This window comes from Protopterus annectens, chromosome 9.part0, assembly GCF_019279795.1.
Source record: "Protopterus annectens isolate FY-2018-M chromosome 9.part0, PAN1.0, whole genome shotgun sequence".
Lineage (NCBI taxonomy): Eukaryota > Metazoa > Chordata > Ceratodontiformes > Protopteridae > Protopterus > Protopterus annectens.
In genome coordinates this window covers 1,078,817,516-1,078,961,694 of record NC_056743.1, presented here as the reverse complement: position 1 = coordinate 1,078,961,694, position 144,179 = coordinate 1,078,817,516, and the positions used below count along the sequence as shown (strand labels likewise).

The following is a 144,179-nucleotide window of genomic DNA, read 5'->3' as shown; positions in this document are numbered from 1 at the left end:
CTTCCTCAGATCATAAATACACAGACCAAATACTTTACAAAACATATATGCTACCCTATTCAACCTATGAGCCTATCACATTCATTTCCTAATCAAGCCTTAAAGTAAAAGGTATGTATAGATACCTATATTGCATTAAAAACTAACTAAAAAAGCTCCTTCAAAATCTACTATCTACATAAATAACTCATTCTCTCATATACATAGAAAATACATTTAAAAATATAAATGCATAAATACATATATATAAAAACATGTATAAACATATAAAATACTACTAAGCAACTGAAATAACTAACAAATGTATATATATATGTACAGTTATAATGAAGAAATAATGACAGAATAACAATGTTATAACCTCTGTTATCATTTCATGTTTCTACATTTCCTAATCTACTATCTACACGAGTATCTCATTCGCTCATATACATAGAAAAACATACATAAAAATGCATATAAAAACATATATAAACATATGAAGTGCTATTAAACCTATTCTGAGAGTCTTAAGGAAACATAACTATGTGGACATCTAAAATAACTAAAAAATGTATGTATATATGTATGGAGTTAAAATAAAGGGGTAGTGTCAGAGTGTAATGGTATAACCTCTATATGAGTATTCATCTATTTTATCTATTTTACATACCCTCATAGGTTGAATAGGGTAGCATATATATTTTGTAAAGTATTTGGTCTGTGTATTTATGATCTGAGGAAGCTCTACGAGTGAAAGCGCTAATCTGACCGGAAAATATACATATTGTCTGTCTTTGACAATAAATACAGTTTTGTACAGATACCTGCTTCGTTTTGAATATATCTGTAAGTAATTAAAGGTTACATCTTATCATAATTTGACATCTTATTCATCCTCACGATAGGGTCTCAGATCTGACCCTCAGATCCGGCTTGGCCACATTCCACAGACTTGGATCCCACTCTCAAGCTCCTTCCTCATACTCATAATGCTCTGCATCCATCCAACTACGTCAGATGAGGTTTGCCAAGTCCAGACGTTCAACATTCAGACATTAAAGACTGACAGAAGAGGTTCAGACATAGGACATAATAGTCCCCTCATCATTCAGGTTCCCAAGAAAAGAAAGGCAGGGGGATGGTTGGGTGGGAAAGTGAGGATAAATGAAGAAAGGCAACACAGATGCCAAATTATGGTTAAGATATAACCTTTAAATCTGATGTTGTCTCCTTTATTCCTCCTCATGATAAGGTCAGAGTCTACTGATATGTCTACCCTGGGTGGCCTTCATAGTAGGGTATGCCAGAGGGGGTCTATATCATGATGTCAAATGATAAAAAGAGTGAACGCTCTTTTATCAAACACTAAAAGTAGAAAGCAGTAAATGTCGAACACACAGAACAGCGATTTTTTTCCCTGGGAAAAAAAAATCGCTGTTCCATGTGTTTGACAATCAGTGCTTTCGACTTTTAGTGTTCGATAAAAGAGCATTCGCTCTTTTTATGATTCAGCTTCGTAATATAAACCCACCAGAGCACAATCAAACCAAAGGAAGCTCTGTACCTGGAAATAACATCCAACTTGTAATACAATACAAAGGTGTGATTATTAGACCATGAAGCTGCTGCACAAATGTCATCAATGGAAGTTCTAGAATAGAAGGCCGAGGAAGTAGACATAGCTCTGGTGGAATGTGCCCTAGGAGGTTTAAGTAATTCCAGTCCTTTGGATGAGTGAATTAATGAAATGCAATCAGAAATCCATTTTGCCAAGATAATTTTTGATACCATTTGACCAAGTCTATTGGAAGAGACAGCTACATAAAGCTGATCCGACTTCCTGTGTTGTTTGGTCCTGTGTAGGTAAAAACAATGTTGTCTATGAACATCTAGAAGATGAAGAACATGCTCCCCTGTGTTAGAGAAATTGGGGAAGAACACTGGCAATTGGACAGATTGATTAATATTGTTCTTGTTAGCTACTTTAGGCATAAAGGATGGATTAGTGTGTAAGGACATTCTATCTTTATGAAAGAGAATGTAAGGAGGTTTCAAGGATAAGGCTTGTAGATCAGTAATCCTCTTAGTGGAAGTTACAGCCACCAAAATGGCTGTCTTCCATGACAGAAATGTCATGTCACAACTAGCTGCTGGTTCAAAGGGTCCCTGTGTCAAAGCCTGCAGCACAAGAGAGAGTTCCCATGGGGAGATAATCCTTAATTGGGGACCTTAATAAAAAGATACCTTTCATGAAGGTTTTGCAGTCTAAAAGTGAGCAGAGAATGTGATTGTCTTGCTGTATGGAAATTGGAAAAGCAGCTAACTGTATTTGATAGTGGAGAAGCTAGCACCTTCATTGAAAAGGGTACTGAGAAATACAAACACCTCTAAAACAGGTGCTGAGAAAGGGTTGATGTTCTTGCTTGTGGCCCAAATAACAAATCTCTTCCACTTAATGTTGTGGACTTTTTTGGTGGAAGCCTTTTGAGTAGCCAAAAGAATTTTTCAGACCAGGGATTTAAGCCTGGACTGTCTCACTAGGTTCAGAAGCGGAGAAACCAATTGATTAATTTGAGAGCTCGAAGGTTCAGATGTTGCATTCTGATGAGTGAGAAAGGAGTTCCTGATTTGGCTGTAGAATCCAAGGAGGATATTTCAGATAAGACCACAGAAAGGGGAACTACACCTGTTGAGGCCAGAAGGGGGTAATGAGGATGACTGAGCTCTTCAGCCTCCTTGCCTTCTGAAGAAACTTGGGGATGAGCAGAAGAAGAGGGTAAACATACAGGAGACCAATTGTGGACTAGTGCATCTCTCAGGGACTCCCCCAGAGGAGGGATTAGAGTGAAGAACTTGCTGCACTTATTGTTGAGGGGAGAGGCAAAGAGGTTGCAGCAAGGTTGACCCTAGCTGCTGAAGATCATGTTCACTACTGATTGGATGAGGGACCACTCATGTAGAATCATGAGCGATCTGCTGAGTCTGTCTGCCAGATTGTTGGTTTTCCATCAGATATGTGTTGCAACTAGAAGGGGGTCAGAAGATATCATGCACTCTCACACTCTCATGGCCTCCCTGCACAGGGGGTAAGAACAGGTTCCTCCTTGCTTGTTGATGTACCAAACAACTGACATGTTGGTATGTACTGCAATAGTCCCCAAGGGGAGAATATCCTGAAAAGCTTACATTAGTAGGACTGCTCTCACCTCTAGGACATTGATATGTAACCTGGTCTCGGAAGGTGACCACATGCCTTGGGCCATCTTCCCATTGTAATCTCCCCCAAACCTGAACTGGGAAGCATCTGTGGCCATGGTTGTTTTTGGGGGATTGTTCAAAAATGGTCTGACTAGAATAACAAGAATAACATTGTCTGACTGTATCCACCAACTGGTGTGACACCTGCATATGGGAGTCATTCTGATGTGAAGGGACAAGGGATAAGACAGAATGGACCATTGTGTGGCTACTGTCCACTGTAGATGAAAAACTTGGCTAGGGGAACTAACAGAAGAGATGCAGACATGGACCCTAGGGCCTGCAGGATCAGTCAAGCCATGGGGGATTGTTGGGCTAACAATTGCTGTACCTGATTCTTCACAGTGGCAACTCAGTGAGAAAGAAGAGAAGCTACATGATCCCTTGTGTTGAGCTGCATACCTATGAATTTTAGGTTCTGAACCAAAGTCAGGTTGGATTTGCTCATGTTTATGGTGATGCCCAGGGAGTGCGCTAAGTGGAGTAAGTAGTCCCTGGCTTGGATTAGCCAGTTCCTCATGGGAGCAGTCAGCAGCCAATCGTCTAAATATGAAAACACTTGGAATCACCTGAGCCTCAAGTAAGCTGCTACCACTGCCATGCATTTGGTGAACACCTGAAGAGTTGTGGTGAGTCCAAAGGACTGTGCTCTGAATTAGTAATGATTGGCTCCCAGCCAGAAGTCCAGGTATCTCCTGGAGCACCTGTCTATTTTGATGTGATAGTACATGCCCTTGAGATCTATTGAGCACATCCAGTTGTCCTTGTGCAACAGTGGCAGAATGGACTGAACTGTAACCATTCGGAACCTCAACTTCTTTACATACTCATTTAATCTGCTCAGATCCAGAAAGGGTCTTTAGTCCCCTGTCTTTTTTGGCACTAAAAAGAAGTGGGAGTAGGTTCCAAATCCTCTCTGTTCAGTTGGGAGCTCCTGGATGATATTTTTTGCAATGGTTGTTGGATTTCCTGTGCTGCCTGTTCCCATTGACTGGATGGCACATTGAGAAGGCTTTTGGAGTTTAGCGGTAGGAGGGAAAAGGGAATATAATAACCTCTGGATATCACACTTAGCACCAATGGTTTTGAGTCAATTGGGTCCAGGCTTTGGGGTGCAAAGCTAGTCATCCCCCAACTGCCTACAGAGAAGGACAGTGGGGCACCGCTTCAGGAGCGCTGATAGGGCTTGTTGGGAGGGAGTTCCCTAAAGCTCTGGTTCTGTGGACCCCCTCTGCCTCTTAGGTGGCATCTACCATCAAACCCTCCCCCTTTGCCTCTCGAAGATGGTTCTCCATGCAGGTCCTGGAAGGGCCATTGGGACTTGTGGAACCACATTTTCTTGCGCCCACATTGGTTTCTGGAGAAAACCCTCTGGGGGTAGAAAACTTGATTCCAACAGCAGAAAGGGTATTTCTGTCCTTCTCACTGTGGCTAAGTGTGTATCTAACCAATAACCCAAAAAAGAGAGGAGCCATCATAAGGGGCATTGACAAACAACACCTTAAAGGGCTCTGCAAAAATCACATAGCCTCATCCAGGCATGTCTCCTTAGGGGAAAGTCCTTAACTGGCTGCTCGTGAGATGCACTCTATAGTATGGGAAATTAACCTCATTGATGAGTTGGTGATAGATGAAAGAGTGGTCAGCTTTGGAAAACGTTTTTAAATTCCTCCACAGGCATGGAGTCTGAGAGAGTAGCTGACAGTTCTTTGTTCAGGTCCCTCTGCAGCCAAGTAAAATTAGCCACATAGTTTAACAACCTCAGCGCAAAGGTTGCTGAGGAGTAAATCTGCTTCCCAAAACTGTCCAGCACTCTAGACTCCTTATTAAGTGGATGGACATTTGCAGTTTCTTCTGCCAGATCATTCTTGGTGACCGCTGCCTCCAAAATAGCATCGACTACAACACCCTTATTCCAGTGCTTCTTGTCTGCGGGGGACACTAGAAACTGATTGGGCCACTTGGATATGGGCTTGATAGTGTCCAGTTCCTTCCATGGTTGGCAAGATGCTAAATCCACCAGGGCATCTGCCAGTGGGGGTCACTCAGGACATAGATTGGCCCATCCCAAATGCCTCCAAGAGAACAGACTCCTTAGAAGAAGGAGTTTGAGCAGACCACCCACCTTTCTGCTTTAGGATCTCTAATATGTCCCCAAAGGAGAAGTCTTCATATCGGGATTGGAGGGATCTTTCCCATTCTTTGAAGTCGGTATCCTCAGTTAAGGATTCCAAAGGGGAGTCTATGTTCCTCCTTTTTGCACATCTTCTTCTGAGGGACTTCCTCAGCTGGGTGTTCGGGAGAAGTGTCAGAAGAAAGGGATCCCTCCTGAACAGGGAAATCTTGGAGGCTGCTTGGGACAGGAAGACTTGTGGTAGGATGAGAGAGAACAAGGCCTGGATTGGACGGGGGTACTGGGGCAGATTGGGGGACACATGCAGTTGGATCTCAAACCTGGGCAAAAACTCTCTCCACTATCTGGAAAGCTGAAGGACTAGGAGAAGCCCTTTCCATCTCCCCTGGAGCCAAAACCACAGAGAAAAACCAGGCAGGACTCACTCTAGATCCATGGCCCCCAGAAGGGATTGGTCCTGAGCTATTGAGTGCTGAGGCACCCAAGGAAAGGGACAGCTCTGAAAAGGACAGGGCCAATCCCAGTCTCCCAGATCCAGGACCAACACCATGGCTCTGAGACTCACTCTGCTCCAAAAAGGTTGGAACAGGGCTAGTCAAGGTCATCCACAGCATTGAGTAAAGGAGCTTGCTCTGCTCTGAGTCCAGCATGCACAGTATCCCTGAATTCAGTGACTCCAAAGCTGAGGGATAGATTGGAGAAGGAGCCCTGATGCAGTGACCTGGGTAGCTCATTGATACGATGGAGGATTGAATCAAGATACCCCTTTCTGGATCTGGGCCTTAAGACCTGCTCATCATCCTGTCCATATCTGCCTTGAACCAGCTTCCGGAGGACCTGGAGAAAGTCAACTAGGGGGGCCGGGAGTGCTTAAATTTGGAGGATGGACCCGGGGACTTTGCTGAGGTCTTAGGACCTAAGGGAATGGGATCCAAAGTTGGAGCCAACAAAGGCATAGGGGATATGGTAATAATCGCCCCCCTGGATCCATAGAGGCTGTAGGATCTGACCAGGGATGTAACTTCTGTTGATCCAAAGTAGTTGAATCTGCAGATATCTTGGGCTTCTTGTGATCAAAAGTGTCCCTCAGGGAGGCAGGGAGGGACCTTTATTAGCCTCCTTAGGAGCAGGAGAAGCAGAGGAAGAAGCCAGAGAAGGGGTCTGAGCCTCTGGAGCTGAGGAGGGAAGAAGGCCCCTAAGATTAAGCTTATTTTATCAGTCTGCAAGATCCTGAGGATTGAAGGTGGTACATATGGAACACTCCACTTTCAAGTGATTGGCACCCAGGCAGTACATGCATCCCTTGTAGGCATGCTGAATGGGGATTTTATGCCCACAAGAAGTACAGCATTTAAAGCCAGGAACTGGCCGCCATAACCTAACAAAAAGAGCACTCCAAAAATAACTGTCACAAACAGGAGGCAAGTTTTAATACATAAAAACTACCAAACTCTAAACTCTACAAGTCAAGAAGGAATTCATGTAAGTTTAAGTTAAACTAACCTACTCTACTTACTTTTTTTTTTAGAAGAAGAAAAAGGAAAGATGCACGCACACAGACACACACACACACACACACACACACACACACACACACACACACACACACACACACACACACACACACTTACTCAAGAGAAAAAAGAGGGAGGAAGAAATACAACAGAACCACCAACTTACAAATTCTGAAGCAAAGGCTATCAAAAATACCAAACTCATGTTTGAGAGAGAAAATCCACATCTGACTCGCTGGAGTGGCAAAGAAGATCTGAGGTAGCTGGGTGGATGCAGGGTATTATGGGTACAAGGGAGGAGCTTGAGAGTCAGATCCAAGTCTGTGGAATGTGTCCGAGCCAGATCTGAGGGTCAGATCCGAAACCCTATGTTGAAGAGGAATGACGGAGACAACATCAGATCATTGTGTTAAAGTTAAAAGTTATATTTCTGTAATAGAATGTAATGTGTAAACACAACTGGGCCTCTGTTGAAAATGGGTTTCTGACCCAGTTGGACTTTCCCAGTCAACAAATGTCAATAAATAAATAAATAAACATTTTTTTAATGAGTATTTGCCTGACACAGCAGTCCTTCAACAATTTCTGTGTTAGGCAATCCACACTGAAAAACCTTCTTTTCTTCCTTACCAATAACTTTGTTTTTACTACACCTAAGTTGGCTTCACATGTTATCCCAGCGCATTTTTTTTATCTTTTTCTCATAAGTTTCCTTGGTACTATTATTCTGGAATCCTTGAAGAAAACATCCCCTACTTTCAAAAACTTTTATTTCTTTTGCACTTTTCATATTTTATTTATTTTTTTATTTTAATATTTGTTGACCAGGTTAGTCCGACTGGGCCCAGAGAGCCCTTTTTCAGTGGAGACCCGAGGAAGAAAGCTCCAGGAAAATAATTAAAAAATAAGAAAAAACTAACAATTCAACTTGTAACATACTTAACAGTACAAAAACAGAGAGAAATATACAATGTGGATATATACAAAGCGAAAGTACAGTATTTTGAGAATGCAGTAACAATATGTTTGAGAAATTTGGTTAGCATTAGGTTATTTACAAGGAATGTGGCAGTGCCTAAAATAAAAAAAAATCATAGTAACATTATGACATAGTACAGCAAGGATGCGTTTAATAGCATAGGTACTAACTGCAGAGAGAATAATATATGTAGACGGTTTAGGTAGATACCAGGCAGATATGTTAATTAAGAGAAGAAGAAAAATTAATTAGGCAGTTTCCTGACAAGTACAGATCCATGCATGTTGGAAATTAATTTTTAGTTGCTTTTTGAATTTGCTACTTTTGGTAGTGGAGCGACGGGACAGTGGAAATTTGTTCCATGAGTATGCAATTGAATGTAAAGTATTTTTCCAATATTTTTGTTTGGCTTGGTCATCTGCAGAAGGTTTTGTTGTGTCCTTCTGAGGTCACGATTGGCTGTGTAGGGTGTAATTATGGATGTAAGGGCAGGGCAGAAGTTGGGGCTATTTTGGATGCTGTGTGCAATTTGTAGTTGTGATATTTGAAGCATGTGGGGGAGCTCAGGCCATCTTAAGCTCTTCATGGATATACAATGATGGGATTTTTAGCTATTACTGGCTCAGAATCTGAATATCTTGTTATAGGTGGTTTCTAGTTTGGTTAAGAGATTATTTTGGAGGTTAGTAAATATGAGAGCAGCATACAGCAGGGATGGTAGAATAAATGTTTGAGCCGGTATAGGTCTAGATTTGTTAGTTATATATTTGTGTTGCGGTATAGAAGTCCTAGTTTTTGATTGGACTTTCTGATACAGTTTAAGATATGTAGGTAGAATTTTAATTGGTCTATAGTAATGCCAAGCAATTAGGTGTTTGAACCGATGGTGATAATTGTATGTATTATCTAAGGATGAGATGATGAAGTTCTCTTTAGCTGGACTGAGGTTTTTGGAAGGAAAAGGAGAAGCTTGGTCTTTTTGGGGTTGAGAAGCAGGTTGTGTCCAGTTAACCAGTGGTCATTGCAGAACAATATATCTTTTTAATGTATATCTGTATCTGGACCATCCCTTTACAATGCGTGCCAAGTGTCACTGTTATAATATCCCTTTATGTTTTGAAAATCAGTGTCTCTGTCTGTTGCAGTGCTATTGTTCCTTGATGTTAGTGCACTAGGAATAACATAGTCAGCAGTCATATTTACATAATCATTAGCCACTTTGGTGTTTTTCCTACCCTTTCTTGTTAAAATTGTAGTTTATCTTGATAAATTATCATCAGTATTACATTTTCTTCTCCTACACTGTATTATGAATTTGCATGGCTGAAGTCTTATGGACTATCTCTCATTTATGAAAGTAGACTTTGATTTGGGGGTTAATGAACATGGTTTCCCATGGTCTGTGATTTGTGATTAATGTGAAGTCTTTTCTGGAAGTATATATATAGATATATATATATATATATATATATATATATATATATATATATATATATATATATATATATATATATATGTATATATATATATATATATATATATATATATATATATATATATATATATATATATATATACACACATATATATATATGTATATGTGTGTGTTTGTGTATGTGTGTGTGTGTGTGTGTGTGTGTGTGTGTGTGTGTATGTGTTCATGAGTCTAGACAGTGGCTAATGTTTCCCTTTTAGTCTGGCTGTAGCAGTTTCAACATCATATAGTGACATGTGCACATTTGCAATTACTGTCTGATGGCTTAGTATCACACTGAGTGTTATAGAGAATGTGTCAATATATACTAGTAAGGCTATTTGTGTCAAAATTTGGATTTGACCATGAGCCCGCTTATCAGGATTTCTAATGCTTCTTATTGCATTTTTACCAATATAAAAGAAGCATGTTTTTATTAACTCATTTTAATTTCTCCTACTGTTTTTTGATTCTAATACCATGATGGGAATGGGCCCCATACCTAAGTTAGATTACGATTAGAGTTCATGAAATTATTATTGTTTCAGTCTTTAATGTTAGCCCAGACTGCTCTTCTCAGCACCTGTAATGTGCCCAGAATTGCCTCCTTCTGTAATTCATAAGGGGTAACATGTACTGGTACCATATTTAAGTATGATTGGAAATTCTTTTTTATTAAACCAGTTGCTGCTACCACTGTTAGAACTGCCTGAGTGTCTTTCTTCCACATTGCTCTCATTCCTGACTACAAATCCAGGTGTTTTATAACTTTGTGCCTCTCTGCTCGTAAGACACTGTGATCACTGGGTGCAGCAATTTCAATGATCAATGGTACTTCTGTCTTTTTTCATGTGCTACTATATTTGGTTTTCTTGCATCTGTTTTATGAACTGTTGGTAATGTGTGATCTCATGTAATATAGGCTTCATTATTATCTGTAATGATTTGTGTTCATATTTTCTATGTTTCTCAGCTACTGCTGTGTTTGTGCAATCTGCAATGTAACAGTCTTGTCACATTATTATGCCTTTCAATATACAGGTCCTCTGGCATGAGTGTATCACAACCAGCAACAAGATGTGCGACTGTTTCTAGTTTTATTTTACATATCCTGCATTTGTCTGTTTTCACATTTTTTTCAATGGCCATTGTAAACCAAAGTGTACTTAGTCCACTATTCTGGGCCACCATTATTAGCCCTTTATCATTTCATTCCTGTTCACCTCTCCTTAACCACTCCTTCCTCAAATCTTGGACAACGTGAGGTTATTCCAGGAGACATCTTTACTTGCCACTATATTTGTGGAATTTTTCAAAATGTTTTCCTTCTTTTCTGATATTCTTTCTTTTGTTTTTTTTTTTTTATTTTTTATTTATTTATTTATTTATTTTTAGCACATTCAATCTGTTTTTTTGTCTACTGCTGGTTTGATCTCTATTCCAGCTTGACAAAGTAAGTAAAGGTATCATCTTAGACTTTTTCTCCTCATGTTTTAAAACCTTTCATTATGTTTGGATCTGATGAGGTCAGCAGATATATATGCAGTCCCAGGATTGCTGATTTATACATATAGTCAGTTTCAAGGCGGCCTATACCTTCTTCAGAGCAAGAAAACTATAACCTTAATATAAACTGAGTTTTATCTATCATTTGATAAGCATGAAGTATTTTTCTTGTTTTCATGTCCAATTGATCCTAACAGTATGGTAATTAACTCCTTTAATGTTGCTGTAATTGTGCTATGTTTTCTATAAATGTGGTACTATAACTTTCCATGCCTAGATGACTCCTGGCATCATTTGCATTGGTTGAAGGTGCTTTAACATGCATTGTACCTTGTTGGGAGTCTGGTGATATGCCAATTACAAATCTATGAAACTCAAAGTTATTTTTAGCAAACTCAGATTTTCTTATTTGGACTAAGAATGTTGTTCATTAGTGTAAATATGTTATTCTAACACATTTGACTACAAAGCAGTAAAAGCCATAACTCAAACAGTATGAAAATAAAAAAGCAGCTACAAAGTAGAAACAAAAGGCACTTTATTTAATAGTACAATATTTAGTAAACACTTTCATCTTGTTCCCCAAGACGTCTTCAGACTGAATGAACCAAAGATTCAGCCATATTTAAATGTTTACCAAATCACATGAATTGGCCAATTAATCAATTAATGTTTTAACCATTTTCTTTTTAGATATGCAGTAAGCTCTTCTCAGTTATTCAAACCAGGTGGATAACAAGCATTTTACTTGACCTGCCACAAGTATTCTCTCCAATTTAAATTATCTTCAGCATTAAACAACCTTTCATAGTCTTCTGTTTGATCTAAGACTACAAATTTGAAATCAGCCTTACAGTTGCTCGTCTTATAATGCTTACTAAGTCCATTTCTTTCATAACATTTAGATATTGCATACTTGTGTTCATACATTCTTCTATACAACTCTCTAATAGTTCAACCAACATAAAAAGAAGTGCAAGAATTACATGTTACTAAATAAACCACAAATTTCAATTTACATGTATACCTACCTCTAATCTTAACTTTAATGTTATTCACAGTTATTTCATCAACCCCAGTGTATAAATATTGACAATAATTACAGTTTAAACATTTATACATACCAGGCTTCTTATATTCTGTTTTTGGCAGGCTTAGCTTGAATTGAAAGTAATTTTTAAAACTTTTATCTCTTTTTTTGAACAAATATTGGATGATCCCTACTACTTCCTTTATTTTGGGGAAATTTTTCAAAATTTTCCCATTATTTCTTATTAGATTCTTAATAGCTTTTTCATCAACACTGTTACTAATCTGCATTGTGTATTGTAATCTACATTTTTCTGTGTTATACAGGTAGTTTCACCTGATTTTCTAAGGTCACAGAGTTCTGAAAACTTATTGTTAACCAGTCTAACTGGATAACCTCCGCTAATAAATGTATTGTAGAAAGGGGCTGTACTTTATGAAGTCATAAAGTAAAAGCATGTACACCATGATAAGTTTACAAAAACAGATCCTATTTCAGTAAGTGAACCACATAAATAGTTTTCCAAACAACTTTGAAGAAGAAGCTATCTGAAAAATGTAAGAATCTTATTTTTCCAAATAACTTAAAATCCCTACTTTTGGCCACAGAACAATACCACAGGCCGTTGGATGAAACCTGCATAATTTGGCTTATACATAATTCATTAGGTACACTTCTGGTTCTTCTTGATTCACAGTTTAGTAATTAGCTATATTGTGTTCATGGTTTTCAGCTTTTAGGGACATTCTTTTTTCCATATAGGGAGAATAATTCAAAGAACTAAAACAAGTCTCTCCAGCGAAAGCACTCCCAAAAGGTCACTTGGCTACGGGTTTTTCATCCTGAAAACTAATGGGCATGAGTTATGGCTTCCAGAATATTTTTCACTTGTAATTTTAAATATTTTTAACATTGTGATGTGACATTTTCCTGGGGAGCACATTGTGCTACTTATAAGGCACTTGGTGTAATACTTTACAAAATTATTGTATTCTTAATGCACTCATGGGTGCTGTTTTTATTACCCTTTATTTGTAATACTATTTTCACTTGTATTACTATTAAGGAAGACTCAGTTATTTAGATGAAATTATATCATTTTAATTTGTACAAACACAGTGCAGCAGCCTTTCCCACCCAGAAATAAAAAAACTCCAACCTACAACTGTAACAGTTGGACTGTTGTTTTGTAACAAAGAAAGGCTCTGGAATAATTCTGCTGTACTTTGTCTCACTACTGTCAGCTGTGCTTTGTTTATGCATTCTGCCCCTTTTTCCACCCACCTCTGCATCAAATATATTTATCAAACTACTCCAATAAGCCATCCTGACCAGTTAAATCAGAAAGAAATCGCAACCCAAACCCTCAGTATACTCCTTTTCTTAGATTACCTCACAGCATTAATACTTCATCATCACTAACCCTTGCATGACTAAAACTAGTAGTCTCAGTTATTTTCCTCTATGCTAGGATAATATTCATCCTGATTGTTTGTTTGTGTCTTTCGGCTTTTCCCGGTTAGGGGTCGCCACAGCGGAACTCCGGTCCGCTAATGATTGGTAGTGGATTTTTACGTACCAGGTTACCAGCCCTGATGCACAACCTTCAACGAAGGCACGACCCATTCACGTATGCCTCCACACAGAAGACGCTCTAGCTGGGAATCGAACGGGACAACGTCTTGCTATGAGGCGACAACACTACTGCAGCACCACCACCGCAGTTATAATATTCATCCTGATAAATCCCATAATTCCATCATATACAACTCCATCTGAAACTCTTTCCACTTGTCTATTCACTAACACAACCACACATTCATAGCATTCTATCAGACCCACATATACACAGCACAAAATTAAACCTCCTTAACTATATTAAATAACTATAAGAAATCCATAACCATCCATCACACCAAAATCCAAATAAAAAATATCCAACCAAACAAATACATAAATAAACATTTTTCAATATATTTAAAATTTCCTAGATTTCTGATGCAAATAACTCACTTACCCTATATTCTACAAAAAGTAACATAGAAACCAAGCTTTTTCATTTATTACCACCTTTTACTGAACAGTCCATCCTCATATTAACAAGCCTGAATCTTCCTGTCCCACTATTTAAACTTTGTCTTACTTAATATCGGAAGCATATAAACAAACTGGAACAATTAGGTTCCTTCCTGGAAACTCATTCCCCTGACATTCTAGTCATCATAAAATCCTAGGTTAAAGATGACACCCCAAACCTTATATATGACTTTACTTGTGACAATTATACCTTTGCTACTCACCCAGGAGAAAGCACTGACAGTAGAACTCTTTTGCTTTTCAAAAACAATACACAGGTAGCCTTTGTAGCTCAAACATTCCGCCAAAGTTCTCAACTTCAACTGGCTTACCTTCCCTACCTACTGTTACTTCACCTAGCCATAGGCATAACTATATTCCAAAAGAGGCATCAGCAGAGCTGCTCAGTGTGCAATTGTGGCTAGCTGTGCCCTCTGTAGACAGAAATATTTAGAAAGAATATTTTCCCTTATAGAACTACCCACAGAACTGTACCCTGTGACGCAGTAAGTGTAGAGCAACTGCCTTGCACACTGATAAGCTTACAGCAGCTGGTTTGCATGTTCCATTAAATTTAATACTGTTTAGTCACGTCTGCCTTCAACCACATAAAGCACCTTTAGTAGCCTTCTATTAACCCCCGCATATGCCACACCTTTGTACTTCACCACTTAAAGGACTAGACAACATGGATATGCAATCTCTTAACTTCTCCATAGCCAGCTTAGTGGACATGGCTATCTTGACACAGTGTAGCAGTTGTGTCATGGTTGATGACAACCACTTAATCCTTAAAGTAACAGATGCAGTATGTAAGAGGTGTACATACACAATCTCATTGGAAGCTAAACTCTCACGTACAAGTGCACACAAAATAAACATGGTTGTCAGAACCACACATACTGCACCCACCATAAATAGTGTGCAAGACACACATAGACTATCATATGCTGAGGCACTTAAATACAGTCCTGTTAACCCCATAGACTTCCTAGACTTTTCAGCTTTAAAGAAAATCCTCAGCAAATCCAGACGCAACCAACAAAAGCAGCACCTAACACCACATATAAAGCCACCCACAGTGGACCCCAAGCACCTAACACCACATATAAAGCTACACTCAGTGGACCCCCAAGCACCTAACACCACATATAAAGCCACACTCAGTGGACTCCCAAGCACCTAACACCACATATAAAGCCACACTCAGTGGACTCCCAAGCACCTAACACCATATATAAAACCACACTCATGGACTCCCAAGTACAAACCCATAAAGGAAGCAAACACATTTCCCAGGCCTCTAGTCATACAGTATTTTATTGTAAAAAATACTAATGCCCCTCTCACCAGGCTGAAGAAGTAGAAGAAAACACTTAGTTGCTTATATGGAACCAGGATCCACCAAATTCTACATGCACTCATGAAACTGCACCACAGTTTCATGAGGATTCAGTCATAGTCCATGTAGGTGTATATGACCTGAGATGTACATCCCTAGACTATATGAAGAGAGACATTGTAGATCTCTCTATCTACCTCAGGCTGGTATGAATCTGACATTGAGCAGTATTTCACCTTCACCAAGGATGATGCCACATTATGAACAATAGATGATTGACTTTAACAAACTGTCTCAGTTTCTAGTGCTATTCTAAGGAGATCCAGTATTTGTCAGTGTAGGAGGAAATGTTTAACAGACCATGATGCTTTGCCAACGATAATCTGCGACTCTGCAACTCTCCCCTCCAAGCTTCCCAATATTGACTAAAACTTTATCCTTACCCACAGAGCCTTTTTAGGCAATGCAAAATTAACAAACTTATCAATATAGCAAAATCAACTCAATGGAACCTCAGGGTGTTACTGCTCAATGCCAGGAGCCTAAAGAAGAAACTATACACTTTCCAAGCTCTTCTCACCTTAGAGAATATAAACATTTGTGCAGTTACAAAGACATAGTTTAAAGCTGCAGAGAGGACCCCATCAGTGCAAGGTTTCAGTACCTTTTACACATTTGCACCAGCAACTACACAGACAGGGACTAAAGATGAAGGTGCCTTGATCTACATCAATAAGAAGCATACCTTTAAGATGGTTAAACAGAATGGTGCACTGGAGTTTCTCCATGTGCAGATCACAATCGACAAAATCTCTTACCATATCCTAGCAAGCTATAGGTCACCCTCCAGTTCCACAAAACCCATAAGTTCATACTGGAGACACTCACTTTTAACCTACCACCTTACTTATGGTGGACTTTAATAACCCCTGTATAGAATGGAAATGTTCTGTGGCCTCCAGTTTGTAGGCACAGAGATTCCTGAACTTTGTAAATATCTTGACCAGTTTGTGCATACACACATTAGAGGTTCCAGTATATTGACCTTGTACTCCCAGATATGGGAGAAATCTGCAACCCCCAGTGTCACATCCTTTCTGGTAAGGTCTGACCACACAGCTGTTTCCTAAATTAAAATCCATTCAGTAACCCAAAACAAACTGTGTAACAGTTAGAAACTACTCCAAAGCCAACTACCTTTTAATAAGTGGCAACTTGTCAAAATTCAGTGCCCCTACAACCCCAGAAAACATAGCATCCTTTGCAGAATTGTTCACAGAAATTCTGTACAGCTATGTCAATGGCTGCACAGAGGCTGGTGTACCTACCAGAAGTAAGCCTATGCCAAACTCTAAAAACAAGCTACCCTGGTAGAATCACAAATTAAACAGGTTGCACAACAAAAGGAAAAAGTCCTACCTAAAACTAGGAAGTGTAACTGGTAAAAAGATACAGACTCTCTAATCAAACTAAACAGAAAACTAAGAGGGCTTATTAAGATCATAAAAGACTATTTCAAAGTCAAGATAGCCTCCCAGGCCAGAGACAACCATAAGGCCATCTTTAGCTATGTCAGAAATATCAAAGGCCCACACAACTGTGTGCCAAACTGGTGGTTAATACTGCCACATTCACTGAGTTGCATGATATATAGTGAATCTGATGGCTGACAAGTTCAACTCAGACTTTATCCACCACTCACCATGAGGAAATACCTTCATTCATGACAAGGTCAAGAATACCACCTCAGTGGGCACTGATAATATCCCAGAATGCTTCCTGAATATCCTGAAATATAACCTATCTGGACCACTGGAATCACTACTTAGCTATAGTCTCAAAACAGGCTTCATGCCATAGGAATAGAGGACTGCAATGGTCCTCCCCCTACATAAAGGTGGACCATCAACTGATCCTGGGAACTACAGACCCATTAATTTTATATGCAAAGCCATGGAATGAATTATTATGGATATAATGAACAAGGGCATAGGCAACCTTCAGATACTGGACACGACACAGTTTGGTTTTGTCAATGGCAGGTCATGCCTACTAAACTTGGTGGACGTCTTTGACAGGCTGGAAAGGCATTATTACCAATGCCTGAAATATTTGTATGTATGTATCTTCATGTATTCAGATGGCATGGTGATCTATAGGTCAAGCCCATTCCCTCAACAATCAAGAATGAGTAAAGACCTAAAACTACTTTCTAATTGGATGCAAAAATGAACCTGCTGCTAAAACATCATCCATAAATAAATAAATAAATAAATGTCATGATCTTTTAGAATTCAGCAAAATACAGCCTCCATTTCCCATAACTGCCATATCCTATTCAGGAATCAGGAACAACTTGAGACCACTTGTGCTTTCTAGGTATCTGACTTCCATTGCCTAGGTAGCTGGCTTGACTGACACTTAAACTTCCAATACCACATAAATGAGACAAAAAGCAATATTAGCAATTTCCTTTCCTAGGGTTGAAAAATGTTGCATTTTCTTTCTTTAAAAGGGACACTGCAGTCGGAAAAGGTATCCTCCTAGCCCGGTCTGTTACATCTGTAGCCTTAAAGAAAAACCTGTCTGCACTGAAGATCATCAGTAGCCCAACCTTCAAACCATTTCTTCCAGGTGGGAGCACTGTTGTCATACCTTCTCAAAAGCAAAATGGTCATTAATAAAAAAAAAAGTATAGCTACTGCTTGTATTACTTCTATTTAAACATCTAAAATCAGACTGCTTTCCCTTTCTTACTGGCTGACTTACCATTATAATCTCCAAGTACCACCTTAGATCCCTTCCCCTTCTAGATCTGCATTATAAACACCATGCAAGCCATTTCATTGTATGGGTCGTGACCTCTGTCTAGGATTTGGATTTAAGATCATGGGAGCACAGTTACATTGATAGGCAGCCAGGGAGCTCTTTTTCACAGGCATTAATTGCAGAAGGTAATATGCTCATATCTAAGACTCCCCTGGTCCATCAATTGGGCATACAGAAAAGTTAAAAGACCATTCAGCAGAGGGCATGACTTATGGTAACCATGGCAACTGTAAAGCTGTCATAGGTTCATAGGTGTGTACTAGGCTAATGGCCCTGAGGCCTTTACAAGCCTAGCCATAGGATTACCTTGGCATCGTGCCACCTGACCTTAGTTCCCAGTGCCTCTGTTGAGTAAAGCCACTGGAGTTTTCCTCAGGGTGAATTTTCTGTTTCCTATCCACTCATCAAGATTTCTCTTGAAGAGGGTCAGCGAGGTGCTCTGCTTGACATGTATGGGAAGTCTGTTCCATGGCATGGGCAGTCTCTGGGTTATGTACCTGTCCCTCCAGTACATTCTATTGATTGTGGGAATGAGGTTGAGGTCTATGGAGCATGGGGTGTGGAGGGATTGGGATTTCTTTAGATGTAGCATTTCTAACAGAACTGGGTCAGACATGGCTTTGTAATTCAAGGAGAGATCGCGTCTAAGCAGGTGATATGAGATAGAGAATAGTTGGAGTTTTTTGAGTCTGTCCATATAGGACAATTATTTAAGGCCTAGGATCCTCTTTGTGATGTACTTTTGTGGCCTCTCCAGTTGTTGCAGGTGTCTAGTGAGGTACATGCCAAATGGGGCATTGTTCTCAATGACTGGCCTAATGAGGGAAGAGTAGAGGGAGACAATGACCTCTTTCTTCCTGGATGCAAAATCCTTAGTAATGAGATGTGCCACACAGAAGGACTTTCTGACCACAGTGACGATGTGGTGGTCAAAAGAGAGGTTGCTGTCAACCTGTGTTCCCAGATCTCTTATAACGCCTTCTATGTTCAGTGGACTACCATTGATGTGGTAATTCATGAGAACTGGGTTTTTCCCAAAGGGATGATGACACATTTTTTGTCATTGAGCTTCAGGCCATGGTTCTGACACCAGTCGTTGGTCTAAGTGAGGACATTATGTAGGATGTGAACATCACTTGGGGAGTAAATAATAGCTCCCCAACTTGCAATCATCTGCAAACTTTGTCAGCCAGAGTCCCTTTGTGTTGGCCTGGACTTCAGAGAAGTAGATACCAAACAGGAGAGGACCCAGGACTGAACCCTGTGGGACTCCACTTGTGTCTAGTTAGCAGTCTGACTTGGAGTCAGCTACTTTCACACTGTGGGTTCTACCTGTGAGCCAGTTTGCAACCCACCTAGTGATATAGGTTGATGCCTAGCTTAGTGAGTTTTTCTATGATTCCTGAGTGGGGAATGTTATCAAAGTCCTTGGCCAGATCAATGTAGGCTGTATGAACCACCTTGCCTTCATCTACAGCTCTGGTGACTGACTCAAAGAAGTCGACCAAGTTGAGCAGGCATGATCTACCCTTCACAAAACCAAACTGTGTGGGATTCAGAGTTTGGAGATTCCCTATAACCTTGTTTATTAGGTCCATGATGATTCATTCCATAGCTTTGCATATCAGACTCATCAGGCTCCCAGGGTCGGTAGTCACTCCTCCTTTGGGGAGAGGGATTGCTGTAGCAGTGCGCCATTCGGTAGGGTCAAAGCTTGAGGTGAGGCTGTGACTGAATAGGGCACACAGGTGAGGTGCCAGTTCACTCTGTAGTTCATGTACAACACAGCCAGGGATATTGTCAGTTCCCATAGAATCTGTATTCTTGGCCTTGGACAGTGCTGTTTTAACCTGTGCAGCAGTAATACTGGGTGCCTGCAATCTATTGGTATTGTGATTGGTCCTTTGGGGGGGGAGATGGGTAAAGTTGGCACTGAATCTTTCGGCCAGTATATTGGAAGTATCTGTTGGCTTGGTATAGGAGGTACCATTGTGCAATAGCTCAGAGTAAATCTGGGTATTGCCATGGAGATTCTTTACATAACTATAGACAGCCTTGTGGTTGTCTTTACTATCTGCTGCAATTCTGTTTTCATAGCTAGCTTTAGAGGATTTGATGAGGGATCTCAACTTTTTGTTAAGGCTGATAAGGGAGTTTTTCCAGTCTTGGGACTTCACCTTATTCTGCATCACTTTCCTCCTTCTGTTGTAGAGTTTGTTTATGGCAGGGGACCACCAAATTGGCTTCCTTTTTTTGGAGGAGAGTGTCTTGGTTCTATTGGGTATGGCGAAATCCATGCATTTGTGTATGTGTTCATACAGTGCGTTGGTGCATGATTTGGCAGTCATGCAACTATTTTCCATTTGCATGGGTGCCATGAAGTTAGCCACCTCTGTTTTTAGGAGCCCAAAGTTAGCTTTGGAGAAGTTTTTCATAGTAGTTACCTTTGGGGGGGATTGAGGGGGGTGTGTGGATTTCCAAGGTGATTAGCTTGTGGTCGGATCTAACCAGGGAGGAGTTGACTATTGATGTAGAGCAACAGTTGCCCATGTTAGTAATGACCAGGTCAAGGATGTTGCTACTTTTAGTGGGGGTAAGAATGAGCTGGACCAGGGCATTGAAATTAATGAATTCCAAGAAACGTTGGGCAAGTGTATTGGTACATGAGTAGCTTTCCCAGTGGATGGAGGGGTAGTTGAAGTTGCCTAGTATGAGAGTGTTAGATTGGACCCTAATATTCTCCAGGGTGCTTAGGAGCATGGAGTGCAAGTCTTGGGACAATGTTGGGGACCTATAGCAGGCTACAACCTGAATCGCTGTCTTACCCAATGTTAGCTGCACCTGAACTATCTTTGATGCATTATGTTGGGCTAGCAGTCTGGAGGTGTGTGTTTCCTTTATGAATATGGAAACACCACCGCCTTTGGAGCTTTGGTCCAAGTTCTGTGGGCGAAAGGTTTGGAATGAGTTATAGCCTGGTAGTGCAGGGGTGGTTTCTGCTGTCCTGAACCAGGCATTTGTTACAGCACAAATGTCGATGTTCAGAATTTTAAGGAATACTTTGAGTAAGTGCATTTTGAGATTTAGACTTCTAGCATTGAACAGCATGACCCTCAGATTTCATTTGTTTGTAGCTGTTATGTTGGTAATTTGGTCTTTGGAACACCACTTAAAAAAGGCACTATATGGGTGGCAAGAGCCTTGGCCAGTATCCTGAAGCCCAGGGGTGAAAGATGCAAGCCATCTCTGGCAAAGCATTGAGGTCTGTCAGTCATGTCATCCCAGGCAGACAGATTGGAATGACACCAGAAACTTAACCAATTGTTGAAATCAATCATTCTCTGCTTGTACTATGGTATCATTCTGGGTGATGGTAGGATGCTGCTCAGGGCTAGGGTCATACCTGCCTGGGCTACATAATCTGAGAGCTCCTCCATGTCTCTTTTCATGTAGTCTAGGGAGGTATGTTTCAGGTCATTCACACCCACATGTACAATGACGGAGTCATATTTGTACCTGTTGTTGAGGGACCTGAGTGCGTGTGTTATGTGATGGATCCTGGCACCTGACAGGCAGCTGACTGTTACTTTCTCCTTATTTAACCTAGTGAGTGGGACATCAGTGTGCCTCACTATCGAGTCACCTATGACTAGTGTGTTGGGCATGCTGTTTTGCCTTAGGGGCTTTGGTTGAGTGGCACACTGTTTAGGAGAGTTATGTGTCTCATGCTTAGTGTTGTGTTGTGGTGGTCGAGTGTGTTTCTGTCTTTGAGGCCTCTGCTGTTTGGGTAGATTTTTATTGAGAGGCTCCACAAACGTGGGTGTGTGGATTGTGTTTTTATGTGAAGGCAGTGCTGGTGTGTCTTTTGGAGGACTATGTGTTGCATGTGGTGTGGTGCAAGTGTTGACCTTCTCTCTTGACCAGCTATTCCAGTCTTGGCTGGAGAGTGCATGACTTCCAATTTGGATATATAAGTGCATCTTTCACAAGTCTGAGTGTTGGGAGGTAAGAGGAGAGGGTTGTTGGTGCACATGAGGCAGTTGCTACATTGCCTCAGGATGCCCAAGTTCACCCAGGTTAATAGGAGAAAGCACAGGTAGCTGACCTTTAGAAATGCCTGGAGGGGTGGGCATTAATAATAAGTACTGGATCTGTTTCCTTGTAGAATGTTTAGTGCTGATAGCACTTTTGTGTGCTATAACAATTGCAGCAAGAAGTCTGGTAAAGTGCTAGACTAATAAGCTTGTAAAAGTGCAGAGGAGGAGAGAACTAGCAGATCTAAGGGAAAATTTGAAGAGCAGACTTTGACACCGCCCAGAAGCTTACAAACAGTCCTGAATACACCAAGTCTGTATCTGGACTAAACTACTTACAGGAAAGGCAGGAAACAAGTGCAAACATGGGCTTTTAAAGCAGAAAGTTGAGAAAGATGGAAAAACTGCCCAAATGGCCAATAAACTACAATTTCTGGGCCAGAAACCACTCTTCTTGTGGTAGATAGGTTACCAAATGCTTACCACTCCCACTGATAAGCTAGAAGGCTTCCCTCCAATACAGAAAGGCTTGGGGGGCTCCAAAATGTTCAAACAGTCTTGGATACAGCAAATCTGTATCTGAACTAGACTAGTTACAGGAAAAGCGGGAACCAAGCTCAAACGTGGAGTTTTAAACCAGAAAAGTTGAGAGATGGAAAAACTGCCCAAATGGCCAATAACTACAATTTCTGGGCCAGAAACCACTCCTCTTGTGGTAGATAGGCTACTTAGTGCTTACCACTTCCACTGATAAGCTAGAAGGCTTCCCTCCAACACAGAAAGGCTTGGGAGGGCTCAGAATCTTACAAACAGTCCTGGATACAGAAAATCTGTATCTGAACTAGACTAGTTACAGGAAAGGCAGGAAACAAGCTTAGAATTTTTTTTTTACAGAAAAGCAGCTAAAACAGCACTAAAAACAATTCAAGTGCAGTGCAAGCTAGCACACTGAGTGTGTAGCAGTATTAGAGCAAATACTATTTAAATAAATGCAATTTATTCAAATTGTATTCTGAACTGAATTCACATATTGTTTTATTCAACTCTGAACAGTTAAAAAGTGCCAAAAAATATACTTATCATCTGAAAAGCACACTCAGTCAGAACACAAGTAGATTCTAGCAATTTTTTTTTTTTTAGTAAAGTGGAAAGGGAGAAAGCAGGAACAGAAGATAGTTCAAGGTTAAGAACCTAAATGGGTCGGCCTTCTCAAATGTTCTGTCTGTATTAGGTGGAATGAGCTAATGACACTAGTCTGGGAGAAGTGCCCCAGATCAAATTTACAGTATGAGCAGGCAACTGCAAAGCCACCAAGTATAAGAACAAGACACCAGTAGGGAGCGCGGGTGGGAAACTATTACTGCTAATAGCTCTAGCCACTAAATGAAAGTTTTAAACAGATAAAGGAGCAAGGAGACTCTAGAGAATGCTTTTAACTGCAAACAAATCAGTTATATGATACCTGACTAAAACACAGAAACCTCACAAAAAATACACAGAAAAGCACAGATAGAGAACTCACAAACAGAAAATACAACTTTCAGTATGAAAAAGCAGTTTACAGTTAAGTAATTCAGTAAAAATGCAATTAGAGTGATGAAACAGTATCTAGCAATAAAAATGCATTTAAACAGTATAAAACAGTACACAAATTCAGTGAAACAGTAAAAAAAAGCTTTATAACAGTGCAAAATGTAGTAGATTAGCTGTATAGCACAAATATAAGCGTTGAAGTGCAATTCAATGAAATAAATGTAAGAAATAACTTATTCTGCTCTTGGAATCTTAAAGTATTTCTGCTTTGTCCTAGTGATGAATCACCATTCCACAGTAAAATGTGAGGGACTGGGAGAGATGTATCAAGCTATGGGATACACAAGAAGTAGGAGGGGATGCACCACATTTTGTAGCTGCAATTTCTTATGGAACACATCGTCAGTGATGTTTGACAGGATCTTGGTGCATACCCACTTGCTTGTTTCAATGTGTACAATTGGGTAACAACACACAGGAAATCAAGATCACTGTTGCCATCCTCTCAATGATCTAGAATGTTTCTTAAATGGTGTGCTGTAGCCACATGCACCTTTTTTATGCCATTGGCATTCTCTGAATTAGTGCCTGTCTCGTGATGTCTAAAGTTAATAGTTCCATCAAACTCATTCCAGGATATTTGAGGAGTACCTTGAGTAAGCAGTGTCAAGCTCCCACCTGATTGTAAGTGGCTTGTCCGTTGTGACTAGGTCACTGATGGTTCAGCAATGTAGTGTATTTCACATCACCTCACCTCTGTGAAAGGAGTGCTGTTTTGGGCGGCCACAAGCTTTGTGATGGTCCATGAATTTTACCAATTTCAAAACATTGTCAGGCATCACCGCTGCTATGGTTTCAAAGGCAGGTACCACCCTGTTTAGCAGAAGGAATACCAGGGCCAGTATCATGAAGACATTCAAGAAGAATGCAGTCTCAGTCCCATACTGCTCTACCAGCTGGTGCCTTTTCAGATAGCACCTGATGATCTGGCCATAATGAAACAGGCATTCCTTCAGGGTGACTTTGAGGAATGCCTTCCTCCTGACCTGGATGGCCATCTTTCATAATGCATGGGTATGCACAGGGGTGCAAGGATCTCACCACAGTGCTACATCACATCCTTTATCAGTGTCCACATATAGACTATGCCACCTCCAGGCATCTGGACTTCAGAGAGTAGACTAATAGCACCACCCTACCACAAGACATCATCCTTTGCTTCCATGGGTCTTGTAGATCTGGTGTTACACATCAACACTTCTCCATATCCCACTGGCAATAACATAGTGGAACTGAAAAGTTCAGCCTCATTCTGGTTGGTGGTGAGAAGAAGGACAGTGGTATAGCTGTTCTTGTAAATGGCATGACATAGCATACCCTGTACTCCATCCTTGTCACATCACATCCTATTGAGTATGACTAGGTCCATGTGTGGACCTCACATATCCTGCCTTAGTGCTAACACTACACCTTCTATTGTGTCTGGTGCACATCTGTGGCTGGATGCTTTGATCTGCAGTAGGCAGATGAAATCTCTTCCTCTTCATGTCATGTGCCTTTTTGTTACACACACCCAGTAATTTCTGATTGCAGTTGACTGTTCTAGGTGGTACAAATAAACATCTGTGTAGAGCTGCTTTCTAAAGTTTTGTCTGGGTACATATCCATATGTGTGCCCATGTGCCTAGGTGCACTGTCGACAAGGTCTCTGCCCGACACTGAAGTGCTTGTTCTTGTGTGCTCACTATCAGTGGTTCTATGTGTCAGTTTATGTCTGAGCCTACTTTGGCAAAGCATCTTATAATCTTCAGTAATCTAACCACACCACTCATAACTCCTGCTGAAGAAAGTGCAATTAAAATACAAAGATACTTTCTATACTACCGATGCATTTTAACATGATTGCTACACACAGTGGAGCAGTAGGTGTTGTTGTCACCTCACAGCAAGAGGCTCTCTGGTTCGATTCTCATCTTTGGTGCTTTCTGTGCAGGCTCTGCATGTCCTCCATATCTTCATGTGGGTTTCTTCCAGGTGCTCTTGTTTGCTCCCACATTCCAAAGACATGCATTAGGTAGACTGGACACTCTAAATTATCCCTGAGCGTGAGTGCCTATAGTATGAGTGCATGTGGTATGAAAGAACAATCATGGCATGGCTAGCAACTTGTCCCATGTGAACTTTGGCTCTAGATGATGATCACTGTTGACTTGACACACTAAACTCATGTACAAAAATGGACAAAAAAAGGGATTATAGATGGATAGATTGCAGCTGATTTGGCTTGCAAAACTTATGGTAGATGCAGAGAGTGAAATGCAGTTTGCTCTAGTCATACAGAGAATCTGAATTCTGCTATACTTTTTTTTAAATAGTTTCAGTTTTTATTTCCATATGTGTATGTATGTATTTATATGTTTGTTTTTAATTATCCAAAACTCATGGACTTATTTAATTTTTATCTAAGTAAGTGGATTGGTCCAGGGACTGTTTCCAGCATGACCTGGTCATGAGCTAGAAAATAGTATATGCAAGCAGAAAGGTCAAATGACAGAAATTATATGGACACAAACAATGTACAGAATGAATGTGAAACAGCAGTGGTTATGGAGGAGTATCTAGACCACAGTCAGTAAACAGAGACCAGTATCAACAAAAGTAGATATAAGCTTATTATCTGTAGGCATTCACAATTATAAATATATTACACAGAAAGCATATTATATAGTACCACTACAATAATACATAACAGCCATTTAAACAGTGGTGTAAGAAGTGACACAGAAAAAAAGCAACTGCAAGGCCTGGGGTGCTACCCAGAAAATGATGTTATTAATGCATTAAACTATTCCATCAACAGTAGGGATTTTTGTAAACCAGAGCTCATTAACAAGCTCTATAACACGTAAGAACAACAAGGAATTTCAGGGGTTAGCTTTTGTTAACCAAATGTACCTTCTGAAGTGGTCTGGAATTTTTTCAAGACAAATTCAGCTTATGTAAATATCAAGTACTCTGTTTTAAATGAGTTCTTTACTAAACTTGCCTGTACACGTATATCTGGGAAGACATTAAAAGTTAATGTGGGCAGACCTTCTCTTTCATGAGGATCTTAAACTGTCAGAGGGCCCACATAACCATGAGTTATAGCAAGGAATTATGGCAATTGGGAAAGAATCCTGTCTCTCATTATGCTTGTACCATCTGCTTTACCTGACAGTCTGACACCATGGGTCAAAGAAGTCATATTGCTGTTTTTTTATTGATTTTTTTTTAATCTTGTTTATGGTTTTATTCTCTGCAAGTCACACCCTCCACCAGATCTATGCATTATTTGTCTTTGACTCAGTGCAGGAAGGAGCCAGGTTTAGATTTCATATCTGGAATGTGGTAGCATTTGTAATACAAAAATATTTCTTTATTGCCTCTTTATTCTTTGCACAGCAAAGAATAAAGAGACAAGCAGATAGGGAAGCACGACTATGCATTATAATTATATTTATCAGCATTTGGAAGCAGGATTTAATAAAAAATGCCAATCTGCGGTCTACACTCACATGATATTATAGGAATCCGGAGAAACACATTTTCAAATATGTCTTTCCCTGTGCTTCCCCAATCAGCATGTAAAACAGTGTTGGGATCTCCTTAGGTGAACATTAGGCAATAGGCATAATGTGGTCACATTTTGTGCCATCTCCAAAAATATAAACACATAGGACTAGAATCCAAAAGAGTTGGACTCAGTGTAAGTCTGCCCTGATTCTGAAAGACTTGCTCTCTGTGTAAGTGACTTACGTCAGTGTAAGGCATATCTATAAGCAGGCTTATACTGGGGGGGGGGGTCATTTACACAGTCTTTTGGATTATGACCCTTAATGTGGATCTTGCATAGATCAGTAGTGATCAAGTAAGAAAAAAGTCACAGCAATATATGTAGAAAAAATCTAATGCACTTTGTAAGGATGCAAAGAAAGTGGCTGAGTGCCCTTATTTCCTTACTCTCCTTAATTCCCAGTCTGCAATGATTTATTAATTATTATTAAATATCTCAATCTAACCTACTGGGAGGAGGAGGAGGACTTTTTGTCTGGCTGTAGATAAATTGAAGATACATTTTATGAATGATCAGTTGGTTTCCTTTGAACAAGGAAATCATTTAATACTTGTAATTTTGTAGCCATGTTTTGCATATGTTCACAAAGGATGGTTTCAAAACATAACAGAAACTGAGAATCCTTTAATAAATAAATGCAGACACACACACACACACACACACACACACACACACACACACACACACACACACACACACACACACACACAAGAACATGAGTACATCCTCTCTCATTACAGTAATTTGGTCAGCTATGGACAGATATAGTTTGGAAAACAGACCAATAGCATTTACCCACATGTGTTGACACCAATGTCAATAAATAAATAAATAAATATTAGGGATCACAGACAAAAATTAAATTGGAGGGGGTTCCTCTCTGATAAGTTATGTGGAACCAGGCAGGGGTGTTCTCTTTCTCCTTTGTTATTTGCATTATATTTAAAACAACTGGCAAAAAAAAGGGACTCAGAAATTCAAGGTTATAATTGATATGGTAATCAACAAAAGTTGGCTTTATTTGCAAATGATATTATTTTGTACCTGATAAAACCAGAAAAGGACACTTCAGAGTTATAGATACCTGATAAAACCAGAAAAGAACATTCAGTGTTGTGGGACATTCTGAGATATTTTCAAGTCTTTCGGGATACAAAATTAGCAAAGATAAACAAAGACAATGCTGTAAACTATGTACCTGCACATGAATTGGTTCAGCAATATCCATGCTTATGGGGCATGATAAAATGAAATACTTAGAAGTATGGGTTAAAAAGGATTCTGTTATGGTAGCTAAGGATGTGTGGGAAGAGATTAAGCAAATGATAATGCAAAACAGAAAACTGGAAGCTCTGCTTTATGGATAAGGATAGCAAGATACAAGTAGTGAAAATGTTTTAGCTCCTTTAGTTTTATACACAGGTCAGGCATATTTTTATCAACCAGAGGAGAAGTCGTGGATAGCAATTAATAAATAGTTGAAGAATTTTACCCTGGTGGGGAAGAGGGCAAGAGTTAAGTGTGATAAGTTGATCCTTCTAATAGAACAAGGTGGTTTGGGATTACTGGATTTGAAGGGATATTTCAGAGCTACACAGTTAAGGCTCCTATACATAGCACATGCAGAAAGATATAATTTAAAGTGGAAAGGGATGATGATGAAACAGGGGAAGCTCAAGAAATAAGGAGAGAATGGGATTTTAGATGTAGATCCTTAAGGAGAATAACAATAACCATACATAATATTATATTCATAAAGTAGCAGAATGTCTTCTAAGAACTAAGCCATCATGGGAATGAAGAAAGATTTTGCCAATAGAGAAGACTGCAATTAGGGGTACAGATAATAGTCAAGATGTTGTTGGAAGTTACTGGAGAAAACTGGCAAAGGAACCAATGTATTGGGAGCTAATAATTAGAGAGGAAAGGTAATAAAATGGGAAGAGATCAATAATATATTTGGACTGCAGGGTGGAGACTGCCTTCCCTATTAAGGAATGATATCAGAGTATAGGCAAAGAGAAATAAATAAGGAGATCCTAAGATCCTAAGAGAAAGACCAGTACTGGTAGAGTATTTAGTTGAATCTGGAGTAGAAGGTGCTGTTATAAAAGGGTAATATATATATATATATATATATATATATATATATATATATATATATATATATATGGGTCTACTTCAGAACGTTGAAACCCCAGAAGATCAAAGACGACATTGTCGAGACACAATCAGTGAAACTCACATCAGTCAGAGACCGGATCAACAAATATCTTCCCAGGGTAAGTAACCACTAACACCAAATGTCATGAAAATGAAACCGCACCATCCCCAAATGGCCCAGATGGGGGCTACACCCCACACACTCCCAATGTGGAGGGCTGTGCCCCCCACACCCCCAACTAAATATACCAACTCCAAAATCGCACTACAGTTGGGAAAAGGGCAAAGTTCACCTTGTTGGTCAACAGGTTACTTACCCTGGGAATACATTCACCAATCCAGTCCTTCTCTGAAATTAATTTTCACTGATTTCGTCTCGACAATGTCATCTTTGATCTTCTGGGGTTTTGATATTTTCAGGTAGACCCATAAATATATATATATATATATATATATATATAGAGAGAGAGAGAGAGAGAGAGAGAGAGAGAGAAAGATACATCTGTACTATAAGTGGAAAAAGGACAATGTAGTAGGTAACTGTTATAATGCTGATGACTACCAATAGGCAGTTATTTGAACACCATGTGGTACACATTCCTTTTAGAAGTTCATGCTGAATAAACCATTTATGGTAGATGAAAGCTCATCCACACTGTCTGTGTTATATACTGAGACAATTAGTGGGGCCTTCCATTCCATATTTTGTATGGGATAATTTAGTTTGGGTTTTTAAGCAAAAGACATTAGATCATTGATTCATTTGGGGAAAGAGAGACTTTTGTCACTTAACAACTGAGAGTGAAGACTTAATTAAAATATATTTGTTTAATTGTGAAAAAAAGGACTGTTACCCATGGAATGGATTTTTATTTTCCAGGCAAGGGACTAAGTTAAAAATTATGGTAATAGAGGAATGATTAAGTATATAGGACAGTCAGATACTTTTTTGAGGGTTTTTTAATCATCTGATAAATAATATGTAATCAGTATGGGGGGTGTCATATGATGAATAATTGCAAAAAGGAATGAAGAGTATGTAAAACTGAAGGACATCTTTGGTTTGAGTGTAAAAAGAATAAGCAATATAATGTTGAGCAGGATGATGAAGAAAGTATTGTAATGTTTGAAAATAATGAGAAAGTACGGGGAGGGGGAAGGTGTTAATGAAAAACAGGATAAAGTAATAAAAGGTCACTTAGATAAAAATGTTATATATTTCAGAAGAATGAAGGTAACTAGTCTGAGAGTGAAGAAGAAATTAAAAGTGATAAGTCAGATGTTTGTGAAGGGCATGTAAAGGATTTCAGGAAAAGAAATTTGATAAGTGTTAGGGTGAGGAAAAGAAAATCTAAAAATACATCATCAGAGATTAAAAGGAAAGGTAAAGAGTATTTTTAGATATGCTTCAGTTAAGGAAAATTGTGAAAAATCTGATTCTGAAGATCAAGAAACTCAGAAAATATTCAATTTGGGAAAGAATAAGAATAAGAAAACAAAAATTTAAAATAATTTCCTTAAAAAGAATGAAAGTAATAATTTTAGATTGCTTTCAATAAGTTTGGATAGTATTATTAATATGATGTAATGGTGTGCTGAATGTGAGATAGATACTATGTTTACAGAGGATATAAGATTCAGGACAAGTGAAGAAAGATTGCAAAGAGAAAAATTGTGGAGTGGAAATATGATATGGAATTTAGAAAATGTTTGTTTGTTTGTTTGTGTGTTTATATTTGTATACCAGGATACTGCACTGATCTTAATGGAGCATTGGATATCAGCATATCATTATACAGAGAGGCATGAAGACATTAGAAGAGGCAAGTGAAAATAATTACAGGAAAGGAAGCCATGGGGCAAAGACATAGAAAGGTAAGGGAGGCACGGAGAGGAAGGAGAAATAGAAAGAAGTATGAGAGATGTAAAGAGAATGTTGTTCTGGAGTGGCTGTACTGTGTAAAAAAGCATTAAAAATATGATGTAAGGTTGTTAAGAATGATGTAGAAATATACTCACGTATAATACAACATAGCAAATTGACGCAAAGAAATAGAAATGTAATTTTGGTTATAGTTTCCTTGTGTCTTTCAGGTGGAAATTCCTGAGGAAGCTATAGCAGAAACATGTTTGTAAATATTTCTATTCATTTGATGGTTTATATTTTCTGTGACTTTAAATCAATTTTTTTGCAACCATTCGGGGCCATGTCATTATGGCATGATAGACTGTGAGCATACTTCTTAACTTCCCAGAATTTTGCAGGACATCTCCTGAGTCTGCCTCATGCTTTTTCTTTGTTCCAATAAATTTTTGATTTTTTGGTATATCGCTCAGGATTTCAGTCAGTCAGTAATGCCAGAGTTCCATACTCATTGTTCAGAAAATGCATGTCGATGCAAAACCTGTTACTATAATTCATTTAAAGGTAATCGAATGATAATTAACACATTCTCCCTAATCTTGTGCCTTTTCCCCATTATTTTTGTCTTTGAATAGAATGAGCAAACACAATTTAGAGGTATGCCAAAGAGTCAGGCTCAAAGCTTGTGCAATACCACTAAAGGAGGCACACTTCATATGAATAATCTATACTCAGCTACAGACCACATCCCTTCAGTAAGAATTGCTTGATTAAGTGCACTCACCTCTTGGATGTCAGTGCACAACCAATCACCTCCATCTTATGGTGCAGTAGTTGCATCTATCTTCAAAGGGAGCTCTGTTAGCTGTTTCTGTATTTTATTTTATCTTTTTAAGTAAAAAGATAAAATAGAAAAACATCTTGCAATGTATGTCTTCTGACCTGACCTTGATTCAGGAAAGCCTTCAGAAGTTACCAAGGAACCCTGAGGTTTCAGGGAACCCACTTTAAGTACTGTTGGGATAGATCATAAGTGATGCATAACTGTTGGAACTGAAAATATGTCAATATGGATTGTTTTAATTTATAGAAATGTATGATTGCCTATGTCATAACTGATTATTTAATAAAGATGTTTCTTGTTTAAAAAAAGAAAGAAAAATGATAGCATTGAAAATGAAAATAGATGATATAGACAAGGATGGACTGATGTGGTATAATAATGTGATGAAACAATAAACAATATTATTATGTAAATCCATGAGGGCGGCCACGGTGGTGCAGTGGTTAGCATTGCTGCCTCACAGCAAGATGTTCTCCGGTTCGATCCTCGGCTGGGGTGCCTTCTGTGCGGAGTCTGCATGTCCTCCCTGTGGTCGCGTGGGTTTCCTCCGGGTGCTCCGGTTTCCTCCCACATCCCAAAGACATGCTGCAGGTGGATTGGACACTCTAAATTGGCCCTAGGTGTGCGTGTGAGTGTGCCTTCTGTGGAAGGTTGGGCGCCGGGCTGGCAACTCGACACCATAAAACTCTACTGCCATTAATGTGCGGACAAGGTGATCCGCTGTGGCGACCCCTAACCGGGAAAAAGCCGAAAGAAGAAGAAGAAGAAGAAGAAGATTATGTAAATCCATGGGAAAATTTACCAGAAGAAGTGATGAAAACCATTAAAGTAAGGAAAAAGTGGTGTACTAAGATTGTATAGCGTCAGGATTTCCTATGGAGACTGGAAATGAATAAGTTACTGTTAAAGTGGAATATGTCATATAAAAAGAGGAGCGGTTAAATTCTGGAAAAATGTGTGAAGAAAAATTCTTTGAAAATATTAGTGAACTAAACAATATAGACAGGAATATGATTATGTATGGATATTATAAAAACAAGACGAAAGAATATGTGATAAGGGTGGCTAAGAATTTATTTTATGTTCAGGTCAAAACTAAGGGGTTGTGGCTGACCAAGTTTGCAGATAACTGCAAATTGAGTGCAATTATTGAATCCCCAAATGATTTCATTATCAGAGGTCTTATGTAGACCAATGACTGGTGTCTTAGTTATGGTCTCAAACTGAATGCAAAGAAATGCATCACTATTCCCTTTGGCACAAACTATGTCCCTTCACACTATCAAATCAACACCAATACCCTAAGTACCCATAAAGTGGTAAAGGACCATACCTGTCAACCTCTTAGTGCAAGAAATATGGACAAAGCCTGTCAAAATGGGGGGACAATGGGCCAAACATACGGACATATTTTAAATATTGCTCTTATAAACTTAGAAAGTTGCTAGAATAACAGTGTTTGTTTTAACATACATTTTCTGAAGGATATGAGGTCTGGAACTGAAATGTGAGTCATTATTTACTGACATAAATCCTCAGATCATCCCAGTGACTTACCTGAAAAATACAAATTTTATGAGGAACAGTTCAAAAATATGAGCCAAAAATCTGGACATTCTGTGAAAATCTGGGCACTTGAGAGGTATGTAAGAGACCTAGGATCACAAGTTTACTGCGACCTTAACTTCGACCACCATGTGTCTACTGTAATAAGGAAGGCTTTCTATGTAGCACACTAGATTAGTAAAGGCATCACCTCAACAGCAAAAGAGGTCATAACCCCTCTATACTTGCCACTAATCTGGCCAATAATTGAGTATAACACCCTATTTGGTATGTACTGCATAAAGCACCTGCAGCAATTGGAGAGACCTCAGAGGTTTCTAACTCAGAAGATCAAGGGACTCCAGCAGGTGCCTTATGCAGACTGACTAACATCCTGTCACTATGCTCTGTATTGTATAGACTTCTTAGTGAAGACTTATGCCTGGCCTACAGAGCAATCTCAGACCCAAACCTAATGAACTTGCTGCATATCCGTAAATAAGACAGAACTAAGGCTACCCATTCCAGAGACCTAAATATGGCCTGCAACTTAAATAGGACATGTGGGAGGGCCAGATTTATCTCCCAGCGACTGCCACATCTTTGGAATAGGCTACCAATTCATGTGAAACAGAGCACCTGTATGACAGTGTTCAAGATGAACCTGGACAATTGGATGGGGCACCGAGAATTCTTAGCAAGGATAGCACCCAGAACCCTTCTGGACATGGGTAGTCATTACTAAAAGCAATCTTGGGTATTGACTAGCATTTCTATGGTATTACATTGGGATAAAATGGCTAAGCTTGAAATGACTTCCAGGTTGATAGTATGATCCTATGACCCTATGCAATATTGGTTACTTGGAAAGAAAAATTTAAAGACATTTTGTTTAATGTGAAATGGATTTTGGCTGATATGTTGTGAAAAATTAGATTATAGTTGTAGAAGAAGGAATGAAGATTGATTATGGAAGAATAATAACAATGATGGTTTATAGGGATGTGTAGATATGTATCTGCAAATATGTATATTTTGTAAATATGTAAATAATGTTTTGCTAATGTTTTGTTAATTAGAGGGCTACTACTCTTTTTGATAGGTGTCATAGGACTTTTTATATCCACCTAAAGTACCGACAAGTCAAGCAGATGGCACCTTGGTTTAATATCTCATCTAAAGGCTAACACACTCAGGAGTGCAGCACTGCCATTATGATGGGCAGTAGTGTCAGCAATCCAACTACTTCATGTGGAATAGAACCTTCAGCTTTTTGCATTAAAGACAAGTGTATTATCCATTGTTCCACTGATACTGTTGCTTGAAATTTTAATGGTTAACCATTTGAATATGGAAATTATGCTACTGTGAACTGTCCCTGAAATTTGATCCAGTTCTGTGTTTCTGTAACTATCTGGCAACTGTCAATATGAAAGGCAGCAGTTAACTTACATTCTCTGCAATAAGTCATTGTCTGTCTTTTGGGTCAGCATGGCATCCCACAGGATTCTATGTCTGGCCTATCCTCCTCTTTTCATTTGTACTCAGTCATGGAATATATTTTCGTATTGTTTGTTTGTACTATTAAGTCTTTGTGGACAATATTATTCTCTGTGCTTCAAATGGATAGTTCGCTGAACCCAGCCTTACTCTCTCTCTCTCTCTCTCTCTCTCTCTCTCTCTCTGGCAGTGTTTGTTTTTTTAAACACCTTTTTGAATTATCACTTGTGACATAGGCAAACACATTTAAATAAAAGTAATCAAACCATACGTGCAAAAATGGGAAAAAGGGGGTTATGGGTGGATGGATACATATATATTGTTATATATCATATAATCTAAACAACATTACATCATATCATCTAAAATACATTACAAAAAGTATTCAATGTCTACCTTCTCTTAGTCCTCATTCCTCCTCCAAAATATTTTTCTGCATGTATTGTTCCCACAATTTCCTGTTTTTGTCTATGTAATTTACTCCTACCCTTTTCTAAACATCCCACTTCCTGTTCTTTTTATCTCTGTAACAGTATTCACTACTTCAAGTATAGATGGCTTAAAGTTCTATTTACATTTTCTAATAATTGCTTTTTGGCAGCTACCAGAATTAGGCTTAACAAGACCTTACTATCTAGGCAATTCAGATCCTGTATCCCAGCTCAAAAAATAATTTCTTTGATTACACTCGCTCTCACAGTATTCCTAAATGAGTACTCTGTAGGGAAGTTTTAAAGTCTTCCAACTCATTACACTCCCAAAGAATATGTTCCCAGTTATCCCTTTCTTCCCTACCACACCTCTAACATTTGCCATCTAAAGGAGGAAAAATTCTTTGGAGTCTGCTTGAATATAAAATTGTCTATGCAAATACTTCCAGGAAAAAATTCTAAATCTTCTAGATTTTATTGCATATGTAGGAGCCATACATATGTTCTCCCACTGCTTTTTTGTGAATTGCATATCTAATCTCTCTTTCCAATCTTTTCAAACCTCTTCTGATTGATTCCTATTGTTATCGTGCAATATTTTATATGCCCTACTAATCATTTATTTTTAACAGCAGATTCTGTTCTGGATTCAGTTAAAAAGTCAACCAGTGCAGGAATTTCATTTAGCATTCCCTTATCCCTCTCTCTTTGTCTATACTCTGATATCCATCCTTGATAGGGAAGGCAATCTCTAACCTGCAATCCAAATGCCTTTTTAGCTTCTTCCCATTCTATTATCTTTCTCTCTCTGGTTATTTGCTCCCAATACCTTGGTTCCTTTGCTAGATTTATCCAGTGAATTCCAGCCCCCTCTTGTCTATTCTCCGTACTCCTAATTCCAGTCATCCATACTGGCAGAATCTCTTCTCTCCATTGCTGTGTTGACTAGGTTCTAAGTATACTTTCTGCTACTTTATGAATATAATATTCTGTATGACTGTTGTTGTTCTCCTTAAGGATCTGCATCCAAAATCCCAGTCTCTCCTTATTTCTTGAATTACCTTCCTGCTTCATCACCATCCCTTTTCACTTTGAACTGTAGCTTTCTGATTGTGTTGTGTAGACAAGTCTTAACTGTGTAGCTCTAAAATATCCATTCAAATCAGGTAATCCTAAAACTCCTTGTTGTACTGGGAAGATCAGCTTGACTCTTGCCCTCATTCCCTCCCAAATTAAAACCTTCAACTCTTTATTAATTACTATCCACAACTTTTCCTCTAGTTGATATAACTATGCCTCACCTGTGTATAATACTAAAGTAACTGAGACATTTTACTGATTGTATCATACTGTCCATATTATCCATATCTATAGGCCTGCTTCCAGTTTCTCAGTTTTTGTATTATCTTTTGTCTAGTCTCTTCCCGCATATCCTTAGCTTCCATAACAGGATCCTTTTTAATCCATACTCCTAAATACTTAATTTTATTGTGTCCCCATAAATGTGGGTATTGCTGGACCAATTCATGTGTGGGTACACAGTTTATAGCTATAGCCTTTGTTTTATCTTCATGAATTTTATAACCTGAAAAAAAACCGTAAATGTCTCAGAATGTTAAACAGCACTGAGACTTCCTTTTCTGGTTCCATCAAATACAAAATAATATTATCTGGAAATAAAGCCAACTATTTTTGAACACCATACCAATTATATAATTAAACTTCTAAGTCCCTTATTTTCTTTGCCAATGGTTTTAAATATAATTCAAATAACAAAGGGGAAAGAGGACACCCCTGCTTGAATTGTTGAAATGTGAACTTTGTTATAAGCATCCACATCAGAATAATTTTGTCATCTCTGAATGTAATGCTCCCTTCTCTTGTGCAGCTTGCAGTGCCTGCAAGTTTATTTGGATTGCTAGTCATATAGTTCATCCATACTAGGTTACAGAATTGACCTACATTTCTATGAAGATTGTAAGTTAATGAATATAGTGTATTATGCCAAATGTCAAAGCTGCGATTGCTTCTATGTAGGTAAATCTAATAGACCTCTTAAAGAAAGAATTTTGGAACACTTAGGGGATATTCGGAACAAGAGGCCCATTAATGCTTTGGCAAGGCATGTTATTAATTTAGGCTCACAAGATAGTGTTAAATTTATGGTTTTGGAAGTCTTGAATATGAACATTAGAGGAGATGTTGTTGTCTTTCGGCTTTTCCTGGTTAGGGATCGCCACAGTGGAACTCCGGTCTGCTAATGATTGGCAGTAGATTTTGATGAAAGCCGACATGCCAGCTCAATGTTCAACCTTCAATGAAGGCACGCCCATTTACACATGTCTTTCGAACGCCCACCCAACCATGGGGAGGACATGCAGACTCCACACAGAAAGCACTCCATGCACTCCAGCCGAGAATCGAATGAGAGAACCTCTTGCTGTGAGGCAACAATGCTACCGCTGCACCACCGTGGAAGTTCATGATCTTAAAAATAAAACTAAATGCTCTGAGTTACGATGGATAATATATTTGAAAGTCAATGCCTTTCCTGGCTTAAATGAAGCACTTTCTCTCAAACCTATACTGAAATCGCATGCCCGTGTACACTATGTTGATATGTGGGTAATTTATGAATTTTTTTAATGAATAGACACTATTTTGCATGAAATGAAGCATCACATGGTTGTTTTATTCTGTTTGATTGGCTGAATTGTTTAAATATGCTTAGCTTATGTTTAATTGTTTTTATACAATCTGAAGAAGCAGCTTGTTGTCCACAAAAGTGCTTTTTTTTTTTATATTTTTAGTGTGTTTTATTAATTAACGTCTATTTTATTGCTGCTCTTTTGGTTGCTTTAAGCAGGTGTTCAGTCTTGACAGATCAGTTCCAAGAAGGGCCTCCATGGATCTTCCTTTCTGAACACTAGAAGCAATCTCCTGGGGCTACAAACTTACAAGGCATTCTTTCAAGGTTGTTATAAGGCTGAAATAATCTCCTGGGGCTACAAATTTACAAAGCATTCTTTCAAGGGTATTTATCACACCCACTTTTCTTTTGTGACATTTTCCAAGTTTCTCACAAGCTGGGATACCATACTTACATGGGCTTAGTTTCAGTAGGGATTTGATAAAGCTATAGAGATTAAGGTAAAGGGAGACGGGAAGGATAAGATCTCAATAATCATGCCTTCTTCCTTTGCAATATCTGTCACTGAGACCCTCCAAGCTTCCTTGATTGGCTTCTGGACCAATTATTTTTCATTGGCCCTTTCCCCCCTCTATCTGCTTACCCTTAATGTGTAAGCAATAGCCAGTTTCAGACTTGAAGTGGTAGCTTCTGTCAGATATTGGCATTAGGAAGTTGAAAAAGACATTTCATAGAGTCTTCTACCTTTTCTCCATCCTTTAGAAAACTTCAGCTACAGGGGTCCCAAACAGCACATCCTTATTGAATGGGGTATTAAGGATCTGCATTTTAACATCCTCTTGCAGGGGTTGTAGCATTAACTAGCTATGTACCTTAATCACAGATGCTGTAGCTATCACCTGGATGTTGCATCCACATTATCATCATAGGCACATTTTGTAGAGTGCTTAGAAAATTGACAGCCTAGGTAACATCAGTAAGTTGTCTTCAGAACTTTATCAGACACCTCTCCTATTACCTCAAGGAGCACAATCTGAAATTTGACTTTTGTGATAATGAAGGAAAATGCCAGGTTTTGGAGCAATCCATGATGAATTGCAATGCTCTGTCCACCTTCTTCCAAGATAGTGCCTAAATGAGGCAGTTGTCTAGACTAGATAGGGATAAGTGTGAATGCCCTTGGGTCTGAGATAAGCAGTTACTAGAGCCAGGTTCTTTGTAAAAGTCCATTCCAAAGAAGAAGACGGTAAATGAGTAGTACTAGCAGTCTGTGTGAATGGGTATATGGAGTTAAGCATCCATAAGGTCCAGGGTACTCATCAGGGTTTGAGGCCATAGGAGTAGTAGGACAGATTACAATGTCAGCATCTTGAATTTCAAAACCGCATTGATTCGACTTGTTATCAAATGCAATGCAACTTTTGGGATGTATCTTACAAGGTATGACAAGCAACTAGAAACACTCCAAGGGCTCCTAACTAAAAAGACCACAAGCTTAAAAGACAAGAGCCACCAAGAGAGGCTGAAACACTGTCCCTATATTTAGTGCCCTATAGACTCCTTAGGAGAGATCTGTGTCTTATCCTTTGGACCATTAGGGATGTAGTAATTCAAGCCATCTTATATCTCCACACTTCAGATAGTTCCACTAACATTAAAACCAGGGATCTAAACTTGTTTCAGCAAATAAACAAACCATGGTATAGAGACAGATTGGTTACACAACACTCACACCTTCTCTGGAACAAACCTCAACTGCAAATTAAACAATGTGACACAATTTCATCCTTCAAAAATGAGTTAGACAACTGGAGTGGTATCCACAAATTCACCTCCTGGTATTACTGACCTGTTGCTCCTTGAAAAAGGAGGAAAGGTCTAAGGATGGTTACTGGTAAGCTGTAAATAACCACTGGGCCCAGCTGTCCTGTATTTTTTATGATTCGATGATGCTATGAGAAAGGTATTTAACCTTGACAAATGCAGGATGGGCCTCCACAGACCCTTCTTTCTTGGCAGTAGGGGGAGTCTTGAGTTGAGCACCCTGTTCTGATGCTGCATTGGTGCAGCTCCTCTTTCTTATGGCTGTAAGATCTCCTGTACGATTGCTGGGCAGAAACAGTTGGTTACTTGGCATAGATGGAATACTTGACACCTTTGTTTTTTGTAGAAACTATATCTCATAATTGAGAGATTATTTGTATCGCTTGTTTTTTTGATGATTTCCCAGTACTTTATGCATTGGGCAACCATTCCTGATTTTTTGTGGTAAGAGGGATGGGCTGGAGAAAGGCTGGGTGGAAAATCTGAGGAAGAGGGTAGAAGAGGATGAAGATCATGTAATTATAGGTGCTTCCTAAGGATGCAGACGTCCCTTTGCTGGTCTCCCTGCCATTTTGTTTCCTGTACTGTTCATTTTTGCTCTTTGCCTACTTCCCTTTCTTTTCCTGCTGAGGCACGGGGAGAAAAAAAGCTGTTTCACTGACTGCATAGTCTTCCTTCTTGCCTCTATTTTTTTAATACTTCTCTCTTGAGGCTCCCAAAGAGCAGGTAGCAGTTTAAACACCACTGCTGGCCCACAGGGTTTTGTAAAAGAACTTGTGGGACACTTGGTCTCTGTAAAACCTATCAGACTTCTTAGGGGCAAGAGGCTGGTTATCTGGTTCCTTAGAAGCAGACAACAATGCTGAAGCCTCAAGACTGGAGGAGCTACCTTTTGTGAGTGTCTGATACCTTTTTCTTCAGATTTAAAGAGGTCTTTCATTCTACAAAGAGAGTCTTCAAATGAGATATTCTCTGTGGTCGAAGCAGAAGAAATGATGCAGTCAGTGTCCATGTCACACACGATGGGAGGAAGACAATTAGGAGAAGTAGCTCATTTCTTCCCCCCTCACTCTCTGAAGAGCCATCATCCCTGTCTTGGGATGGTTCCTGTTTCTTTTGGCACAGAGAATTCCAAACACTGAATGTTGATTTGCATTTGGCTGCAAGCTTTTCAGGACATGAAGGAATCCTTGGGTTAAGGAAATCCTTTTATAGAGAATAGCCTGGGAGGAGGAAGGGAGTGTGGTGAGAACTTGCCATCTACCTGAGGCCCAGGTAGCTGCAGAGAGTTGGGGATGTAGCCCATACTTCTCAACCTCTTAGCACAAGAAATCTGGACAATGCTTAAAATAATGGGGGGAACAAAGGCCCTAAAATAGGGACACATTTTAAATATTGCTCTTATTAACTTAGAAAGGTGCCAGAATGACAGGATTTGTGTTACCATACATTTTTATGAAGGATATGAAGTCTGAAACTCAAATGTGTGTCATTATTTAGTGACTTCAATCCTCACAGATTTGCCAGGAAGCCACTAATTTTATGAGGAACAGACCAAAAATATGAGGGAAAAATGTGGACATTCTGCAAAAATCTGGACAGTTGAGAGGTATGATAGCCTATACTTAAATTTGTGAGTCCACTTGAGTGAGGATTCCATTTTGGAAGTCTGGAACTCATGATAGGATTCCCAGGCAGGATGTCTTGTCTAACTAAACTGATGAGTTGACTGTCCTTCCCTTCTGAAATACCAAAATGCACTTGGACCATAAGCATCTGCACCTGAGGAACCAGTTGAAAACTCACACAGTGCCATCTGTTTGATGAGATGTACCTTGTTCCACAAGCATAGTGACCTCAAAAGGAGTTTCCCTAGAGGCCTCGAACGCATGAGCTAGAGGCTGCAAAAGTGCCTTTCTGAGACTTGTATCCTCTAGCAGAGCAAGTCTATCAGACACTGTTGTCCCATCTTCAGATTGCCTGACAGCCTTCTCCTTAGTTCACTTTTCTTTTATATATATATATATATATATATATATATATATATATATATATATATTTTTTTTTTTTTTTTTTTTTTTTTTTTAGGGGGATGCCCAATACTGTAGATGAACTGGATGATGCCATAGTGTTACAAGTCAAGGTCTTGAACCTCTTTCTGGCTTTGCAGTGAATGCTGCATTTTCCAAACTGTTTCTGGAGAAAAACCCTAGCAAGTCTTACAACTGTCAAGTGTTATGCTCTGAGCCTAAACAGACAACACAAAGGCTATGAAAGTCTTTATTATGGATTTGTCTACCGCAAGAACACCTGCCTTTTTTCTCGGGGGGGGGGTGAATATGCCTTAAAGCATAAATGGATGTCCAACCATATTAAAGCTTACAATGCAAATTTCAACTACAATAAAATACACCAATAGTGAAGAGAGTTTTCTCAAAAAAGTTTATGTCTGAACTGAAATCTGGAGCAAGATAAACAATGTTAGATTAAGATGCAATAACATAGTGTATCTGCTGTGAAAGATCTAAAGTGGTGCAGATGGGTCAACTTTATACAGAGAGTGTCCTGACATCCCTAGGGGTGGACATCCACTTAACTTGTGGAAGCAAGGGTGCTGAGCACTGAATGTCAGGCCAGATGTCGAGCCTTCATGTGGCTGAAGTCCCAGCAGCAATGACTAATGCATGCATGATCTACTTAGATAACATCTGCAGAGAGCTCAACTTGGCAGATGGGCTGTGCTTGGACTTTTGGGTCCTGTTAACAGTGGAAGCAACTTTGAGAGATTAGACCTGTGGATAAGAGTCCCTGACATCCACTTTCCCACCAGGGGCATCATCTGCAGTAAAAATTTTGGGGTCTTGGGGGCAACTATCCTCCTCTTCTAAAACAATAAATCATGTATCAGTCAGATGCATATAGGACAGTATCTCATCTGATTTTCACATGAAGGCCTTCAAACTCAGTGGGATGTGCCTTTTGCTACAGGTGCAGTATCTTCCAAAGTCCTTGGTTTTTAGGGATGAGTGCTAAGAAAGCACCACGCAAGTTCACACACAACATTCATGCACAACTTGATCACGGACATCTGGTGTTAAGGTCACATCTCTGATGCCCCTGGCCACCTTCTCACTTGCTGTGTTCTCCTTGTGTTACTTCAAGGGGATGTCTGAGGGAGGGGATGAGGCAGTTGATGTCATGGCAGCAGTACAGGTGTGGGCAGATACCAGTTTTATCCTGGAAGCATGCTGATGTCAATAAGGGGTGATGGATGTCTGACTTAGATGGAGAATAATGGGTAAGTTCTGGAAGTCAAGATAGACTTTGGGCCTTATGCAGCAGGATTCCCAGTAGTCAGTAATCCTGCAACAATGATCTATATGAAAAAAAATAATGATGATTAATATTTGTTCAGGATATGGGCTCTCAGACTTTGTCAAATTTAATTAAACCACAAAAAAAGACATGAACTTCCCCTAGATACAAAAATGGCTAAAATATGTGCTCTGTCTATTAAAAAAAATATTTAGACTGAGTATCTTAGTAAATTTCTAATGATAAGATGCCACTTACTCACTTCACAACCTCACAACACCAACTACACAAATACATATTTTTATGCACTGTTATAGTTTAGTATTTGTTTTTCATTTAGACTTCTCCCATGGAGGTTGGCTTTACCATCTGAGAAATACTGGTCCAGGAGATTGTAACTAACAAAAGCAAAGCATGTCATTATAAAGAGAAAAAATGTCTCAACAGCTGCTTAAAGAAAGTCTTCATTCAGGCATTGCATTTAAGTGCCACTAAATACAAAAGACTCAAATAAAAAGACAAAACAAAATCATGTGCATTGTAGGAAACCTTGGCTGATATCAAATTTCGGTCAGAATGTTTGCTCCTAACTTGTCTTCTCAGGGTTAAATGCTAACCATGTAATGTGATAACACATTACCTAAATTTCTAAAGTTTTATTTTATGATGCCTTGGCTAAATTTCCCCAAGTAGTTTAAATACCACCTTGGGTATCCTCCTGAAAAGAGGCTACTAGTCTAGTAAGACTAAAGTACAGTTGTGTACCTACCATAAATGTAGATGTTCGAGTGTATTCACTGTTGCAGTCATTACAATTGGGTTATCCTGCTGGCAGGCTACCCGCAGTCAGCCTGAATTCCAAAGTCCTGGTCCGGTGTCGGTTGCTGTCGCCTCCTCCCTGACGTCAGTGCGCCAGGGGTATAAAATATGCAGCTGACACCATTTTCTTCAGTTTTTCTTGCCCCAGATGTCAGGTGCCCCCAAAAGGGTAGGCTAATTTATGCCAATAAACATGCATGCAGTAAAGTAAAACTCTACCTTCATCTATAAGCAAATACACCACATAGGTTGTATAGAATAGAGAAGTGCAGATAAGGCCCAGCAAAGGAAAGGGGGATGGTGGGTGGGTAACCTGGACTGCAACAGTGAATACACTCAAACATCTACATTTATGGTAGGTACACAACTGTACTATGTTCATCGTGTTTCACTGTTGCAGTCATTACAATTGGGTAGAATCCCAAAGCTAAGGTTGGGCGGCTGGGGCTAAATAGGATTAGGAGAGGCTATGAGGCCCTGCAGAACTGCAGTGGCAAAGCCTGCTCTAGATTTAGAGTAGAGAGGTAAGTGATAGTGCTTTGTAAAAGTATGCACTGAACTCCAAGTTGCAGTCTCTAAGATGTCTTTGGTTGGTACTCTGAGGAAGGCTGCTGAAGTGGCTGCTGCTCTGGTTGAATGAGGCCTAATGCCCTTAGGTACTGATTTGCCATGCTGTGAATAGCAGAAACAAATGCAGTGGCCTATCCATTTTGAAATAGTCTGCTTTGAGATAGCCTTTCCTTGTGATTCTGCAGCATATGCCACTAGAAGTTGCTCAGTCTGTCTGAAAGCTTTGGTTCTGTCCAAGTAGAAGCGTAGCTGCCTGTGAATGTCCAAAGAATGCAGAAGTCTCTCATCCTTATTCTGTGGGTTTGGATAAAAGGTAGGCAAATGAATTGTTTGATTCAGGGCCACACTGGACACTACCTTAGGCATAAATGTTGGGTTTGTCCTCAGAGAAACCCTGTCCTGATGGAAAATGATAAAGGGTTCCACAGCCATGAGTGCCTGTAACTCTGAGACTCGTCTTGCAGAGGTTATTGTTAGGAGCAGAGCTGTTTTCCAAGATAAGAATTTTATATCCGCTGTAGAGGCTGGCTCAAAAGGAGGCAGTGTGAGTTTTTCCAAGACATAATTTAGGTCCCATGCAGGTATTGGTGCTCTCCTTGGAGGTCTTATGTTTTTGGCCCCTCTGATGTACTGCCTTAGTAATGGATGAGAAAATAGAGATGGTTCTGTATTGTAGTGAGCTGAAATGGCAGAGGCATGAATCTTAATTGAGAAAAAGAATAGGCCTTTGTCCAGCATCTCAGTTAAGTATTGTAAAATCTGAGGAATATTTGGTACAATCGTGTCAATTCCTTGTGCCTAGTTCCAAGCACAGAATCTCTTCCACTTTTCTGCATAAGATTTTCTGGTGCTAGGCTTTCCTGGCCTCCAAAATAACATCCATCACTGTTTTAGCCAGAGGCGTGTTTTGAATGGTTACATTATCCGCCATGCTGCCAGGTTTAAGGTCCTGAAATGGCTGTGCAGGATCTGACTGTTTTGTTGGGTCGATAAGTGAGGAATTTGAGGCAATGTCTAGGCTGGGTATTGAGACAAGCTCTTTAGGATTGGGTACCAGTGCTGGCGGGGCCAGTCTGGGGCAATCAGTATCATTTTTGGTTTCTCTTGTCTGACCTTTAGGAGTACCTTAGGAAGGAGAGGCAGTGGGGGAAAGGCATATACTGTTAAGTTTTTCCAGCTGAAAGATAGAGCATCCGCTTTCCATGCTAGCCTGTGATAAGTCCTTGTGCAGAATTTCTGTAGTTGGTAGTTGTGAGGCGAGGCAAATAGGTCTATGTCCGGGCATCCCCAGTTCCTTGTTATCATGCTGAAGACTTGTGGATCCAATTTCCACTAGTGGGGATCCATTAGGTTTCTGCTTAGTTCGTCTGCCATAGAATTTATCCTTCCTGGCAGGTATTGTGCTTGCAGATGTACTTGGTAAGTCAATTCTGTGTCCCACAAAGTCATGGATAGTCTGCAGAGGGGGTAAGAATGTGTGCCTCCCTGCTTGTTTATGTACCACATGACTGTAGTATTGTTCGTCTTTATCAATAGTTGTCCTGGATGAAGTAGATCCTTGAAGGCTGTCAGGGCATTTTGAACAGCTAGCATCTCTTTTTGATTGATATGTAGATGCATTTGGCTTGCGGACCATGTGCCCTGAATACATCTTCCTGCCATATGGGCCCCCCAAGCATAATCTGATGCATCTGTTGTTAATGTCTGCCTGGCTGTGGGAAAAGTGAAAGGCTGTCCCTTGTTGTGGTGACAGGTCTCTGCCCACCATCAAAACTCCTGTTGCAGGCAGGAAATTAGGGTAATTATTGTTTCCAGGCTGTGGCAATGTTGAGCCCAAACACTTTTTAGATACCATTGTAGTTTCCTCATATGCAGTCTTGCATATGGAATTAGCAGAATGCAGGATGCCGTGAAGCCCAAAGCCTGCAGAATTTTTCTTGCAGATAACTGGGTCTTTGTTGCCAACATTTTGAAATAAGTAGTCAGTTGTCTTTGTCTGGCATGAGATAAGCCATCTGGGCAGTTGTATTTAAGCTTGCACCCAGGAATATTATCTCTTGTGAGGGTACTAATTTTGATTTCTTTTCGTTTACTGTGTACCCTAGGCATGTTAGTAATCTTTTTACAAACGCCAGATGCTGTAGTAAAATGTCCTTGTTCTCTGCTTGAATAAGGCAATCATCCAAGTAAGGATAAATTTGTATTCCTCTTTGTCTGAAAAATGCAATTACTGGTGCAGGGCATTTTGTGAAGACCCTGGGCGCAGTACATAAGCCAAAGGGCAATGCAGGGAATTGGTAGTGCATTGAGCCAGCTATAAATCTCTGAGGTATCTTCTGCATGAATGTTGGATTGGGACATGCAGGTATGCCTCTTTTAGGTCTAAAGTCACAAGCCATGCCTTCTTGCCCAGCATGGGCAGAAGCTGCTGCAGAGTCAACATATACAGAAATGTGTTTAGAATAGACAGGTCCAGTATTGGTCTCCATGCATTGTCCCTTCTGGGCACCAACAAGAGTCTTGAGTAAATTCCTAGTCCCTGCTCTTGCTGTGGCACTCACTGAATGGCCCTCATGTCCATGAGGGCTGAAACTTGTTTTTGAGTCTCTGCCCATTGATTGTGTGGTAGGTCTGGCATTCTGTTTGCCCTTGGCAGGGTGTGAAAATGGAACCTGTAGCCTTGAGAAACTATATTCAGGACCCATTTGTCCTGGGTGATCATGTGCCAATTTTGTGAAAAAAGTGCTAGTTTTCCCCCTAAAGGGGTTGCCAGAAGATAAGTGCTTGGTGCTGGCAGGGGAAAGTCATTGAGACTGTTTCCTGTATGGCTGTGATTTATCTTCTCCGCTTTTGGAGGTAGAAGCACCCCATTGTTTAGACCTGTATGAGCCCTGGGGCTGGGATCTGCCTCTGAGGCATCTGTATCTGCCTCTTTCTGGCCTGTCTGACACTGGAAAGGACCAATCTTTTGCAGGCCAGTTCCTGCTAAATCTGGGAGGTTGTACCTGTAAGAAATCCTTGAAAATCTCAGGAGTCGGCCGACCGGCACTTGCAAACTGCTTTTGCTTTGGGCACCGCACGGCAAGAAAGACTGAAGAAAATGGCATTGACTGCATCTTTTATACCCCTGGCGCACTGATGTCAGGGAGGAGGCAACAGCCATGGGTGCCGGACCAGGACTTTGGAATTCAGGCCGACTGCGGGTAGCCTGCCAGCAGGATAACCCAATTGCAATGACTGCAACAGTGAAACACGATAAACATCCCTGTCAAACAGCATGCATTTTACTTTACTTTATTAGTCATGGTCCATGGACATCACCTCTTTGTATAAAATGCTCCTCAGTAACTTGCATCTCATCAAAAAAGGCCTAATAGCATCCTAGCATCCTCTAGTAGTTAAAAATACAATTACTATTTATCTTAACTGCCAAAACAGGGGAATCAGTTAATCATTTCTTATTGCCAAATTCTATTGCTTCTACAGTCTACCAGAAATGAACTTAAACTGTGCTTGATCTCCTTCAGTCTTTTATCAGCTCATTTCTCCCATGTTTCACTACTAATTTACCCTATGAGCTGTTTTTCTTTCATCTTGCTGTCTGTTTTCCTTATCATGTGTCTCATAGGTTCATAGGTTGTTATTAGGCTAATAACCGGTAGGGCCCTTACAAGCCTAGCTGCACACCCCAAACCATTTGGGTCTCAGATATCATACATGGTGGGGGGGGCGGATGTTAACAGGCAGGTAACTAAGGCTTTGTAGGGGAGTGTTAGTTAGGATAATACTTTTCTTATTGATGACTTATGTCCATAAGGGACACGAGGACCAGACTAGGGTATATTAACAATTTCCCATCCCATTGCGAGGTTTTGTTTGAATAGGGTCAGGGATGAGATCTGTTTTATATGGATCGAGAGCCTATTCCATAGTGCAGGGATCATTTGGGATACATATCTGTCTCTCCAGTGTGTTCTATTTATCTCACAAGTGAAGTTCAGATCCCTGGATGTAGTGTTTCTGATGCTGTTTGTTTTGTGCATGTGCAACAGACTCATCAGGACTTGGTCTGAGGAAGCCCTGTAAGCCAGGTAAATATCACCTCTCAGCTGCTTGTAAGAAGCTGAATGCAAAGATAAAGCTTTTAGGCAATCAGTATAGGACAGGGTATTTATGCAATGAATTCTCCTGGTGAGAAACCTTTGTGGGCATTCCAACTGTTACAAGTGAATGGTTAGATATATGCAAAAGGGGGCACTGCAGTCAACGATAGATCTGATGAGGGGTGAGTAGAGTGGCACTATAACATTCTTGGACCTGGATATCATGCCCTTACCTTTAAGTTGGGCAATAGAGAATGATTTTCTTATTATCTTAACTACATGTTGATCAAAGGCCAGATTGCTGTCTACATATGTTTACAGATCCCTTACTACTGGGTTGAATCTTAGTGGCATTTTATTGATGAAGTAATTAGCCTTGACTTCAGAGAAGTAGATGCCTAACAGAAGCTGGCCCAGCATGAAGCCTTGGGGTACTCCACTGGTGACCGATCTCTTGGTGGAGGTGGTATCCCCCACAATTTCTTGGGTCCTGTCTGTGAGCCAGCTGGCAGTCCAATGAGTTATGTAAGCTTGACCAACCTCATGTGCAAAGCCATGGAGAGACTTATCATGGAATTAATCAATCAGGATGTAGGGAATCTCCAAACACTAGACACATCTCAGTTTGGATTTGTCAAGGGCTGGTCATGCTTAGTCATACTGGTGGATTTTTTTTTTTTGAAAATGTCACCAAAGCAATGGACGGAGCCAAAATGGTACACACCACATACCTCAACCTGGCCAAAGCTTATGACACAATTCTCCACTCAGGCATAGTAGAAAAGCTAAATAAACTAGGAATAAACTCCTATGTCACTCACTGAGTTGCCAACTGGCTCACAGATAGGAAGCAGATAATCAAAATAGGAGAAGTTACCTTTGCAAAGAGACCAGTTACCAGTGGAGTCCCCCAGGGTTCTGTGCTGGGAGCTACTTTGTTTGGCATCCACATTTCTGAAGTAAAAGCCAATATCAAAGGGCTCTGGCTTTCCTTACATTTTTGCAGTGGCTAGTGTAAACATCTGCATTCAAACCTCTTTTGCTAGTGACTTTTATATTTTTTTTAGTCTACAACTCATCTATTCTTATCACAAACACATGCCATTCCACATATGTGACTTGTAAGGCAGTCCTACAGGAGTATTCCTTCTGAAAATTGTGAAACATCTACAAAGAGTTCAAACCAAACAGCAGAGAAGCTATAGCAGTTATCAGTATCATTCTATAACATTATGAGGAATTTTATTTATGTATTTGCTGATTTGATAAAATCTACTTTAAATGACAACCCATTTTTGAGGCTGAGGGAATCAAATCCAGGCCTGCAAAATATAGCTTGCTGTTCAACTTACCAACCATATTATGTGTAATTTTAGTCTTGATGTAGTTATTTCTTACATACAGATCCAGTCATACCTGATTCATGACCCCTGCCACTGCTGTAACCACTAGGCTCATCTCACCTAAGCAAGTATGTGTTGCTGAATGTCATGGATGGAGTTGTGGCCTACCTAAAGTACAATCTTTGCGATGCTGAGGCTTTCTTTGCTTGGAATGCTACAGAAATCGACTTCTGATATCATGGCATGTAACCACACTGAAGGGGCTGATATCATTCCTGTTCATCTAATTAGCCACTGAGACATTTTGAAAAAAAAAATACTGGTATTCCTTTAAGAGAATGACTAAGATCATAAATATTGGACATAGGAACAGGAACGGCCTTAGGTCAACTGGTGTCCTAGGCAAAAGAGGTCCATGGCAGCCCCCACCACACCACCTGTTGCCCCCATCCTGGCTACCTACACCAAATAAATACTGAAAAAGAGCCCCTGCTAGACCTGCACCCTAGGCGGCCGCCTAGTTGGACTACGCCTAAGGCCGTCTATGCATAGGAAACATTATCTATGAACAGGTATTAGATTTAGAATGGGCATGATGAAGTGAGTGCAATATGACAGTTCTGGTGCTGACCTGAAAAAGGGAAGAACTTGGATTAAATGTCTCCAGTCACTGCTTATACATTGACTCTCAGCAAGCCAGTTAACTCATTGTGCTCCTTTACTTCCTAAAAGTTACTTCTGGCTTTACTGGAATGCTGTGTGGATAACAAAATTGTACGAAAGGAAAGTCGTTCAAGAAAGCATGGAATAAGCAGAGATGGGTTATTAGTTGCTCAGCGTTCACAGTTTAACAAACAGGTAAAGAAATGGATTGCATGAATGGTCCTTATGTGCATTCATTGTCGAATGATATACTTCCTTATTAGTCAAAGCCATCAGAAAGAAGTACTGATGAAAGTAAACAAATCTGTCCTGGTTTTACTTTAGGTTATGATACCAGTTCCCACCAAACTCTACATGCGAGATGCCAGGGAGTAGTCAGCTAACACAAGAGTCAAACTCCATTTAGTCAAACTATTAAGAGCTACAATACAAAAAACAAGAACCATTAATATTTAATTCTGAATTTATTGAACTACTGCACCTGCAGCAACATTAAAAATTAACATAAATAAGAAATGAGATTATGCATCTGTGTTGGGGAGTTCATTGATATTGTCATATTTTTAAAAGTGCACTTGTGATACTATATATTTTATTTTTGAGATCATCATCACTGTAATTCCAAGTCCCATGAGCATTTCTGAACTAACATCAGTAAACAGTGACTTCTCACTTCCAAAATGGCTGCTAACAGCAATTCTCTAACTTTACAGTTGAGGTAGCATTTTAACTGTAGAAATTAGAATCTCACACACACATACACACACACACACACACACACACACACACACACACACACACACACACACACACACACGAGCGTGCAAGTACACGGTATCAGATAGTTGTACCGGCTTGCACATATTTAGCCTCGTTTTGAAAGAAATATCTCACTACAAAATGTAATAAAACAATTAATGCATTTTGTTAGCTTTCAAACAATGCTGCTTTCAAACTGCAAGTAAAACCACAAAGCAGAGTAGGAAAATACCGGGAACATGAGTATTTACCTTTTAATTAAATACAAATAAATCAGGAAAGTACATAAAATGTGACAATTCACCAATATATGTCCAAGTCTCTAACAGAGTTCTTATCCAGTTATTTGCATTTTGCTGAGCAGAACTGCTTCATTACTTAAATGTCCCTGAAATTTGTTTCCCAAAGTACTGATTTTCCCACAGATACAGACGTAATTATCATCATCGTTCCAGTGTTACCTCAGACAAGAGTAGGGTAGTATTTTTAACATTTGTTCCTTTTCTGTGAGTAAACTGCATTCTATTCAGGACTGAATTGATGCAGTATTTTAACAGGATATCTGACACAAAGGATGACTGTTATAAAACTTTTGATTATATCACATAAAAAACACTGCTTACAATAATGGCACTGCTTTTGTGCTGCCATAGTACTGAATAACGTCTCAATGCTACAAATGTATATCACATTATATAACTGCAGTTGTATTTGCTAGCCACTTGCAAGTGTTGATAAAGTTTCTCAAAAAAAGGTTCAAACTTATGTAACACAGAGCAACTAACAGCTGGCATTCCTGCCTTGAGATTCTTTGCTTAATTCAGTTTCAAGGACACGATACACTGACTCTTCAAAACTGAAAAGTCCCTATTACTCGAGACTGTCATTTTTACATTGTTGTGGCCCTGGAAAAATTTAATTTGGAAGAGGGCATAGCTCTAATACACACACACACACACACACACACACACACACACACACACACACACACACACGCACACGTGTGCAAGTACACGATATCAGATAGTTGTACCGGCTTGCACATATTTAGCCTCGGTGTACATGCATGTGGTCGACAGGGTATGTCTGAAAGGAATGCGGCAACATCACAAAAATGAGATTGCAAGTGTCTTGAATCGCAAAATCCCATCCCCTTTTTGACCCATGTTAGCACTCGTTTTAGGCTGTAGAGCAGTCGGAAATATCGAATTTGGTGTTTTTACGACATTGCGACCAATTGGCATTATGGGATTCGAGTAGAAATGTTGGTTAAATGTATGGTCGAGCAATGTGTGGGCGACCACATGAATGTAAGCCTTTAGCTTCATCTAACCACAGGACAATATTTATTACCTACTTCTTCTTCACAAGTTCACATACTTTGCCATGTCTGTCATCATGGTACTTGTATTCCCATAAAAAGTCTGGCAGATATGGATATAAGGCAAGAGTTTCTCAACTTTACAGAGCTTGTCCTTGGACAGCCATTTCATAAAATGAATTAACTGGAAAGAATGACTTTCAAGATGGTATATAATTAAACTAGTCTAGTACTATTAGGACAGTTTTAGTGTTATTTTCCTATGCAGTCCCATCTTAATCCTTGATTGACAGAATTCTTGATTTTACTTATCAATATTTAAAGGACAACCATGTCCTAAACAGCATATTTCCTTCTCTCAGAGTGCACTTTCCTCCCTATATAATGATCCTTACACTGTTGCATATTAATTGTGACATGTTTATGCATTCCAGCTTCTTCATTGCTTACAACGTTGAGCATGGATGCAACATTATGACCCCGTCCACATGTCTGGCCCTTACATCATACTGCCCATCACATTTTAAGATTTTTGACTAGGAGAAGCCCACATAGTAGTGTGTTTATAGCCTTTTGTGTTTTCCCTTCCACTGGGATCATCAGCTTACTGTGTCTGTGTGAACAGGCAGCATTTTTACTGTGTATTGTCATTTACAGCAGCCTACCCACTGGAGCTACAAACTTGTAGTGGGGAATTTGTGGCTGTTTTCCTACGTAGTCTCAGAATAAAGGAGCACAGCGTAAGTGACAGAGACAGTCTGAATAAGCAGTCACTGGAGCTAGTTGAGCCGGTTTTCAAAAAATCAGATTTAAGCACTGCTTTGCAGTTGATGAAGAAAGGCTTTATTACAGCATGTCTAAAACATGAGAATGGAAATAATCTTCAGTGTGTCGCTGGAATAAACTTTCTGGAACTCTGGCCAGAGATTCTCAAAGCAAGCAGTAATTCTGAATACAGCCATGGTAAATAAATACAAACATTTTGTGTTTCGAAGGCAGGGCAGTAGAGTCTCAATTCTGAGAACATAGAGTATACCATGAGAAAGAGAAGGCTTAGTGATACACGAAAGCATTTTGTTATGTCCATATCATCTGGCAAGTTTGGGTTAAAACAAAATAACAATTAAACAGTAATAATTAAAGTACTGTAGGACATTATTGCAGCGCAGAACATCAAGATTTTTTTTTTTTAGTTTCTGACCACAGTTGTCCTTTAAGAAATTATATTTTAAGATCAGTTAGGAATTTTTATTTTTAGGTTTCAGTTTTTGCATAAACCTATCTTTGCAGCCTTCCTCACTAATATTGCCATTTACAGTCTGTATTTTTCAGAGTTCAAAGCAATGAACGAAACACATTTTACTAAATTAGAACCACCCGCTTGTGTAGTATGTTAAAATACATAAGACTCACAAAGTAGATCATACATAATCCAGCAGAAATATGACTGGATTTTTGCATAGTTGATGTAAACAATAAAAGGCAGAGGAAGAGATGTGTTACATCATTATAGAATGCATCCATTTTTAACTACAGAATCGCTGCTTGTGGGTAGTAGTTAGAAGGCATAGACATGTTTTATTTTAAACAAGAAACACCTTTATTAAATTATCACATATGGCATAGACAATCATACAATTACTAGACAATGGAAATCAAAGTGTAAACCAACTCTAGAAGTAGCATAGACATGTTTGAGCCTGAGCACCAAAACTGTGTTAGTTTAACATTAGTACTAAGTATCATTGAAAAAATGGAAAAATGGGTCATAATTTAAAAAGTATTATCATGGCTTCCCTAGTTTCAAAAATCTGTACAATGAAATTTCATTTCCATTAACAATGTTCATATAAAACACAAGCTTTATAACATAGGTTCATAGGTGTGTACTAGGCTAATGGCTCTGGAACCTTTACAAGCCTAGCCCATAGAAGTGCCCTGGCATCGTGCTGCCCGACGTGAGTTCCCAGTGTCTCTATAAAGTAGACCCACTGCAGTGATCCCCAGGGTGAACTTTCTATTACCCATCCACTCATCAAGATTTCTCTTGAAGAGGGCCAGTGATGGGCTTTATAACTTACTCCTGTAGTTTAACTTCTCTTTCCTTACATTTCTCAGATCTCTGGAGAAGGTCTCTTTTCTGGAAACCATTCAAAAAGTTGGGACCTGCTAGAGCAAGTCCCCAAAAGTGGAGACTGAATGGCTTAAAAATTGGACTTGTACATACCAAGTCCGAGATGCCATTTCAAACAATATTCCATTTTCCTCCAAGGTATGGCCATCTCAGAGTTGATATATATAAGTTTGGGGTGTATGTGGAGGGCTTGCCCTCCTCATGTGGGGTGCAGGAGGGCTTACCCCCTAGCAAAAAGAAGTTTTAAGAAGAAGGGCAATTTTTGAGTTTTGCTCTTCTCAGGGTTTTCTGTAATTTTTTTTCAGCATTTCAGCCTCAGCATTTCGAGTGCTGGCATTTCATTAGGGAACCCTCTTTTCAACTTGCTTTTCTCTGCAGTGCTCCTTACTCCTTAGTGTCACCATACTACATGGTTTACTGCATGCTGCAAAATCAGTTTGCTAACCATCCAATCAGTAGTGGCCATTTTACTCATTGCTGGCACATCTTAAAACACATGCACATACAAATGCCTTACTCTTTCCAGCATGAAACCAACAACAGTTCCCCCAATATCATCACAGATACTCTTTAATCTTACTTCACTTAAACAAATTTTCTTGTCATAAAAAAAAAAAAAAATATTTGAGAAATGTAGTATTTACATGCAGTTCATTTTAGTCTATTTATAGTTCATCACCTACTTGCTAATTTCATTGTAAAGTGCACAAAGCCAGGGCATCAGCTTTTTGTATCGTAGTAACTCCTTGCCAAAGCAACAGACTTTTGTTGTCACAGAAATAACTGTGAAATCACAAGAAGTTTATAAAGGTCAGGAAATGAACACAACTGCTCTAAAAAGAAGAGACTTACTTCAAGCTTATAACCTCGTAAATATACTTCAAGCTTATAACCTTGTAAATACACTGTTATTAGTGGAAAAATTGGGGTTGGAATCTTTTAAATCTTTGTGTTCCTTAATATTATAAGCATTCTGGATATCTTTGGATTAAGCATTTTTTGTACTTATTGACTCCTTCTAAAGGCTTTGTAGATGTAGGGCATTTTTTTTTCTTACGACAGATAATATTCCTTTACATAATTTGTAGCTGATGGGTTGAAAAACTAAGAACTTTGCCCTAGAGTAGGGGTGAGGGATGTTGCACCCATTGATAGAGTGGGAGAAACTGACAGGAAAACACTAACAATGCAAATTCCTGGGAAGAATGTGGGATGAGATTTATGGCTGCTTTCACAGAACTGTACAACAATTTTTAACCAGAGGCAGGGAAATTATGATTGTCTCTTCTACACATTTGGTGCAGGCATTTGCTTCCATTATCCAAGACATTTGTGACAACAAGACTTATTTTACATTGGCTTGTAAAAGGCTGCACAACTCCATGTTAACAATATCACAGCAAACTGTGCCAATCTGCTTGGTTAGAGCACATTTTACAGGGGAAATACTCAGAAAAGCATAACTGAAATTCTCACACCCATGCCACTCTAAAGCCACGTTATTTACGTAGTATGAGAAGTGGAATTTACTGTCATTACTTTCTACTAGGGCACACAGTCCTCTGCTTCATGAAATATAACACCACCTGCAAATTGTTACTCCTCGAAACCAATGGGGATCATTCCCCATTTACTGAAAAATATTGTACTTTTGACAAAAGAAACAATACATTTAATGTAAAAGAAGGCAGTGATTGTACCAGCCCACACATTTCAATGCCTACATAATCATTTATATATACTCAAATCATAATGTACTTTTGGTGCAATAAATGGGGAAGTCAGCAACGTATTTAGCCAAGTCACTAAAGCCTTTTCAGAGAGAGGGAATTCAGGCACAAGGGCATTTGCTGGACCCATCGACTATCCCAAATGAAAGGGTAATATCTTATATGGTTTGCCACTAGCACTGAGTCATAACAATACAAATAGGCACTAAACATTTTATAATACATCTAAGATGTTGAAAAGAATATACGCGTTTAATGGAGAAAAGAAAAACTACCATCCTAGTTGCTGTGATAAACAAAAGGAGGGACTGATGCAGCTCTTTAAGCAGAGGTCTTATGCAAGCAAATAGCTTAAGCTGCTCAGCTTTTCTGCCTAGAATGAGTTGTTATCGTCTCTCAACACTTAGCGAAAATGCCCAGCCTACATCATCAAATTCTGGGAACTAAACTCTCTAATGCTTTGTGGGTGTAATATTTTATATAGTAACATTGATATGTCCAAATGTTATGAAACATTTTCTTCAGGTGCAAAAGCACCATTTCCTGGAATTTTATTTTTATTTGAAAGTATATTACAGAGTTTACATTTTGTTATTTTGTGATTTTGCAATAAGATAAGGCACACATGCCAAAAGATAACTTAGGAGTAACAATTCAGGTCATTCACTTGCTTGAAGTCTTGCAATACAGATATGGCTTTTGGGAACTGCCATCTCAATGTATATGCAGGTCGTATATGCAGTTCTATGGAAATAAGTAGTTCTTAGGGAAAACTAAAACATATAAAGCCAACAGTCAAGTGCTTCACAAGTTGTGGAAGTACAATGACCCTACATTTAATCGTATCATAGAAGAATACTAGGTTACTGAGGCAAGGGGCCTTTTTAAGCCTGGCTATGCTTTCCTTAAGCCTAGCCATGATTCCTATTTCATAATTTGAAATTATCCATTCCAAGAACAAATTGTATTTTTTATGAAATTGCAATGCATTCCAGCTGGGCTTTTGATAGCTAAGAATATAGAAAGCTATAGTTTCTTAGATACTGTGAATGGTCTTTAGAAGCACAACTGATTAAGCCTCATTTAGTAATTAGTCTTAATGAAATCTGTTACAGGGGTGCTGGGAAACACCTTCTCTAGTGGTTAATAAAAATAAAAACAGATGAATGGAGGGTTTACCACCATTATTTCAGAATATAAAGGACCCATACAAATCTTCAAACTAAATTGGGATGTAAATAATTACACAGCATTGTAAAAAAATAAATATTTTTAAAGGTATACCTTAAGGCTTTAAAATACTTATTTACAAAACAGCTGCTCAGTCTGATTTTCTTACAAATACTGAATTTGACTTCTTTTAGACTCAAAATACTATGAGCTGAAGATAAAAGTGCAAAACAAAAATGCCTTTTTAAATTTTCAAAGTATAAAGAAAATAAATTAACTGTATTTGCTAGTATAAACTGTATACATAGCATACGTTTCTTGTCTTAAAAATTATGATTTTTTTTTAATTTCAGCTTTTATATTGTATACTTCAGAAACTATAATGAATTACTTCTTACCAACTACAAGTGAATCTCTTGTTTTAGTTCATTTTATGCTGTTCATTTGTAATATGTAAAAGTATTACAAGACTGTACTGGTATGTACTTTATATTAAAAAAAAACAGAAAACTGAGCACCAATGCACTTAATTTGCTTTTTGTTAACTTAGTAAAGTAGTAACTTCTTTCAGAACTGTTGCAATGTACAATAAATAATTCAGAAAAAAAATATGAAAATTAGTAGATAGATGTTTTCATCCGAAAAAATGTTGTGCACCCAGCTGTACACATATTAACAAATATTGCAGCTTTAAGAACGTATATGTTGCATAGCAATTCAATTAAAATGAAACAGGAAATATCTCAAGTTAACACAAAGTACTAACTTGTTGCAGCATATTTTCAATTACAATTTATTTTTAAAAACAAGAAATAAAACTTAAGTTAATTTTGTTTCTGTACTCCATTTGTAAAAGGCCACTGACAAATACCTAAGCAGTAAAAATACTTTTTTGCCATCCTAAAGTAAAAACAAGTTTAACATAATTTTTGGTGATGTTCTTCTTTCTTACTTCATTAAATTAATAAATCATAACAGGACACAGGATATGAATGGCTTTACACACCTAAGGAAAAAAATATTCATTACTTATGCACATAATCAATTACCCCTTTGTTATGCACACCCTAAAATGCAGTGCTGTGATTGAAACTATCTCTTTTAACTGTTTAGAAATAGCAGTAAATCTTCAGGTAGGTAATTACCCATGACATACAATTTACTAGAAGTAACACCACAACTACACAATTACATTCCATCAATCACAGTGCACTGTTACATCTGCTAATGTCATAAAACTTTTACTGATAGTATATGACCTGTACCCTATTTGAAGCATTATGGGTGGCCTGACACACTCAGTTAATATTCTTTTGCATTCTGATAAAAAATGACATATTTGTTCTGTACAAGTATTTACTTTAATGTACATAAAGGGCAGACTTCATACTACCTACATATCACAGCCCCCTGCTGCTTGATCCTTAGAGAAGAAGCTAAAGATTTGGATTTGAATAAGATGTTTTTTATTAATATCACATATAATCAGAGTTTGCTGGCTTTTTATAGTCTGGTTGACCTATTCAAAAAGAGAAGAGAGGGAGAACTGAATCTGATGGAACAGAGTTAGAAAAAAATAAAAATAATGAAAGATAGAGAAAGTGCATTATGGAGGAAAGGAAGAAAGAAAGAACACACTGGGGTAAATGAGAAACATGAATTAACAACCAAGAAACTGAAATGAAGTTAAAAGGTTAGTCTTAAATAAAAACAAAATGAACAGACATGACAAATGAGGAAAATTGAAATGAGCAAAATTTATATAAACTAGTTAAAATGAGGATGAGGTGACGAAGCCAAATAACAAAAAAGATGACAAAAAGAAATGAATACACATGTATACGTCATCATCTCTTATGTTCTGAGTTAATGTTTCCTTTTAAGATACAAATCAAGTATACTTTTAATTTTATTACAATTAATGCCTTAAGCAATTAAACTCCCCCATCTCTGAATTACAGATTATCCAACACATTACAAAGGACAAAAAGTAGCCTGCATTTGTTTTCCATGTGTTGTGCCAAGATCTCATTTCTTCAGGCATTTCTAAAAACATGTTAAATATTTTTCAGTTTTTAGTGTTTGCCTTCAAGTTATGTTTCAGCATCTATTTTGAAAGCAGGCCAATACAATGATTATAAGTTAACACATAAATAGAATTATTACATTTATAGATTAAATTAAATGCAAGAGCACATGGATGTCCAGGCACTTCAGGAGAAATATTTGCTGTCCGTAGCAAGTTCCAACCTTCATAGAAATAGTTTACTCAACACTTTTAAAAATATGGACACTTGTGCCCAGACAAGTTTTTGTTAGGAGATGCTGAATGTCTCCATCTAAATGTCTTTCTCTTGGTTATTGCTTTGATGAAAATATTCTGTTCCATCTTCCTGCAAATTGCATACTGTTGAGTTCTTGCTCCTTCTCTGTATGTACAATCCCAGAGCACTTCCAATATTTTATTTTAATTAATATTATATCAAACACTCCAAATTTCTGACAGATCCTTAAATTTCCAGCAGTCCACCTTGTTCTGCGCTAGTAGCTGCTTTATCATCATTGCTGGACATACCCTCTTGCATCCTACTGGTGGGAGAACCTGCTGTGGCTCCATCTTCTCTATCAGCCTCTCCTTCATTTACTGCCTTAACTCCTCCAGTCTCAGTGTGGGTCTTCTGGTGTTTGCTCAGGTGGTCACTTCTGGTGAACCTCTTGTTACAGAGCATGCAGGTAAATTTCTTCTCTCTAGTATGTGTTCTGACATGCCGTTCCAGCTCATCGGACCTTGTAAATCTCTTGCCACAGAACAGCCAATTGCAGACAAAAGGCCTTTCTCCAGTATGCCACCTCAGGTGAGCCTTCAGGTGAGATGCTTTGCCATAGACTTTTCCACAGCCTGGGATATGACAGCTATGGATAGGCTTCTTCCTCAAAGTTGCAGCTGAAGCACCCAGTCGTTCAAGTTCCTGGCAGTTGGGACAGTCACATGATGACCTTGTTGTACCACCAAATGAGTTTCCTCTTGATGATTTGAGTCCTATTGAGCCTTCCATCAGGGAATTACTGGAAACTGGTTTAGGTTTATACATGTCTTGAGAAAGCATGTGTTGTCCTGATGAAAGGAGATGAGATGAAGAGCCAATTCCTACTGTAGGGTAGGGGGCAGGACTCAAAGTTGTGAAGTCTGAGTTATAACTGGATAGTTGTGTGTTAATGGATGTCTGAGTTGGCACAGATTGTAGAGAAGCTTGAAGACCATCAGACTGAGACTGGGCAGTGAGCCAGTTAGTATTAGAGTGCATATCCCACCAAGGGGCAGTTGAATTACTAGAACCAGGATGAATACCAGCTTTATACCAGGGTCCATAAGTATGTGCCACATCCAAGGAAGTATATACACTAGGTAAGCACTCAGCAGTTGTATGACTCTTGGACACAAGCAATGAAGGCTCTGGAGAACCAGAAGGTGTTTGGAATGAATGTGAAAATGGACTATAATCTGTGCTGTAGGTAGAGGAGGCCTGTGGGCTTGCAGAGGGAGACATGAGGCCATTTCCTGTGGTAAAACTTGTGTAGGAATCCCCCATCATGTCAGGTGTTCTGCTTTTGGAAATGGAAATATCTGAATTGAGAGAATACAGCTTTTTTCCTGAATTATGGACTGGTTTACCAGGAGTAGCAGAATCCCTGATTGGACTATTTCCTCCAAATTTATTGCAGGTAGCAGTTAACATGGCCAGTGGGCTTGAACCATATCTGACTTCTTCCTAGATAAAAATGGAGAAATATAATTGCATTATTATAAATAGTCACAAGCATTACATAATAAAATACACCATATGCAGTTTATTTAGAAAACAACCTAGAGAGTTAAAATACAGTCTGATTTTATTTTCATGGCAATTTAACCATTGTATATCTATAACACCATTGCATTGCTGTAACACCATTGCATAGCTGTAACTCCATTGCATAGTTGTAACACCAGTGCATAGCTGTAACTGTACTACATAGCTGTAATACCATTGCATAGCTGTAACATCATTGCATAGCTGTAACTCAATTGCACAGCTCTTACAAACTTCACACTTTTAACATGCTACAACTGAGCTTGTTTACTATAACAAAATCATTTAATGCAACAGTTAATATCCACTGTTGCTCTAGAATGTCTGTTATGGGAATACACTGTGCATGCAACAATAAGAATTAGTCGATGTTACACGTGTGGTTACAGACTGCATTACTCATTTTTGATGTAGATAAGTGGGTATCAGAAGAATGGCATGTGAAAATAAAAGTGATTCACTATATCTGAGGGATGCAAACTTACTTGTAGAGGATATAGTAAAGACAGAAAGATAATGAACACTACAAGCAAAAATGAAAAAAAAAACTATCTACTTGTCTATAACCATTTTTTTATTCCTACCATGAACTTCTACACTATCTAAACCTGCCAGCACCACAATAACTATGCATTACTAATTATATTTTTTCTTAAACCTGAATGCCCACATGGGAGCAGACATGCTGACATCATCTTTTTTTTTTTTTTTACTTGGAAAGCTATTCCTTGCCCATTTCTTGAACTGTGAGTGCATAGCTGATGAGATCATAAAGCCCTGATCTGTGTTGTTAGATCTCAGTCCTATTCATTTAGTAAGAAATACTGTCAACTTTAAGAATCCTTAGTAAAAATGTTGGTGACTTTTTATGTGACACTTACATATATATTTCCTAAATATGGGTTACACCACCTATGAAAAGTTCTTAAGAAGGAATAAATAAATAACTCAGATAAAAAAAAACTTTTAAAAAGTGATATTTTGTGGGCTTCAGCTCTGCCTTCCTTATGAGTGTAACATTTCCTGGTTTGCAAAGCTCAGCTAATTAATGAAATTCCTTAGTTTTTATCAGGTTTATTCATTTTCAGGCTATAAATGATTTAAAAGTTTGATGACCCAAGGAAAGGGAGCAAATGCAGCTTTTTATAACAGTGCATAATAAGTCTTTTTTCAAGCTTTTTATGACACTGCAGAATCAATGAATCAGGGTTATGAAATAAAAAAATGGTTGTTTTCCTTAGCAAAATATTTTCAGATGTGATCGTCATTGTGATGCAATAACAAGACTGATGGATACTTAATGAAGGTATCATGAGGTTTAATTCAGCCTTAGTTAGCATGGTGCGCACAGAGAAAAGTCTAGGACAGAAATGTCACAGAGTGAGGAAACAATACTGAGCCATGCTTTTAATACGTAAATGTATGGGATAGAAAATATTCTGTGGAAAGAAAATGTTGCATTTAGGTTGTTCTTTAAGGATAACTGAGATGTTGGGACTGTGTGAAAACACCAGCTGTATAAATTCCTCCAACTGATTTTTATGTTTGTATACTGCAGATGAATCATATACAAACAGATACATACTTTATCCTGCTGATAGAGCACCATTACATGCACAAACCATACTCATGCAGAAATATGAGTATAGCTATATACACATATACATGGAAGGACTCATAAAGAGTTATTTAGATACAGAGTAGTTTCCTGCTGTCAGCCAAATAGTAGAAAACTGATTATTAAAGTACAGTACACATCACGGGCACCAAAATATCAGAAACAGCACGAGCAATGAAAAAAGTAACATTTGGGAGGAAAAATAACAATGTGGTTCACTTAGGTATGAGGAGACCCAGCCCTGTCACCCTCACTCATCATGTGCATTGTTAACAAGCACAGCCTCACAGCAACCACTGCTTTTGGCTGTGATGTAAATGTGTTCACTGCTTCACTGCTAAAATGCTCGTAATAAATCAGTGTCTTCTGAATATTGAGTTAGAAACCTGACAACTGACAAATGTATGAGGTTATATTTACCACTTTGGACACAGGCTTATTATAAGTTTACTAATTTGCTTTCACTAGTATCTGCTTTTATCCTGTACAAAGTCACAGGCGAGTGACTTTCCCAGCACTCAGACCGATTAATGCAGTGAAACTACTGTGGAAGGGATGCAAGTCCATTACAGGACACACAGACATGGACAGTCACAACTCACTCACACTGTGCATGCACAGCTACTGGCAATCACCACTTAGTCCATATACATCTTTCTGGGATGTTCAGGAAACTAAGACACATGGTTTTAAGCCCTGTGGACACATGAAGGGCCAGACAACCAACAGCTGATGTGAAGCAGCAATGCTAAGCACTGCATCACATTTAGAAGGGGTGATGATAAAAAGAATAGATATACACAAATCCTGAGATGCAGATAGTTTACAGTTCAGAAACAGTAAGCAGATCGACTTGTGCATTAAGAGATGAAGCACGTACAAACTCCCAAGTATATTTTGCTGTAGCATTCCATAATATATACTACATAAAGACCAAGCAAAAAACGTCTACAACCATAGTTAACAACTTCCTCGCTCAAGAATTAGGGACAAAGCCAAGAATAATTGGGGGGGGGGGGGTTAAGATCAAAAATCAGGGACATTTTTTTTTAAATATTCCTCTAATTCACTTGTAAAGTTAATAGAAGAGCAGGTTTTGCATCAGCATGAATTTTCTGAACAAAAAGACGTATTAAACTCGGTTTACTATCAAATTGTCGATCCCGTTTTGTGCGACGCGCATTGCCCAAACGCGGAACTGCGAACGTCACTACACCGACGCCCAGATGTGCGAACGGCAAATTCTCGCCCCCATCCGACCCATGGTAGCATGGGTGTGGAGGTGTTGCGCGGCCGGTAATGTCGATCGTCAGAGTTTCGCGGTTTCGGTTCGCTATCGAAACGGTTTCGGTGTTTCGGTTCGTGCAAACGCGTCGATGGGGTCGCCGTTCACACGGAGTGCATTCGAACATTTAATAGTAAACCATTAAACTCTAATGTCTGGTATTATGAAGGACTATAATTCTCAGTAACTTACTAGAATGCACTTAACATCAACAACTTAACATTGAAAAGAAACACCCGTATAAAATAACAGCTTCTTCGTATCTAACCCTCCATTTCAGAAATTGATCTTCTTTCTTTCAGAATGTTCCAAAAGTAATGGAAAGGCAAACTTAGCGGCTTAAATTTTTTTCATAGTCTGTGTACCAAAAAAAAAAAAAAAAGCTAAATATAGAGCTCAGTTCCACAACTAGGTTTAAAATAAGACTGTTGTTTTTCTTCTTGCTTTGGGTGTATTCTGTTTTCCCCTGCATGTACTTACATGCATGACTACTTTACTTTCAGAGTGGTGTAGGACTTTAAAAACTCATGTGTCAGAGCCTTTGCATCTGCACTAGAAATATTTCAACACTTTACCTTTTCAGCTAATAATTACATCTGTCAACTACTTGCCAAAATATTTAGTAAAAAAAATATATGTATGATTACTACAGTTAGATCGGAAACAAAACTGTCATATTATTTGGCAAACAGGACGAATCTTTCTGATTATTGACAAGGAGGAAGCAATATAACTAGTGAACTTATTACACTAGATACTCATGGTAATGATTTGGAAACAGGGCAATTATCTGTTTTCTGTACTCTACTCTTATCACTGCAGAGTTAAATATTTCTGTACTGTCAAATTTTGTTTTTATTAGTATATAGAAAATAATATAGATGTCAATAAGGGCTTAAGTGTTTTTTTTTTCATTTACTTTTGCAGCCCAAGATGAAAGAGTATGTGTGTGTGTGTGTGTGTGTGTGTGTGTGTGTGTGTGTGTGTGTGTGTGTGTGTGTGTGTGTGTGTGTGTGTGTGTTTATTACGCCACTACATGGGAAATAGCACAATAAAGCTCCCCTTTATATGTACTGCATGCTTTATTTTAGTAGTAATGGTATAAGAGGTTTGGACAAAATAACAAAGAAGCACTGTAAAAACTCAATGGGATTACGCTTGCAGGTTACTATGGTATCACTACAAAGACTGAAGTGATTTTTATGTAGGTAACTTGCATTAAAAAACAGCACTAAATAACACTGGTATTTAACAATCTACCAGTTTACTGCTGTCACATTCTGTATGTGGAGAGAAGCCAGCATCTCTATAATCTTATTCAAAACTGTCAAGCATTTCAAAAGGCTCTGCATAAATTCACTTACTTATGCCTTTACTCATGGAACTGCCACACCTTATAATTTTACACTTCAATTTTATCCAAGTATTTTAGTTTGTTTTCATGTGAACCTGTCATGAATATGGCTTGATACAACCTGAAAACTGGTGTTTTGTACATTTCTTGATGACAGTATATTTTTGCAAAGAACTTGCATGCCTACAGAGAAATGTTTCCATCTCAGATCACAGGAAACTTTGTTCTTCAAACATGTAGCACCTTTTAGGCATTCATTTCTGCCACTTTGAATGCATTTGACTTCTTCATATAAAATATAATTTATGATAATTTTGCTTATGGAGTTTTTATTTTTAAGTATTTGACTAGGAAAGGAAAACATTTCTGCCACTCAATGTGTTTAACTACTTATTACAAAGTGATATGTGATAATTCTGCTTATGTAGTTTTTATTTATAACCGATGAGGTGTCAAACACATTACAGCTTGCTTCAAGATGTGCAATAAAGATGGGATTATATGGGGATGAGTACAATTTAAAAGGCAGTAACCATTTGTATGTAGTACTCAGATATTCCATCTTATTGAAATGTTTAATTTATCTCTTTCAGACTTTCACAGTCCTTTTAATTACTTATAACCATTGCTTCATAAGCGTTCTGGCATTCCACATTTGCGTATTACTTATCTTAAACTATTTGCTTTGCATTTCTCAAATAGCTGTAGCTGTCCTCCCTGTCCACCTTTTACACTTACTGCTGGCATGGTCTCCAGATTCTACTTAAAGTAACAGTAGGAAATACATTTAAATGGAGAAATATGAAGGTCAGATGCCTCACTACCAGTTGTATCTTTAATTTATGAATATGTCTTGTTTTGAAATTAAATATATAGAGGGTCTGCATCTGGGTTGAAGGTAAACTGATCCACTGCCAATATACTCATACAAACAGCCATATAAAGAAATTGCCACAAAAGCTGCAGAAGGCAGCAATAACTTAAATACGCAGACTATTTTTCAGGTCTCAAAACAGGTATCCTGGAAACCACCAGGCAGTTTATAGGTTTCATCTTCTACTGCAGACGGTATCCTGCTTCTGTTTTTCTAATTTGCAATTTGTATGCATCAGCATTTATCTGTATTTTTTTTAAATTTTTGTCAATCAAGTAAGTCAACTCAGTAGGAATAGGACTGCTTAAGGGATTTGCTCATGGATACAAAGAATACAAGTGGGGATTGGGGGAGGGGGTTAAACCCATGATGACTGTATGAAACTTGTTAACCCTATGCTCTCAGATAAGCAAAGCTCGTGTTGACCAGAAGCACTGGCCTCCTGCAGAAAACAGAATACTGAGGTCCTGAATTTCTTGCGAAAAAATGGACCGCGATGGTTATTGATGTCATCCAGGTGTTCCCATCTGTTCCACTTCTGCACAGCTTGGTTCAGCTCCTGAGCAGGGGGCAGCAGGTAACAAATACGCAGTACAGCCCCCATTGCCTGCAAGGTGGCTACAGCTTGTTTTTGCTAGCATGCCCCATCTTGATTTGTTGGTGACATTACAGTTTTAGTCACCTGCTACTACAACAGGTTTGTTGCCCTACGAGTTCATTCCCTTTGGGAAGATGCCGTCCTAACCTACTGCGGTGTGTTTTACCAGCAGTTTTGCCTTTCTGGCATTGGTAGTAAGCATGCAGTATGCCAGATAATGTTTCCACTGGCATCTTATGCCATTAGCTATACAAAGGACATCCAAGCAGTGCAAGATGTGATACCTCCTCAAACCCCATAGAAGTTGGCCACTTCTAAAACTGCTATCCTCAGCTCACACATGCTGAATCATTTAAACTACACTGACCAGCCAGCTCTAAAGGTTCTGCTGACAGAAACTGATTGCAAGCAGTTAGGGCCCTTGCATATTCCTATGTTTGACATTTTCAAAGACTTTGTTACTCCTAGTTAGACTTTCAAAATTTGCACCATTTACTGTTCATGTCACCCAATGGATAGTCAGCTGGCTCACAGACAGGACCCAGGAAGTTACAATTGGGGAGTCCACCTCTACAAAGAGGCAGTCACAAGCGGACTCCCTCATGGATCGGTCCTGGAACCACTACTTTTTGTCATTTACCTTTCAGAAGTCAAGGCCAATGTCAGTGGCTTCTGGCTGACAAAATTTGCAGACAATTGCAAATTAGGAGCTGTCATTGAATCCCCCACTGACACAAATGTTTTCCAGGAAGGGCTGACACAAACAACTGGTGACAGAGCCACAAACTAAACCTAAATGTCAGGAAATCCATAATAGTATCCTTCAGGAAGTCATCCACCCCTGGTAACTATCATATTGGCAACACACCCCTAAGAGGTGACCCAGTAGTCAGGGACTTCAGGTCACACATAAACAGTAATCTAGCCTTTGAGCACCACGTACCTACAGTAGTAAGGAAATCATTTTATGCTGTGCAACTTATAAACAATGGTATGGTATCAAGGTCCAAGGAAGTCATTATCCCACTGTATTTAGTATTCATCAGTCCTATCATTATGTACAATACCCCCTTTAGTATGTACCTAACTAGACATATCCAACAACTGGAACATCCACAGAGGTTCCTCACTAAAAGAATACAGGGCATAAGTAACATGTTCTATGCAGACTGCCTCAAGGCCCTATCCCTGTATTTTATCTCATACAGGCTGTTGAGGGGAGATCTATGCTTGGCATACAAGGCATTGTCAGACCTCACTCTGATGGACCTCCTGCATATTCACAAAACAAACAGCACCAGAATTACCCATTTTAAAGACTTAAACTTGCATGTGATATAAATAGGGCCTGCTGGAGACACAGATACATATCCCAGAGACTGCCCTGTCTGTAGAATAGGCACCTCATCGATGTGAAGCAGAGTTCCTCCCTAATTCAAGTCAACTGTAACTTGGACACAATTGGATGGGGAACAGGAAATTCATCCCTGGTTTGGCACGTATGTCTCTAATGGACACAGACAGCCTGTAAATGATTAATTTCCCAGACCACTGCTTGTAAATATTTCATCTCCCAAGCCCCTGCTTACACTTATCACGGGTACCAGAACTTGTCAGAGATTTGTGATGCATGTCTAGGCTTAAAAAGGCCCTTGTGCTAGCCTAGTAAACACCTAGAAACATATCATGGCCTGTAAATGCCAGAAGACTGACAGTGGCCTGACTTCTGCCCAAGCCTAAAGCTTCTTCATTTCCAGCCAGTAACTCTACCCTTTCATTGAGAATAACTTAAAACAACTGTGACATCTGATGCAACCTCTCTTCCAACAGACCAGACAATAACTTATTCAGAACTATATAAATCGCAAAATCCTGTTTCAGGTTTTGGATGAAAAAGCTTAGTTAGAAAAATTATTTTTATGACTGCAATTCCACCATTGAAGTGACAACAGATAATGGTACAGGATTAAGGAAGAATGAGAAGATGCTGAGACATACCAGAGATGTACCACAGCTGTTACATACTTAGTGGCTGGGTGAAACATACTCAGAGATGTATCCCAGCTGTTACATACTGAGTGGCTGGGTGAGGCATACTCAGAGATGTACCCCAGCTGTTACATACTGAGTGGCTGGGTGAGACATACTCAGAGATGTACCCCAGCTGTTACATACTGATTGGCTGGGTGAGACATTCTCAGAGATGTATCCAGCTGTTACATACTGAGTGGCTGGGTAAGACATACTCGGAGATGTTCCCCAGCTGTTACATACTGAGTGGCTGGGTGAGACATACTCAGAGATGAATACAGCTGTTACATACTGAGTGGCTGGGTGAGACATACTCAGAGATGAATACAGCTGTTACATACTGAGTGGCTGGGTGAGACATACCCAGATATGAATACAGCTGTTACATACTGAGTGGCTGGGGGAGACATACTCAGAGATGAATACAGCTGTTACATACTGAGTGGCTGGGTGCGATATACTCAGAGATGTATCCAGCTGTTACATACTAAGTGGCTGGGTGAGATATACTCAGAGATGTATCCAGCTGTTACATACTGAGTGGCTGGGGAGACATACTCAGAGATGAATACAGCTGTTACATACTGAGTGGCTTGGTGAGATATACTCAGAGATGTATCCGGCTGTTACATACTGAGTGGCTGGGTGAGACATACTCAGAGATGAATACAGCTGTTACATACTGAGTGGCTGGGGGAGACATACTCAGAGATGAATACAGCTGTTACATACTGAGTGGCTGGGTGCGATATACTCAGAGATGTATCCAGCTGTTACATACTAAGTGGCTGGGTGAGATATACTCAGAGATGTATCCAGCTGTTACATACTGAGTGGCTGGGGGAGACATACTCAGAGATGAATACAGCTGTTACATACTGAGTGGCTTGGTGAGATATACTCAGAGATGTATCCAGCTGTTACATACTGAGTGGCTGGGTGAGACATACTCAGAGATGAATACAGCTGTTACATACTGAGTGGCTGGGGGAGACATACTCAGAGATGAATACAGCTGTTACATACTGAGTGGCTGGGTGAGATATACTCAGAGATGTATCCAGCTGTTACATACTGAGTGGCTGGGTGAGATATACTCAGAGATGAATACAGCTGTTACACACTGAGTGGCTGGGTGAGATATACTCAGAGATGTATCCAGCTGTTACATACTGAGTGGCTTGGAAGAAGTAGGAAAATGGCACTACGATCTTTGTCAAACATCTCCAGCAAGAATACACAGGCCTGGTGTCATTACCACTGAACAACTCTAGAAAAAATTCTTGAGCCTCTAGACCAAATTACCTGCCTCTAGAGAGCAAACCACAATGATGTAAGAATTGCACAGGACAGGTAAACAACTAGAGGTTTTGAGTCCTGGCAGAAGCAAGGAAAAGATCAACTAATGGAAATCATCTAGAGAACTAAACATTGATAAAAAAGGAGTAATGGGGGGGGGGGGCGGTGCTGCTAAATTCAGCTATTTCATATAAAGTTTGCAGTCCTGCACTCAAGTCAGGCTGCTCACACAATAATGAAGTCTAGAAAGAATCTGCATAACATTTTGGATCCCAAATGAGCAAAGATGCAAGCAAACAAAAAATACAGACAGTCTAAGAATTAATCAGCCACACTGTAAGAAAAGTATACTAGCAGCTCCTATAAAATGCATTATCCAGTTATAATGTATTCATTCCACTGAAATATATGTTTGACTTATCAGACTGACAGTATCATTGAAAATCTATACTCATTTTGACTTTTTTTATATCTAAGTAACCTTTGCCCCATCCCCCAACCTGTCAACCATTGTTGAGGTTTTACAGCCCAATGCCAGACCTGCATTACTACTGCTTAAGGCCAAGAAAGAGGCACTGTCTACATAAACCCTATGTATTTGATCTGACAGAAGCATGAGGAAACCCCTGCTGGATAATGTAAACACAGTAGCTGAGTATGACAGACTAATGGCATTTTAACTCTTCTGTTAAACTGCAAAGTCTCAGAGCTAGGAGCTAGAAGGGGAATAGAAGAGGCTTGAATATCCTTGCAGTATTAATACACATTGTGTAGAATTATTTTATTAGTTCGGCCATGTTGCAGATGTCAGAAGTTCAGTTTACACAGGGAACAGAAGTTACCCACAATATCTCTACTGTGCACTGGCCATTCATGTCACGTAGCAGTGCTGGCAACATGTAACAGTGGCTGTAAAACACAACTCAGCCATAATCTGAAGGCAAATGATATTACTGCCTGGTGCCAAAACATGTGATTTGAAGTGTCTAAGTAATTAAAAAAGACTTATAGATTATCTTCCTTTCTTATTACTTTATACCATCACTTCTATTACTTTCACATATCTTCCTTTCTTCTTCACTTTGTTTGACCAGGTTAGTCCCACTAGATCAATGACCTCTTTTCAGGGGAAAATCCTGATGGTAATCATACTAACTAGGGTAAATTTGGCCAGGTCATCATGGAATGTCCCCCACTCTTTTCAATAAGTGTTATGGGATCTTTTACATGCACCTGAACTACCACCAACTCGGGAAGATGGGCCTTGATCTAAATTTTTATCTGAAGGACTGTACACTCAGGAGTGCAGCTTCCACTTCTGCTGCACTTCAGTGTCAGTAGTGGACAATATTGGTCTTCATCTTTATTGCTTCCACTCCCTCATTTTTCTTATTCTTCTTTGTGTTATGGGGACAGCAGACTGCCTTTAGTAATTCAGGCCATTAAGCCCTTGTTTTTGGGGACACCATTCGTTTTGTCCTTGCTTTGTGAAGCTGCTGACCAAATGGCATAAACTAAGGTGCTATAGAGCACACTGCCTGACAGGTACTAATAATCACAGGATGTGTAGCATATGACAGAAATAATCCTTGTGCAATGTGCTTACCTGACATCATGGAAGAAGCGACAGCATCCAACGCAGAAATACTAAGTCTCTGCTATTCGGGCAGACTGAGGGCTACCTGCAGGCAGATAACCCAAGTGTGATGACTGCAACAGTAAAATACGAAGAACATATAGATTATAGATTAGTAGTAGGCTAACTGCTCTTTAATCCTTGTGCAATGTGCTTACCTCAGTAAAATATCCACACAGCCAGCTGTTTCTGTGAAATGAAATCACCATCAGACATGGTATTAATATTCCCTACTCACCTACAGTCACTTCTGTCCAGGCTGTTGCTACTGTGCTGCCACCTTCACACAAACAGATGCAGTAACAATGTGTCACTCCTTACCCAAACAAAGGATTATTTCCTTCAATGGGTGAACAGGTGACAGTACTGCCAAGTCATTCTAAAATCCAGGTGACTGAATTTTTGTTTAGTTCTTTCCCCTTGGCTGTCAGAAAACGGACACCTAATGCATTATTTTTCTACCTTAGAGATTCCTGTCACCCTTACCTGTGAGTTCCCCATCCTTCCATGGCATTCTGACCAGTTCTACTTCTACAGTAAAGCATCTGGAATTCTCCCCAAAACCCTGTCAAGGTAATGTATCCACAGCTCACTAGTGTGGGTTATTATTTAGTTATTTTTGACATAACTAAATTGCCTTTTTTGCTGCATGGATTTATCTTTGACAAATAATGCTTTTGTCTGGCTTCCAATTCCAAGCTTCGCCAGTGTTCTGTCAGTCTATCAGGAATTAATCAATCCCACAGTTAGGGATGCTTTACATGCCTATACATAGTGTTGCATAGTTAGTGAAGGCTGAGTACTGTCATTCTTTCTCCTCTTTGTTCTTTCAACGCCTAGTCGTAACTGCATCTGCCTGTCTTTCCATAGGAACTAGTTGCCTATTCTTCTCTGAGGGACCCTGTTCCTGCCTGTGTGGAATGCAGTAGTTTATCCCACACTGAGAGTATTCACTCAGAAGGTGGGGAGCAAGTCTTACAATGCAAATTTCTGTGAGAGGAGATGGATGGTGTTATGATAAGGCATTTCTGCATTGTTGGTGTTTTCTTGCTCCCCTTTATTGGAGCATAATTGGCCCCTCTCCTCTCCTCCATCTCTCACCCAAGGGTTGGTGTAAATCGTTCAGAGCTCTTCTTAATGTACAACTTTGTTAATTGTTGTTGTTGTTGTTGTGTCTTTCGGCTTTTCCCGGTTAGGGGTCGCCACAGCAGAACTCCGGTCCGCTAATGATTGGTAGTTGATTTTTACATGCCGAGTTACCAGCCCTGACACACAACCTTCAACGAAGGTACGCCCATTCACGCATGTCTCCATGCAGAAGACGCTCTAGCTGAGAATCGAACCGGACAGCGTCTTACTGCGAGACGACAATGCTACCGCAGCACAGGAATAAACAATTGCACAGTAATGAAACTGCATTGTGGGGTGCGAAGTCTGTATTGAGGGACAAGTTATCAATGACCTGGAATGTGTGCACAAACGCACGTCACCAGCACTGCTATGAATACGAGAAAAGAACAGCAAAAAAAAAAAAAAAAAAAAACAGTTACGTTCGGAAGCAGCAGTATTGCTGTTGCATTGTCACATCAACTCAGGATAACATTTCTCATGATGAACAGGTTTACTAATGTCAACAAGATTTGATAAAACAGTTATTCTAATCTGTACACTGTTTTTTTTCAAAGAAATGCCATGTTACACAAAGAAATGTACTAAAAAATGCTATAATGGATGATTCAGTATTTTATACAGCATAAAGATATTGTACAGAGTACAGAGGTCATGGGTTGTTTATTTATTTTCCTTTCTTTAATGTCTGTGTTTTCAAAATAGCTGCAGTTCTTACATGCTGTTCTTTGGGAAACAGCTTACAATGGGCAAGATGTTGAAACAAACCTGGCCTCAGGGACATCAAAGAAAAGTATTTATCTTGTAGTATCTTCTTTGCCAATAGATTTGTAAGGTAGAAAACAGGTTGCATTCCAATAACCTCATTCATTTCCAGATAAGTAATAACATGGGGGAGGGATTACTGCAAGTGTAAAACATGTACAGAAGGAACTATTTTCCTGAGGGCTAACTTAGGAAGAAACAAGAATGATAATAACTGCAGCAGCAAATAAATGGTACATCAGGATTTCATGACCCTAAGAACCCAACCTAATGAAGGTAGCTCAATGCCCTGATTGACTTCAGAGTGTGGAGCCAGAGAAACAGGCATAGAACGGTGAAGGCAAACAGAGAGAGAGAGAGAGAGACACACACACACACACACACACACACACACACACACACACACACACACACACACACACACACACACTGGCAATAAAGAGAGAGACACACAGAAAGAGGTAAGCAAAGCAAGAGAGACAGACAGACATTGAAAGGTGGAAACAAAGAGAGAGAGAGAGACACACACACAGACAAGACAAAGAAACACACACACACACAAGGGTGAAGGCAAAAAAGAGAGGCACACACACACAAAGGGGAAGGCAAAGCAAGAGAGACAGACAATGAAATGTGGTGACAGAGAGAGACACACAGACAAGACAAACAGAGAGACACACACAAAGGGAAATGTCAAAAATGAGTGCAATTACCATGCATTTTTAAGTAGTACACTGACCCATACTTTAGCTTTTGGCAACAACTATGTCTTAGACAAGTTTTTTTTTTCCTTGCAACTACTCTTAACAGTCAGCTTGCAACTACTGTTAACAGTCAACAGATGAGTCATGAATCTTGGGTCATAGACTACAACTGACCATCACCCTGCAGCTGATTACATTTCCTTGAGTTGTAGCTATGATCATTTTTCCTCTGCTGTTATCATCTGGTACCTATATATAAGTCTTGTATCTTTGTTTCCATATAAACTTTACAATCAACCAAACTTGATTAGGGTTGCTATGTGCACGTAATGTATACTACTGTTGCTGTTCACATTGGCCTAAGACACACTGTATGCTGTCATATCTTCTCATACTTGATTGTTATTTGTAAGGACTTCATGTACTCACTTCTGCAGATTTTCTTTCTATGACAGCACTGAGAATGGAGATTTCCCAGCTGGATATTTGTCAATAAATTTAACTAGAAGCAACATAATAGCAAACTATTTAGAACATTTTATATTTATCTCCGTTATTAGTCATTGTCACACCTATTTATTTTATTTTACATTTGTTTACCAGGAATGTCTGACTGGACACATGTCATTTATCAGCAGAAGCCCAGGGAGAAAAGCTGCAGAAATAAAGTACAACAAAAACAATGGTTGAATAACATAATTAGATTAACATTAATTATTACAAAGACATTACTGAGTGAATACCAAACACCGTACGGAAGTATACAGGTGTAGACATATAGTAAATATATACATATAATTATGTACAGTTAACACCTTCTGATAGTGGTCAAATATTACTAGTAGGGAGGGTTGGAAGAAACTCATTGATAGAGTGGAAAAGATGAATGGGGTATCCAAGTGAGTTTAAAGTGCAGAGCCAGGAATTTGTGAGGTGTGTTTTTAGGAGTTTAAATTGTACTGTTGAAGTAGTAGCCACTAATGAGTTAGGTAGGTTATTCCACAGTTTGGAAGTATAGTTGGAAAAAAAAGATTCTTCTGCAGAGTTTTTAGCTTTAGTGACGTGTAGAAGTAGTTTGTTGCTAGAGCAGAAGGATCTTGAAAAGAGTAGGGTTGTATGATATCTTTCAGATTATTCAGTTACTCAGTTATTACTCAGTTATTAGGTTATTTTTTAACAAATTAAATAGTTATTTGCTTAGTTTTGTTTTATACACACGCACACACACACACACACACACACACACACACACACACACACACACACACAATTTGTATGCACATGTGCATGTATATGCAATTTCCAAAAAAAGGAAGAAAACAGAAACATAACGCTCTCTCTGCTATTTCAGTATTCTTACTAACAGTTATGTTGGCTTATAGGCATCACTTACTTTTGAAGATTTCACATTTTACATACAAAGCAGACTTCATTACATTTTGAGGTCAACAAACAATTATTTGATAAAAAAAAATCAAAAATCTCTTCAGTGAAGCTGTTTCATCAAAAGGGGGATTTACCAAAAACAGGTCTGAAAATCTTGGGTTTGAAACACACCCACCTATGAGTGCGTAAGGAGACAATCCAATGTGCCCCAAGTTCTGGCCTTACTAATCCATTAACTATGCAGGGGGAACAAGGGGGGTGTTTAGTGAATTCTGCCCACTTGGTAAACTTGAACTTAGAACTTAACTAAAACACTTTAAAACTGGGATTTAAAAAAAATACAAATTTGACAAATTCTGACTTCATCAAAGCCGATTAAGAAAAGTACAGTGGTGATCACCATACAAATTTTGTTCATCTCATATTAAATGCATCTCGTGTATTAGTGCCCTAAAATGGGTGAATCGGATGTGATCGTTTTACATATATTACCATCCTTTAATGTCTAAATTTTCTCTCCTCAGTCTGAGATAGTTTGTTCTGTAGTATGTTTCTGAAGTTTGCCCAGATATCTCTATTGAAAAAGACCAGTGGGTGAGACTTCTTATCAAAATGTGAACATATTTCAGGAATGTTGCCATACAAGTGCAATTAAAAAAACTGCAAATGTGGCCAGAAGCTAATTAACTTTAAGTGGATAGTGGAAGATACCATTCTGAATATAGGAAACTGTGGCTTGTCTAGAAGTATCTTAAGTCATTAATTACAGAAAATAGTTACAAACCATTTTTATAATGCTGCAATTAAAAATTTACAGATTATGTGTTTAGGGGTGTCAGGAATACATTTTTGTAAGAAAAATAACTTTCTGTTGACTAACTAAGATTGTTTTTAATGTAAAACATCTGAAACATGATTTATAATGTTTAAAATTAACATACTTTATTGGCAGAGTCATCAGTCAAGCTGGCAATTTAATTAAAGCAGCAGTTTAGTTGCAGTGAAACCTCTCAACCAGTATAAGAGACGACATACAGTAATATGTAGTGTATTACGTTATCATATGACATGTATTACTTCTGTAAATCTCACTGGAGGTACATACAAGGAGGTATGCACTAAAGAAAAGACTGCTGAAATGAAAATGATGTACTGCTGGAAAACCGAACTGTATGTCATGTTGATAAAGTTAACAGGTTAAGTCAGATATTATAAGCAGTTTGTATATTAAATGACTTACTCATTTACAAACTTTCCAGTTGAAAAAGCTTTATTCTACTTTTAGTGCAAATCAAGCAGCTTTGATCATCAGCACAGAAAGTGTGCAGTATTTCACGACATGGAAAAGGCTGCACAAATGGAGATTGCAACACAACTGCACTATGTGTGCAGATGAATTAAGCCAAATGCAAAGTCTGTGTGATGCAAGTACAACACTGGGCTGTTCCCAGCTCTTTAAGGGCGCTTTGCCTTTTTATTAGGGTTCAAGCAGTGCCCTCATATAGGAACAACAGAATAAATTCATGGGGTACTTGGAGAAAAGTAAGTGTTTTGCAACAAAGAAACACATGCCTTACAACTGAGAAGTATAAATGATATTTTATATAGCAAAGTGCTGCATTCCCTTGTTTTGTGTGACTTTATGTAGAGGCTGGATGAACATTTTTTGTGTATTTATTATATGTAAATGTTATTTTACACTGTAGTTCACTGTGTTTCATTATTTTGCCGTAAGGAATGTGTTTTCATTTGCAGTACTGAAAACATACTGCAGAACCTAATGACCATACTGCCAAACGGCATTACCTGCCAATCTGTCACGCCCTTCCTAATGCCCATTGTCTGTCAAGTTATGCCAGTCTGTTAAGATATGAGTGAATGCATCTTGCAAAATACCAAACTATGAGAAATCATTGCAGGTTTTCATCCAGCAGTAACTATTTTTGGCATTTCTAACTATTATTTACAAGAAAATGTACTCTGGTGATGAGAAACAGCATGATGTTTTTTTTTTCAGAAAATAAGAAGGTACCCTTGGCAATTGTACAGCAAGGCAGACATATTTGACACACTGAAATGAACACATTTTTCAGGGTATCTTTCAGAAACATTATAGGTCATAGACCTCAAAACACCTAGAACTGTCTAAAGTAAGTCTGCAGCATAGTTTCAACAGTGTTGTCTGCCAAGTGTAACTCTAAGTATTTTTGTGTAGTTTTACAAAACATGACCTGGCCAGCAGAGAATCTGTTTTCTACATATGCATATGTGTGTGCATTCATTTGTTTATCTTGTACTTGCAATAACATAAGAGATGGTCACTTCTGCTTATGAACTGCTAACATTTTTCACGTGAGAGACTCCACCTCCAACCAAAGAGTTATGTAGAAGGACTTTTAGTCCCTGGGCCATGTCATGCCCTTTGAAAATTATGCCTTTGATGTTCAAAAGCAGCTGAAAATATGCTTTAAAACTTAGGCACAGTCTTATTAAAAGTGCCGCCCTACTCTAACTTAATGAAAGGTCACCAAAACAACTTGCTTCATAAGTGGATAGCCTTGGTTTTGCACCATTTTGAGTGCATGCGGGCACGTGTGTGTGTGTGTGTGTGTGTGTGTGTGTGTGTGTGTGTGTGTGTGTGTGTGTGTGTGTGTGTGTGTGTGTGTATGTGTGTGCTTGCTACAGTTTAGCAGCGTAGGTCTGATTAATTTTGACTACTTTGCTGACATGTTTAAGTGCATACAATACAAGGGTTTCAGTCTTTTCACGGCTGCTCACTGAAGTGGCCTTAATTATCTTGGTTAATCTGGAATTTGCATTTACCTAAGACACCAGTCTGTGTAATTTGACAGAAGTGGAGTCTGATAAAATGTGCACAGAATATTTTTTTTTCCTTGCTTTCAAATGTAGTTTAGTAAATGCCTGCTGGAACATGCCTGAAAAATAAGTATACGAGCCTTTGATTGCAACTGGCTTCCTTTAACTCAGTAAATACTATGATATGATTGATCATTTCCAGAAAGAGCCAGACCACAATGATGACAAATAAGGCGTAGTAAAAGTAGTTACACAAGCAGATCCAATGGGAAACTGCACTGCAGTCTAGAAGTGCCCTATTCCCCAGTCTCAGTAATAAATAAAGCCTTACTATTCATTACTACAAAATATTAATGAATATTAAAAGGAATTAGTTTTGAAATTGGGAAAATATAGATCATGTAGTGGAAAACCATTTAATGAATACTTGTGGCTGAAAGTCATTTCAGATATGGAAACATGCAAACTGTCTAATGGCTATGAAAAGGCCGTGACACAAACCAAAAACAAAAGAGAGGTTTAAAGTGGAGAAAATCCTGAACATTGAAAGATTCAGAAAAAGCACAGCAGTTCTGAACTTTACTGGCATGACTAAGTCTTTAATGTAACAGGGGATTATGGTGAAGAATTCCATAACTATCTTCTTAAAAAGTGTTCATTTTTACCTCATTGTCAATAGTAGTCTGAAATGTTTTACAGTTTGAATTGAATATTCTTACTTTACTTATGAGCCCCAGTGGTTTTCTTCTCGTCAAATGGTGCTTCATCTGCAGATGGCTAACACTTAAGACTGCCTGCCAAGAAGAGCTTGATCAGACCAGAGTACATGACGGGTGTTCAAATAACTGAGTCATTTACATTTAAACTTGAAATAATTTGCATTTAACTCATCATGAAATGCACTTCCATTCATTTGGAAAGTAGTTTATAACAGGTGGACTGGTGTCTTAAAACTACAATCAGTTATTAATGTACACATGTAATCTATACCGTACAATAAGGGTCAACAGGTCAGCTAGTAGCGCAGCCTCCTTTGCAGAAGGCTGTGGGGTTTTGCTACATATGGAGTGCTTGCATTCCTGTTCCACTTCTGGCTCCAGAGTACATGGTGGTTGTGGGAGGGTGGAGGGGATTGTACCATGATTTAGTGTCCTTTGCAGAAGGCTGTGGGTTTTTGCTACATATGAGGTGCTTGGATTCCTGTTCCATTACTGGAACCAGAGTGCGTAGTGGCGATGGGAGGGTGGAGGGGATTGCACCCTGATTTAGTGTCCTTTACAGAAGGCTGTGGTGTTTTGCTACATACAAGGTGCTTGAATTCATGTTCCATTACTGGTACCAGAGTGCATGGTGGTGGTGGGAGAGCGGAGGGGATTCCACCCTGATTTAGTGTCCTTTGCAGAAGGCTGTGGGGTTTTGCTACATATGAGGTGCTTGGATTCCTGTTCTGGTACTGGCATCAGAATGCATGGTGGTGCGAGGCTGGGTGGGGGAGTTACACTTCTGATTTAGTGTTTTTTGGATGAGAATTTCCATCTGCCTAAGTGGGTGGTAGCTCAGATGGATATGAAGATCACATGGCACTTAAAAAGCTGTAAAGGAATTTCCACAGTGTCCTGGCAAATTATCCCTAATCAGTATAAACACCAAATCTAGTCTCCCCTGAAAACTGTTCCTTGCCATGAATACCAAATATAGTCTCCCCTGAAAACTGTTCCTGTGAGGTGCTTGGATTCCTGTTCTGGTACTGGCACCAGAATGCACGGTGGTGCGAGGCTGGGTGGGGGAGTTACACTTCTGATTTAGTGTTTTTTGGATGAGAATTTCCATCTGTCTAAGTGGGTGGTAGCTCAGATGGATATGAAGATCACATGGCACTTAAAAAGCTGTAAAGGAATTTCCACAGTGTCCTGGCAAAATTATCCCTAATCAGTATGAACACCAAATCTAGTCTACTCTGAAAACTGTTCCTGCCATGAATACCAAATCTGGTCTCCCCTGAAAACTGTTCCTGCAATGAACACCAAATCTAGTCTCCCCTGAAAACTGTTCCTGCAAAACTAAATATAATTTAAACAGAAGGATAGCTCTTAACCGATTTTGATATGTAGGATAGCTCTTAATTGATTTTAAACATTTATTATTATTATTTAACCATATAATTATGTATTATTAATTATTTCTGTTCAGGAGTTGGTTTGTATGCAACAGGGCAAGACCATGGCTCTGTTTGCATCATTTCATTAAAAATAAAATTCTGATGTAAAAACCAGATAAAATAATTCAGGTAGAACACTTTGAATAAACTTTACTACTTGTGTTGTCTTAGTGAAGATTAATGTATGCACCGCAGTTTCTTTTACTGTATAAGCTGCTTTAGAACTGCATGACGTATCCTTGGGTATGGTTTTAGAAGCCTTTATTGTCATGCTTACTTTTTTGCTATTTATTTATATGTTAGTGGTTCAGTTGTTTCCTCTGCAATACAGCACTATGCTGGTAATGCTGTAGATATTTAACTAAGCACTGCAACATATGAGTATTTTTGCAGAAAAAATGCTTCTGTCATAGCTATTTGCAATAACAATTCAAAATGCCAGTTGCACATATGACCCAAGAAAGTACAATAGACGGTATGTGACATTTAAACAGTTTCAGTAGGTCAGCAAGTACATTTGCCTTTGCTGAATGCTGTGGGTTCTATTCCCGCACAAGGAGGTTGGATTAATTTTCCAAAGCTGACACTGCAGTGCAGCATTAGGGGAGTGCTCCACCCCTTAATGTGCTGTCCTTTGGATGAGATGTTAAACAGAAGCCCCATCTGCCTGAGTTGGTTGTAGCTCAGGTGGATGTAAAAGATTCCATAGCACTTACTGAAATGAGTGGAGGAACTTCCTCTGTGTTTTGGTCAAATTTCCTGTAGTCAGCATGAATACCACGTTGGGTTTACCCAGAAAAAAGGCCATTGGCCAGTGGAACTAACAGGGTCAACAAAGTGTAAATAAATAAACAGTAAAATAGAAGAGGAATTAATCACAGTTTCAGCACCTATACATTAATGCTACAACATCAAGGGAATACCAGCTGTCTGCTATAGTCTGAGTATGTGCCATGCAGTAATCGTGCAAGCTGGACACCTAGTAAGGACAGATTTTATGTAGTTGAGGTGGTGTCGTGCACACACACACACACACACACACACACACACACACACACACACACACACACACACACACACACACACACACACACACACACGCACACTAACACATATTAGATTTGACATTTCACTCTCCTATATAGAAATTTGTACAAAAGAGTGGGTGCATCAGCCCAGAGAAATCACCTGTGTGTGTGCTCAAGGGGAACCTCCGTACTCCATTCTGCAGGCTTTGACTGTTTAACTCAGTGGACACATACCCTTGTATACTTAACTGAATCTACCAGTGTGTGTATGTTGTTGCAAAATGGCTAAGGGTTACATACAACAAATGCTACTGCACAGAATACATGTAATAGTCTAGGAGACTTTCCCCTTATATTAAGTTTTTTTGTGAGGGGGTGTTCTCATCCTGTACACCTTAAACTGCCAAGCCTTGCCATTAACAGCCAGTTGCAATGCTAATGTATTAATGTATTCCCTATTAATATATTCCAGAGGTTGCCATACTGCATGAAGTATGGTCTTTTCACTGGTCTACTTACATTCCCCTTCCAAATAAAGTATGGTATATAAGGGCAAAAACGCAGAGGCTTGCATATAAGTGACATCTACTAGCATGCCTTTTGTCATGGATGTGTTATACACGACATCTACTAGCACCCTGCATGTTGTCATGCATGTGTTACACACATCTACTAGCATCCTGCATATTGTCATGCATGTGTTATACACATCTACTAGCACCCTGCATATTGTCATGCATGTGTTATACACATCTACTAGCAACCTGCATATTGCCATGCATGTGTTACACACATCTACTAGCATCCTGCATATTGTCATGCATGTGTTATACACATCTACTAGCATCCTGCATATTGTCATGCATGTGTTACACACATCTATTAACATCCTGCATAGTGTCATGCATGTGTTATACACGTCATCTACTAGCACCCTGCATATTGTCATGCATGTGTTATACACATCTACTAGCACCCTGCATATTGTCATGCATGTGTTACACACATCTACTAGCATCCTGCATATTGTCATGCATGTGTTATACACATCTACTAGCATCCTGCATATTATCATGCATGTGTTACACACATCTACTTGCATCCTGCATATTGTCATGGATGTGTTATACATGACATCTACTAGCACCCTGCATATTGTCATGCATGTGTTACACACATCTACTAGCACCCTGCATGTTGCCATGTATGTGTTACACACATCTACTAGCACCCTGCATATTGCCATGTATGTGTTATATACAACATCTACTAGCACCCTGCATACTGTCATGCATGTGCTATATGTGACATCTACTAGCACCCTGCATAGTGTCATGCATGTGTTATACATGTCATCTACTAGTACTCTGCATAGTGTCATGCATGTGCTATACATGACATCTACTAGCACTCTGTATATTGTCATGCATGTGTTATACACATTACCTATTAGTGCCCTGCATATTGTCATGCATGTGTTATACACGTCTACTAGCACCCTGCATACTATCATGCATGTGCAATATGTGACATCTACTAGCACCATGCATACTGTCATGCATGTGCTATACATGACATCTACTAGCACCTCCCCAACAAATTTGAATGTCATTTGTTTGACCTGCCAAATCCAACCCCAGCTTAGTCTCCACTGGAGATTTCCAGGCAGAGTTCCATCTGGACATTTAACCCTCCCCCACACTTGCCCTTTAGCAACTAGCTTGCTTAGTGAAACTGGGAAAGGAGCTTCATCTTACTGTGTACACCATTTTGCAATCCAGCCAGTTCATATTACGCAACTTAGATAAATATATAATTATGAAAATCAATCTTGTATTGTGTTACTGTTATCTCAGGGTGACTATTGCCAGTGTTGACACTGAACTTATCTTCATAGCAGATAATGATTCACATAGTAAGATACTCAGAAACACTGCCTTCATTTAACTAATCAAAGGGTGAAACTAAAGGATGAAATGTATGCAAGCAAATCAGGGGCAGAGTAGTCAATGGATGACTTGTCAGGTCAGGGGCACATTAGCCAATGGCTGATCTTTATGAACAGGGTAGGGGCACATTAGCCAATGGATGATCTTTATGGAGAGGACAAAAACACAGTGGCCAATGGATGAACTTTATGAACCGGGTAGAGATACAATGACCAATGGATGTCAGGGGCTCAGTAGCTAATGGATTATCTTTTATCTAGCTAGTGCAAAGCCACATGGATCACAAAAAAAGATAACTGTCAACTCTGCAAAGGAAAGAAAACACTTAACCCACAGTCTTTAATGAATTAAGACAAAATGAATACATACTTTTCTCCAAGAAATTGCTATAAAAATTTCTCAACTGGAATACTCAGCTGGATTTATGAAAATATAACCTATTTTCCATTCCTTGTAACTGACCTTGTGAGCTCCCTCCTTTAGCACTTGAGTTTGCGATATTAATTATAATATGGAGGAAATATTAGCATGGAACATCTACTGTATAGTATTTGGTTACTGAGGTTAGCTTTGATTACAAATGATGCTACCTATTACTGGCCCTTTTTGTGCATTTCCTGTGGCAATGCCATATTTATCGGTTTACTATCATAAATTCGAAAGTAAAAATAAATAATGTCTTTATTTTTGAATTTATGCATCGAAAATGAACATTTTCAAATAATAGTAAACTCGAAAACAAGGGTGTATTGTCGAAAATGTCACTTGTGACATTTACGGCGATACACAGCTCGCCCACCCTTCCCATAATCACCTACCTACCTAACCGAACACACAGTTATGCAGGGGCTGCGCCTGCACTGTGGGGCTGTGCCCCCCACCCCTAACTTAATATTCCAACTCCGAGATCGCACTACAGTGAGGAAAGGGATGCATTTCCCTAACCGCACTGTACCGCAATCCCCTCCCATGACCGAAAGTTAGAATTGCGAATGCACAGTTCATTCGCAATGCAAACCTTCGCTCATGTCACCTGCCGTAATATGAAGTATTCGAACATCTGATGTTCGAATACATCATAGCCGTGCAAATGCACGTCGACATAATGATAGCAAACCATATTTATCTTTATAGTAAAGTTATTTATCTATGCAGTTAGATCCTGGGAAGCAGTACAAGGCTTCAGCCAGTCCATGCTCTGGTCTGCAGCAGGTACAAGACACAATTATCACTGATCATTCTGCATTTTCAGTAAGAGCAGAAAGATCTCCAACAACAACCCGATTATGTTGACCTCTCTCAGTCCTACTGCTGTGGGGCAGAACTGCACAAAAATATGCCTTGTGGATATGACAGTTTTCCAGTAAAGACAACAAATAGACTACTAAACATTTATTTAAGTAATTCACAGACATTTTCCCTACCATTGCACCATGGCATGTGGTACATAAAATGATGAAAAGCATTTTGGCCCCCACTGATTAACCTTAACATCCTCAGCTGTTGTAAAATAAACTTTTAAAGGATGACTTTTCTGCATGCATATGCCATGGAGTATAATCAGTGAACTTTACCCTCAGTGACATCAGTGTAGGGATGTTATGAGGCTGCTTCCATATATTTTATTGAATGCAGCACTCTGCATGCAGAGGGACACAGCCATTAAACTCTATGGAAACATCCTATGTTATCCCTATGGTGACGTTACTGATGGATACAGTACAAAAATAACATTGGAACTCACTTGGGGCTGATCTGTTTATGAGCGAATCAAATTATAGTTTGGGGAGGTATTTCTGATATTTGTACTAGCTTCACTGCATGCATGCACATATTTACGCATCTACACAAAACACATTTACATACACATACTTTACAGATATGTTCACAGTGCATAATGTCAGACTGTGATTGACTATTTTGCAAAGTGTGTGTTTTTGCTGACTACACAGTTTATTTTGCAAAGTGTGTTTTTTGCTGACTACACGGTTTATTTTGCAAAGTGTGTTTTTTGCTGACTACACAGTTTACTGACTGTGTTCATGTCAAATAGTTGTGTGCTGACTATAATATATGGTGAGCTACCATCAGGTAAGTGATCGTGTTTGTTGCATTACTAGTATGTTTAAAGATCTTAATTTTTTATTGGTGCCCTGTTTGTGCATAGGGAGATGCTGCTTTTCTTCAATTTGGTACAACCAAGAAGTTGGCATACTTAAGTTTGTGGCACAGAAGGCTTGGTCTCACAGTGAGAGGTGAAAGGGGCAACCGCCCTGCAAAAAAAAAAACAAACTTTATTTGGCATTTTTGTTCTGCTATTGTACTTTGCAATTAGTTGGTATTATGTGCACAGATATCTTTTTTGGTGATTTCGCTTATATACATATCTATCATGACAGAGAGGTTAGCATTGCAACCTTGCAGTGCGTGATTCTACATAGATTTTCACTGGGTGCTTCAGTTTCTTACAATATCCCAAATACATGCCAACGATCAAAGATTCTTCATATTGCCCAGATGTAGGTGGAGAGTGAGTGAGTGAGTCAGTGTATATGTGTGCATCCTGAGTCCTGGATAGAGTATATCAGGGTCTGGTGTTACAAATGTCACATAGCTTGTATTTTAGTTAAAGGGAACATGTTCCATGACTTTTTCCTACAACAAAAACTCTAAGTATTTTACATGTCTAATACCAAATCCCTTCATAGTCCATCTCTCATTTTTATTATGTTATATTTTCCCATTTCTTTCAGTGGGTTTGCCGTTTTGACTTGTTTTCCAGTAAAAAAGCATTGGATTACAAATGAACCCCAATGTAGATGAATGCTAGTTAACTTCTAGTGAGTGTTTGGGTAATTTTGTGGATTGTTTTCCTATTATTTGTACTTGATTGTTTGGGGTGTGATTTCAGGGAGAGATGGCATAAGTGAGCATGAGGCACTAGAGTGTGTGTGTGTGTGTGTGTGTGTGTGTGTGTGTGTGTGTGTGTGTGTGTGTGTGTGTGTGTGTGTGTGTGCATATATGTGTGAATTTTAGAACCAGTGAGTAAGGGGTGAGTGGGCTATGGTTAGTAACTAGGTAGGTTTTTTTCTTTAACTGCTTTTGTCGGGGTTCAGTAGATTAGGGATTATGCCACATGGTTGGATTACAGTGTGGGAGTTTATCATTTAGGGCATGCAGTGGGTGTTGTGCGTGTGTTTTGGTGTATGTATAAAAGGATAACTACTTGTAGTAGGTCAGTCACCGAGACTGAAGCCTTCAAGCAAAAAGATGGCTGTTGGACAATTGCATAGGGCACACTATTAAAAGAGATGCTGGATTTCTGAAGTATGTGCAACTGTCTGATTTTTTTTTTTATTTTATGTACTGTTTTCTGCTGTGGCATTCATTGCATGAAGTATTTTATTTATTTATTTTACATTTATTAACCGGGTTAGTCTGCCTGAGCTTTTGGTTCATTTTCAGCAGAGATCCAGGGAGAAAAGCTCCTCAGGACTAGAAAACAATTTATTAAATTTTAGTAACATAGTAGTAACAATCAGCTATAGGATTTTATAAGCAGAGAACCTGGAGAGAAAAAAAGCTCCTCAGGCAATTCAATTATACAGAGTATTAACAACTGGCAAACAAGTATGTGAGTTGTTACAAACAAGGTTTTAAACAATTAGCAGAAGAAAATGTGACTAGTTACAATATTAGTTAAGCTGCTTAGAGCAAAATGAGTTAATAGTTAGGCAGATGCTTATTTAAAGTGGGTAGGATCTAGTTGTATAGGGGTTTGGAAACAAGAAAGGAAAGTAAGAATGGCTAGTAGGAGATGTAGGGAGGTAGAGTATAGGAGACAGACTAGACAGGTAGGTTGTTTTGAGATTGTAAGAATTAAGAGTGGCTGGAAATAGAGGAAGGGAAGAGGTAGAAGAGGCAGGGGAATAGTGTTAGAGATACATTAAGAGTGAGGTGGTGAAATAGATGAAAGGATGGTGGTTTCAGGGTGGTTGGCTACAGTGGCAAGACCACTTTGTTTTTAGGCATTTCCTTGTGGTTAATTTGAAACTTTTGCTATGCTGGAGGGATTTTATTTCCAAGGGGAGTTGGTTCCAGGATGTAGTGGGTTATAGTTATAGAGAAGGCAGCCTATTTTGGTTTTGGGTTTGTAGATGTCTAATAATTCTTCATTTGAGCTGCATAGCGTCCTAGCAGGGGAATATTTGGATATGATAGTGGAGAGGCTGGGGCAGAAGGAGGGTAGATAGAGGACAGAGTGGATGACTTGTAGTTGGTATAGTTGGAGCAGCTGAGGGAATTTGAGCCAGTCTAGTTGCTGTAGTGCTAAGCAGTGGAGTGACTTGTAGGTTTGGTTAGCTGCAAATCTGGCAACCTTATTATAGGTAGTTTCAAGCTTGGAAATAAGTGTAGAATTTAGGTTTGTGAATGTGTGGCAGCTGTACAGGATTGTTGGGAGTAATAAAGCGTGGGAGAGTTATTCGGGCAGTGTTAGTTAAGTATTTCTTGCTACAGAAAAGGTGTCCAAGTTTCTGATGAGTTCTTTTTACTGAGTTAGTAATATGGAGATCAAACTTAAGCTGATCATCTATTGTAACACCTAGCAATTTAGTACTAGATTCAGCTGAGATGATAGTGTTGTTGCAGGATAAGATGGTAAATGTACTTTTGCGTGTGGTGATGTTTTTAGGGAGGAAGAGTAGGAGCTTAGTTTTTTTTTGGATTAAGTATTAGTTTGTTATCACTAAGCCAAGTCTTAATGGTATGGAAGGATGCCTGGGGAGTTGAGTGGAGGTCAGTTGGGTTGTCAGCAATGGTTATAACAGTTGAGTCATCAGCATATTCCACAAGAGATGACTTGGGGACAAGAGGAGTAGAGCAAGTTGGTGAAAATATTAAAGAGTAGTGGTCCAAGTTTGGAGCCTTGGGGAATTCCCATTTGTACAGTGAGAGGGGAGGATAGTGCAGAGAGCCATTTAACTGATAGCTGGCGGGTAGAGAGATAGCTGGAGAACCAGGAGATAGTAGGGGGAGAGAAATGTAAGTTAGTGAGTTTATCTAGAAGGAGTGGGTGAGAGACAGTGTCAAAGGCTTTAGAAAGGTCAAGGAATAGGCATGAGACAAGTTTATTGTTATCACGAGCTAGGGAGACTATGTTGATGAATGATATGAGTGCAGGAGACTATGTTGATGAATGATATGAGTGCAGTAGTTGTACTATGCTTGGGACGGAAACCATGCTGTGTGGGTGTGAGAAGGTTTTCCTGGTGAAGGTAATGCATTACCTGCTTGTGAATGCATTTCGCTAGGATTTTTGAGAGAGGAGAGAGTATGGCAATCGGTCTGAAGTTGGATATGTCTGAGGAGTTGCCCCCTTTGTGAATGGGTAGAGTAAAGAAATTCTTCCATACAGTGGGGGCACAGGATTCAGAAATGGATCGGTTGATTAAGATCGACACAGGATAGGCAAGAGGTTCAGAGGCAATCTGCAGGAAGTAAGAGGGTAGCTTGTCAACAGATGGGGAGCAATGTTTAAGTTTAGAGAGTGATGACTTTACATAGTTAGTTGATACTGCTTTTAGAGAAGGAGTTAGGAGGGTTTGGAAGAGGTATAGAGTTTGTGGGGGTGCTAGTGTTGCTTCTGGGGGGGGGGGGATAACTTATTATGTAGGTTATTGAGTTTATAAAATTATTGTTAAATTTGTTGGCTGTGTCTTCAAGTGTTGCATTGGGGCATGGGTTAGGAGAGCAAGGGTTTCCTGGATAAAGAGTCTGTTTACTAGAGCTCCAGAATGTCTTTGGGTCTGATTTAAAAGTAGAGAGAGGATTGGCATATAAGTTTATTTTGTCATAATGGATGTTTTTTTTATTTTATTTCTGAGTTCTTTATATTTCTGAAGAAGAGAAGGGGTCCTAGTTTTAGTCCACATTTTCCAAATCCTATCCTGGTCTTTCATGAGGGTTCTGGTAGATTTTGTGAGCCAGGGAGCAGTATTAGATTTGATTCTAATCATGCGGCGGAGCAAGGAGTTAAGAATGTTTAGGAATGTAGTGTTGAAGGAGTGGACAGCTTCATCTAAAGGAAGAGTGGTGAGGTAAGACAAGTTAATTTTGGAGAGTTGGTGAATAAAGGAGTTAGGACAGAAATGAGAAAGTGAGCAGGTGGTAATAAATTTGTTAGGTTTGTTAAGGTGGAGAGTATGTCTGGTAACTGTTATAGGGCAGTGGTCGCTCAGGGCATTTGGAAGGGTTTGGGAGTTATGATAGTTTTGAGGGTGGGAGACCAATATCCAGTCAAGAAGAGAGCTAGGTAGGTGAGATTTATTAATGTACATTGGGGTTGTGATTAGCTGCTCAAACCCATGTAGGTTTATACAGGAAGTAGTGTTGTAAGTAAGAGGAATGGTCACATATCTCTCAACTGTCCAGATGTTCGCAGAATGTCCAGATTTTTGACCTGTTCCTCATAAAATTTGTGGTTTTCTGGCAAATCCCTAGGATGAACTAAAGATTAAAAGTCACTGAATAATGGCATACATTTGAGTTTCAGACTTTGTATCCTTCAAAAATGTATGTTAAAAGAAACTCTGTTAGCAACTTTCTAAGTTTATAAGAACAATATTTAAGACGTGTCCCTGTTTTTGGGCCTATGTCCCCCCCCCCCCCATTTTGTCAGGCTTTGTCCAGATTTCTTGTACTAAGAGGTTGAGAGGTATGGGAATGGATGGATAAGTACACTTTATTCTTATGCATTACTGATGTAGGTTTTATTCATATGCATTACTAATTTCTATGTGAAGTACATCAGCTACTGTTTTCACATCTTGCTCTTCTACATGTATTTCTGTGAACAGTGTTCGTTAGGCCCGGCAAGCCAGTATGTAAAAATCTACTGCCAATCATTAGCGGACCGGAGTTCCGCTGTGGCGACCCCTAACCGGGAAAAGCCAAAAGACACAAACAAACAGTGTTTTGACAAAGTAGTCCCTTCCTTTTAAGGGTGACATTCTTTTCTTTGGGGGATAGGATTTGTTTTAGATTACAGGATTATTACACATGCCATTTTGTATGACCTTCTTTATTGGGTGAGTGGGGGGGGCACTTTATTTTTGCATTTTTTATTTTACGTGTAAATGTTGTTTATATATCGTAATGTGTTATGTATGCTATCTTGTTTTAGTGTAAGGAATTCGTATTTAGGTGGACTTATTTATTACAATTTTCTTTTGTGGACTTGCAGTTACCACATTTTGTACAGGATTTTAGTTTACATTTTTGTTATACAGTGCTTGGAATGACTTTTTAAAGGTCTTAGGGTTAGGAAAGTGTTTATATAGGAATGTTTTGTTACTGTTACAGGTGTAGTGCAGAGTTTTTAATGCTTAATGTGAAATAAATTCAGGCAGTATGTTGATATTTAAAATACCTTGTACTTTAGGCATGATATGCATAAATGTCACAAACTGATATGTACAGTTAAGGACAGGACATGGATGGATGGATGGATGGATGGATGGATGGATGGACAGACAGCATTGCTTTCCCATAATTTAATCAAAACTCTGCTGTTTGTCAGCTATGAAATACTACGTATCATAAATCAGCCAACATACTACATTTGTACCATTCTGTCTGTGAAATCAGTAACGATCGATATTTTCAAAAGTCAATAAAAACTATCGCTACCACATAAATATTGCAGAAAATTATGCTTTTATCACCACAATGATGAGATCCTAAATTTAAGCTGCAGTAAAATGGGCCAACATAGAAATAAAGACATTTATGGCGCATACGGTCACTTTAGCCACTCATTTCATCCAGCTTCCTACCTACTACACATGCAGTTACTAGCAAACCAGCTGAGGAATCCTTGCCACTACCTGCTCCTTGTACTCTTGAATTCCTTTCTCATTTTTAAAGTTCCTGCTTCCTTTGGTGACAAAAAACACCTTCATAATCTCTCAAGTCCATTCATCTTTCATCACTCTATCTTTGAAAGACCATCACGTGCAAATTATTTTTTTTATCAGGAGTAAATTTCTTCACTTTATGTTGAACATAACAGCACCACATACAAAGAAAATATCACATAATTTCCAAGTTTCTTGCCAGCACCGAAATCTACAGTTTCTTTTCAGATTTTATTTTTGTTTATCCATTTATCATTTTATAATTTACTAACTTCTGAGTTGGTCCATGGACCACTTGCAGTCATAACACTGGCTACAAGGTCAAGGATAAAGAGTGTACTTCTGAGACATGGGAAGACACAGAAGTACACCCTAAAATGCAGACAGAGAGAGAAAATAAAAATCCCAAACATACAGAGGCAGGTCAGAACTAAACTTCAGATCCTGGTGATGTGAATCAAAGACTTAATGATTGGGACCCTGTGCTGCTTATTTTGACTTACCTTGAAATGTCACATTTCTTTCCTTATGCAGTTCTTTTCCAGCACCTGATACATCATGCAGCCCATGTCAACAGGCCTTGTCAACATGAAATGTTATTTACAGATGTACGGGCAAAACAGGCTAGAATGACAAGAACCTGATGCGTTTAGTTAAGAATGCAAACGACTGGGGGAAGGGACAAATACAACTAAGACACAGAGGCTATACAAATAAATAAGTACATAACTTGGCCATTGTTTCCAGGGAAAAGCAAGAACAGAACCATAAGTATCTGCATGTGTGCTTAAAGGAGGCACTAATTCAGATTTGTGCTAGTTTAAACCAGTGAGAGGATGCACTGAAGGCAATGGAAATGCAATACAATTCGATATTATTGAGCAACAGGTGTGCTGAGTGAAGAAAAAAGAAGTATTTACTCAGAACAGAGTCACATTATTATGTTAGACTCCCGCTATGCCAATTGGGAAAAAAACAGACATGAATATTATATCATCTACTTGATTAGCACAAATGCTTACTATTTCACAGAAGACTGCCAGTACCGGAATCAAAAAATTTTTTTTAGTTTCGGATTATAGCTGTTTTCAAACTGCTACCATAACCTTTTCGAGTGTCATTTGTCTGTCTATGGAAGATGCTTTATAAGGGCTTTCTCACCCCTCCCAGTCCCCTCAGTGGTATATGTGATGCATTCCTGTAATCTGTCTTTCTACTGTTTCTGGGGCAGACATACACCATTTTAAAAGCCTTTCTCTGAACCACCTCCAAACTACTAATCACTCTGCAGAGATAGTGGCTCCAGAGCTGCAATTTTAGGAAATAACATTTCATTTTAGAATCTTTGCAATGCCACTTTAAGACATTAAAAAAAGCCAGGTCTGCTATACCCCTCCTTATCAATCACTAACTACATTTCATTAATGTGACTGGTTCTGCCACTGCACTCTCCCTCCTCCCCTACTTCTCATACCTTAATCTACTTTCTGCCCTTAACTCACTCTTCTCACTAGCTCTCTCTAATCTTCCTTTACTACTCTTTCTACTGTCTTCTAAAATATATTAAGCAAATCGCCTCAGAGAAACATTCTATTGCAATTGTCTTGCCTTCATGCAACCACATCATGATAAAACTGGGTTTTTGTAACCACTTACCCCAAAAACTATACTCATCTTAATGACATATTTCTTTTTATACATCTTGAAATAGTTTTGCTATACTCCTGATTATTGACACTGTATAACATTGTATTGCTACTTAATGCCTTGTAATAATCCTGTGACATTGTTGTTTAATGCTAATTTATAATGAAAATTGTATAATATGTTGGAGCTTTTCTCCCCAGGCCTCTGCTGAAAAAGGGCTCTTCAGCTCAGTCAGACAATCCCGGTCAACAAATATAAAATAAAATATAAAATAAATAAATAAAATAAGTAATACTTTGAAGCTGGGGAATGCTGTCACTAATCAATTCTCAGGAAGTGTCATATGTACAGGTTTTATTAAACTTACACAAATGGTTCCTACTTTCAATCAAACTAAAATACCTGTCATTTCAGCATATCTACAGGTGTCATTCAACTTACACTTTTAATCAAACTAAAAATCCCTTACTTTTATTTCAGCATATCTACACGTGTTATTCAACTTACCCATATAATACCACTTTTAATCAAACTAAAATCCCCACCTGTCATTTCACCATAGCTACAGGTGTTATTCAAGTTACAAAAATGGTACCACATTTAATCAAACTAAATTTCCTAGCTGTCATTTCACCATATGTACAGGTAATAACAGAAATGATATTACTTTTAGTCAAATTAAAATCCCTTCATTTGCTTTAAAAAATGATAAAGGAAAGCAATCATACATGTCAAGCTCTTAGAGCAAGAAATCTGGACAAAGCCATACATAAAAGTGGGGCGAAGGCCCACAAATAGGGATACGTTTTAAATATTGCTCTTACAAACTTAGAAAGTTGATAGAATTAACAGGTTTTGCATTAGCATGCATTTTCTGAAGGGTATGAAGTCTGAAACTCAACTGTCTGTCATTATTTTCTAGCTTCGGTCTTTAACGAGTTGTCACTAATTTGCCAGAAAACCACAATTTTATGAAAAAAGGAGCAAAAATATGAGGCAAAAATCTGGACACTCTGTGAAAATCTGTACAGTTGAGAGGTATGGAAAGCATCAGCTTAAAAAAAGACAGTTACTTCATTGTTTTAGATCAGCAAAATGTGGCAGGCTGAGGAACACAATGCTCAGACACTGCTGTTGTGCAATATGGGCTGTAATACAAATGAATGGTATGCCATGTAGTAGCAGCTTTATTTTTAAAGAACCTCTCACCTGTAGATATAAAAGACTCCTGAAATGGGAAAGAACTTAAGGCCACATAAAAATATTATTTTCTGAACATGTCCACAAAGATCCTATGCATATATTCCTCCTGTTTATTATTCTCTGCATTTTTCAGTATATTTGTGATACCTTTCCTCACTCAAGATAAATCAAGTAGGATATTGAAATCAATAATTGAACAAGTGTAGAAATACATATTGCAAAGTCCAACTGCACAGGGTTATACACCCTTAAGTAATTTCTCTGATACATTATTTTTCACTGAAATATATTTGAACCAAATAACGTGATTAGCACTTTTCTAATGCAGTGAAGCTAGTTCATGTTTAAAATAATATTGCTATTAAGGCTGCAAGATAGCTCCCTGATTGAAAAAAGAATGATATGTTCATAGGTAAGTACTAGGCTATCTGTCCAAGGGCATTTATAAGCCTAGCCAAAATGTGTTGGCTTTCGCCACCCCCTTAGATTAGTTCCCTGTGCCCCTGTCCAGCAGCATCATTAGTTCCCTGCACCACTGTCCAGCAGAGCCACTGCAGTGATCCCCGGGGTACATTTTCTGTTTCCCATCCACCCGTCAAGGTTTCTCTTGAAGAGTGTTAGTGAGGGGCTCTGTCTGATATATATTGGAATCCTGTTCCAAAGCATGGGTAGTCTCTCTGACAGGAATTTATCCCTCCAGTATGTCCTATTTATCGTTGTGGTGAGGTTTATATCTCTAGAGCATGTGGCTCTCTGGGATTTGTTTTTTTTTAGGTGGAGCATGTCCATCAATTCTGGGTTGGACATGGCCTTTTATGTCAGGCAGAGATCACCTCTGAGTAAGCGGTATGCAACAGAGTACAGCTGGAGTTTCTTGATTTGGGCTGCATAGGGCATCTGATTGAGGCCCGTAATCCTTTTGGTAAGGTACATTTGTGGTCTTTCCAGCTGTTGCAGGTGTCTTGTAAGGTACATCCCAAATGGGGTGTTGTATTCTATGATGGGTCTAATGAGTGATGAGTAGAGAGGCACAATAACCTCTTTTGTTCTAGATGCGAACCCTTTTGTGATTAGGTGGGCCACATTTTCTAACCACCTTGGCAATATGATTATCAAAGGAGAGATTACTATCTACTTGGGTCCCCAGATCCCTTATTACATTTTTTGTATTTAGGGGACTACCACCTATGTGGTAGTTCATGGGTACTTTGTTTTTTCCAAAGAGGATGACTATGCACTTTTTGGCATAGTTTGAGGCCATGATTTTGACATCAGGTATCCGTCTCAGTGAGACCCTTCTGGAGGGTGTCTGTATCAGCCGGGGAATCAATTATGGACCCTAGTTTGCAGTAGTCTGCGAACTTGGTCAGCCATAGTTCTCCTATGCTTGCCTGTACCTCTGAGAAGTACATAGTGAACAGGAGGGGTCCAAGGACTGAGCCCTGGGGGATGCCACTTGTAACCGGTTTAGAGTCGGACATAGAGCCTGCAACTCTCACCATGTGGGTTCTATCCATGAGCCAGTTGACAACCCATCTTGTGATGTAGGGGGTTTATGTTCAAGCTGGTGAGCTTGTTTATAATACTAGAATGGGGAATGGTGTTGAAAGCCTTTGCAAGGTCTAGGTAGGCTGTGTGGACCTCCTTTCCCTCATCTAATGCCTTGGTAACTGTCTCAAAGAAGTCCAACAGGTTTAGAAGGCATGATCTGCCCTTAACAAAGCCAAACTGGGTAGGGTCCAAGGTGTGGAGGTTCCCAATGTCTCTGTTAATGAGTTCCAAGATGATGTGCTCCATAGCCTTGCAGACCAGGCTAGTCAGGCTTATAGGGCGATAGCTCCCGGGGTCCATTGTGGCTCCACCTTTGTGGAGTGGGATAACTGTTGCTGTGCACCATTCTGTGTGTACATAGCCTGTAGAGAGGCTGAGTTTGAATGGTGTGTTTAGGTGAGGGGTTAGTTCATTTTGGAGCTCTTGTAAGAAACAGCCTGGGACACCGTCCGGTCCCATTGAAGTTGTGTTTTTGGCTTTGGATAGAGCTGTTTTAACCTGTGTGTTGGTGATTGATGGGGCCCTACATTCTTCTGGTATGGTTATGGGCCCTTTAGGGGGTGAGAGGGGGGTGAAGTTTGCACTAAACCTGTCTGCCAGAATGTTGGCAATATCAGTCGGTTCAGTGTATTTTGTGCCATTCTGCACTAACTCAGAGCAGATCTGAGAGTTTCCACTTAGGTTCTTGATATAGCTAAAGAACGCTTTGTGGTTATCTTTGGAGTCCTTGGCAATTTTTCTTTCGAAACTAGCCTTGGATGATTTAATAAGGGATCGTAGTTTCTTGCTGATAATGATCAGGGATGTCTTTCTTTCTTGGGATTTTACTCTTTTCTGTACTAGTTTCCTCCTTCTGTTGTATAGCTTGTTTATGGCAGGGGTCCACCAGACTGGTTTCCTATTCTTGGAGGAGTGAGTCTTGGCTTTACTTAGATAGCATGATCCATGCATTCCTGCAGATGCTCATAGAGTGCCTTTGTAAAGGTTTCAGCAGCTTGGACAGCATTGTCCTTTAGCATGGGGGCTTTGAACCTTTCCACCTCGGTCTTAAGTAATGTGAAGTTTGCTTTTGAAACGTTTTTCACAGTGGTTTCCTTGATTGGGGGTGGGGGCGGAATGTGGATATCCAGAGTGATTAGTCTATGGTCTGATCTAACCAGTGAGGGGTTGACCTCTGGTGTGGAACACCGGTCGCCCATGTTGGTGATGACCAGGTCCAATATGTTGTTCCCTCTGGTGGGGGTGTTGACTAGTTGATCAAGGGCATTTGAGTTTATAAATTTTAAGAAGTATTGGGCAAGGAAGTTAGTACTTGAGTAGTTCTCCCAGTTTATGTTTGGGTAATTAAAATCACCTAGTATTAGGGTGTTTGGTAGGACCTTCATATTTCCCAGTGTCTCCAGAAATACGGAATGGGTGTTCTGGGTCATGGTGGGTGATCTGTAGCAAGCTACAATTTGGATTGCAGTTTTTCCCGTTGTTAGTTGCACATGGATGATCTCTGATGCATTGTGCTGCGCCACTAACCTGGAGGTGTGGGTATCCTTGATGAATGTGGATACACCCCCGCCTTTTGTGTTCGGTCCTGGTTCTGTGGCCAAAAGGTATGGTATGAGTTATAGCCTAGTAGTGCTGGGGTGCTCTCAGGAGCCTTAAACCAGGTTTCTGTTACTGCACAGATGTCGATGTTCTCCATACTGAGGAGTGCCTCAAGTGCATGCATTTTGAGGTTTAGACTTCTGGCATTGAGTAGCATTACCCTCAGTTTTTGGTTACTTGTGCTACTTATGGTGGTGGGTTTGTCTTTTGAGCCTTGCCTAAAAAAGGCACTATGGGGGCGGCAAGAGCCTTGGCCAGTATTTGAAAGCCTAAGGGTGACAGGTGCAAGCCATCTCTTGCAAAGCAATGTGGCTTGTCGAGCATGTCATCCCAGGCGGACAGATACTGGATCCCCTTTGAATGACACCAGAAACTTAAGCCAATTGTTGAAATTGATCATTTTTTCTTTATACTGTGACATCATTCTTGGTGAGGGCAGGATGCTACTCAGAATCAAGGTCATACTGGCCTGGGCTACATGATCAGAGAGCTGTTCCATGTCTCTTTTCATGTAGTCCAGGGAGGTACGTCTCAGGTCATTCACACCAACATGGACAATGACAGAGTCGTATTTGTACTTGTTCTGGAGTGACCTGAGTGCTTGTGTATGTGGCGGATCCTGGTGCCTGAGAGGCAGCTAACAGTAACCTCCTTCTTGTCCAGCCTAGTTAGTGGGACATCAATGTGCCTGACTATAGAGTCGCCTATTACTAGTGTGTTGGGTTTGTTATTTTGCCTTAAGGGCTGTGATTGCGTGGCACACTGATTATGTGAATTATGTGTTTCATGGTTGGTGATGGGGTGTGGATGAAGGGTAACTTAGTGCATTTCCTTTCCTTTTACTTAGACTTGTCATGTTAAGTATTATATAGAAAATTATCACTATTCCCAAACACGATCTGCTTCTAAGAGTTGTACTCTGCTGCAGGCACATGTCCTGCACAGTGATATAATAATTTAACCTTTCATATAATATAATTTGCTGTAGGCATGTATCACAGACATCAAGTCCTGCACTATGATGTAATCATTTCATCTTTCTTAAGTTTTGCTTTAAGGATGCATCTCAGACATCACATGCCCTGCACAGCAATGTAGTAATTTCATCTTTCTTATATTTTTCTGCAGAAACATATCTCAAACATCACATGCCCTGCACAGTGACGCAATAATTTAATTTTTCTTATATTTTGCTGAAGCTAAGTATCTCAGATGTTACATCCTACATAGTGATGTCAATGTCAGCTTTCTTATATTTTGCTCCAGGCATACATCTCAGACATCATGTCCTGTACAATGATGTAATAATTTCATCTTTCTTGTATTTTGCTGCAGCCATGTATCTCAGACATTACATCCTGCACCATGATGTAATAACTTCACCTTCCTCAAACAGTGACATAACAAGCACTGAAGCAGCAGTATTTCAGTAAAACACTTACCCACAGTTGATAAACTGTAGGAAACAAGGACCTAGCAATAACAATTCTGAGATGGTGAATAGTAGGCTAGATCAAAATGAGCCACTGATACTGGGAATGAACTTTTCTAAAGAGTAGTGCAATATCATACCTTTCAACCTCTTAGGTTCATAGGTTGGTACTAGGCTATCGGCCATAGGACCTATACAAGCCTAGCCATAATAATTCCCTGGATATTTCTTCCCACAGTATTTACTTCCCTGGACCCCTGTCTAGCAAGCGACTGACGTGATCCACGTGGTGAATTTCCTATCTCCCATCCAATCGTCAAGGTTCCTTTTGAAGAAGGCCAAGGAGGTGCTCTGCTTGACATGTAATGGGCAGTCTATTCCAGGGTCTCTGGGTCAGGAACCAATCCCCCCAGCATGTTTTGTTTATTGTGATGAGATCATGAAATCTGGACAAAGCCATATATAAAAGTGAGACAAACGGCCAAAAATAGGGACATTGTTTAAATATTGCTCTTACAAACTTAGAAGGTTGATAGAATAACAGGCTTTGCATTAGCATGAATTTTCTGAATAGTATGAAGTCAGAAACTCAAAAGTCTGTCATTATTTTCTAACTTCAGTCTTTAATGGTTTACCACTAATTTGCCAAAAGACCACAATTTTATGAAAAATGGACCAAAATTATGAGGCAAAAATCTGGACATTCTGTGAAAATCTGTACAGTCGAGACGTATGGTAGTGCTGCTAACAGCTTTGAATTCAGCTGTTTACAAAAAAAATTCAGCTGAAAAAATGGGTCACAAATGCCTCAGGCTTTCTGTCACATATGATCTTTAAACTGAGAACACATCACATTTATCTGTTTATCTTTCCACTATATCAGCGTGTGTGTGAGCTTCTCTCTATCAAATGTAAGTATATCTATACATGCACACAAGCAAAAACACACACACGTACACATATATGCATGTACACACACACACACACACACACACACACACACACACACACACACGTACACATATATGCATGTACACACACACACACACACACACACACACACACACATAAGTGCTAACCCTATTGCAGCACTATTATCCCCATAAAAATAGTGCAATGGGTATCTGGATAAGTCATACGTTTGGTTGATACAAGACTTATGCACATATATAGCAACTAATCTGTGCCAGACAAAACAGCAGATACAAGATGGGGACCAGGAAATTAAACATAATGTTAAGCAACTTTATAGTACCAGCAGATTAGTGCAGAAGGCAATTGCTAGTACATTACAGAGTGACATACAATCTCATGTGCCTTACCTACAGGGCCCAAACATTTTCATTAGTATGTGGAGGGTGTGGCACAAATAACCTGTAGCATTTCTGTACAATTCCGTGGGAAAAATGTTGGACATTAGATTATCTTTTATCTGGCAGCTTAAACTTTACAGCATGTTATTGAAAAGGAAAGATGGCCGTTGTTGTATGCAGTGGGAGGAAAAAGAAAAATGGTACAATTCTGATCGAGAAGTATGGATTAAACATGTCAAGGACAGCATGGATGCAACACGTGACATAACTACATGCAAAGCTATATGACGTATTAAAATTTCTATAAATATTAACCTGGGCTAACTTTAAACAATGTATCTTAATTTTGCTTAAGCTGGAAAAACTCCCATTAGAGCAAATAGTATTTATTAGGGCACATTTTACTATATATTTGATGGAAATTTATCTTGAATGTTTCTTATCTGTCCTCCTTACGAATGACCTTTGGCATTTATTTTAAAATGTGAAACAGTACAAGAAGCATTGATCAACAGATTATTTGGCATTCTTAGATGCCTGTTATTATCATTTGTTATGTTGAGGTTAGTGAACTGTGACAGTTATACATACTGTTTCTACTTAGTCACAGGGATTCAGACGCTACTATGATTACTACCCCAAAGTCAAGGACAATACTGATTAAAGCCAATGCACTGTCCAAAGTAAAACAAAGGACACTTTGTTTATCCTAAATGTATCAAACGGGGCCATCATCTATGAACAACACATATTACAACATGATGGGAAACAGGTTTAAGAAAAATTCAACTAAAAAAATTATTTTTCCAACCAGTAAAATAAAAAACACCCACTAATGTCACGTGGTAAAAATGGTACAGCATGTTGTTACATAATGCAAAAGTGCTACTATGCGTAGCATACACCCATGCATTTTTAGTGCATTCTTCAGTGAGCACCACAGAGAACTGTAAGAAATAAGCACAATATGATAAAAGGGTATTAAACGTCTTCCCATTGCTATCATGAGTGATTGGGATCTGAGGCAGGAAAACATCAAGATGGGGTTGGAAAGATGTCGCTCTGTCAGGGGGTAGTTACACTCATAAGTAGGCTAATGGTTTCACCCACTGGCCCAAAACATACATCTCTATACGGATGTGTCTCTTCCAATGGAACAAACAATATGCCTCTGTCTTAATGCTTGTTTGCACTAATCCAGACTTCAGGATCCTGCAATGATGCTGTTTTCCACAGCTACAAGGTGTATGTTCTTAGGATCCTATTACCTTCTCTTGTAGGGAAGTGTTAACTTCACACCCCAACATTTTCTTTTACAACTGATGCATGGAATAATCTGTTTGCTTTACATTTATAAAGACCTTTTGGGGCTCAGATGGTACAGGAGAAGCTGTCTGGGCATAGGATAAAAAACTTGTATGTTTCTATTAATCTATTTTTTGTTTTATTTTCTAACAACATTTGCTTTACCAGTTTTCTCTCACTGGAATCAGAGATTATATGAACTCATATATATATGTTTGTTTGTTGCTGTTAAAGTTGTGCCTGGTTATGTTTTAGTACAATTATATATCCCAAAGAGAAGTTGAATTATTGATATGCTAAGTATGCTTAGTAAGGTGACTGTGTGTGTGTGTGTGTGTGTGTGTGTGTGTGTGTGTGTGTGTGTGTGTGTGTGTGTGTGTGTGTGTGTGTGTGTGTGTACAGTCTAAAATTACTTTTTTCCTTGCTTTCCTGACAGCCAGGATAAAGCAGACAAAGTACAGCAGAATGAATGAATGCTTGAATGCAGTGTGTTTAACTTGCACTTACAGTCTTATTTTCTGACGTGTGTTACCCTGTACTTTTACTGCTCTTTCTTGTTTATTAGGTACTGTATACCATATCTGTGTTGATATGCCTTCTTGGTCAGAGTCAGGACCATGAAGGAATTATGTTACCCTGTACCTTCACCGCTTTGTCTTGTTTATCATGTATTGTAAAACATATCTGTGTTGATATGCCTTCTTGTTCAGAGTCAGGACCATGAAGGAATTATGTTACCCTGTACCTTCACTGCTTTGTCTTGTTTATTATGTACTATATATCATATCTGAGTTGAAATGCCTTCTTGGTCAGTCAGGACCATAAAGGAACCTTAGGGAACACTGTGTTCACACTGTTATAAAATAAAAATATGGAATACGATGAGGAAATGTCTTTAGTACAATAATTTGGTATGCTGTTTGCTTTGCCACACCATCAGCATTGTAATTTTATAGTGCCATCACATGTAACGACAAAATGTACTGAATGCTGTTTCTTAACAACAGAAATGCAACAATTACTGAAGATACAGTGCCAGTAGTAAATACTTAATAATATTGGGTAACAAATGTCTTAAGAATTACTGAAGATACAGTGCCAGTAGTAAATACTTAATAATATTGGGTAACAAATGTCTAAGAATTACTGAAGATACAGTGCCAGTAGTAAATACTTAATAATATTGGGTAACAAATGTCTTAAGAATTACTGAAGATACAGTGCCAGTAGTAAATACTTAATAATATTGGGTAACAAATGTTTAAGAATTACTGAAGATACATTGCCAGTAGTAAATACTTAATAATATTGGGTAACAAATGTATTAAGAATTACTGAAGATACAGTGCCAGTAGTAAACACTTAATAATATCGGGTAACAAATGTCTAAATAAAGAAAATGTGAACAGCTGTTGAATCTCACAAATAAATCTGAATTTAACTGAAGCACTTCAGAAATAGCTCAACAGACTTTTAATATTTTTCTAAGGTGTATTATTAGCTTATCAGATTAGCATGTTCACTGTTTTGAAATTAGTTTACTAATTGTATTTTATTTGGCATTAAACAATTGTTTTTAATTGTATAGTGTGTCTGGTGCTCTAAAAGGTTCACATAATTAGTGGCTGGCAACAGAAAATGTTGACTGATTTTTGTTATTATGGATTTATTTATTTATTTATTTATTTATTTATTTATTTTGCATTCCACTAGCCCTTTTAAGGGACCACAGAACGAACTGTTAACACAAACTAAACCGTTCACAAGAAAAATTTATGTTGTATAAGACTGCTTGTAGTATAAGCCTGTCTGTTTCAGCATCATTTCATTTGTCACACCCAGGACTATTTTAAAATATTCACTGCCTAGATGAATTTTTTATTCCAAACAAAAAGTAAACAAAATAATATGACAGAAACATGAAGGAAAACAGAGTACTACACCCCACTAGGTAAAAAGTCATGCATAGTGTCCCATCTACTTGCTAGCAAGTAACTAATATATAAAAGATTGAGTAGCAAAAGCAGGGACAAAGAAAAAAAAGAAAGGCAGACACTAGTAGCTTAATTGCAGCACAACCTGATGAGAGCCTTAATGGCATATTAAAATGGTGTTCTGTTACAGAGTTCCTTATGCCCGTACCCTAAAAGTCCACTAAAGAACACTAATGACCAGCACTCATTCTCACAGGCATCTTCCCTCCAAATGAAATATGCTACTATCTCTACTTTTAGAGGTATTAACAATATCACTGTGGAATCGGTATACTTTTTTTAACTATATTCTTTCTTCTTATAAAAAGTAATACATTTATTCCCTCTAAACAATTCTATAATGCTCAGAAATGCCATGTTTTATAAAATCAGTCACTGATAGGTGTCAGATCAATGGCTCTGTACTCTGCCTTGTATAACAAGTAGGACAGATATTACTGATAAGATTGATATGCATTTTATATACATTACATATACTACTTGCTCAATTTCTACTGTCAATGTGAAAAACTGTATTAACAGTTAACCTGCTTCTAACTTACGACTTAAATGGTGTCATAAGAATCCTCTTTTGTAAGAGCAGTTTGTTGCCTTGGGAGTAACTGATGACACGGCTGCCATATTATGATCTCAGGGAGGGAGGCAGTGGTAAGGGACATGGGAACTTGGCAAAAACATGGCTCTTGTTGCAGAACACTTTACCTTACTAATACATAAATGGTAAGAGGAAAAGTCAGCTGATCTAATTTGATTTTTGTGAAATTGTTCAGAGGACATTGTTTTGTCTTACACAACAACATGTCCAAACTTCTCTTTTCTTTTTAATATTATTTTATGTACTTATTTATTTAGTCAGTTATTTATTTATTTATTTATTTATTTATTTACCAGGAAATTCCAACTGGGCACAGGTCCTTTTTCAGTGGAGGTCCAGAGAGAAAAGCTCCACAGAACAATAAATTAGCAGCAGAGTACATGAAGAACAATTGAATATACATGCAATAGCAAATAATACATACTGCAGCAAACATTAGCTATACATACAATATGAAACATAGTAATGAACAGATATACCAGTATCTAGCTAGAGGCTAAGAATAAAGGTAGGATGTATATACAGATAGTACTAAGCTCAAACTTTATGAGTGCCTATTTCTATCCCCCTTACAAGGCTGCTATTGAGCAGTTGTTAGGTCTGCAGCGAAACACTGTTTAAAAAGCTACAGCTTGGTGCAGGTGGAATGCAACATATGCATTTTCATACTGTGAGACTCTAGTAGTACTATTGTGGAATTTAAATCCAGAAGAAATCTTTATGCCCTATATTTTCAGAAAAAAATTACTTCAGTGCTTCACATTGTGTTTATTGTAAAATGACAGAAACAAGACAAAGTAGCCAGTATCCCTTTCTTTGCTGAAAACTGACCTATTTAGACCTTGTTTATTTGGTACAATTCTTCCTGAATCGAGTTAACACAAATCTTGACTTCACTATGTATAGACCCAGCAAAGTTTTAGGACATTTATTACTTGCACTATAATGTCCATTTTTTTCTCTGGATGTGAATTTGTACAAAGAAGCTTCACTTTGACTTGTAAAGAAAAAGCTGACATGGCAATGTTCCAGGACATAAATGTGTAAAACTGTTGAATTACTGTTTCACATAACAAAGTTTGCTCATTTGTGCATCACCAGCTATCTTTCAATTACAAATTTGTTCTACTTACTTTTCTAATTATACCCATTCTTACCACTTTGGCTCCCAAATCTTGTGCTGACCCTCTCCTTCCACATGTAATACTACCCTAAGGTTAATGCCCTGCCCCAGTAAAGGTCATCCTTATGCAGCCTCATGCCAGGTAATAGCAATGGGTAATGAAAGGCCAGCTATTATGCAATCAGACATGCCACTTTGGGGTGATAACTACATTGCATGTAACTGTCAGAGCCCACCTGTTGCTGTCTACTAAGGCTTATTTATCTGCTTACTTGTGCATTTTAAGTTAATCTCCTAGAGGGACTCCATGAGTGTATTTATGTATGTATGCATGTATGTATGTATTTATTTATGTTATATGGGTTAATATCATTCAGCTGATGTCTGCATTACATGGACCTCACAGGGAATAAAGTTCCATGAATGCAAAATTAGAAAAAAAATGTTTTAAGTAGCCATTTAGACTACTCAGCTTGCCTTGAGAAGGCAAGAGAAAATGTAAATGCTCAGTTAAAACCTCATGTGGACATGGGACCTAGATGTAGATTCCAGGGGGCATCCAGAGGCTAGAATTCAGCCCCACATACTGGAGACTAGAAGGCCAGTCTTAGACTCCCCCTCCTCATTTAGAGTTACTCTTTCATCTCAAACTGATCACTTACTACCTTCTGTTCTTAAACCTGCATCAGTAGAGCTAGAAGAAGAAATCGAATCTCCTCACTAGCAAAGGAGTGCAACACTTAATTTTGTGGCACCAAAATGATGAAAACAGCTTTATGCACACGCTGTAAACTGATGTGTGTCAGTATGAAGTAAGGAACACAGCCAGTCTTCCGTGTTGTACTGCATGAAAACGGTTACTTAACATATGTAAAGTAAACATTTTACTTGCTTATTGTTTTGCAGGTGAGCTTACCATAATGAGCCCTTTTTTAGTTTTAAGTTGGGTGTACACAATTAAATTGCTACAATTTGCTTATACTTCTAATATGGCTGGTACATTTCAAAATATTTATTCGTTTGTTAACCATATACATACACTAGGCACAACTTCCTCTTTTTACGTCTGGCCTGGAAACATTGTGTGATTAATTGATTTGGTCAGAGCCATAATAAGCAAATGGAGACAAACTAAACGAATCAAACCTGGGATGAGTCTGAAATTGGTCCAGTGCACTACCCCAGTAAACAAAAATAAATAAGCAGTCAACAAACAAACCAACTCAGGGCTACAGGAAACTGATCATAGTATAACTTTAATCCTGCACTAAACTGACACACCAACATACATCTCCACACATACATATTACAATGATCACACACACACATGTATGTGTATATGTATATATATATATATATATATATATATATATATATATATATATATATATATATATATTATATGATTTAGTACATAACACCTGGAAGATTTAACATTCATTATGGAACACAGAAGAGTGCGATGCACTGTACACACAACACATCGGAATACGTAGCTGCCAGAAGAGGAGTAGTTTAACAAAGCACAAGTTTTACAAAACTGCCTCGTACAATGTTTATTACAAAGTTTTGATATCTTGAGCACTGCATTTAGGGAACATTCAACCACGAAGGTGCATGCAGTAGAAGTGTAACCAAACTGTTAAAACAATAAAAAGCTCTCCTTAGATGTGATTCCTCCTCGCTTCTTTAGTTGGAAGGCCTCTTGTAATATCGACCTTCTGGTAGTTACTGTTACTAAGCCTCACCTTCGTTGAACATGTTAGTTTAACTTAATAATGGCTTTAATCAGGCTCTGTTTTCTAGGGTTTAATCTGTACAGTATGGATTTCTGTAAATATTGTAATGGACCCTTTCCATTTGTTCTAATCCTAGTCCAATCAGACAATGCTTTCTGCATACTAATGTATATTTTCTGATGTAATTTAATTAATCCAATCAATCCAGCTACCTGTTCAAACAAATAATTAAGACAGTCTCTAAGGAATCATGGTATGATAAACTGATACAGTTATTGCTACTTTATTTTCATTTCCAAAGTTTTCTCTGTTTTAGTTGTTCATGGTAAGATTTTCTATCCAACAGAATCAAACATGAGGAAGGTTGTAGTGCTACTCCTGGGTCACATATCCAGTTGCTTATAACATTCCCTGTTACTTTCCACTAGTGTTTTCACCATGACAGTGACACCCCAGATGACATGAGCTTGGCGTAGATGGCTGACCACTCACTTTGTCACATTATAGCAAGAGAAGTTAAATACCAGCTCCATCAGCCTCCAGAACATACCTAACCCATCAGACTATATATTTCCTTGCAGAACATAGTACTTAATTACAAAAAAAAAACATAATTAGCCTCAGTTTACAGTGCACTTTACATAATTTTCTTTCTCATTATTTTAATTAGAAAATCTGCATGACTAGCTCAGCTTTTAACACTAGAGATTTTTATTAATGCTTATATGCTGCAGAGTCTGTCCTCCAGGTCATAATATTCTGTTATTACATCTCATCACACTTTATCAGTGGTGAAACTTATGTCAGTCACGGCTCTGTGATTTCAGTTAAGGAGAAATTATAAGGACCAGATAAGATCTTAAACGTTTTCTGTAAAATAATATCCACAATAAATGTTCAGAAAAAATAGCAAATGTGGTGCTAAAGGGAAACAAAATCCTGATAATGCCCATTATATTATTTTTAAAAGACTTTCTGAAAGGAGCACCAGAGTTCTGGGGTAAGTAAAAATGTATTCCATTTTTTAAGTTACTGCACTTTAACGTATACCATTCCAAAAACAGAAAAGTATTTGAGGTGCAGACTGAAAAATTATAAAATAACACTTCCTTTTCCTAAAGCTTGTGTTCAGTTGTTTGGCACTTGGAACTCTTGTGTGCCATTCATGTCTGCAGTCATGTATGTGCGTGTGTGGGGGGGGGGTTGTTGACTGTGTTCAATCATTGCTAGGTTTCTTCAAGTAAAACAGCATTTCTGAAAGACATTACTTCTAGTACTTGCAGTATGAATTTTAATTGCATATTCTTTCAGTAGTTCATTTGATTTTCAAAAGTAAAAGAATACCATCCATGACCTGGAATGCAGTTCTCCATAATTCTTTCTCACTCCATATGCGTGTGTGTGTGTGTGGGGTATGTATGTGTACACACACACATATATATATATATATATATATATATACGCATATATATATATATATATATATATATATATATATATATATATATATATATATATATATGTATATATATATGTGTGTGTGTGTGTGTGTGTATATATATATATATATATATATATATATATATATATATATATATATATATATAATTTAATGTCCGATATGATTTAAGACAAATTTGCCATTGAAACCATAATAAAAACTGAAAAAGTCATCTGAGTTTTATAAAGTCTTTTTGTGGGGGGTTGATTTAGATTTAAAGCCATATACAGGCAAAATTAGGTTGTCAAAAGTTGCTTGTAAATAATATGATGGGGGTGGGTGACACCTCCAGATTTTCAAAAGTATTTTACATTTTTGAGCAGTGTTCCACTGCAACTATAGCATAACTTCCTGCCAGATAAGCACTTATGTAAGCTGCTTTACAAATTAGCAAAATACTCGGAAGGGAAATAAATTGAAAGCAGGCTTGCTGCATTTAAAGATTCTTTTCCTGAGCCCTTAAACCAGTAAGAGCGCATTTATTACCCATTTAAATCTATTTGATGTAGGATGGAGTAAATTAGGTTGTGGGAGTCAAAAAATATATGTTCCCCTCCTAAATAACGTATTCCTTTTTGCCTTACTTTTACACTATACTGTACCAGCTTTTATTTTTGTTCAGTGCATACAGACAAGCACAACAGCACAAGTATGCATGCATAAATGTTATATATTCACTCACGCCCATGCACAAGCTTTTAATAAACTGCAAAATGGTTAGTTTCTAAAAAGTTAATACACTTAAAACCCTGGTTCTTTTTCAGAGTTCATTAGCAACTTAACAAGATACTTATTTTTCAACAGTCTTCAAATCAGTCTGTCAGTATTTCCTTGATGTGGTCAGTGAAATCGGCACCAAATGCGATTGTTGGGCAAAAGCAGAAACTTCTGCTGAAATGTTAATACCTACCCCGTCACATTTCTACCCCTTTGAGTCAGGAATGTTTCTAATTCTCAGTTGCATTCCTAAACATAATAAGGATTATTCCAAAGGGCTTGTGTGGGTGTGTGGGTGGGGGTAAGATGGATATTGTTTTTCGCTTTTCAGGGATATTTTATTGCTGTTGACAAGACTTTATAAACATGATCTAAACTAACAGGGTGGACAGTCCTAGATCTTTGACAGTGGTTTATTTTTCTTGTAAGGCTGCAGAATGTTTCAAGGAGGATGGACACGTTATTTTTATTTCTGGGAAAATTAAATCGTGCGGTGAAAGGCATCTCTAAAGAAAAGGCACAAGTTGGTTAAGTCCCTCTGGAAGGCTGTGTTAGCCTCTTCATCTCTGCACGTTCATATTTAACAAAGGACTTACCCTTAAAAGAATCATCTTATTTTCAGCGGAGTCCTGTTCTATGGACTACTGACACTACAATGCAGTTTGATCAATGTCACTCATTGACAATGAAGTAAATAACTACCGTAAGATACCAGTTTTTTATCTGAATCCTTTCTGTACTGCCCTTTTGCCCATGGCTGTTTGAGGAACTTAAAGAAAACATAATATATTGTGTTTCTATAAGTCAGACTTCCATTTGTAAATGTTGTATGCTCCTTATCTCAACAGCTTCCGCCTTGCCTCGGGCAGTCTGAATAGGACCACGCCGTTGTCACACACACCGTTTGAAACATCAAGCAATAATAATTTGCATTTATCACAGAATCCTAGATTACGAGTTGCTACTGACAGTATAACTGCCACCCGCTGTCCCATAAATAAATGTATGCGAAAGTTACTGAGGAAACCGAATTGTTTGTTGCCTTAGCCTTCCAAAGAGCTCACTTGCCATTCAATTGGAAAATGTAATAACGTGCATTCCCAGTATAACCAGTCTAACCCCTCAGGTCTTCTTACAAAGCAGGTGTTGTACCACACATACATCAACGAGACAGAAAAAATGTTTGTTGCTCCTGCAAGATCAAAGGGTCTCTCTCTGGAATCCTGGATGGCCCATGACTCATTCAATACACGATTGTAGGCAGAGGGGGTTGCAGTGCCTGTATATTCTTTTAAAAAGGGGTCTTTGGCTGCCTTAAATAAATACCTCTCAATTGTCCAGATTTTCGCAGAATGCCCATATTTTTGCCTCATATTTTTGATCTGCTCATTATAACATTTGTGGTTTTCTGTCAAATCTCTGGAGATTGAAGTCACTAAATAAAGACATACATTTGAGTTTCAGACTTCATTTCTTTCAAAAAGTCATGCTAACGCAAATCATGTTATTCCGGCAACTTTCTATGTTTAAGAGCAATATTTGAAATCTGCCTTTATTTGTGTGCCTTTGTCCGGATTTCTTCAGCTAAGAGGTTGAGAGATAAGTAACTCTAGGAGTGGGGTAAGTTATTATATGTAAATGACAATTTGACAAAAGTATAGGCCAAGCACCTGCTGTTGTGTAACCCCTATCATATGTATGTAGTGCATTTATTTAAACACTCGAGTCATTTAAAACAGATATTTAGGGTTATTCAGCTGACAGCAATAAAAAAGGTAAAATACCCAGCGATGCAGTATTAACACTGGGAAAGAAAACTCGTTTCTACGTTTCTTCTACAGCCGTTACAATAAAGGTAGTTAAAAGCTGCTGTCATTTTTGGGTTCTGTGTTAGGCTTACGGTAGGTACAGGTTTCAGTGCTGGAAACTATTCCAGCTGGGATTTCCTTTCGTATTTCATCCATCCACATACCAAGCAACTATCTTACTCAAATTTAGTTTCTGGTCTTTATGCTCCCTCAAGCAAATAAGTGCTGCTATAGGTCCCTTTAATTTCAGTTCCGTGTACCATGTTATCTGAATATTTTTTTTTCTGGATTTGACCTGTCTATAATAATCTATAAACTGCTGGCCGCTCTTTGTTTTTGTTGTAGCCACATACAAACGAATACTAGTCAAATATTCATGAGAGATCGCAACATAACTAGTCAAATATTCATGAGAGATCGCATCATAACTAGTCAAATATTCATGAGAGATCGCATCATAACTCATAAAATGTCTGCAGGCAAGCCTCAGACCCGACACCGTGATCCCCACTTAGTCCATCTGTTAAAAACAAATCCTTTACATACTATTTTGGAATATCTGAATTTTGGGAAGGTGAGTGCAGTAAATAAAGCTGACTTAGTGCAGTGCGATCTGAAGAATGCACACATTTGATTATTAAAATGAGCTCAGCCTTGTCTCACCCTGCCCTTTTACATACATCACGACAGGTATTTTATAATCTATCAGAATATTAAAAAGCACGGAGAATTTGAAGTTATGACCCTGGACCTATTTGGAAGGGAACGGGGGGGGGGGGGGGCAAAGCCACTTGCTAGCCACAGCCGTTAAAACTTCAGTACTTCTCCACTATTACAAGTTCTTCAGTACTTCACCACTATTACAAGTTCTTCAGTACTTCACCACTATTACAAGTTCTTCACAGACACCACCCGGAAGAGTAGATTTTTCGCCAGAGCTGTATTTTTTACTTTAGGTGCTTTAGGGCCTCAAATACTTCCAACCGAAGGGCAATCCAATGACTATTAGAAAAAAAAAGAATGTCAGTAGTCTCCGGTTCAAATCCCACTAGCTGTCGACAGTGACAGAGAAGACTGGTTTCGGCTAAACTATTTTGTCTTAGCTGCAATTTGTCAAATAATATTTAGCAATACAGCAGAGCACAGTATCGTCGCTTTTTTTTTCTGCCCTTCCCCCAGTGATGAAAAACTAGGTTCTAGTGTATATAAATGTGCAAAATAACAAAAAGGTAGCAAACACTTACCTCCAGCACTGATGCTGCTGCCATGCCTAAGTAAATGCGGCTCCTAGGAGGTGCTGAACGTTTGTGAGTGTCTCAGCAGAGACTGGGATGGGTTGTGGAGGAGCCCAGCCTGGGAGGGGAGGTGTCCTAAGGTCCGCCTTCTAATTATAGGGCTCACTCTTTGAAGACCCGACAGACTGGGAGGGGAGACTGCACATGCACTGTGGCGTTTTCTTAGCTACAGCAATCAAGAAGTACAAAACTGTCCGACTGTCTGTCTGTACATGCATCTATACGTCTCTAACTCCTTTCCGCTCACTCTGCCTCTTAGTTGATTTGGCTTGCTCTTTTAAGATCCCTTACACATATTCCCTTAATCCTACATTATTAACAAAAAGTCAGTCTGGTGTATCATTCTTAAAAACAGCTATAGAAACCTGTCCTGGTGTTTCCATTTTATGGAACAAGGTAACAGTTGGTGTTTTGAAGTAGGTTAGTCTGCTCTGGAAAAATGCTGAGTGAGAATTTATAAAATCCAGTAATTGGTTTAATGGTATAGCAGGACTCGGATCAAAGGAAGGCAAGGTAGATTGAGGGAGGAGTCTTAGCTCAGAAGAGAAGGTAACTTCACTACCTGAATTACATGGGACAAGTCCTCCTGTCTTTCCCGGGCTACATCAGTGCAGCTTTAAACCTCATTTTGAAAATAATTTTGTTTGTTTTATAAGAAGGGCTTTGTCTCAAATGTGACTGATCAGTTAAGAATAAAATCCTTAGTGGGCGATGCATTTTATGTGTTTAACAAACAGCAAGAGTGTAGAGTATATAGTTCTGCTGCTAATGTTTCACACGCGCTTTATAGGTTTTATACTCTGCACCCATACATTAATATTTCTCTTATTTATTTCACGATTTCAGGCTACTCCGTGTTCTGAGAAGCACCTGGAACCAACACTGGATTGTATGATTTGTCTCCAACTAGCCGAAAATACAATTTAACTGAATAAGAGTTCTAACAATGCCCGTCCTGTTTTACTGGCGTACTAATAACATATGTATTTTGTGGTATTTCTGGAAAAAATCTACTTATGTGTACTTACCAATATTTATCTGTATCCATCTACCTTTATATATAAGCCCGCATTGCTCTGCTGGTTTCTACAATACCCCACCGACCTTTCTCGGTACCAGGCTTCTTAGATAGTGTGCATAGCAGGCACGCACTTTTAATTTGATTACTTATTTGATATTAACTTGTAGCCACTCAGCTTAGATGCGCCAGTTTCCGTAGCCACTTGGTTTAATAACTTGCTCAGGGCAAGGCACGCACATTTTATTTTCCATCATGATACTTCACCTTATTTTATCACCCACCCTGTATCTAATCATTTTGATGTCCCACTTACTTATTCACCTGCCTGTGTGTCTCTTTGTTTATTTTCCTGTTCCTAAGACACACCGAAAACAGTTTAATGACCAAGCCTTGCGGGTGTTAAGATGGTGTCAGTAGTGGGCGGTTGTTAGTTGAGGGGGGCACATAAGAGTTCGCAAAGTTCTTATTTCAGCCTACCATACTGCTGTGTGCAGCCCTTAATATCATGCTAGTCATTGTAGAGGTGTGAATGTTTATCTGTCATATGCATGCATGTATACTAGGTATAAATATACATGCTGTGTTTATACACCTACACACAGTTCTGTGCGTGTACTTTGTGGGAAGGCTTAATTATTCTTAGACCATTTTTATTTCGTGTATTTGTTAACCGGGAATGTACAGCTGGGAAACCAGTTTTAATGGTGTGGGGTCACTAACAGGAAACAAACAAAAAAGTATATTAAGAAGGAGAGCAAATCCAGCCACCCGCCCATAGGACCAGGAATCGCATAAAGAATGACCATTTTCTAGAGCCAATATGACATTATAAACATATCAACAGAAAACAAATTCAGTGCAGACAATAAAATGGTAAACGAAGGGAGTGCAATTATATACTACATGGTTTATTACAGTGCAAGTGCAATGGAAGGAAATGTGTGTAAGCACACGTGGGAGACCTAAACTACATACTTTTCTGTGCATTTTTGACTTGGTAACAGGATACATCTTGACATACATGTTCAATGTGGAACTTCGAGGTATAGTTACTGCCTGTCCTTCTTTATGCAGGACATTCCTTATTCATGCAATCATGTCCCGCGAAAAAAACATGATTAATAGCAAATATCGATTAAGATTTTAGGGCAAAAATGTTTTCCAGGTTTCCTCTAATAGCTGCACAAAACAATTATTTTGTATCTCATCACCCTTAGTCATAACAGCATCACTAAATTCTACAACAAGTTTTTATTTTGTCAAAATGTGCAGTCCTTTCTACTAGTAGTGGGCATGGTTTGTCTTGCAAAATCTCAGACTTTTGTAAAAAATGTCCCACGTTGGGCATTTGAAAAGGTGGCAAGTTGCCAAACCTGCTTAACTACTTGGCATTTAATACATGCATTTTAAAGAAAAAAGTAGTTTTAAAATCCAGGACGTCAGGGTGAGAAGGATTGTCTTCATACATACACACATGCATAAAATATAAGTTAATGACAACGAATCATTGTTTAAATTTAGTTTTTTTTTTCAATACGGTTGCACCCAGTGTAACTGCTGAAGGAACTAAATCGGAACTTTTTTTGGTCTAGGAGTTCACCGAACTGAATATTGGCTTCAAACTGTAAATACAGAAACACACACACCATGCCTCGCAACCTGTTAATGCAAAATATCTGGGCAAAAGCCTAACAAGACTGGACGGTGCGGTGGTGCAGCGGTAGGATTTTCACATTTTCAAATGCCCAAAGTGGGACATTTTTGGTACGAATGTTAGATTTTGCAGGGTGAAACATACCCAAAGCCAGTACCAAGGACAAAATTTCACTTTTTTGCCTAAATAAAAGCTTATTCTTGTAGCATTTAGTTGCATATTCTGTTTCTTATAACATTTAGGTGTTTCACATACAGAATAACTGTTTTATGCAGCGATTACATGAAATATAGGAAATAATGTTGTCCTAAAATCTCAGGACATTTGCCATTTTTCAATTTTTTTGCAGGACACAACTGCTCAAAGAGGGACTGTCCCTCGCAAAGTGGGACAGGTGGTAACCCTATGCAGCGGTAACCTTATTGCGTCACAGCAAGAGATTCTTCGGTTCGATTCTCGGCCGGGGTGCCTTCTGTGCCGAGTCTACATGTCTTCCCTACGTTCGTGTGGGTTTGCACCGGTTTCCTCCCACGTTATAAAACATGTGTCTGGAGCGTTTCTCCCCCGGGCCTCCGCTGAAAATTAACTCGTTCCAACTTCCATGTCGGACTTTCCTGGTTAACAAATATAAAATAAATACATGGAGCCTCCAGGATGGAGGCACAAATACAAACATATTTTAAATATCTTGCTCTTATAAACTTAGAAAGTTGCTAGAGTAACATGATTTGTTTTAATATACATTTTCTGAAGGATTTGAAGTCTGAAACTCAAATGTATGTCATTATTTAGTGACTTCAGTCCTGAGCTCATTCCAGTGATTTGCCAGGAAAAAAAGAACATGCCAAAAATATGAGCCAGAAATGACTGCGAAAATCTGTACAGTTGAGAGGTACACACACGTTAAAATCGTTGTCTGTATCTTGAATTGAATATGCACCACTGTGTTAGGAGTGCCTCATCAAATCTGAAAACAAGCACCTCAAAATGCTACAGACCTGACATTGAGTCAGTTAAGTAGGATACTCACCATACAGCATGCATCTTAGCTTAAAATAAAAGCAGGCCTGCGTGCATTGCAAGCAATGTGACTTCCCTGGTTAACCTGTTGGGAGAAGTATCTCACCTGAGAAGTCTAACAGAACATTGGTTTGACAAAGTCAGACTACTTCAATTAATTCAGTTAATTTAAAAGCCAGCTTCAGTTACCCCCTTCCTTGCGACAAGTAAACTACACCAATACACATATTGCTACCCCCCGAACTACTCAAGGCAAGAAGTCTGGACAAGGCCTAAAATAATGGGGGTGGGGTGGCAAAATGGGGTCTTATTTTAGACATTGCTCTTATAAACTCAGCAAGTTGCTAGAATAACAGGCTTTTGCATTCTTGAAGGATATAAAGTCTGAAACAAAAATGTGCATAATTACTTAATGACTTCAATCATCGGTGATTTGCCTGAAAACACAATTTTTATGAGGAGCAGACCAAAAATATGAGGCAAAAATCTGGACATTCTGCAAAAATTTGGAAGGTTGAGAGGTATGAGTACTCCACACATACTGTTGTTTTTTTCAGTTTGACAAAAGTAAACATTTAGTTTCAACAGCATTAAAAAAAAAAAAAAATATATATATATATATATATATATATATATATATATACATACTTACTATAAATATATAAACACCGACTCTGCTAAACCAAAATGCAAAACTGACCACTTATGTTTACCCTCATCTTTAAACTACAAAGAATGACAAAGAAGGAAGTGTGTGTGTGTGTGTGTGTGTGTGTGTGTGTGTATTTGTGGGGGTACAGGATCAACAAAGTAATTAAGGGTCTAACACTTTATCCAGCACAAAGAGCACCAAATGCCCCAAACATAAACCATACTTAACATAATGAAAAGGTTACCAGGACTTGGGGCAAGCAGAAGAAAAGCTAACAAATTAACTCCCTCTGTGATGAGTATTTGCTATATTATTAGTTATTACTAGCTATCGAATTAAAAGCTACTAACGTAAGGAATTTTAGTTTATGTACTGCATTTGGGTTATTTACCAGATAGGATTTTTGGGGGGATCTGGAAGTTGATGCGCGTATTTATGTGTTTATTTTGGACTCCACTGTCCCGCTCATTTATTTTCATATAAAGGAGATATCTGCTTAACTTCTGAATGTAATGCCTCCACACGAACAACACCTGATGCTTCTCTGCATATATACTGATGGCATATCTATCAGCCTCTTAGAACAAGAAATCTAGACAAAGCCATAAATAATGGAGGACAAAGGTCCATAAAATAGGGCACATTTTGAAACATAGCTCTTGCAAACTTAGAACATTGATAGAATAACAGGTTTTGCATTAGCAAGAATTTTCTGGAGTATGAAGTCTGAAACTCAAATATCTGTCCTTTCCCTACTTCAGTTTTTAATGATTTGCCAATAATTTGTCAGAAAACCTCAAGTTTATGAAAAACGGACCAAAATATGATGCAAAAATCTGGATGTTCTACGAAAATCTGTACAATCAACTTGAAAGGTAATAAAAAGCAATTTGGAGATATCAGCCTTACAAAGCTACTTGCACACATTCCGACGCAACGATTCCTGACATGCAGGAACGGAAAATGTGGCACGCTTTTCTCCTTTTTAAGGTCCTTTTCGTTAGCTGTAGTGTTTGCGGGCTGTGAAGGGGGCCCAGTCCCCCCATTACATCGCTCAGCTGTATCTCTAGTATAGAAATCGCCTACCTTTTCACTAGTGCTGTTGGTGAACTGCGCTATAATTCTTTACTTAGTTGTCACAAGCTGCTGTGACTGACACACACACACACACACACACACACACACACACACACACACACACACGGCACTTCTGTGTATAGTACAGTGATCGGATACTTCTTTACTCCGTGACCACGAATCTGATTTCCTTTTAGAAGTCGGGCAGCTCCTTGGGGCAAAAGTTACACATATTGCCCTGATTGACTGACCGCATGGTAACAGTCAAACATTTTCTACCTTCAGGTCCAGGGGGGTTATAGAATGTGTGCAAAATTGTATCCCCACTAGAAGATGGCACGCTGTAATCCGTGCAAAGGACGCAATAAAGTAATGGAGTAAAGTATGATTAAAACGACGTGGAATGGAGCACTTCCTTTAAAGAGCTAGTGGTGAAAAAGTGCAGGCATTAATGTACTAGTAATCCTCAGGTCATTAACTATAAGCCATAAAGGACAAAACATACACATGTAGCCAGATGTAGACAGTGCGAATCTGAACGTGTGTCGGGACGCAGGACCAACTAGTGGGGGTACATTTTAGGGACACTTAGATGACCTTTTCTTTTACTGTATTTGTGTCCATTTTGACTTTTCAAGTGACCAAAAGTGTTGAAGACGTTCGTAGATAGACTGTCTCATACAAACCACCTCAGAATTTTGCCTATTTGTGACGGTAAGGAAACGAAATTGTAAGCGGTGCTAACGGCTGAGGATGGCACTGTACATGCACCGTAATGTTTACAGCCCACAGAACACCAGTCTCAGTATTTGTTGTTAATAACATTTTAATATAAAAAAAATATCAGCACTGAATGTTAATATAATAATGGGAAAATTGCGTCATTGCCCTCTGCAGAAATACACGCTGCCCCCTCCCCTCATCGAAATGCTGCTGGTCTGCTGTGAATTGTAATTTAATATTCCCCCTGCACAAGATGTGTAGGCTTTGTGCATATTATTAAAACGGTGTCAACAATCTTGTGGTTTCATTAGGCTGACAACTCAATCTGGCCCTTATCAACGATGTTCAAATGCTTGATCGTTGAAAATCTCGAGTGACTGAACTTTAATCCATCGCCCACTGCCAATGCAGTTTCTTTGAAAACAGTTATACCAAACTCAAGCAAATAGAGGTGAGAGTCACTTGTCTGTAAGTAGATTTTAAACAGCCCTTACTGTCTTAGATCACCACAGCCCGAATGGTTTTTATTTTTTCCACGATGTGGTGACCTCAGGATGGATTATGCCAGCAGCAAGAGACGGAGACCCCACAAGGGAGGTGGGTAGGCCACCCACGGGGGAAAAAAATGAAATATGTGCTTGATGCCCAACTGAAACTGTGAGTCCGTATTGAATATTTGCTTTGTTGCCCATAACTTTAAACAAATATGTGCTCATGAGCATTCCCTTTGCAGAACTGTCTTATACAGTCATACAATTACAGTTAATGACATCTAACACATTCAATTATATCGAATAAAAAGAGAAACGCATTAATTTAATGGAAATAGTAGCTGTCTGTAGCTTGATACTTTCACTGAATCCTTAATGAGATGATTACCATGCATCCATACACTGAAAACCCACAGCATTCTGAGTTGGCTGCACAAACTCTGAACACAAGCATATAGGCAAACACACACACGCGCGTGCGCGCGCGCACACACGCACACACACGCACACACACACACACACACACACTCTGTATTCTCTGGTTTATTTAGGAAAATGGGTCTCAGAGTCCCCATATAATTGCTCTGAGGTTAACATTGTAATTAATGAAAGCACACCACATCTTTCGTCTGTACCTGAACAAATAGCTGGGCATTAAGCATTATTACAGATTTTGAATTTAATTTCTTTTTCTTCGTAGCCATAATATCTGTCATAAATTATAAACGTATACAGCTTTTATTGCATTTTTTGTTAGTTTACTGAAAATCTTTCTTCTACATTGTCATAGTTTCAGACACATATCTTCAAGTTTGCCATAACAGTTTGATAACATATATGGTTTTACAATGGTCTCTCTTGTCAAATGAATACAGAAAGTTGTAGAAATATAGTCTAGAAACATCACTTTGCAGAATATTCCATTCATTCTACGACAAACATTGCACAATAAGTATTTACTATATTGAAATCAAGTTAAATGAACATATTGTATCAAAAAGCAGGGTTCAATCTTGGAAAACAAGTGCCTAGGTAATGTCAAATATAAATGATTTAAAACACTGTTTTGTAGTATGCTGATTATTTGAAACATATTGGGACACCTTCAGGTGATTTCTCTTCCCCTTTTCTAAATACCACATCTCGCTGTGTCACATATCCAAACTCCAAGGCTAACAAAAAATAATAGTAACAAAAAACTGAGTAAATAAACAGGCCCTGCAGTTGTAGTTAGTTATTCAGTTAGTTAGTTTTGTTCGCTAGACTGACCCACTTAACAAAAAAAAAAAAAAAACATTTACAAAAGAGTTCTAGGACGAAAACTTCCAATAGTAAAGTCACAGCAGTACTTAAAACAGCTTAACCCCCCCCCCCCACTAAATACATTATATACATTGTATGATTAGTATGTTTTGGTAAACAACAACGTAAAGATGTTTATCTAGAAAACTACTAATGTAAAACACACTGCTTTTTACTATTTTGAATAAAAATTAACATGAAAAATATGTTGAAATGTAATTATTCAAACTGAATATAAATCAGCAGTACTGATCAGTCATCATTTGCTACCTTTGTGGTATGACAAGAAAACTGTACCATATCTGTTCATATGAATCATCTACGCATTTCATGACTATAATGTAGAAATGTCAGACAGGCCTGGCATAAGGATTATTTTTTGTAAGTGTTTTCAATGTTTTAAAATTTTAAGCGTTCTGTATAAAACCTCAGATAAACCACACATCAAGTTCTAATCATAACAATAAAGTATTCCCTTGGGTTGTATTAATATTCTAGTTAGTTAACTCATGGAGTCAATATAGCATGAGGTATAGCTGAGTGCTGTACCATACTCGCAGAGGTTAATTAGCTTGACCCTTAACAGGACCCTCAGTCCTAACTTATTGCTTAATAACTGAACTTCTGTTTTTACATGAACATGACTTTAATTTTAAGAATGATACCACTGAAATTTGGTTTATTGTTAAAAGCAGTGAAAGTATAGTTTTCAAGTTTTGTGCAGAAAAAACAGAGACTAGAAATGCCCAAGCTGTCTATCTTTTTTGATACCTGTTGTGTGTTCATAGGTTGGTACTAGGCTATCGGCCCTAGGGCCTATACAAGCCTAGCCAGTGTAAAAGATAAATCTCTGGGGACTGAGAGGAAATAACATTGCCTAGAAACATTGTAATTTGCATTTTCCTTATTAGTCTCTTCTTTTAAATGTTGCATATATACTTACATTTGAAATTAATCTTTAACTGATATTGCAACAGTTTTTTAATGTGTAATCCAACATGGAATATTTTAAAGACTTGGCACCAAAAAGTATCAATTTTGGTGAAGTTTAAGGGCACGTTAATCAAAGTACTTGCCGTTTTGATTTTAGTACTGTCAGATAGTCAATAAATCACAATTTGTGGTCAGTGTTTTCCAAATATTTAGCTATTTAGTTCTTTTGAGCAGGGACACTTCATTTAGATAACGTATCATTATTACGCAATTTAATTGTAATACAATGTTTGGGTGACATTGCATACTCACTTATGCATTTTGATGCTCAGCTAAATCCTGTATGTCATTTGTCACATCTGTGTTCATGGACTGAGGTTGAAAAGGATCTGTCTGGATCCAGCTCTCCACCCTGGTTAGTACAGATAAATAAATGAATAATAAAATAAATTGCATTGCTCATCTTAATGGTTAACCTTTGCACCCCAGCATGCAGTTTACCTCTAAAGAGTGAACACAGGTAATTACTGTGGGCTAAGTTATGACTAATGCTTCTTCTTTTCCTGGTTAGGGGTTGCCACAGTGGATCATCTGTCTGCTCATGCTTGGCAGTGGAGTTTCTTTATGGTGTTGAGTTGCCAGCCTGGTGTCCAACCTTCCACAGAAGGCGCACACACACACACACACACACACACACACACACACACACACACACACACACACACACACACACACACACACAGCTAGGGCCAATTTAGAGTGTCCAGTCCACCTACTGCATGTCTTTGTGAGTAAACTGGAACACCTGGAGGAAATCCACATGACCACAGGGAGGACATGCAGACTCCGCACAGAAGGCACCCCAGCCAAGAATTGAACCAGAGAACCTCTTGCTGTGAGGCGGCAACACTAACTGCTGCACCACCTCAGCTGCCCTAAGTTATGACTAATGCTAGGAATTCAAAATACTAGAAAAATGACTTGTCCCTGATCTTGAAATAGGCATACTGCAAGCTTCAGGTTAAAATACCCTGTACAGTGAATTGTTTTTATCGCACATTTTAACTGTAAATCTGAAAGACGCAAGAGTTTTAATATAGCTGTCTAGCTGCCTTTTGTGCCAGTGCACATGGTAGCCCTAAGGCCTGATAGTTTTATTTGAAATGTGTTGACATTGTTTATCCCATGTAATATGTGTTTTACCACTACAAATGCTCATTTGAATGAAGAATTATGACCAGAAATAAAGACAAGTTTCAGGCGTCTGTGGTTAAATAGCACTGTTTTCATATACAACCTCTCATGAAAAGACAGGTACAGCCTTTAAACAATAATCTGCATTGTAAAACAAATAGTGTAAAAAACACCAGAACTAGTTAAAATTATAAAATAATAAAAATCCAACAACTTAGATGAGACGTAAATTTATTATACACCACCAAAAAGACTAAGCGCTTTCGCTAAATTCATATAGCATCATCAGAGTCAACATGATGCTGTTGTTTTACAATAGTAAGGTCAGTGTAATGTTCATCCATGTCATACGGTGGCAATAATACTACAGTGCAGTTGTGCTGAGGTAATTCCAAAAGGAACTCCCAGTACGTGATCAGGTTACCACTGCACTATTGCATTAACCTATGAATATTTACAGGGAATTAGTTAAGTCAGGTTACTTCAGTCCAGCAGCAGAAATGGTGAAATGGTACTTATCATCTCCTAAATGAAGGTCACTCTATCTCGTCTATCTTTCTCGATATGTCCAAAGCCTTTGACACTGTTTCTCACCAACTACTCCTAGACAAACTCTCATCTTATGGCCTCACTACTGCATCCCTAACTTGGTTTCATAGTTATCTTTCCAATCATCAGCAAGCAACTAAATGGGCAAACAATTTCTGCCCCTTATTCCTCATCTCAGGTGGTGTACCCCAAGGCTCCATTCTTGGTCCCCTTTGTTTACCATATTTACTAACAACCTCAGCTCAGCAACTCAACTGGCCCATATTGTCCTGCACGCCAATGACTCCACACTTATATGCTCTGCCCTCTCACCACAAGAACTTCAAATAAAAATGCAAACTTTCTTTTCAGACATAGAAAAATACCTCTCAGCGCATCAACTCATACTTAACCCAAACAAAACTAAGGTTATTGTCTTCAGAAACACATTATCCAAACCTGGTAAGGCCCCTCTCACAATCCTGTCCTCAAATGGAACCAAAATAGAGCCCACTAACCAGACTAAACTTCTAAGTGTCACAATAGATGAGAATCTAAAATTTGGCAAGCATATTTCTCTGACCATGAAGAAAGTTCATGCCAAACTTGGCACCCTCTGCAGGGCTAAACCATACCTTACTCAGAGTGCCAGACTAGCCACTGCTCGGTCACACCTGCTTTCCACCCTCCTATATGGATTGCACATATTCACAAACCTACGTAAGACTGAGCTCAGTAACCTACAATCCTGCTGCAACAAAATCGCCAAGTTTGCCACTAACCTGCCATATGGGACTCACCACTGCACTGCCCTCTCCCAGGTCAACTGGCTAGAACTCTCTAATCTTTTCTCACTCAAGCAAATGGCCATGGCCCACAAAATAATCTACCAACCCAGTAACTACCCCGTTATCTCTAACCTTGTCCAACCTAGTATGACTACCCAGTCCCTCAGATCCTCCAGCAAGCTAATGCTAAAGGTTTCCTGCTCCCACAACTACCACGGCAACTCCCTTTACTCCCACAAAATAGCCAAATTATGGAACACTATTCCACAGCCCATCACACAAAATCATCACCACCACGAGTTCAAACAACTCCTAAAGAATTACCTAGCCAAACACTGGCTTTGTTCCTGTCATTTGCCAGGCGAATTCTTACTTTATTCCTCTAGTTTACCTCCAACTATACTCCCTCGATCTGTCTTCAAACTCAGTCGATGGAAAGGAATTCTTTGATTCCAGCCGTATTGTGTATACATATGGAATAGCAACTAGCTCCCTGTCTTTACATCGCTATTGATATACATGCATACTATCTCTAAATTTTTTTGTGCCCACTGTTTTTGTAATTAGTATTCTGTATAACTTTACAATGGTTTGTACTTGAGACTGTATACTTGTGTACACTGTTGTTTGTATTCTGTACTGACTACTGAATATTGTAAGCTTTGTTACTGCATGTGGAGCTTTTCTCCTTGGGCTTCGCTGAAAACAGGCTTCTGGCTCAGTCAGACACTACCCGCTAAACAAATGTAATAAATAAAATAAATAAATGCTAACTTCTGAATATTGCTTTACCACAAGAGGAATGCTTCCCCACTGTTTAGAGTGGAGTTCTTACATTTATCACTCAGTACATACCTAATAATGAAGATACTCAGTTAGCTGTAAACACTCTCTTTGGTGCTTGTCAAAATAATTCAATGTATAAATAAAGTGCTAAAATGGTTCCATCCCATGTGGGTAGGGGGGCATACAGATTGGAGAATGGAAGAGTAGAAGATTAAGACAATTCTCATTTAGTATTTAAATTTACTGTGGGACTCAGTATAAATGACAATCAAGACACACGTTTGTATGGCAAAGAAGAGGGTCAAGAGAGGATATAGGACAGGTCCTGAAAGAGCCACCTGAATGTGGCCTTGACAGACAGGGCATAATGAAAACATTTTTCAACAAAAAGAGCAGTGCAGCCATCAAAATTTAAATCTTAAAAAAAAAAAAAAAACTTGTTCCTGGGGATAAAATCAACCATGTGCTAGTTATGTGTGCATAGCCATCATCGACACTGCAACAACTTAAAGAAAACAAATCTTTCTTGTCATAGGTTAGTACTAGGCTAACTGCCCTTGTTGGCTCTTTTCAGCCTAGCCAGTTACCCCATGTGAGAATCAAACCCTGCACTTTATGCTTGTAAGGTAAGCACCTTAACCATTATGCCAGCCACCCACTCATGTTTTTTTATTTGATAGTTGGTTATAAGATAGTTTAACTAAGGAGAACTTATTTTCAGCACAAGCTTTGGGAAAAAGCTGAAAGATTCGTATGGAGAAAGTACAATCAACAGCTATAGTGTGGCCCATTATACAGTTTACAGAAATACAGCAATAATTCAACATGGGCTGTCAGCCTACACAGCTGGAGACACAGGCATTAATAATTTAATCATTTAAGATTTACAACATAATAAAATATAGTTGGATGAAACTGAGCATTCTAGTTGTACACGAGACCTATCCAAGCAGTTAAACTACTTGCAGGTGCCTTGGAATAATCAGGCTGTGTTTTGGAAAAATGACTTTCTTTAATCAGAAATTTTCATTTTAGTAGGGTTTAGTAAATCATGTCTCGAAGAACTGCAGAAGCATCCTGAAAGGACACATGTTTCACTCTTGTTGTACAGGGCACTGTTAGGGCCAGAGTTAGAATGCTGTGTGCAGTTCTGGTGACCTAACAGAGAAAATATATTAAGACGGTTAAGAAGGTAGAAATGAAGGCAATATAATGTCTGTACTACTTTAGATTCCAGTAGAAATAGTGACATTATATGTAAATCATGAAACTGGCACCTTATCTATGTAATGATAGCATAACTTGTGGTGTCTGTTTTCATTTTTTGGATTCTTAGGAATGATCCAGTCCAGGTGTGATCAGCATCCTGAGGTTGTTTCCCTGCTCTGCTCCCATTGGTTCCACTCCTGAAAGCAATAGTTCACATTAGGATTGCTGCAGCTTAATTCCAGTACCTTGTATTTGTTTGCACTGAGGCACAACTGGTACCTTTCTGCCATCACATGTTCATCCTTTTCAAATCCATCATTAGACACCACCGCAGCTTACATGTATGCACCAATCACTGGACAGCAGCAAAGTTTATCCTGTTCTCTGTTTCCTCAGATATGTCTGTAATAAACACACTGGAGGGCACTGGATCCTGGAGAGATGCTTGCGGTACTCTGCTAGTTACTCAGGAGAGATGCTCATGGTACCCTTCTAGTTACTCAGAAGAGATGCTCATGGTACTCTTCTAGTTACTTCTCTAATTTATAACATTATCTCTCTCACCACAAAAGTCTGTGTTATACAATTCACATTAACTATCTTATTATTCAGTGCTGTTCTTACCCCTTTCCCTCCAATTTTCCTACCAGCTTTCTGTGTAGAGTCGAATCAGGGACCTTGTGGTAATCTAGCTAGGTTACATTTACTATTACTCCCCTGTGACAGTATACCTACATCTAATAATACTCCATTGTGACAATTCATCCACATGTACTAGCACTCAGTTGTGACAGTTCACCTGAATATTGTAGTATTCCTCTATGACAGTTCCCCTTTATCTGCTAGTATTTCCATGTGACAGTATACCTACATGTACTAGCACTCCCTTGTGATTGTTCAGCTACATCTACTAATACTCCCTTGTCTACTAGTACTCCCCTGTGACAGTTCATCTACATCTACTAGTACTCCTCTGTGACAGTACCTAGAGCTACTAGTACTCCCTGGGGACAGTTCACCTACATCTACTAGTTCTCCCTTGTGAAAGTTTACCTACATCTACTAGTACTCCTCTATGACAGTTCAGCTATATCTACTAGTTCTCCCTGTGACAGTACACCCACATCTACTAGTACTCCTCTGTGACAGTTTGCCTACATCTACTAGTACTCCCCTATGACAGTTCATCAACATCTACTAGTAGTCCCCTGTGACAGTTCTCCTACATCTACTAGTACTCCCCTGTGACACTTCACCTATGTCTGGTAGTACTCCCCTGTGAGAGTTCACCAACATCTACTTGTACTTATCTGTGACAGTACACCTAAATCTTCTAGTACTCCCATGTGACAGTTCATCTACATCTACTAGTACTCTCATGTGACAGTTCATCTATGTATACTAGTACTCCCTTATGACAGTTCACTCTCATCTTCTAGTACTCTCGGGTGACAGTTCATCTATATCTACTAGTACTCCCGTGTAACAGTTCACCTACATCTGCTAGTACTCTGCTGTGACAGTTCACCCACATCTGATAGCACTCCACTATGACAGTTCACCTACATCTACTAGTATCCTCTGTGACAGTACACATACAGCTACTATTACTCCCCTGTGACAGTTCACCTACATCTACTAGTACTCCTCTCTGACAGTTCAGCTATATCTACTAGTTCTTCCTGTGAAAGTACACCCACATCTGCTAGTACTCCCCTGTGACAGTTCACCTACATCTATTAGTGCTCCTCTGTGATAGTACACCTACATCTACTAGTAGTCCCTTGTGAGAGTTCTCCAACATCTACTAGTACTTCTCTGTGACAGCACACCTACATTGTCTAGTACTCTCCTGTGACAGTTCATCTATGTATACTAGTACTCCCTTATGACAGTTCACCTTTATCTTCTAGTACTCTCTGGTGACAGTTCATCTATATCTACTAGTACTCCCTTGTAACAGTTCACCTACACCTGCTAGTACTTTGCTGTGACAGTTCACCCACATCTACTAGTACTCCACTGTGACAGTTCACCTACATATATAAGTACTAACTTGTGACAGTTCACCATCATCTTCTAGTACTCTGATGTGACAGTTCATCTACATCTACTAGTACTCATCTGCAACAGTTCACCTACATCTACAGGTATTCCTCTGTGACAGTACACCTACATATACTAGTACTCATTTATGACAGTTCACCTATGTCTATTGGTACACCTGTGTGACACTTCACCTACGTTTGGTAGTACTCCCCTGTGATAGTTCACCTATATCTAGTAGTACTCCTCCGTGACAGTACACGTATGTGTACTGGTGCTCTCCTGCACCTGAAGCTACTAGTACTCCTCTGTGACAGTGCACCTGCATCTACTAGTAGTCCCCTGTGACAGTTCACCTATGTCTACTAGTACTCCCCTGTGACACTTCAGCTACTTCTGGTAGTACTCCCCTGTGATATTTCACCTGCATCTACTAATACTCTTCTGTGACAGTTCACCTACATCTTCTAGTACTTCCTTGTGACAATTCACCTACATTTACTAGTTGTTCTCAATAACAGTTCTATTAGTACTCATCTGTGACAGTACACATACATTTACTAGTACTCCCCTGTGACAGTTCACCTACTTGTACTAGTATTCCCTAGTGATAGTTCACATACATCTACTAGTACTTCCTTGTGACAGTTCTTCTATGTTTACCAGTACTCTCCTGTGACAGTTCACCTACATTTACTAGTACTCCCTTGTGACAGTTCACCTACATCTACTAGTACTCCCTTGTGACAGTTCACCTAAATATACTAGTACTCCCTTGTGACAGTTCACCTAAATATACTAGTACTCCCTTGTGCAGTTTACCTTTGTCTACTAGTACTTCCTGGCTGAGACAGTACACTCACAGCTACTAATACAGTTCACCTCTAGTTTTGATTCCAAGGTACTTGTGGCAGTGAACCCATATTTGCTGCTGTTTTGTGGATTGTTGTTCTCTGGAAATGTTAACAACTTTCCCTTCAGGATTTTTCCCATGGTTTTCCATGATGCTGTTGTTAAGCTGACAGACTTTAGTGTCCCGGATAATCAGGGTTATCACGCTTGTTGCGTTTTAGTCTTCTGCATCTTATTTGTACCTGCATATAAATTGATTAAATTGCACAGATTATCTTAATCTTATTATATGGTTTTCTGTTTTAATACAGTTAATTTAAATATTTCCCTATTTATTTATTTTATTTATTTATTTATTTTACATTTGATAACCGGGAAAGTCTGACTGGACACGGGTCCATTTTCAGTGGAGGCCCGGGGAGAAAAGCTGCAAGAACATACATTCACAACATCATACAGATTTTGAATTAACTTTTCCTTAGAGGTAAAACTAGCATTCCAGTGAAATGACAGCATATTGCACACACTCGGAGTAAGTAAGAACATCATTAGGTAGGACATTACATTACACATTCCAAATATGACAAGCTATACATAGCCATTCTGTGGTTATTGGACTTGTTGGAAATGTAGTTGGTAGTGATTTTTGGGAGTTAAAGGCATTTCATTGCCTTTGGTCATGATTGGGTTGTGGATAGGGTGAGAGAATAACAATTATTATTGTGGTGTATGGGAGTTAGTTGTAATCAAAGGTTTTATCCTGGGGTGAGACAGGAGCATAGCCTATTGTTCAAGAAGTGAACTTAAAGGAGTTTCTTAAATTGAGTGGTAGTGTTGTTGGTTATTAGGTGGGTAGGGAGGGACTTCCAGAGTTTAGAGACTGAGTAGCTGTAGACAGATTTTCCTGCCTCATTGTTAAATTTGGTGACCTCTAGGTGATTTTGGGTGCTAGATCTCAGGGTTCTAGTTGTGGTGTGGGGATGTATAAGATGCTGAAGAGCTGGGATTTTGTCTGAGTGGTTTAATATTTTGTGTGCTAGCGAGAGTTGATTTAATTTGCTAATATATTTTTTCCATCTGTTTCATTATTCATGACAAAAGACATGCAAAATAGGAACTGAATACTAAGGCTGCAAAGTACCTGCAAAATAGTGTCCATGTAGCTGAAAGAATAGCTGGTATTTTCATATTTGCTCAGTGACATGGTAGAAAAGCTTATTTTTTTATTCTGTTAGTTGGCTGATACCACTAAATGTTATTCTTGTTGAGGGTGGCATGTCATTGCTAAGGTTATCCTACACTTATTTGGTTTAAGCCTGGCTGCAGGGTATATCCCTGAGGTTTGGGAACCAGCTGTTGTGGTGCCTCTGCATGAAGGGGTCCTACCACAGATTATCGGAATTGCAGACCCATCAGCCTAACTAGTCCAATCTGCAAGGTCACAGAATGTATCATATCTGACCTTTAACACTCTGATACTAAATTTCTTACAGAATTTGGATCTGTGACAGTTTGGCTTTTTCAAGGGCAAGCTGTGTCTACTCAACTTGTTTAGAACATTAAAGAGGCAGTGGACAATGGGCACCATCCACACAACACATCTGGATATGGCCAAAGCCTTCACCACTGTAACCTATGCTGACATTGTAAACAAGCTAAAAGAACTAACGGTAGTCCTTTAGATGGTAATATAAATTGAAAACTGGCTGAAGGCTAGAACTCACACAATTAATGTGGCAGGTGTCACTTCAGAAAGTAAGCAAGTAACAGTGGAGTAACACAGGGTTCGGTATTGGAGCTTCTCCTTTTGATATGTACTTTTCTGATGTCCATGTTACAATCCCTGGCCTATGGCTAGTCAGCATTGTGGATCACTACAAGCTGGGTGTTATTGTTGTTCCTCATCCATATACAAACTACTTCAGCAAAAAACAGCCCTTACAAACTGATGATGAACAGAGAGTGACTCAAATTTAATGCAAAAAAGTACAGCATTGTCGCCTTTGGGAAACAGCCCCCTCATCTACATTCTGCAGCATAAGCGGTACCCTGCTGCACATGGGCATGGTAGTCTGGGATCTTGGCATCAGGGTTAACAGTTCCTTCACCTTTGGCCACAATGTTGCAACAGTACTTGAGAAATCCTTCTACTTAGCATAACTCTTTTCCAAATTATCTAATCTAGGTCAAAGGATGTTACAGTCCTGAATTCTTCCCTAATTAGACCAATTATTCAGTACAGTGTACTTTTGCAAGGTGGCGGGATGAGTGAGGAACAGCTCTTTAGTGTACATGTAGTGGAAAAGGACAGACCTCTCAAGCCCCAACCTCTTCTCCATATTTGTCAGAGCACCTTTCTTTCCCTGACCCTCCTTATCTTTCTTGTCTGTACCTGACCCTAGCCCCTTCACCTTACCCTAGTTCTATCTCCTCCGTCCCTTCTGACACCTTGCGTCTGAGCTGATCCCACCTGAGACAAATGGAGGCTGAGTGCTACGAGACTGTCAGCTTTTGTTGTTCTAGTCTGGGTACAGCTGTCCCACCCACTCATTACACAGCAAAGTCCCACCCACTCATTACACAGCAAACTTCCTTCCTTACTTTAAACCACAGTTTCCTTGCTTGATTCTGTTCCTGTTCTTGTAGTTCAAGTCTGGCAGCCCTAAAACCACCCAGCCTGTAAGTACTGCAGCAGACTTTTATTTTCATAACTGCATTATTACTACAATACCATTGCCAGCACATACAAGCAAGACACAGGTGAATATAGTGGGGGTAAGTGGTTACAACCATGTGTTTATTGCCAATCATCCTAATTAACTGATTGGAAGCCCAGTTATTCTGGGAGATGTGTGCAAGGCAGGAATTTCAGGGAGGCCATTATCAAATGTATGTATATATCTCCTAAGTACTATAGAGTAGGTAACACTTCAATATCTGGGCCGTCAACATAATTCCCACAACAATTCAAGTTCAATCACCATATAATACAGCTAGAAAAGTCCCAAAGCTTCAGGTGAAGAAAGATTTTTTTTGGCTAGAAGCCCTGTATTTATACCTTGTCTCTTCTAAACTCCTGCATGGAGATTTATGCCTAGCATTCCATGCCATCAAAAATCCTACCCTAATGGATGTCTTATAACTCAATAGGACAAATGGCTTTACAAACACAAAAACCAAGGACATGAACCTCCGGCACCAACATATAAACAGAACATATTGGAGGGATAGATGTAATTAATTTAGTTATATCTTTACTCATACTTTGCTGTTGTTACTATTTATGTAACTGGGCTGAGCCTGCAAAAGGTAAAATTTGATCAGCATTCTATCCTCGTGAACAAATTTAATTAAGTAAATAAAATGAATAAATGACCTAAGAGTTACCTCTTCTCTGGAACAAACTGCCCCTACGTATTAAGCAGAATGAGATCACTGCCTCCTTCAAGGCTGACCTTCATGACTGGAAGGTTACTCACAAGTTCATCCCCTGCCTGACATGTTGTGCCCTCCTGGAAGTGCATCTGGAGGGTGGCATTTATCAAGGTGCACATAGTCTTCAGACTTACGTGCTTTGCAGTTCCTGTAATCCTATTGCCATGTTCCCCTGTACCCTCACTACCTATAAAAATCTTTCCAGGGTTTTAAGCATAGCCTCGAAAATGAGTATGGGCGCACTGCACTATTCTGTCTCGCACATTTGATTGACTGACAATGGGATTTATCAGTATGGCATTATATGTTTCTAATGGTAAGCAACAAGGAGTTTCATAGAAGTGCATCATTAAATAAAACACTTAATTTGATGGTGGGTGTAGCATAGAAAAAGAGGCAGACTCTTTATTACTAAGATTCTGTGCCTCAGTCCAGTAACTGAAGAAATTAAAACAAAATCATCTGTAGAGTTGCTGTTTGCAAAATAAAAAAAATAATCCTTGTTTAAAGAATACAAAACTGCTTACTGTCTGATCTGTAGCAAAAACAGACAGGCCAGTAATAAAGGGAAGACATTATTTTAAGCTGCAATATTTTATCACTGAGCTAATTATGATTTTTTTAATAAGCTGAATGTTTTTTATCAGCAGCCATTTTACCAAAATTCAGTTGTAAAACTTGGGTTTTAAAAAATGGTTCCATACAAAAATACTGCAATAATAGTCAATTGGATTATTATTTGCTCAGCTACTCTAACTGAAAATCCAAATTTATCAAAATTATCGATATTCATGTTAAACGGAAATTTAATAATGCCATCATAATACTTGCACTCCAGCCTAAAATAAATGACATGCATCATCTCATCAGTGGAACTTCCATCAGTACCTACATCATTAAAAAAAAACTCATTGTAACAAAGAAAACTAAACAAAACCACCCAAACTCTGTTAAAAGTGCATTTGCTTAAAGGGAAGGGACTCTCTTGCACCTGTGTAGATGAGGTTATGTTGCTAATGTCCTGACAGCTTAAACATTTGAACTCTGAGGTTGTGCAGTTATGGAGTAAGGAAATGCTTTATTGTAAAAGAAAATCAAGTGCTTTCTTACCCACAAGACTGCATAACCTTGGACTTACTATATTTAAACCACAGGGACTCAAGTAAGCATTTCTGAGTACCTGACATTTTGACAAGTTGTTGTCAGTTGTTTTCTGCTTCAGCAAAAGTTCCATTGATCAGGTATCAATTCTCCATCTTGGATATATACTGTGATGTGCAGCACTTTCATAGTTATAGGTGTTGTTAATATCTGTGTAGATGCTAATTATTCCTGACAGTTACCTCCTGGTTCCTAGGCCAGTTGGAAAACCAAGATTTATTTATCCCTTGCTGACCAGCTTAACCTCACTAGGCTAGTGGCCTGTTTTCAGGGGAGACCAAGCTGGTATTTATTCCACTAGAGGAAATTTGTCCAGGGCATTGGGGAATTTCCCCTACTAGTTAGCGTGCAGGGATGCTACTGATTGTAGCACATTCTATTTCCTGTGTCCGTTCCAAGTGTGTAGGTGGCCCGGAGAAACAGAAGGAAGTATGGCGAGTTCAAGTGACCAAAATTTAAGTATGGCAAAAGAAAAAATGAGTCTGGATATGCCTGAGCCTTTACATGAAAGGCAGCTAAATGAAACAGAAAAGAAGGAGAAGTCAGTAATACTGAAGGAGAATGAAACATTACATAAAATGGAGACAGTGGTTCTAGATCTGGAGGTTTTATTCCAGAAGAAGCTGTTTGAGGGAGAAGAAGAAAGTATGCAGGAATGTATTATTACAACCATTCAATACGGAGGGTTGTGGGATGTGCACGTAAAAGAAATGATCAATCAAAGTGAACCGGAGAGCAAACTGGTGATGTCATGGGGTGAAATTATGGAGAAAATATAGGAAAAAGAGGTTGTAGAAGATACTACAAAAAGAAAATCATATGCTCAGACAGTAAAAGAAGGAGAAAGAAGAAGTGAAGAGGTGAATGAAACAAAGAAAAATATGTACTAAGACTAAGCAGTAAGAAAGAAACATGACTGGACAGGTATGAGGTGTGGGATACTATAATTGTGCCACCATGTGTTTCACAAAGAAGGTAAGAGCATTTATTCTTACCAACAAAGAAACATACTGTGGTATAATTTTTGAACCAGGACAGTATATGTAAGCTTTCTTAGAAAATATATTAGCAAAAAAAAGAACTGTAATCCTTGGACTGAATATGTAGTAGAGACATTTCATAGCAAGACAAAAAAAAGAGTTATTATACAATTTAGAATGGAAGTTGAAAAAGATGAACTAAAAGAATATTTAAAAACAATTTGTAAAGATGTGATGGACACGATAAAAATATATAATGAAAGAGGTTTATGAACTGCGGGTTGGGAATGTAGGATTATTTTGAAAATGGAATGTGATAATATTGTGCATATCCCTAGTTTGATTAATGTGAATGGTAACAGATGATTTGTTAAGTACAGAGGGCAACCTAAAGCATGCTTTTTTCGTAGAAAAAATAACCACTTGATCAGTGAATGTGATAAACGAAAATGTTTTATTTGTGGCAAATCAGGGTATACAGTGAAAATGTGATATGAAATGTAAAAAAAATGTGGAAAAACAGGACATGCATGGGTTGATTATGAATAAAGTATAGACATTGTAGATAAACAAGGTACACAGGATTCAGTATATGGTAAAAATATAGAAAGGAAAGAAGAAAAACAAGAAAAAAAAAAACAAAACTATAATAATGGAGGCAAAACACAGTCAAAGAGAAGAGGAAGGAGTGGTACTCAATACAATTGAAGAAGAATATGTAAACTGGCAAGTATTGAGAAGAAAGAAAATTTCTATAGGGGAAAAGGGTAAAAGAGAGGAAAATAAAATTTAAAAATGTAATTATAAAAGAAAACAAAAAAGGTAAAGTATGAAATAGAAACAACAACAATATCAGATAAAAGGTGAACATTTTAGCTTTAAATCTGAATAGTATGAAGAATATTAAAAGAACAATAGGTATTTTAGAAAGGTGTGCTTCAATGGACATGCATATTATCATATTAGAAGATACCAGTATTCTGACAGAAGAAGAAAGATTACAAATTGAAGTTCCATGGACTGGAACAGTTTTTCTGGAATATGGGAAAAGACACATGCTCAGGAATAGGGCTATAGTTTAAAGAAAATATCAGAACCTTAGAATTCACAATGGTCAAATTAGGAAGAATAATTATACTAGATTTAAGATGGAAAACAAAGGTTTATAGAATTATTGTGTTATATGCATATGTCACAAAGAAAGAAAGATAAATAATGTTTAAAAAAATCTAAATTATGTAGGTGTTAACATGGATATAATTTTAGTGGGAGCTTTAATTGCAATTTAAGAATAGGAGAAAGAAAAATAGCAATGATATTAAAATGATATATTAGATAATGAAAAGTGGAAAGTTCTACATCTGGGATAAAAACAGTGAACGTACAGAAGAGGAGAAATTAAAACAGAAACTATTTCTTAGTATCAGTAAGTTTAAAATATTACAAAAGGGATACAAAAGACAGGCTTTTCAGACCATATACGTGTATGGATAGTGTATATGAGAAAGAAGGATACATAAAAATAGGCAAATGCGTTAAAAGGCTTAATGAAAAAGACTTAAATAAAGATGATAGAAAAGAAATAAATTAGGAAAAATAAACAAATTATGGAAAAATCATACAGGTATGGGGATATTTAATAAAAATTGGACAAGTTGGTGGATAAACTTTAAGGAAAATACAAAAAAATGCTTTTTGGAATGTCAAAATGAAAAGAGAAGAATAGAGAAATTAAGATATAAACAAATGAGTCAAGATGTATTCAAGGAAGCAATAAGAGATAAGAGAATTCTTTTTTTTTGAGAAAGAAAAGGAAATGTATGATATAAACCAAAAATATTAGAAGACTGTTGCATAAACAAAGGTACTGTTTACAAAGAAGAAAATAAGAAGTATCATCCTACTTGAATAAATTAGTAAAAGGAAACATGAGAATAATAAGATAATTAGATAACAATGAAGGATAAAAAAATGATAACACAAGATGGACTATGCAAAGTGATTAAAAAGCACATAGAAGAGAATTTTGTAAAAAATAAAAGGAGACAAAAGTAAAACAGAAATGGATAGTTAAAAAGCTAAGTGAAGAAAATAATGAGAATCTGGAAAAATATAAGTATAAAATAACTAAATGAAACATTAGAAACAATAATAAGGATGCAGCCATGGGACTGGATGGTATTGAATATCATATGTACAATGATATGGAAAATTGGCACAAATCCTTTTTGTGGAGGTACTAAATGAATGGTTAAGGAAAGATTTAGTAGATAAACAGATACATATGGGAATTATGAAATTGATATGAGAAAAAAAGGAGATAAAAGTGATTTAAAACTGGAGACCAATATTATTGAATAATACAGATTATAAGATATTTATGAGAATAATAACTAAAAGATTAACAAATAAAGTAGATACATTGCTTGAACAAACAATCTTTGGTAGAAAAGGGAAAGGACATCAAGAATTATTATGGGTAGTAAAAGAAGTAACAGACAATATTGTAAATAAAAAGGTAGAATGTAAAATGATGGTAGGAGATCTAAGTAAGGCATTTGATAAAATACAATACAAGGCTCTATGGGACATATTAGGGGCTTATAAGTGATAAAATAGTTAAAGTAATTAAGTTTGTATATAAAAGAAATAACAAGAATAATTCTAAATGGATGGTTAAGTGAAGAAATCAAAATAGGATGTGGAATAAAACAAGGATACGCAGCAAGCAGTATCATATTTTCTTTAGTTATGAATGTAATTGTCAAAATAAATAGAACATTAAATATGGTAGGATATAAGGTAATGGAAAAAATACAATTACCAAGAATATTTATATATGCAGATGATATAGTATTAATCACTAAAAATAAAGAAGGGATGGATGAGACAATCAAAAAGTTAATGAAAGCATTAAAGACAATTGACTTATGTATAAATAAAGAAAAAAAATAATGATTCTGGATTCACTAGGATTATAAGAGATATACAGTTTAATAAAAAAATGATATACTAGTAATAATATTTGGAAAAAGTGAATATATTAAAAAACAATGAGAGAAAATTATTCAAGAAATAATAGATATATGCATATTTTTTAAATCATATAAGCTAGAGTACAAGAAAAAAGCGTATTTGATAAATTCTATTTTACTAGGTAAGTTAGCATATATAGCAATTGCATACATGATACTAATTATGAAAAAGAAATAATGTCTGTAATATTTTTATTCATGTGGGGATCCAGACTGAATCCAGCGAGAAGGGTAATTTTGTATGTAAAGGAAAAAGAAGAAGGAGGATTGGGGTTAATAAATCAAATTGTTCATACAGCTTCATTAAACCTGTATAAAGCCTTAACAGGTTATAAAAAAAGAGAATAGGAATCTGACAAAATACATTTTGTGTGATAAATATAATTGTTTTTGGGAAAAAATGGAGATATGGAAAAGCTAAAAAAATATGTGAATGAAGAAATAAAGGAATATGAAAATAAAATATTATTATGAAAGCTAAAAATGAATGCAGTAGAAAAATAGGAAATAATGGTATTTAAACATTATGAAAGAACACTATTTTATTTTTCCTAAGAAACATTTAGAAATTAAAAAAGATAGCTATTAAAATGAGTTTCATGTGGTGTAAAAATATATGAATGCAAAGATTTTCTGTGGCGATTATCAATAGGTAAACTATCTGTCAAGGGTAACATGCCCTATAAAAGAAAACAAGAAGGGATCTGCATTCATTCTGGAGAACTTGAAACAACCGAAGGTGTTGTTATTTTAATGTATTAGAGTGAAGAAGTTATGAGAAGAAATATGTAAAAATAAAACGTAGAAAGGTTTTTAAAAGGTAGAACATATAAACCTGGATATATTAGGATATGGATATTATGAGAAGGTAAAACAAAAAGAAGGGAAGAAAATTTTTAATTTAATTTAATTTACATTTTGTTGACCGGGCTAGTCTAACTGGATACATGTCCATTTTCAGTAGAGGCCCGGGGAGAAAAGCTCCAAGAAGGGCATTAATTATACAATTATAGAAAACAAAGCAATATCAAGCTATAAGCATATACAGGTAAAACATTATTAAGATCATTGCAAATGAATGTTAAGCAAATTTAAAAGTAATTAATTTTTTTTTTTTTAGTAAATCATAGTACAGTGAGAAAGGCTATGGAAAGAGTGGCAATATAGTACCCTGGAGGTGCCATAAAAGGGATTAGCAGGAATGTTTAAGGTGGGGAGGTCAGTCGGGGTTGGAGCAGGGGCAGAGCCAGTGAGTTTTAAAATGCTGTTTGAGTTTTTTTTTAAAAAGATATGTGGAAGAGATGGTAGAAAGCTCACTTGACAGGTGGTTCCAGGCCTTTCCAACTGTATTAGTAAAAAGAGAGTCTCCAGCTTTGTTTTTAGATTTAATAGTGGAAACTAGAAGTTTATCAGCTGAGCGAAGAGTGGTAAGATTTTTGTAAGGGGTAGTAAGATTAGTGAGGATTGGGATATTATTAGGGTGGAAGAGTATCTTTTGGGTCATAGTAAGTTGATGACAGAGTAGTTGGTGTTGCAGTTCTAGCCATCCCAGTTGTTTGAGGTTGATACAGTGCTGTGTTCTAAAAGGGTTGCCAGTAGCAAATCTGGCTATGTTGTAGCTAATGGCAAGTTTGGTAAGGTCGCTTTTGGAAAGTTTAGTGTAAATAGCAGAAGCATACAGTAGGGTAGAGATCAGATGAGTTTGGGCTATTGTGGTTCTGGCTATAGTTGTAAGGAAGGGTTTGATTCTATACAGTGAACCTAGTTTTTTGTTAACAGATTTTGCAGTATAGTTGATGTGGTCGTCATAACTAAGGTTGTTATCAATAGTTATGCCCAAGAGACGGGTTGTGGTATCAGGGTTTATGGTGGTTCCATTGTTTGAGGTTATAGTGAAGTGAAATTGCGGTGATTTACGAGTGGGAGTAAAGAGTAATAATTTTTTTTTTTGCATTTAGGAGAAGGCAGTGTTGCATGAACCAATTTTCAACGGTGTTAAATACAGACTGGGTAAGGGTGTGGAGTGTGGTTGGGGAATTGGCGGAGCAGATTAAAGTAGAGTCGTCAGCATACTGAATGCAGGTGGCTTGAGGAATTGTAGTGTTAAGGTCGTTGATAAATATTGAGAAGAGAAGAGGGCCTAGTATGGAACCTTGAGGTACTCCTAGGTTTACGGGGAGGGAAGTTGACAGCATATTGTCCCAGATGACTGCTTGATGACGGTTTTCTAGGTAGGATTTAAACCAGAGTAGTGCCTGTGTGTCTAGTGAGTGGGCTTTTAGTACCTCTAAAAGCAGATTGTGGTTGACCATATCGAAGGCTTTTGAAAGGTCAATAAACAAAGCTGAGGAAAGGGAGTTATTGTTCTGATTTTTGTTTATAGAGTCAGAGAAGGATAGCAGGGCAGTTGTACTGTGGAATGGCCTGAAACCATGTTGGCAGTTGGCAAGTAAATTGTTGCGGAGAAGATGGTCAAGAAGTTGTAGGTGGATACATTTTTCCATTATTTTTGCTATAGGAGAGAGTAAGGCGATCAGTCTAAAGTTGGAAATGTCAGTTGATGTGCCACCTTTGTGTAAAGGAATGATGTGAGATACCTTCCATATAAGGGGGATTTTACTTTCTGAAATGGTTCTATTGATAAGGATAGAGATAGGGTAGGCAATGACTTTAGCTGCAATTTGCAGGTATTCTGCTGGTATACAGTCAGCAGAGGGGGTACATGGTTTGAGTTTTAGAAGGAGGTTACAAATGAGGGATGTAGGAACAGGTTGTATGTGAAAAGGAGGAGTTGAGTTTGTTGTAGCATTAGGTGGGAGGGAGCTGGTGGGAGATAGAGAGTTTGCTAGAGTTTGTATGGCTTCGATAAAATAGGTGTTAAAGGACTCAGCTATTAGTTTAGGGTTATTTTGGGAAATTCCTGATGGTGTGGGAGACTTGGTGTGGCCTGGATTAAGTAGTTTGTTGATAGCTGACCAGAAATTTTGTGGTTTTTGATTGTGGGTTTGTTGGAGGTGAAAGTAATAGTTTCTTTTGTCAAGGTGGATGTCTTTTTTGTAGCATTTCTTAGTTGTTTAAAGTAAAGATGGTCAGAAGGGCTTTTAGAGGCTCTCCACTTGGCCCAGATTTTATTTCTTAGGAGGATTTTTTGCCTAGTTTGTTTTGTGAGCCATGGGGCAATTTTGGTCTTTGTTCTTGATGAACGATAGGGGGCATGGAGGTCTAGGATGTGAAGGAACTTAGTATTAAAGTAGGTGACTGCTTCATCAAGTTGAAGATGAAGCAGTGGAGACCAATCACAAGCCTTCAGTTCTGTTTGGAAGTTCTCAGGATGAAAGTTTTTTTTTGAGCGTGAGGTTTTAAAAATAGTTGGATTGAGTCTATGAAGTTTTTGTTTAATTATATAGGTAAGAGCATGATCACTGATGTCGTCAGGAAGGATTCCATGTTTATAAGTTGAGGGATGACTGTTAATGAGAATCCAGTCTAGTATGGTTTCCTTGCCACTTTGTTTATGGATTCTTGTAGGGGTGGTTGTCATTTGTGAGAAACCATAAAGAGTTATGAGGTTAGTGGGATTAGGGGACATACAAGTAGACCAGTCTATATTAAAGTCGCCTAAGACAATGGTTTCCTGGGGTAGACGTATAGATAGGCTACTAAGTATATTCTCTAGATTACTGATATTGTTACCTGGGGGAAGGTAGGAACAGATTATGTAGATGGATTTATGGTTATTGATTTGAAGTTTGGCTGATAGGGTTTCTGCTGTGGAGTTTGTGGGTAGTGGGACATTGAAGGTAGATAGTTGGATTTCTGATTTATAGAATATGGCTACACCCCCACCTTTTTTGGTGGTACGATCTTTTCTTAGGATGTTATATCCCGGGGGGGGTTATTTCATGATCTTTGGTTGAGGGTTTAAGCCAAGTTTCAGTAATACAGAGGATATCAAATTTATGCACATCTAGAAGTGCATGAAGATGGGATATTTTGTTGTTGATGCTACGGATGTTAAGGTGAGCTATCAGAAGGGAGTTGGATGATCTTGTTGGGGTGGAAGTGGTGTAGGTTCTTTGGTTGAGGAGGTCACTGGGGGCTGTTGTATGTGGACCAGGGTTAGGATGGATATCACCATATAATAGAGGATGTTGTAGGGGTATTTATATTAGTTTTATGATTTTGAGGTAGTTATATGGGAGTTTCTTGTCAAGGAGGTAAGTGATATGGCTAGATCTGTGGTACTTAGGAAGGGTAAAGCTAGAAGTAGAAATTATGTTAATGTGTTTTAGGGAGTTTGTATGGGAGTCTGATTGGGTATGTTGGTAGTGGTGGTGGTGTTTTAGTAGAGTGTGATGTTCCAGGAAGGTTAGTGAGAATGCTAGAGTTAGGGCAGCTAGAATAGTGGGTAAGAGTAGGAGGTATGTGTAAGTAGTGCTATGTTTAGAGGCCATTGGAGAGGAGGGGTAAAGTGTGGTATGAAGTGAAAGAAGGTATGTAGTATTATGTAGGAGTATAGGGTGTATGGAGCAGGGAAATAAAAGAGGTAGGAGAGGGAGGCCAAGAGAGTTCTAAGTTGTGGGGAGCTTAGAGATGGAGTTAATTAGAAATGCTATTAGATTACTGTTAAAGGGTAGGTTTAGTGGAGATGGTAAAATTAGTGCTTAGAGATGAAAGAGGGTGGATGTGAGAGTTGTAGGGGTTAGAGTAGAATGAAGAAAGGAGTAAAGTTAGAGTGTTAGAAGGATAGAAATGTAAAGGGAAGTTAGGTAAAGTTAGTAAGTACAGCTGGTAGTAGTAAGGTTGTTGAGTGGTGATTGGGAACTATCCAGGTGGGAAAAGTGTTAATTGGAAGTGTGTTGTGATAGGTGGTTGAGTAGCTAGGGGTGTGGTTATGTGGGTAAAAAGTTAACTGTACTGGGGGTGGGTGGAAATTGGGGGTAGGGTAGGGGAGCGGAGTGAGCCCATAGGGCGAACGGAGCGGGCTGAGACAAGTAAGTGAAAAATGTTCAGCAGAAAACAATCTGTAAGCACCGACTCCTGTGGTACTTTCAGTTGGTACAGGTAAGTGAGGAGGCCAGGATGGAAGGTGCAGAATATGGAGGGGTAGCTATTTGCTATTAAAGAGGAGAGTAGCAGAAAGAGTGGTAGAGGAAAAGGGCAGGAAAGACAGTCCTTCTTTCTAGGTAGATTAAGATCAGATCTTTTAAATGGGTTCCATTCTAGGAGGAGAAGGTAGAAATTACAGAAGAGAGAACCCAGTTCAGGGTGCCACCTAGTGGTCACAAATTGTTTGGCAGCCAAGGTTAAAGTATAGGGTTGGAAGGTAAAAAAGAAAATTGCAAGGTTCAGTAGTTATAATACGGGTGAAAGCAAATGGAGAGGATAGAGAAGATAAAGTAAGACAAAAAGATTAAAAGGGAGGAGAGGGGGTATGGCTGCTGGGTATCCTGTCTAGTTCGAGCGCCTGACTGAAACCACAGTTCTTAAGGCAGTGTTCAGCTTTGCCACTAGGCTTAATAAAACACGTACTTTCTTGCCTGTTAGCAGGGTTCCTAAGGCCAAGCAGCAGATTTCTTTCTATATGCAGAGATACTTAGAAATTGTTTGCAGGGGTCTGTCTCACCAGAAAGCTAGAGGTAACAAACAGCCTTGTAGCAAAATAGGGAGTTAGAAACCTGGGATAGGAGGGAAATAAGAGGGAATAATAGTTTATATTCTATGGACAATATGGATGGAGAGAATTAATGAAGTCAAATTTAATGGAAAATGAACATTACCAGAAATTCTAAAGAAAATACAGTATTGCCTTTGGGAAAAAATGTAGGGAGAAGTGCTTAATAATATAAAATTGCTTTATATTTTATAAAGGTGTAAATAATTGTAAGTAATGTATATAATATCAGTTATGTAAATAATGATTATTGATAAAGAACCCCCTACTCTTTTCAATAGGTATTGTGGGATCTTTTGCATCCATAATCCAAGCAGATGGGACCTCAGTTTAACATCTCATCC

The 144,179-nt window shown here is 38.6% G+C and overlaps 1 protein-coding gene across 1 annotated transcript; it reads right to left on the bottom strand.

Annotated features, from left to right (window-relative positions):
• Positions 1-55,470: 55,470 nt before the first annotated feature.
• SP7 (Sp7 transcription factor) lies at positions 55,471-113,472 on the bottom strand. The gene is made up of 2 exons (XM_044083909.1): positions 113,224-113,472; positions 55,471-61,825 (listed from the first exon to the last, which is right to left on the bottom strand). Exons 1-2 carry the CDS (start codon positions 113,245-113,247, stop codon positions 60,566-60,568), a joined length of 1,284 nt encoding a protein of 427 aa, XP_043939844.1. The 5' UTR covers positions 113,248-113,472; the 3' UTR covers positions 55,471-60,565.
• Between the last annotated feature and the right edge of the window lie 30,707 nt (positions 113,473-144,179).

What these genes read in the sequence shown, in the direction of transcription:
- SP7 (XM_044083909.1), bottom strand. Translation starts at nt 113,247, where the DNA reads ATGGCAGCAGCATCAGTGCTGGAG. An exon ending in CAGCAGCATCAGTGCTGGAG is followed by an intron (nt 61,826 to 113,223) that starts GTAAGTGTTTGC and finishes ATTTTTATCTAG; the next exon opens with GAAGAAGTCAGATATGGTTC.